Source organism: Malaya genurostris, chromosome 2, assembly GCF_030247185.1.
Source record: "Malaya genurostris strain Urasoe2022 chromosome 2, Malgen_1.1, whole genome shotgun sequence".
NCBI classification, from domain to species: domain Eukaryota; kingdom Metazoa; phylum Arthropoda; class Insecta; order Diptera; family Culicidae; genus Malaya; species Malaya genurostris.
In genome coordinates this window covers 290,199,137-290,318,129 of record NC_080571.1, presented here as the reverse complement: position 1 = coordinate 290,318,129, position 118,993 = coordinate 290,199,137, and the positions used below count along the sequence as shown (strand labels likewise).

Here is a 118,993-nt window from a genome sequence, read left to right as displayed (position 1 = left end):
ACAATAACAGTTCCAGTGGAAAAGTTTAAAGTGTCTGTTAAACACAACCGTAAAAGGCACACCGAGAATTAGGTACATCAGCAATCTTCGGTAGCATTATTTTACATCTTTGGGCCCCTCCCGAAATGAAATTCTGGATACGGGCCTGCATTTAATGTAAGTGAAAGTATGCAGAAGAACATGGTAAATAAATGCAAAACAAGTTTTGCATGTCATCTATTAGTTTAGTGGTAAATCTATAAGCAGCTACATAGGCGAAATTTCGCTGTTTAAATTGTGAACGATTAAGTAGCTAAATAGTTATTTCCAATCGCAATGTGGTGTTTTGAACCAAGATATCGTAGATTCAAACAAAATATGCTTGATTCAAACTAGAGCATGATTGTTCCAAACAAATGTTGATTGCTTCAAAAAACATTTGTTTTATCACACCAGAGTGATATTGTTACTATATCAACAAAAAAAAGCAAAAGTTGTTCTGATTCAACGAAACTTAAAATAAAATCAATCCAGTAAAAAGACGAGTGGATAATGTCACAGACATAATTAGGTGGCGTGAATACGAATAAAACTGACATGCTTCTCTCACACTTCCGAATATAGATAATCGTTCGAATTAGTTGATTGTGTGAATTTTACTGCTTCGTTTCCAGATTTGTAATGCTGCATCTATACTAAAGTACGACTTATTGACGACAAATATATTCTACCATACAATTAAATAAAACGAAACTAATGAGAGTGAAAAAATACATCAAACAATAAATTTGATCAGTATCTAACGGGGAAAACATATTGAAATATTTACATGTGAACGCAATTATGTAATGATAACCATTAAAACGTTATCGCAGAGATGGAGCTCGAACCCGTAGCTAACTCCTAACGGGGGAAATTCTTTCACCAATTAAACTACCCTGCATATGAAAACACATGAAGAGAGAGTTCAATTGATTAGACGAAACCAAGCATGCTTCGCTTTACTTGGTCACTACGGCATTTACTTTACAGTCATATATCAATGGAAACAATTTCAGCAGAAACATATATGTATTATTTCTGTGCATATTTATTTCTGTGCAGAAACATATACATATTTATTCTTGTGCTTGTGCCAGCATAAATCAAGTAAACCTTGCTCTCCCACTGTACGCAGACACTAACAGCGCTTCTAGTGATAAACGGGTGTACTTTTTTCCACAGATAACAGATATACAGGCTTGAACTAAATTTTTCAAAATCCACTTGTCACACGATTTCCCTAAGTTTTAAAGGCAACTTTTTCCATGTCGCATAAATAACACGAGAATTCGGTAGGAAGAAAACAAAAACAATTTTTCCATTCACCAACCAAAAAACTAGCGTGAAGTGAATGTTGGTGGCACCTCATGTCAATCGTGGTGACATCTGCAAGTATTTACATATCTTACATATTTTATCTTCAGAATTAAGTTCCTATTAGAAAATTTTCCTTTAACACTAGGTATACGGATTTTGGTTATATACCTTTTTCTACTTTAGTGAGCCAATTGGACTTACACAAGAAAGTTGAAGTTTTTTTCAAAGGAAAAGTTCCAAATCAATTTAAATTAAATGTTTACTATCAAATCATGGGAAATATTTTTTATATATAAACTCTTTTTTTTTTTTCAAATAAAATTTTTATTAGGCTCATTTGCTTTAGCTTAACGTGGCCGATTGTCTTGTTGTTAGGGGGAGAGAAAGGGATGCCGTATTACGGGGCGGCATACTCCCCAGTTAGTAAGGGGACATAGGGAGGGTGGGACCTACACAGTATTGAATTGAAATTTGAATACATCATTGGTTTGTGGCATACATCTTTTAGACACATTTTGCGTTCGATGAATCTTCATGTTTTGCAGCTTGTAGCAATGAAGAGATTATTCTGGATTGGGATGCTTCGTTGGTGTGTTCTGACGTTGATGTGACGTTTTTGGGTAGCTTCCAGCAACTCAGTCAGTTCAAGGCAGGTGCATGCTCCGAAGCATCGTTTACACAGGCCATACTTCCAGCAACGTAAAGAAGAGTGCGGTAGAGCTGTAGACGAGAAAGAGATAGGGAGAGCACTAAATTTGAGCATTGATAGTTTTCAAGAAGTTATAGATGAGAGTCATATAAGGAAGATTTCGAGTTGCCAAGACGTCGCGGACTGGTACGAAGGGTGGTATACCTCGGGCCCGAAGGGAACCTATGAGTTGGGACCTGGCATCACAATACTCGACACATGTCCAAACAACATGTTCGATGTCATGATAACCCTCACCGCAAACGCAGACACCACTCTCAGCGAGCCCCACACGACGGAGATGCGCGCTGAACATATAATGATTAGACATGAGCCTTGACATTACACGAATAAAGTCTCGGCTCACGTCTAACCCCCGGAACCAAGCTTTCGTCGATACCTGTGGGACTATTGAGTGTAACCATCGTCCCAGAGTTCCACTATTCCATGTATTCTGCCAGCTGGCTAGAGTTTTCTGACGACAGCAACTGAAAAATTCATTGAAGCAGATTGGTCTTTCATAGATATCACCTTCTAGTGCGCCCACCTTGGCTAACGAGTCCGCCCTCTCATTGCCCCGTATGGAACAATGTGAGGGGACCCAAACCAAGGTAATCTGGTATGATTTTGCAGATAAAGCACTCAATTGTTCCCGTATTTTCCCCAGGAAATACGGTGAGTGCTTTCCAGGCTTCACTGAACGGAGAGCCTCAATGGAACTGAGACTGTCCGATACAATGAAGTAGTGATCTGTGGGCAGAGTGTCAATGATCTCAAGGGTATACTGAATTGCAGCTAGTTCTGCGACGTAAACTGAAGCTGGATCACTGAGTTTATAGGAAGCGGTGAAATTTACATTGAATATACCGAAGCCAGTGGACCCGTCTAGATATGATCCGTCAGTGTAAAACATTTTATTACAGTCGACTTCTTTAAATTTATTATTAAAAATTTTTGGGATCTCTTGAGGGCGTACAGGATCCGGGATTCCACGAATTTCCTCTTTCATGGATGTGTCGAAAAACACAGTAGAATTAGAAGTATCCACAAAATGAACACGATTGGGAACAAACGAAGAAGGATTTATATTCTGAGCCATGTAGTCAAAATACAAGGACATAAAACGGGTTTGTGAATTAAGCTCGACGAGCTTTTCAAAGTTTTCTATCACCATCGGATTCAAAATGTCGCATCGGATTAGCAGTCGATATGAGAGATCCCAGAACCTGTTTTTCAACGGTAAGACGCCCGCCAGCACTTCAAGACTCATCGTATGGGTTGATTGCATGCAACCCAAGGCAATACGTAAACAACGATACTGAATTCTTTCCAGTTTAATGAAATGAATATTCGTAGCGGAGCGGAAACAGAAACATCCATATTCCATTACTGACAATATCGTCGTTTTGTACAACCTGATCAGGTCTCCTGGGTGAGAGCCCCACCAAGTTCCGGTTATTGTACGAAGGAAATTGATTCTCTGTAGGCATTTTCGTTTCAAATACCTAATGTGACATCCCCAGGTACCTTTGGAATCGAACCAGACCCCGAGATATTTAAATGTGAAAACCTGAGCTATGGTTTCACCCCCTAGTTGAAGCTGTAATTGCGCAGGTTCTCGCTTCCTTGAAAATACAACCAGCTCAGTTTTCTCCGTAGAGAACTCGATACCCATTTGAAAAGCCCATGTCGACAAGTTGTCGAGGGTATCTTGCAATGGTCCTTGGAGATCGGCAGCTTTGGGTCCTATAATAGACACAACACTGTCGTCGGCAAGTTGTCTTAGCGTGCAAGATGTGTTGATACATTCATCAATGTTATTTACGTAAAAGTTGTATAAAAGGGGGCTTAAGCATGAGCCCTGAGGAAGACCCATGTAACTGAATCGCTTTGTCGTCAAATCACCATGCTCAAAATGCATGTGTTTCTCGGACAATAGATTATATATAAACTCTTGTTTTGAAACAGATTTTTTGCGAACGAACATATAATGAACAAATGTTTTATGAGTCAAATTGGCTCGGTCCGTAAATGTGTTAAACATGTTCGTAGTTGCATGTGAATCCTATATGAACTATGATCATTAATGCTATATTATCAGAAAATGCAATAGCAAAAGCTGGTTTGTTAAGCAAGAAATGAAAAAAAAAATCAACCGTTCCACATACAAATTACCCGCATGTATCAGTCCCACGCAATACAATGAATGCAATCAGAATACTTTTCTTGATAATGGTCATACATTTCTTTTGTTGTGTTATGCGATGGGGGTCGGAGCGTGTGTTGAAGACGATAATGTAAAAACTATTTGGTAGTTCAGCGTGCATCAGCAAAATTCTCAATAGGCTGTTAACAATACTACCGTTTTTAAAATCTTACGTGACTAAATATGAGTTATTTTCATCAATAGTTATGGCAAAGATTTCGCCATGCGAAATTTACACACAGTTCATATGTGAGCCCGTATATCTGTTGTTACTGTGGTTGTATGAAATGCGCATGTAACTTTATACATACATTTTAGGAGCATTTATGCACCCATTTTTCACCAGACGACGTCAACGGGCTGTGCAATTTTTATTACTCTAACGTTGGGGAATCTAGACGTATTTTATTTATGATATTATGTGAATATTGTTCGTCATTTTTCATTTATTATTCGTCCCGCTAGCCAATTTAATCGTGTAGTCGCAATAATCGGTAGTTTCGGAAGTATCTTTTTGCTCGGGTTCCTTTTTCACCCGGCGGGCAAAAATGTTTTCCCCGCCCGTCAGTAGTAATTTGTTGACAGTTCTCGTTGTCAAACTGTTGCTGTCGTTCGCCGTGAGAGGATAGCATAAAATCGCGAAATTTGCGAAAATGAAAACATCGGAACCTGAAACAGCGATCAATTTGTTACCATCCGTCGCACTTTCAACATCGTTGTGAAACATTTGTGTACTCGTGCTTTAGAGCCGTGGCCATCGATTTTATTCTTTTCCTAATGGTGATACCGTGACAAAACAAAAGCCAGAATAAATTTCAAGTGGTAATGAGCAATAAATGTGTGATGGCAGAAAGGGGATGAAATTTCATTGGCCTAAGTTTAGATTCTATCTGAATGCAGAGATTGCTCCGAGACTCGGATGATTGTTACTACACTTGTGATGTGATGAATATGTGAATGGTACCGTGGAGAGCAATTGTGGGAGATTTCATCGTTTCGGTTTTGCCTAAATTTATCGTAATTATGCTCAGTTACGTAGGTTTCAGAAGTGTCTGGGATAACATTTGGAATACAAGGGCGTGTTACGTTTAGTCCGTTAATGGTAGTGGAAAAAAATGCGAAGCAAATGTTTCCTAGCTGATACCCATTTGGAAATTCCACCATCTGGCAGGTGTTGGTGTAAGCTAGAAAAGTAGAAATAAACCTCAAAAAACGCAAACCATCGCGCGGTGAAGTAAAAGTGCACTTGATTTTTCTTTGCGTGCTGTGCTGCTGGAGTGCATGGAGAAAGTGCTTGAACGAATACGGGAAACAATGTCACGCCGCATCAATCTAATCGGAGTGTGTGCCGTCAGTGGTCTCTGCATTTTGCTACTGTTTGCGAGCCACCGATTCACTTCGAACAGCTATGCGACCGAGTACTTCAAGCCTCGGGAACGGAACGCCAATCTGAGGCTACTGAATGCACATAAATACTATGGGTAAGTTGCCTGGCGATCGAGCTGGTTGATTACTCGTGGGTGGTCACTCAATTGACTGAAATCAATCTTGAAACCTTGTCTTATCTAGAGATAGAGAAGGATGACATACAGTAGGCAGGAAATTTATCGTCAAACTAGAAGCAAACGTTAGCGAAAGAGAACCAAGAAGAAAGCTACTTTCAGTAAAAACAATGTAAGCCGTAAACTGGGCCATTTACGAAAGTGTATGGCAATACATTGTCGCAGTAATCGTGTTTATACTTTGTATGGTTAATTAGACTTTGTTGCAAACAAGGTGATTTTAGGCGGATTTTTTTGTATTTAAAAATATTGAAATTGGAATCCTACATACTTTATTTTCAGAAATAAGTTCCTATTAGAAAATTTTACTGCAATCATGCTCGTAGTTGCATGTGAGTCCTATATGAACTATGATCATTAATGCTATGTTATCATAAAATGCAATAGCAAAAGCTGGTTTGTTAAACAATAAATGAAAAAAACCGTTCCACATACAAATTACCCGCATGTATCAGTCCCACGCAATACAATGCATACAATCAGGGTACTTTTCTTGATAATGGTCATACATTTCTTTTGTAGTGCTATGCGATGGTGCTCGGAGCGTGTGTTGAAGACGATAATGTAAAAGCGGTCTGGTTATACAGGGTGTGTCAGCAAAATTCTCAATAGGCTGTTAACAATACGATCGTCTTTAAAATCATACGTGACTAAATATGAGTTATTTTTCATCCCATCTAGTTATGGTGAAGATTCATATTAACGTTTATCTCCACAATATATTGGGAATAGCATTCCACATTTCAAAACATAATAATTTGAAAGCATAAATAGAAAACTACATGACATGAATTTTAGTATGAGAAATTTGCTTGAGGTAGATCAGCAATATTGACTAAATAAAATACAAAAGAAATGTTTCCATCGTCCTCAACTCCCTACGCCCCTGAAGAGTATGACTTTGTCATTTATTTGAAATCTGAAGGCAGTAGAGCAAGAACCCTACGATTCCCTTCTGCAACTACAAATAGAAGACTTCCCAATCGTTGGTGAGACGAAGAGTGCTCAGATGCGTTTCTAAAATCTGAACGAAGAATACCTCAGACTCATTGAAACACGGCCATACCAATGAGAAGTCGTTACGTTGGCAATGAGAGCAAGGAATACTCGAATCGAAGGTTATGCTGTAGCACTTCAGTTTTGCAACAATAATACTCATGGGTTGTACAGTATTAAATTCAACTTATTGAAGTTTAACCTCGCAAAAATATGTTTATTAAAATTGTTTAACAGTTTTCATGAGTAAAATATCTTTGACTCTTTATGATTGCAGGGTTGTTACGGTCGCGCGGATTTCGCGGTTTTCGCGGATTTCGCGATTTTCGCGGATTTGGCGCGGTTTCTGCTAAGATTTTGATGCTATGGCGCGGATTTAGCGCGAATTTCAGAAAACATCATTCCATAAAATTCTTTGCAAATTTTTGAAACTTGTGAGTTTTATGAAACCCTAAAAAATTAAAGATGGGCGAACGTTTCAGCAATTGGTCGAGATGGCCGAATTTTCCCTTGATAAAACTAAAATTTACTAGAAGGAGGTTCTAGCCAATGTTTTCTTCAGTGGACAAAATTTCGATTTTATGCTTTTCGATCTCGAGTGATACAAGTTGCTATTTCAACATTTTGCACCCAAGGATATTGATGTCAGATGGAAGATATCGTCTCAGTGATAATACATTCAATAATGCAAAGATTGCGATTTGCGATGCGATTCTTCAATAATATGGTAACAAATTTTGTGTATGATAAAAATCGAATTCTTAAAGCAAAATTTACACGACATGCTTACGAAGCGAAGTCTGACAATAAAAGAAACGAAGAAGTTCTGGGATTCTATTCGTGGTGATAAGAAAGTGTTCTAATAGTTAGTTGGTTCCACTATCCAACATTTTCAATTGTTCTTTCCGTTCTGGAATTTTTCCTGAAATATGGAAGAAATCATATGTGAACAAGGGTATAGTATCCAACTACTTTGGAATTGTTGCTTTGTGCGCTGTATCGAAGCTGTTTGAAATTATAGTTCTGGATTTTATAACACATAGTTGCTCTGACTACATGTCAGAGACTCAGCTTGGATCCATGCCAAAGCTTTCAACTTCCCCTGCTGCGTTCGACGAAATAAATCATCACATAACGATCTCCAAGTTAGGTAGACTGGGATTAAATGGATCATTTTTTAATTGGCTTCGATCATATCTAACTGGTAATGAAATGATAGTGAAAAAAGGAGCCTGTTCAACCTCACCAAGTGCTGTTACATCTGGAGTTTCTCAAGGAAGTCACCTTGGACCGTTCATAATTTTATTGTATCTCAACGATTTAAATTTTTCGATCAAGTGTATGAAACTATCGTTCGCTGATGACTTTCGTATTTCATATTTCAAAATGGTTTAAATGCCACTAAATGCTCCGTCGTCTCTTTTTGTAGCAAAAAGTCTGTATTCAAGTTCGACTATAATATGCCACAAACTGTTCTCGAAAGCGCATCGTCTGTTAAGGACCTGGGTGTTCTGGAAAGCAAGTTAAATTTTAAAGAGCACATAGAACTTTCAATTGTTACAATTTGACATTCGACGTCGTAGTTTTCCTATTTTTTTCTTCGGATTCCCTATGTTAGAACTAATTATGGATATAACGAGCTCATTGCTAGCATGTTCCGCATATTTAACAAATGTTTCAATTCTTTCGACTTTCATTTATCACGTAATGTTATCAAGAAATCGTTTCTTATGTTACTGTCTCATTAGATGTAGTTACTATAGAAGCACTAGATTTAAGCAAATGTATCATTTGGATGATTTTGATCTATTGATGCAAAAGATGAGGAGTTTTTATGCCTGCTGGAGAACAAATTTGACAGAAACTAATTCCAGTGGGCTTTTCCCTGATTCAAATAAAAGAAGAAAAGATGATTTCCTCCTCAGACATTCAGAGTGAAATCTGACAACAAAAGAAGGCGCTATTATAATTGCAACTGATACTAAAAAGAGTGAATCAGATCATCCTGATGTGGTCTACCTAAAAATTCTTCTTACCAAGAAGGAAATGTTTGCCGAGCAAAAAGATGTCGAAACAAAAAACAAATATCTTCGATGAAATGTGTAAGCATTTTTATTTTTACTGTAACATTTTCCGTACATCAGAGAGTATTAATTAAGGATCAAGAATAAACCAAGTTAGCTTGTGTATTACGTACAATTTATTCAGTACGTATGTTATAGATTAATATATGCAGTGCAACGAGTTTATTAAAGTGACTTGCAGGATTGAGTTTCAAACAATCTTTTTTAACAATAATTTATTCTCGAATGCATGTTAAGCCTGACATTTTGTATGATATATCAGTTTTAAACAATTTTTCACCAACGTTTGATGGAAAATTGCTTACATTTTATGAATATAGATTTTAATCCCTTAATAAAAAAAGTTGACAACACTGCTTCAAATCATTTGTATTAGATTGCGCTACACAAAATAAGCAAAACTAAATATTTTCTGTTACAAAAGTAGTAAAAATAAATAGTTTTACGACAACATGCCATTTCCATTGCCTTTCGCGTGTTAAATTAAAGGTTCCTATTTTACGGGTTTACTTATAAAAGCTACGGAAAAAAATTCTGCAAGAGGAAATCCATATAGGAATGTGTTTGTTGCTAATCAAATGTGTCAGTGGAAGTAAGCGTTAACTGAGACAATTTTTCTCGAGCAGTTTTAAGGAAAACCGAAGAGTCCTAGACTAAGACACTTTTCTTGAATTGCAATTTTAAGCAGAATGAACTGATTGGTTTATTTTTCAACCATATGGAAGATTTATTGATTAAAATCAGTAAAATAAGCGCCGGAATTTGTTTTTACGCACATATTGTTGACATTACTCATACGCTTGCAAAAAGTCTTGCTCCTTAACTAAGGGCATCGAAAAAGATGAAGAATAAAAATGAAATCGTTTTCATTGGGTTTCTCGAAGTAACGTGCTGTATGCGGACTTATTTATTGTGTTCATATGACAAACTTATGCAGATTTTTAAACTATATTTAAGTGAATTTTCAAGTACTGCGGAAAGTATCACCTGCATAAAAATAGTTGTCTAACGCTTCACTCGAATTTTAGTTTTCAACTTCGCGCGGATTTCGCGTGTTTTAGTGTTCGACTTCGCGCGGATTTCGCGCGTTTTGATTTTGAAATTTTTCGTAACAACCCTGTGATTGTCATCAGGCTAGTAGAAGTCAAATTTGACTGGTTCATGAAGTCTCTTTGTCATTACCGATCTTCTGTGTGTCAAGTTGGTGATTATAGAAAACTAGTGGTCCCGATTTGGCAGAAATTGTATAGTCTATGAGATTGTTCTAATTTTTATTATTTTTTTGCATTTAATGTTGAAAACCAACTTTTTATTATTGGTTCCATCTTATCGCATGGTCGAAGCTTAAAAAGAATCCTAAATCTCATACCTACCCAAAACTCCGGAAAGGATGAACATTTCTTTTTTTCCTTATCTTTTTGTCCTTTCTCTAAAGAAAGTTAATAGAATTGGTGGAGAAACCGACTTTTGATCCGAACTCCGAAGACCCATAGTGTTATATACTTTTCACGTTTTGCCTTTCTCATATAGAAAGGTTATGCAATCACTTGAAAAACCGACTAGTAAAAATTGGTCTGGAGGGCCAAGTGTCATATACCATTCGACTCAGTTCATCGAGCTGAATTTTATCCGGATCCGACTCCCGGTTACGGAGTTATACGGTAAAGTGTGTTCAATATTGTACACCGTCACTTAAACCGGCGAAACACATTTTCTGAACTGGACCCATAACCGTTATTCCCTCCCCTACTGCATATTTTCGGATACAACAAAAATTTAAATCGTCGTTTAGAATAAAAACTAGTAGAATTTGTACGCATTGTTAATTGGTGGTACGTACGAACCGACTTAGATTATACCGGTTCTCGGGTTCCGGTGCTGGAAGTACATATCATAGTGAATCCACTTCGTTTTCAAATGGATGGCCTAACCGATTAGAGAACTGTTTCATTCTCTATGTTATAGGTGGATTAAAACAGGATTTTTTTCTGTTCGCTTACTTTTCTCGACGATGGTTCTGTAGATATCATCGTATAAGTGACGCAACCGACAAATAGCACTATTTTCTATCTGCACATTTTTATCAGATTTCACAATGATAAAGTATAACTTTCAATACATTTGGTTTGAGGAATGTTGCCGAATATAGGATGTAAGCGCCTTTGTTATCTACCCGAATCAATCTGAATACAGCAACTGCAAATGAATCCAAGACTGCGATCAACAATGAAAACAAGGAAACGGAAACCACTCACAATTCCAACGATGTAGCAATGGGTGATATGAGCAACGGACAAAATGACGTCCAATCTTCGCTAGAAGGAAATGGAAGCTCCTCTCCCCCTAGAAGAAGGGTGACAACGAGATCCAACAATAAAAAAATAATTTTATGTAACAAAAACATGGGTAAATCGGCCACGTAAAGCTATACGCAAATCGGCCTGATAAAAAAATAGGAATAATAGATTAGAATCATTAAAAGTTGGAAATAGTCAATGGAAAAGATGATTCTAATATTTCAATTCAAATGCCAAACTTTTAGCATTCGGAATTCCTGACACGATTTGTCTCAAATTGACCCAATCCCGAACAAAACTCATCCATCAGTATAGAATCTGCTGCAGATGTAAGCCATCCTGAAAATGTCAGACCTCTCCCCAAGACGAGTATGCGAACTGATGATTCGGAGGAGTGTCAAGGTGGTAAATCGCGAATTGATCCAAAATTTTACAATTACACGTAGCATTGGAGGAGTATAAAAATGAAACCAAGCGAATGCTGGTGGACGAAAGGTAGGAGTGAAGCTGAAAAAGTTCACTAATGCTGCTACAACTAAGTTAAAAATAGTTAAAAAAGCTCAAAAACGAAGAAGAGGAGTTTTTCCACGTACCTACATTATAAAAAACGTTGCATACTAACTTTTGTTTAACTAATGAAAACGTTTTTTGATACATTTGATTTGGCCGATTTTTTTCTCCGCATTTGAATGTTAATAACTATTTTCCTAATAATCTTCATGACAGAGCAAAAAAATACCGAGGCCATAACCGTTCCAGTCGATTGTAGTGCTTTCGGGCGCTTTGGACGAGGTTCACCAGTTGCTGTCCACTCTGATGATGATCGTTTTGATTTCGGAGTGAAGTGATGAATCCATGTTTCATCCATTGTCACAAATCGACGCAAATACGTTGATATCTTTACGATGTCAGCTAAGTCACGCAATTTCACTTTCCGATCATTCGAAACGATTTCGTGGATTTTTTATATTTTCTGGTGTTTCTGCCTAATTCGGACGTCCACTGCGTTCTGCATCATCGGTGTCTCTACGACCCGATTTGAAGTCATCAAACCAACGTTTCATTGTTGTTTTTGATGGAGCGGAGTCTTTATAACACTTTTAAAGCTATTGTTCGCTTACACGGTATTTTTTCCCATCAAGAAGCAGTGTAAAAGTAAAATACGAAATTGATTTTTTTATGTTGTTGATTTCCGTCTTGAGTGCGTTGCTAGTTGCTGTAGATGCACCTTGTTGTACATTGGTTGCAGTTGCTGGTTGGTTGCAGGGTAAGTTGTTAACTGCAGCTGGTGTACTTTGTTCTATAGGGGATACGTTGGATGGTTTCGTTAAAGGTTTTTCATTGTTGTTGGTTATTGTGTTACAGGTGTGCTGGGGTTGCTTGGAGTTGGTGTGAAGGACTTTGGTGTAGTTGTCTCCTTGTCCAGTTTATCACATGGCTTACCGTAGTAAACAGCTTTTTGGCAATATTGACATGTGGCCATCTGATTGTCATAGGTAAAAAGTGATTCTGCACGGGATTTTTGTATCCTAACCGAAAGTCACATAAGAAGGTATAGGCCTCTTCAAGTGCATGCGTAACAAACGTACACCATTTAGAATACCGGGGAAAAAGTTCTTCCACTTTTCTTTTCCGCTTTTCGTATTGGGACATAGTTTTGCGAATATAAGAATCGATGACACTTGAGGGAAGATCATGCACACGCACTTCTACATCACTATCTTCCATATATACTGGAATGTTGTACTTAATGTTTTCGTGCTCCACATAGTGCACATTGTTATTGTCTTTTGCGAATTGAATTGCATCCAACTCTTTATAGAACTGGATGTAAACAACATTATTGGTCTTATTGCATTGAAGTAAATGCACACGTTTAATGTCAAGATGCATTTGCTCTTTAAGCAAACCTTCAAGTTCTCGTATCGAAGGTCGAATTTTGCACTACCTGAAGTCAACAATAATCGTATTCTTTTGTAGAGGCGGTAGCTTTTGTTCGTTTGGTTCACTCATTTTCGAGGTCGTTCTATTGTTCACTACACAATACTGTACTTGGTTTCCTCCGTCCCGAACATAAGCGGTTTTGTTTTATCGACTAACTTGGATGAGATGTGAAAGCGAACTTCGAAATTGATTTTGATCCATTGTTCTGAAAATAACAAAAGTAGCGTCACTCTTGGCACAATAACTCAATTTTAACAGCTGTATTTTAAAGGTAAGTATTAACTGAAAAAAGGTGACTGCAATAACACTAGCATCATCTCTGTGTTAGAACCGGAACTTTTCAGCTCTTGTGTTATACTGAAAAATCTAATGAAGATACAAAAATTCGTCCAAGATATAAAATGTGCGTCTTTTACATAGCCCTAATAAAAATGATTGCATAAAAACCAACTAATTGTTTATTTAAAAAAAAAGATAAAAGTTAAAATACAAATAAAATAATTGCAAACTTGGGCCGGAAGCGGCGGCTTCTTGCATACAAACCTGTAACCGCCTCGTTTGCCCGGTCTACTCAAAGCTAGGTTTCTTTGCTTTAGTTAGGTTAGGTTAGCGAGGTCGGACAGCACACGAATCAAATCGATGTGGCGAAGCCGCATTAGATATTTTTTTATTTAGTAAACGGAAAATACCACATAGTTTTGCTTGGTAGATACCTATGGAATTGCTTTGATGATAAGTGGATAATAGTCAACAAGTTTCTTTGGGAACTCCGTTCTGAGGTTCATGAACCAATCTTTATTCAAGAAGTACAATTGTAGGTCAACAAAACGGGCATTAACGTTATCATCTTTAATTTGTCTTTATTTTAAATCAATTCCCATTACGATTTTAAGACAATTGCAGGAATCGGCGAAACGACCCTTTCGGCGAAATGGCTTTCGGCGAAATGACACTCGGCGAAGTGGTCCATTCGGCGAAATGACCCTTTCGGCGAAACGGCTTTCGGCGACATGACCCTGATCCACTTATTCCTTAACATTTCGACTTACAAAGCCGGTATTATCAAATGGCTTTATCTTTGTTAGTACTGAACCGATTTGGATAATTCTGGTAGCAATGGATTTTTTGAAGTCTTTAGACTAATACTGACTTGGATTTGAGTATTGATCAATTTTGAAAATTGAATCAAATACTGTAAAACCTATGCGTTGTTGAGAAACTTAACATCTATCTCGATACCCTACGTTTTTCTAATACTAAATTTTTCACTTTGACACTAGCGATAAGCTATCAGATTTTTAGTCGAATTTTGACTTCAAAGGAGTCAAATATTTCCACAAAATGACATGTAATGCAGTCAATTTCTCCATTTGATTATATAATTTGTAATTTTTTTCGCAATGGCTCTCTACTACTGACTAACTACCTAGAACTGAGCTAGTTTCTTAGCGAAGTATTCAAAAAATAAAAAAAATGGAGCCATAAATTTAAAATTACCTTAACTGATTAGCATCTAATAAGCAATAAACTATTCACTGGGTTTCTTGTTGATAATTCTGAGCAGTGTTTGACCATGTTTAAACGTAACAAACCGGAATTTTTACGTCGATTTGTGACAATGGATGAAACATGAATGCATCACTTCACTCCGGAATCAAAACGATCGTTATCTGAGAGGACAGTAACTGGTGAACCTCGCCCAAAGCGCCCGAAAGCACTACAATCGGCTGAAAAGGTTATAGGCTAATATTTATCGACTATCTCGAAAAAGAAATACTTCTAACAGTGAATATTATATAGCGTTATTGAAGCATTTGAAGGCTGAAATTTAAAAGAAACGACCGCATATGGCGAAGAAAATAAATTTGTTTCTTCAAGACAACGCACCGTGTCACAAATCAAGCAAAACGATGGCAAAACTACATGAAATGAATTTTGAAGTGCTCTCACATCCAGCGTATACGCCAGATTTGGCTCCCAGCGACTACTGGCTGTTCGCAGACCTGAAAAAAATGCTCGCCCGTAAGAAATTTCGCAAGAATGAAGAGGTTATCGTTGAAACTGAGGCCTATTTTGAGGCAAAAGATAAATCTTTTTACAAAAGTGATATTGTTAGTGTTAGAGCGGTGCTGGAATGATTACGTTGCTTTTGATGGTGATTACGTTGATGAATGAAGTTAATTTTGAACCAAAAAAATCGTGTTCTCTTTTCAGCTTATATACTATGTTAGTATTTGATTGAACAATATTCTCAGATCAATTTATGATTAGTCGATGAATTGTTAGTTTATCTTCAAAAGGCATGTAAATGTTACCACTTTCTTTCTATATCCACTGAATAAATCAACATAAAAAGAGTTTCGCCCTTTTTCGATTTGTTTACTTTTATGCTTCCTGTGTGAATTATAAAGATACGCCCTTGCGCATTTTTCATGAAATTGGCTGGTTTTCGCGACTAAGACAAATCTGCGAGTAATTTTATTGTCACCTTTACCACAGACTAACAGACATGACAGTATGAGTAAATTCTTTTAAAAATAATTTTTCGTGATGCACTAGTTCCACCTATATTGTACTGCGCGAACTATTTACTATCTGTACATCCCTTGTGTTATGTAAAAGTTTTTTTACTAGTTGGTTTCCCCTCGTTTGTCAACACCGATCAGCTGCTTGCAGGGATGCCTGATTTCATCAACATATTTGAGAATGAATCGACACAATAAATTATTGGATTACGTTGATAATACATTTAACTTTTTCGCGAAGATAACCATTTATTTGACTCAACGTTGTTCATAAAGACAATTTTTTATTGTGTTGGTAGTTTTCACCCGAAATTAAGTGGCGGCACACCAGAAGTAAGTAAATATTGTAACAAAACGGGTTCGATTTTGTATTCCGTTGGAGGATGAGAAGTAGGCACAATTATGTATATAGTTTTGGCAATATGTATTAAATCTGTATCCTGCATGAAATTCGCATGGACGTAAACAAATCAATACAATACAGGTAATTCTGTATGTATGGCAACTCTGTTGGTAAATGAAAAAATAAACACAGTCTAGATGACAGACAGGATGTTTTTGATAGGGTAGCGTGGCGCCATCATGACACATGTGAGTACTGTCCCAAATAAAGGAATATTCGAAATGACCGTTAAAATGATTGAAGAATCTAATTTGAGTGTCCTGTCTGTTAGTCTGTGCCTTTACTATTTCTAGTAGTAAAAGGTTCGGAAACCATCTAAAATATAGAGACAAATATAGTTTCGCCCTTCCTTACTAGAAATTGAAGTATCGCCCTGTTTGTTGGCATGGAACACGGAGGGTGAAACTTACGTAAACAAATGGAATGACAGTTTCGCCATTTATAGTTCTTTGTATTACTAAGATCGAGATTTTTGTAGAATACGAATTTTTAGACAAAATTGTAGGATTTTGAAGCATTTATTGGTAGGAGAGAGAAACTCGATTTGTTTACTTTTGTAAGATTCGTCCTTCTTTGAAAAACAGCTGATATATTGTTTAATGACGTAAATGTACCTATAAGAAAAAAATAATCAATCGATAATTTGTGCAGATTTGGTGATTTTGTTACCGATCTGAATGTTTTACCAGTCTTTGGATTGCATTTTCGTGGATCGCCTGATAAGATACCAGATATTTTGAGAAGTCATTGTGTTCGTATTGTAATCATAATTCATTTTTATTTTACAGCACTAAAATCTTCAACCCGGGCTCATCGTACGATACAAATCCAGCCATACCGACGCCTCAAAACTCAACCGTCACTATCGAGGACATTCTAACTTATCAGCGTTCACGTATAGCCGATGAAATGCTTGAATTCCAGTATCCCAATGAGTTGTACAACAGTGGGCCCAGTAAACTGTCCGATTTAACTCCCGAAACGAGTGGGCAACCGATACGTAGTATTATCCTGACCACGTGGCGTTCCGGTTCCACCTTTCTGGGGGACATCCTGAACGCACTGCCGGGGAACTACTACCATTACGAACCGTTGCTGGACTTCGATATCGTCCAGATCCGGGGTCCACCAAACGACCGGATCGCTGTCCACAATCTGAAGCAACTGCTCAAGTGCGATTACAACGAGATGGAGAGTTATCTCGAGTTTGGCAAGACGCACAACTTTTTGTTCAGTCACAACACCCGCCTCTGGCGACACTGCCGATTGTTTCCACAGTTCTGCTACGAGACAAAGTTCCTTGGTCCGTTTTGCAAGCTGTTTCCACTGCAAAGTATGAAAGTGGTGCGCCTTAGGGCTTCGCTCGTTACGCCACTGCTGGAGGACGAAAGGTAAGTGGCACACGTAGTATGTAGGTATTTATTTATTTCTGCCTGTTTTTTTTTGGCTCCAGCTACCGGCACATGCCGAATCGATACACTTTGGTAATGGGTGTTTTTTTTTCGTGGGAAATGTTTTTATAGGTCACACAAGGTTTACTTATGCCTTGCTATAAATTGGATATGACATGAGAAATGTCCGGCGTGAGACTTTATGTAATCTTGCTAAAAAGGGGTCGCTAAAAAAAGCACTAAATGTTCATTATCTGATTAGACATTAAACGCCGGTGTAGGACGAGTACTGCAGTGTCAAGATGAATCTAGCGCTAGGGAACTGCAGTTACAATGGTGATCGAGTATATATCTAGTTTTGGTTTTTCATGTAACAGATATTGAACAAATGGTTCAAATTAATTCGACCAGACGTCAAACTGCCGTTTTTTATGGAACTTTTATGTACCCAGAAAGTGTACGGTTCTCAGTTGTAAAGTCGGTTCGTTTCACATTTCAGCTGATTCGATAAATAATAGTTCATAGCTCCGGGTTGAACCACCGTTCCTATGCACAATTGTCGCAAGTGCTATGCAGTGCTTTCTAGTGCATGCGGCGAAAAACTGCGATTTTCACATTCATAACTACAGAAATCACCGACCGATAACATAAAGCGGTGCATACGTTCCACTGCAGTTTTGTTTTTCTACTGGCTATTCGTTCGTTGCCTGCATGCCTGCCGTTCGTCTTCATTTGCGCAGATTTTTTATTTCTCTGTGCTGCGATAGGATCCGGAATTAATTGCGTCTGGTCTTTTTTTCCTGGTATTGCCGCATAAGGCAGTGGGTCAACAAGAAAAACGGAGCACAGTGTTTCAATTAATAATTCATAACTTTCTCTTCTAGTTGAAAGAACTAAAAGAAAGTACAGTCGGTAAGCAAAAACACGATTTCTTGTATTAACAATGTGTCCTTGCTAAGAGTAACTGCAATCGTGAGTTAAAACTTAATCCAACTTTCGATTGGCGTTGTTTTATGACGATTAAAAGTGATGGTAGATGAACGGTCAAACAAAGAGCGAGGATAAACATTTGCAATGATTCATTGCACCTGCATTGAAAGTCATGAGAAAAGTAAATTACACATTTCTCACTCTGTCGCCTTGTGTTTCTTCAATTTTAACATCGTTTGTGAACCATAAAATGGCGTCATTGCCGGATTGATGTGAATACGAATAAAACTGAAACGCATTCCACTCTCACTGTAAATTTGTTCATTTCTATGGAAAACCCTTAATCCTTTTTTACTAAAATTGGAACTCAACTTCCGCTACTTCCTGAACTGGATTCTGGACCCGGTATAACCGAATCAAGTTTGTACCGACCTCAACTAACAAGACCTATGATGAATTTCGCACAAAATCGTATTCGAATTTGGCAACTTACCCAAGTAACAATTTTTATTACGCTAGCTTATTTGTGACTAGTATGCAATCAGAAATTTGAGTGATTGTTACTAACATCTAACCACTTGCGTGACTCAAAAACCGCTGTTTCTATTAGTTACTAGGTCGGCTTAAAATAAAGTTGTCGTTACGTTGTAGTGCCATACTGAAGTGCAGCTACCAGCTGATAACTTTGGTGGTAAGATACTTTTGGCATTAAAAATGCCTTACTCGTCACTATACGGGGCCGAGGGTAAATTAAACGTTTCGAAACTAGCCGCGTAACCTTTTTTCGTCATAATTTTGAACGTTAATAACTCAGTCATTTGTTGATGGATTGATATAATTTAACAACCAATCGATTCGGAAACTTTTAACTTAAACATGTATGGCAACGTCGTTTCAGTATTTAAATACAATACTATTGAAAAAATGGTTAGAATTGACCTATGTTTTCATCCACCAATCCCAGTTGAACAAATTGACGTCATTTTCTTGTTCGGCATAGAAGGCTTTGCGTCATGCATAAAAACACCACATCATTCTGCGTAGTTCGAAGCAGAATCTATAAATATACCTATAATCTCTACACTGTACGAGGCTTGGGTATCAATTTAAAAAAATGCAAAAATAACACCGTAACATTTTTCTGCCATAATTTTGAACGCTTAGAACTCAGTCATTTGTTGATGAATTTATATAATTTAACTACCAATCGATTCGAAAACATTTAACTTAAACTTATGCGGTAACGTCATTTAAGTATTTCAATTGCATACCATTGAAAGATTGGATTGAATTGACCTACGTTTTCACGAACCAATGACAGTCTCAGTGAATGATGTCAAACTCTCGTCCGATTTGCGCAGTATGAACTATAGCACAAAAGGGAATCTATAAACATATGCCCGAATACATTTCTGCTTTAGTTTACCCATGGCTTATCTTGATAATTTGAAGCGCTTGTTTCTCTGAGATTTATCGATAAATTTTCCTCATTTAAAATTCATGGAAATGGAAATAAATTCAGTATAAAGTGTTACGATGATAATCATAGATATTTATTTTTCATTAAATGTGACTAAATACAAAGAACTATCTCTCAGCATAATCCCTCAGACCCTATTAATAAACCAAACAATAATCGTGTAACCTAATTGAATAGTTAGAAAATGATTTAGTCGTAGAAAGCATAATATTTTGGTCTAACCTTGCTTCCAAGGATCTTATAGAAGGGATCCAGACAGTGTAGCAAAAATAATGCAATACAAATCGATATGTAGTATCGATTTGAACAAGCTGTTGTCCCACCAAGAATAAAACGCTTCAAAAGATATATAGAATGATCAGATGCAATAAAATACAGTATTAGAGATAAACTCAAGACAGGCTGATCTGCGATTTTACATGTATCATTTAAATCCTTACTAAACTCGGGTTACCGCCAGTTTCAGTTAAATTATCATTTACATCAAAACAACAAGTGTCTTATCACTACATGCGTTGTAACAATGATAATGTTCGTTCATGTATTCATAAAATCAAGTTACAATATGAACAAAATTAAGGAATTAAATTGGTTCCTTAATATGCAAAAGTGAAAATCAATTAAAGTAACAAAATATGTTCTGCGGACTGTGTCACATATTTTCTTCTTTATTGCTGCCATTCTATTTTCAGACGCTTTCCAAAGATTCTCAACGCTTTTTAACGAAGGATCATTAAAATTACACTATTATTGAGTTTATTATTGAGTTTATTGGTAAAATTTTTCAAATGCACATTTTTCGATCAAAATATTTAAACTCTTCTCTAATCGCTGTTTATAAAATGATTGAGTTTGTACGTTCTCTGTCTTGAAAATTATTATGATATAAAATCGTTTCATTTGTCCAGATTTATATCTTGAGGTTGTTTGAATCCAAAATTGATCTTTCAAGTAACTTTGAAATCATCATAATTGACTTTCATTTAAAGGATATTTTCCAAAAATTTTCAAATGTAAAAATTTGTTGAGGGCATCAAAATAGAGTAGAATCAATTGTCCTGAAAGAATCAAATTGTCATATTTTTCATTCTTTAAAAATGTAAACACTAAAAGTAGAGCAAGTTAGTAATTTGTGATTTTTCGTGCATCTTTATTTTTGTATTTATTATGGGTACCTAAGAATTATATCATTTTAATGTAATCGTGATCGGTCGTGTCTTGCATACAACCCTCTTATTTTTTTCCATTACGGCATGGAACACTTACACTCTTGTTGTGATGCTGCCGGAACTGCTCCTGCTGATTCCACCGAATTTATATGCTCAGTGCAACCAGTTTATCAAAGACGCGTTCACAATTTAATTTATAACATTTTTTATCAATGATCAATATTTCGTCGATGTTTGATGGAAAATTGCATACATTTTTTGTTTTTGATTTGTTATTACATATTAGAAAGTTTAGCTACACTACTTCAGTGCATCTGTATTGGATTGCGATAAACAAAATAAACAAAAATGAACATGTTTTGAGAAAGAGCAGTTTTCCAAAAAATAAAGAGTATATATTGCCTTTGGCTTGTTCGAACAAAGGTTTCTATGTCCCTGGAATTTTGATGAAAGGTATGTAAATCTTCATTTTGAAGCAAAATCTGCAAGAGAAAATCCATATAGAAATGTATTAGTTGCTGATGGAATGTGTGGTAGTGCAAGGAAACTGAACCAAATTATTTTTCACCAGCAGTTTTCAGCAAAATGGAAAAGGTTTCGTTCGAAGTTTCTACTTTTTCTGAATTGCCAATCTAAACGAAAAACGACTGATTTGTTTCATTTTCAACTATATGATAATTTTATCTGATCAAATCCGAAAAAAAAGACGATGGAACTTGTTTTTTTTTACGCACACATTATCGACATTACCTATACACTTGCAAGGTGTCTTTCCCATTATGACAACCTGAAGAATTGAGAAGTTTACAATCTTAACACCGCAAATGTACTGAATGAAATCTTCGAATCATTGAAAAGTTTCTCTAAGATTTGAAAACAAAAGCTGTTTCTGAACTGGTTCATGCTCACTATTAGCACAGATAACAGACATCCAAGTAAAGACTGTCCCAGAAAGTATGGGCGCAACCAAAAACCGCTGCCATTTCGCAATGGTTCAGAATCTTTCAATATTTATGGCTGCGTCCTGTTGTTTACACTCTTCTCTAACCACTTGTGCAGTTGTTTATTCGTTTTCATTAGTTTGTTTCGCAATGCGTGGATTTTCAGCAGAACAACGTCGAAAAATTGTGTACAAATGGTGCACAGAACGCGGACTGTCACTGAGAAAGATAGCAAAAATGGAAGGAGCAAGTGAAAAATCCGTGCGAAATGCAATCAGGAAGTTCGGCGAGGATAACACCTTTGAGCATAAACCGAAAACGGGTCGAATAGAAGGTCCTGCTAACCCTCAGTTGGATAAACGTATACTGAAGGCGTTCGAGCAAAAGAAGGAGGTTTCAGTTCGGGATGTGGCCAAAAAAGTGCTAAAGAACGTTTGAATCTTTGAACCTATAAGAAGCAGAAACAACCAAAATGTAGTCCGAAACAAGAAACATCGATCAGGCCGAGGGTTCGAAAGCTGTACAATACGATTCTTGCTGGAAATTTGAACTGCATAATCATGGACAACGAACCCTCGATTACAAATCCTTGCCGGGACCACAATATTATACGGTGCGAGAAGGTCAAGTGTTAAACCAGTCCGAGACATCGATTGAAGTCGAAAAATTTGGTAAGAAAGCTATGGTCTGGCAAGCAATTTGTAGCTACGGTAAGATTTCGAAACCCTTAATCACCACTGCTTCAATGAACAGCGAAATATACAGGAATACAGGAATGTTTACAAAAACGAACTCTGCCCATGATTCGAAGCCACAAGCCACATCCTGTTGTCTTCTGGCTAGATCTTGCTTCTTGCCACTACTCGAAATCAACGGTAGAATGGAATACTACCGAAAATGTCACTTTCGTCCCAAAAGACATGAATCCACCAAATTGCCCACAACTTCGACCAATTGAGGAATTTTGGACATTAACGAAGGCACATCTTAGGAAACATGTCTCGGCAGCCGAAACCATACAACAGTTCGAAAAAGATTGGAAAAAAGTGTCAAAACTTGTCGCCAAGAAGTCTGTACGGAATTTAATGAGGAACGTTCGCAAGAAGGTGCGCCAGCTAGTCTACAATGGCTAAGTAGCAAATGTTGAGAATAATATTCTGTTGTTGTAGTCTAATATTATCAGTATATCGAATAAAATTTGAATATCTAACACTTGTGAATTATTTACAGCGAAATCAAAGTGCGTTCATACTTTCTGGGACAGTCTTTAGCTTCAGATAATTGGTTCCATTACGAGGCTTGCTGTGATCGATGCAACTTATGGAAATGTCTGAGAATACTGCACATGGTCGATTTAGTGAATTTCTACGGTTTCACGATTTTTTTAGCCTGACCACGTTAGATTTTCGATGTGGATTTTCAAATAAATCGTAACGAAATTCTCACATTTTATAATAAACTACTGTAAAATTCTTCTAGATCCGACAATTACAATTACAGTGAAATAAACAGATATTAAATGTCTCAGTCTTCAAGCTTCGATGTCAATAGCGTGAATAAGTTCATTAATGGGAAGGAAATTCGAAGAATTTCGATAGATGAATCAAGATGTTTTCCATGAGATTCGCATCGCAATCGTTAAAAAGCTTAGTTTCTTTTATTTCTATAATAGTAGTTTAATTCTTTTGGTCATTTGCCTATCATTGCGGAAAAACTTTCCGATTCTGCTTTTCTCTACAACTCTACAAATTACTTACCGTAAAGTGAAGATCTGATAATGAATATGAATTCAACGGTTGCATCTCGAATCTCAGATCTTTTACTCGTTCCAATCACCAACTTCTCGACCCCAATCGAAGAAACAGATTGTACTTTCGTTAAGAAGGTGAAACGTATTTTTTTCTTTTAATACTCTTACCTGAAAAACATGGATTACGATACAGTCAGCAATGGTAGCTGAAATTAAAATCTCATGTCGGAAACTGTCGATTTAGGACGATCAATCCTTAGTATCTGTTTTTAAATAATTAATAAGGGTCAACTTCTAGCATGGTAGAACTGTCTTTCATTGCAAACCTGAGCAAGTTGTGTTTATATTGTAGAAATTTTCAATGCTGATGAGGAAAAAAGTTTTCAATATTCTAATATGTTTCGGCATTTCAAATACTAATATGTTTCGGAATTTTAAATATCATATACTGTGACCAATTTTTGTTTGGAGATGATCAATCCATTTCTTTCTGGCCTATATTTCCGTAGGACACCTACGTTCGCGACCTAGAAACTACTTGCGACTGACAATCAAAGATTCATTTGACTGTACCTTGACATCCAATACAAAAGCCAAGTACCTACCATAGACCGTTGTCACCATCATGCGCCACACAGTGGATCGCATCGGAACCGGTTCTTCAACAGCTAACCAGTTCTTCGTGATGAGCATTAGCAAATCTCCGGCTCGTTTCAGTCTAATATGTACGATATCAACAATAGCAGGGTTCGACACCTTCACGGTTGAGCTCGAATGCTAATTATCATCAGACGAGATCGACGACAGGTTGGCAGATGTTGCCGAAACGTGTTGTTAAATGCAGTTGCCGGCCGCCCGGCATAAATTAGTTTTGTTTAATATTACTATTATTCGCACTGTAATGACAGCTGTTGGAAGCAAACGATTGTTTATGGGAAAAATCAAACTATAGTATATCACGATCGCTCAAACCGGGGCAATTTTCAAACTACACTTGCTTCAGTATCGTTGATCATTTGTATTTTTCTAACATCTTGTTTTAATCAAACCTAAATTCCAAACAGTTTTGAATTGTACACGTGTTGAGATACCGCATGTGGTCTAAGACTTCAACGTCCTCCAAAAGTTCTAAAAGCTATACTTACAAATCATTGTTAAATATCCAAGCAATTGGAAGCACATCGTTTCCGACAGTCTCTAGTAGGTAAATAATTATAGGGAATCATACGAGATGCGGAATTTGGACACGCGATCGTTTTGCTAGCTGTCGGATCTATATGATGTTCGCTATCAGCTCAGAATAATCCAAGTCATTTGAAAGAATGTGGAAAATTAACTGTAGATCAGTTTTTCGTTAGTTTATTTGTCACGTCAACCGGCTTCTTAACTAAAGTCGACGATTTATTGTTCACGGAAGTCGACCATTATAACATCAATAACAAGTATTTCAAATGTAACGGGAGCCATGTGAAGAACCAATGCAAGCTCATTCCCATCATATGCAACAATAGCAATGTGAAGGTTGAACCAAATGATTGTTTCAGCATGTAAATCAATTCATTCGAATCTGCTGGCTCGTCTCCAAAACAATCAGCACTCTGTTTGTTTCATTCAATTCTGCCATCTCATTAGCAACCAACAACGATGCATGACACTGATGAATATTTCAGCATGTTGTAGCCACACATTTCGTTATTTTACACTTGGTGGTCTTGTTAGCTATCTCGGTTATTTTTTTTCACTCAATACCTTGAATGTTTTGTGCTGAATAATAGTTGTATACATTCAAAATTGGTGTATAACATCGTTTGCAAAAAAAAAACATTTGAAATATCAATGATCAATGTTGTAACTTTTAATGCACGACTAATATATGTTTAAAAGATAAGTGAAAATAAAAAAATGCATGGTTTCACTTTTCATTGCGTGCTCCAAACATGAGCATGAAGGTTGATTTGGAATTATAAAATATTGTTCAGCTCGTACAGTCGAGTACGAAAACGCTTCGGACGCATCGGAACTGGCGCCAAGATAGGTAACAACTCCGGGTAGTTGAGTGGATTCACCTCTTCTGGTACAACATGGACTCCATTCGCTTTATACCATTCCAAAATATATTTGGCGTAGTAACGAGATGCTAAATCAAGCCAAAATGGCGAGGGAGCGTCATGGCTGCGTAGGAATACTAACAATCGCTTCTTTTGGCATTAGATCAATTCCAGAAATGCTTAGCAGATCATCAGACTCGACCTTCTCCGATTTGGATGAAACTTTGCACATGACTTTAGTATGGCAAATCATAAGTTTTGAACCGATGGAGAGGCCAATCAGACTCATGACTGAATTTTAAAAAGGGCGTATGTATTTTTGCATTTCACAAAATTTGCCTTTTTCAAATCGTTGTAAATCGGAAACCGTTAATTGTACAAAACTGGCGTTCAGGAAGAAGTTGTAGGTAATCGATTGGGCACTCTGAAAAATATACACTGAAAAAAAATTTTGATTTTTTTTCTCAATAATAACAAAATAATCCGAAAAAGTTTTTAGTTTTTTTTCATCATTTTTATTTTAAAGCTGTTATTCAAACCTACAGATTGATGGCTATCCCATTCGTGCCTTTTGAAAAATGAAGAAGTTACAGCTGAAACAATTTACAGATATATTGGCCCTTATTACCGTTCTCACTTCCACTTTCACATTCACTTCACTTACATGTCACTTCACTTGATTTTACCTATTACCGGTATCACGCATAGTGAAGTGATCACTGTGGTGGAAAAAACTATTTTTTTCAACAAAATGTTGGTGGCGTGATATTCATAATGACATCAAGTTCATTCAAGTAATTACTTTTGTCTTTGAAGCGACTTCTGTGCTAAGGACCTAAATTCACTTCACTCGACTTTCACCGTGAAGTGATACCGATAATAAGGGTCATAATCACTTCATTTGGTTTTCACCGTGTAGTGATACCGGTAATAAGGGCCATTGACTACCTACTGTCTACAACCAACCAACCAGCTTCAATCAACTCAGCATCTTTTGAAGCATCAGTCGCGGCGAAATTAATGAAAATTCGAATATATCTGTGAATTGTTTTAGCTGTAACTTCTTCATTTTTCAAAAGGCACGGATGGGATAACCATCAATCTGTAGATTCAGCTTTAAAACAAAAATTATAAAAAAATAAAACCCTGATTTTTTTTAATTTATTTTTTTTCGGATTATTTTGTAATTATTAGGAAAAAAAATCAAATTTTTTTCAGTGTATATTTATTTTAGAGTGCCCAATCGATTCCCTACAACTTCTTCCTGAACGCCATTTTTGTGCAATTAACGGTTTCCGAGTTAGAACGATTATACAGGCAACTTTTTGTGAAATGCAAAAATACATACGCCCTTTTTAAAAATCAGCCGTGAGCCGGATTGACCTCTCCATCGGTTCAAAACTTATGGTTTGCCATACTGAAGCCTTGTGCAAAGTTTCATCCAAATCGGAGAAGGTCGATTCTGATTTTGTCACTTTTTCGTCTACTCAATCTTGGAATTACCATTATCCACGGTATATTTCCTTGTTTACCGTTCCGGTAGTGATAAAACTTTGGCTTTCTCGACCACAGCTGCACATCGCCTACCAAACCAAATATTTTCTGGGAAACTTTACATTTTTATTCATCCTGAAATGTTCCTCTACGCCGTTTCGTTGCATGACAGTATGAAAAGACATAATTTTCAACGTTCATTATCACGCTGGAAAACTTCGACAAATACTCGTGATACAACTTGCAAGTCCAGGTTTTAGCCATCACCTTCTGTTTATCATTGCGGTTCGGTACAGTTTTCGCCTTGAACGACTTCATACCTTACCGGTGCTTGAAAGTATGCATGAAAGTTGAAGACATTTTTATTTTTTATAGCCACCGTACGTACCGAAAGTTCTTGTCTCTTCTGCAATATTTGCTTCACCTTCGCGTCCTTCTGGTGGTTTTTGAGATCCGCTCCCAGCCTTCCTGGCTGTTGGCAAACGTGTATCGGGAAATTTAAGAACTTTAAGTAGGAAAGCTTAACTTTTTGTAAATTTTCTTACTGACAGATCCGGGTTCTCATTGTGACCGCACACAATTACTTTTCGCATTTGCTCTTTTTTCGACGCCATCTTCGATCTAAAAGTCGGTAGTATCACCAAAAATTGATTTTACGCAAAGAACAGACATACGTTCATCAGTCTGTGCAATATTTCACGCGTTGATTTAGGGTTTCAATATGATAGGGAAAAATTCTATTTATTTCGAAAAAGACTTGTATTTAATTTGCTCGTGTAACGCATACGTGTAATACAATGTGTATTTGATTTGTTTGTGCATAAGTGATTGATAGAATGAAACCAACACGAGAATGACTATTTATTGAAAATGCTATAAATGATGTTTTATTTAAAATGCTATGAACGATGTTTTATTGAAAATGCTATAAACGATGTGTTCTTAGAATCACCTAAGATCCCATCAGACTGGGACTTGTAGAATCTGAGACCGCGTAACTTCGGAAATCCGCGTAGGAAAAAACCGCAAAATTGAAGAAAATTTTGTTTATGTCAAATGTCTTAAAAATGCACAAAACGTCCAGATCTGGTTTAATCTGATTTTTTAAAATCGACTTTGGAACTTGAATAATTTTTCAGATTTCCGAAATCGAAAATGTTTTTTAGTTGCCAAATGTCTGGGAAATGCATGAAACCGCGTAACTTCGGCAATGCGCGTAAAAATACGGGTTAACTTCGGAAATCCGAGTAGAAAAAGCAGCGTTAAAAACCGCATAAAAACCGCTTAAAAAAGACTTCAGATGCAAAATCAGTCCTTCTAATGGCTTCAAATGTTATCTAAAGAATTTGATTAGCTTTTATAATTTTCGCAGTGCAAAATTCGCACCAAACGAGTGCGAATAAAGCCAGCATTTGACAGCTTCGCGTTCGAGAAAAATGCTCCGAACAATGTTTAGAATCCTAGAGAATTCCGCAATTTGTCCCTTAAGAATACCCGAAATGAAATAATCCGCATCAAAACTCTTTATGTTGCTATTACTCTCATTTGTCTCGGAAGTCAATCTAAATTTATACTAAATGCTCCGTTATTTCTGGAAGCGAAGCAGTAAAAGTTGCGAAATTCAAACAAACAACTAAGACGATCGATTATCATTTTTATTCGTACTCACGTTCTCCAGTTATGTCCGTGACATTACTTACCCGCATTTCTTTGCACCAACTGACACGAGTCTTATTTTGAGCTATTGTCATATTATGTGGGATTCAACGTGAAATTTTTTTTTCATGACTAATTCATGCAAAATAACATATAAGCATTGACCAGCCATGCTTTATGCAGTACCAATTTGGTCAAGTTGTTGTACCACCAGGAAGAAAACGCTTCAAAGGGTTCAGAATAAAATTCTGAAAATGATTTTGAAGCGTCCTCCCTGGTTTAGTACAAATGAGTTACACAGACTCACAAATATAGAACCATTAGATGTAATGTCACATAATATTATAAGCAAATTCCGATAAAAACGATGCAATCTTCAATTGAATCGATTCGCTCTCTGTATTAGTTAGTAAGTTAGTATATAAGTTCCTTTTCCCCATTACACAATACAAGTAGGTTTAGAATTTTCCATACACAAAAATCTCAGAATTGCGGAAGCAAATGATGTCCTCATGGTAACAACCAAATCATGTATAGTCACCACTTGTGGCTGAACACCCAATTTAAATCTTAATAATTTAATTTTAATAAATAGTTATTTAAAAAAATTTATAAGCTTTTCACACTAATGCCCTAAGCTGCCTCCATTTCACGGTACGTCACATGGTGATCTTCCATTATCAGATTTTTCACAGCATCGATGTTTTCTGACAAAACAACTTTTGGGATTTTGGACGACCTTCTTTGAATTCATCGGCAAGCGAACTACGACCACGATTTTATTCGTTGTACCAGTTTTGCTTTCTCTATAGAAATGTATTAGATGCCGTGTGGAATCCGGCGGAAAAAAATGAACCAAGAATAGACCCACTGGGTTCCTGCTTTCATGTCGTAAAAGGAGTTGCATTTTCCTTTCAGTTTTCAGACATTTTCAATGTTTCACTTCTGAGCGGAAATAATACAGAATCAAGACGCGCGTGAAATCTGTTGACTTTTATTTGGTGATTTGAAATGATTTTATAACAACTGTTTAGAATATGTCAATGCAATGAATCAACTATTTTGTCTAAATCCTTTTCACTCGTTTATTTTGTATTTATAACAATTATGGAAGTTCTTATTCTTTACAAGATAGTATTGCAAATTTTTCTTCAGTTTCCTCGAATAAGAGCTGTGAATCAAGACTTCCCGGGACTTCAAGATAGAATATTGTTGAAACGTTCAATCGGGAAGTCAGTGAGTTTAGTGGTCCGAGCATCTTGAAACCGGAATATACTGAATCGCGCGCGAATAATACTAATACTGAAATTTTTACTAACAAATATCCTTCTCCCGTGACATTTGTGGAGTGCGCAGTAGTATATACGGCCTCTAGTAACAACAAGTGTTGAACTAACATCCCTTCCCATTCCTTAGACGATCTACGTTCGGGCCTGGCCGGCGCCGGTACTGATCAATGTATGCTGGAATTACCAGAAGATGTACATTGAAAGATGATTTATCAGTCCCAGGTCGGATCATCTAGAAATTCCCTGTACATTTTCAGCTAATCTCGATCAGTAACGGAGTAGCAACCAGGGGTGGTCGCTCAAGCTCAAGCTCTCTATAGAAATGTATAAGTATTGCAGGAAAACTGGCTTTCGAACGGAGCCTTGGAGACTTATAGTGTTATGTACCATTCGACTCAGTTCGACGAGATCGGAAAATGTATGTGTGTGTGTTTTTTTCGAAGATATTTTTACCGCTCAATTTTCTCAGAGATGGCTGAACCGATTTTGACAAACTTAAGCTGAAATCTACTGTCGGGCCATTGATCAAGTTCGAAGATCAAGTGGCTGTGACTTCTGGTTCCGGAGATATAATGAAATAAGTGACGTAACCGTCAAAATGTGTTGTTTTTTTGCCGCGCAAGTTTACCGGAGATGGCTTAACCGATTTTAACAAGTCTAGACCCGTTTGAAAGCTATTGTTAGGCCATTGATCAAGTTCGAAGATCAAATGGCTGTGACTTTTGGTTCCGGAGATATGATGATATGAGTGACGTAACCGACAAAACGCGTTATTTTTTACCGCGCAAGTTTCTCGGAGATGGCTGAATCGGTTTTAACAAGCTTAGGCTCGTTTGAAAGCTACTATTGGACCATTGACCAAGTTCGAAGATCAAATGACTGTGACTTCTGTTTCCTGAAATATGATGGTATAAGTGACGTAACCGACAAAACACGTTAATTTTTACCGCTCTTATATATAAGGGTGCCAATATTTTGGGATCACCTCTAATTTCGTAAAGCTCTAGTGCTCAAAAGTTTAAGCACCTCGAAAAAAGTCTTCATGCAAAATTTGAGCTAAATCGGACATGGTTTTTTTAGTTCAAAAATCTTAAAATTGCATGAAACGGCGAGACTTAGGGTTATCTAAAAAAATGTTTTTTGAAAAAATCGACTTCATGGGACTGAGTCCCAGAAAGTCGATCAAAAAAAATATTTCTTACGAGATGACACTAAATCTCGACGTTTCATGCGATTCTAAGACTTTTGGCATCAAATTGTTTTTTCGATTTCGGAAATTTCAAATTTTGTTTCTGAGATAAAATTTTCAACTCACTGTAAACAAAACAAATAGCGCACACATGACAGAATGTTCTGAAGATGGTAGTGGTTAATAATGTCAAACTTTATGATGGAAACCTCAACCAGCGTATAAGTAATTAAGTAACACTCAAAAACGATTTTTCAGACACAAACATCGTCATGTTTGAAACTGCACAACAAATGCTACGAACACAACAACGAAACCTTATATACTGGAAAAGATTATCTATGTCAGTAGCATCCATTTACATGTTTACTTTTGTATGTACGACTATTAATAGCTAACGTCCATCATTTTAGTGGAGCATTGCTGCCGAACCTTCATGTTAAAAAAAGCGACTAGGGACGCGGACGAATTGAATTCATCATCACCCTCGTTGAACGTAGTTATGCACTTAGTCGGCTTATAATTATATATTCGATATACATAAATTGATAAAAAAAATTAATGAAATATTATTTTTCCGTGTAGGATTGCAGGGCATTTGGTTCACTAATCGCCGTTTTCTCTCGTCTATACTATTACTGATGGTGTCAGTGTCTCTGTTAGTTGAAGATATGCTTGGTTGAACATTGGTCGATTGGAGTTTTTGTTTGGAAGTGCATTAGTATTATTAGTACCGACTTTTGTCTCGGAAGTACTGAGGTTTGCCAGGGTTGGATGTTTTTTTGGTCGTTTCGCTTATCACAAGGCTTACCGTAGGGAGTTAGATGTTGACAGTAGCAAAATTTCCACAAATGATCGGAGATTCGCATGCATACATTCCGGCTTGACTGAAGATTGCCGAAGTGATTAACCTTGATCGCTGAAGCACTAATGTCGGTGCTTTTTGTTCACTAGTTTTGCCAATCTCAAAATCCTCCTTAATGTTCATAAAACTTTTCTTTATTGCTGCCATCTCGACCGTATATGGTCTCTGACTGAACGAGGTTTGGGAACGAATTAAAAATTCATGACAAGTTGATGAAATCTGCCTAAATGCATAATGCATCAAATAACGATTAATTGCTGGTTTCGAAATTTTGATTTTAGCTATTGGTATATGTCGAAGCTTGACGATTCGCTTAACACTCTTCAAGGAGAAGTAAATTCATGTAAATTGTTTTCTTCTTCTGATGGAATTGTTAGTACAGAGATTTTACAACTGCAAAACATGTTTATCACAATCCTTACGTAGAATCACTGTCCAGAGGTTCCATAAAACGAGAAGTTACTCATATTTGCTCCCGGAAGGTATGAAAGTTTCGCATTGGAGTTGTGCAATAAGACACAGTATAGTTTCCAAAGTGTCTCTAGTGTGCTGACGATGGTGAAATTGCAATGCAAATTGTTTTTAATCTTTCATCCTTCTTTCTTCCACGTTAATGGAAACGACGAACTCATTATATCGCCCGAAATTAGACGAATGAACTTTTGTCACGATTGCAAATGTGTACTTGCACAGGTCTGTAGTATTCGCAAAAACATGGGTAGTTTACAACCCACCAAACAAAGTCTTCCGCGTTTTTGTCACGTAAATTGTCTCCAGTATGATAGTTCAAATATGATCTGTCTCGCGTTGTTTGTCATCATTAATTACTTTGTAGGTACCAGTTTTTTTTCGAAAACAATTGTACAATAAGTCTGTAGCATGTAATTTACGGTTAATTCTTCAAAAATTGCATGTTATGTCGTACCATGCCGTCTCAGGCAGTCATTAAGTAGCGTGCACCTTTATTAAAAGAATCACAATGGTTCCGAATTCCAACGTGCAAAATGCAATCCATTTGCTTCATAATCTCCTTCGTCGCCAATGTTTCGCGGAGATTGACGCGGTCACACAACCATCTACGAAAGCGTAACACAGTCATCGATTCCAAGATTCGTTGCAGTCGCGGGTTCGTGTGGTGAAATAATTTCAACCGGCAGAGCAATGAAAGTGAAAAAAATTTAAATGAGATACAGAGGAGATTATTTCTAAACATCACTCGCCAGACTCGTTGATGTTTAGAAATAAACATTCTTCCGAGTAAAGTTTTGAACTAAGAAAGTTTTTTGGTCGATTGCATTACATGAAACCCGAGTTGAGTTCGTTGCACAATCTCACACCTAAGACCGGAAAGTTTTTCTGATCCGATAGACCAGTGACTAATCGAATCAAAACGAAGCAGGGATAACGCACAAATCATGCTGGCGAAATAATCCTCATTAACTTTCATAACCGCAAAACTTTCTAATCACTGATTCATTTCCAAATCCGTAGGAAAATCACGCAACAAAAGCAGAAATGGTTCATTTGCAAGTAAGCAGCTTAGTGGGCTGATGTTTTCCGTCGGAGTGGATTAAAAAAGTGTGGATTTTTTGCTACCGTATAGAAAAAAATAAATTGTCCATAACAAGGAACACAAAACTTTGAAAACCACGGAAAACTCATCGGGACTTGAACGCTTGGGTTGACTACGAAGAGACTTCAAAACGTTAATAGGAAACTTTGAACACCAACAGCAACGGCCTTAGGTTACCGTCAGAATGAACGCTATTTCAGCAGTAACTCGATGAGATGCGATCAGGTCCGGTTAAGAAAGATGGACAACGCGCAGGCAGTCGCAGGGTCGTCGAGAGCAAATTCGGGCCCGGGAGGATTGTAATATTATAGACTATACATGATTAGTTTCTTAAAAATGTGTAGGCATGCGAGTATCACCGAATTAGAAGTTTTTTAAATACGTTAACTTAACAAAATACTTCACATGCCAAATGTGTTTCTATTTTTAATATTTTTTATTATGGGGAACCAAAAAAAATGAATATTCAAATTTTCGGCCTCCTAAAAATGTTTGGGTCCGGGAGGACTTCCCTCGTTTTTCCCTATTTCTCGGTTACCCTGGGCACTCGAAGCGGATCTGTACATGGAAGGGTGCCGTTCTTTGAACGTACACACTTTTGAACGGAGTTGCTTCACTGTTTTTGCCATCACGGTTAGAGCTGTCAAATTTTGTCTGCACGGTTAGTTTCGTCAGTGCGTGTGAAGGTAAGCCTATTAAAACCGGCAATTTTAGTCCATTTTCTTAAATGCAAAAGTTAGTCCAAGCCTCGTGACTATAGTGAACTACCGGTCTAATGAGTGTTCTGTAGATGGCCGATCACGAGAGAATGGGTACCCTTCTTGGTCGAAGAATTTTTGTGAATCCGAGGTACTCAAGATTTCCTGCCAAAATATGCCTCTATATTGATCTACTCTATAGTTCACTTGTCGGCGATCACCAGAGAGCCAACGTAGACGAACTCGTCAACCGTCAACCTCGACGTCGTCGCCGTTTATCAATATTTGTTGTTGGAGGCATAGTGGTTTTTCTTTTGAACTGTTTCTATTTCTCTCGTGTATTTTGTTTTCGACGCTTCTATAGCCAATCTGACCCAGTTAGCCTCGGTTTTCAGTCCGAGGTATGTTTCCATCATCTTCTCAAGATTATGTGTCACGATCAACGATACCAACGATATCAAGTATCGTGACGCCAGGTCTTTATTAAAGGACTCCCTAAAAGCCCGAGGTAGACCACCTGAAGTTCCGGTCCGAGATGTGTTGGCTAGTCGGGATATCTCTTATATGCTACACTAATATACAAGTGTAATCTGTTATAACTCGCTCAGAAAGTATAATCTCCGCCTACAGGTTCGACACTAACATCCGCACGATTCTCTCGATCCCCGTCCCTGTCCACCATCTTCATTGGAACCAAAAAGATCTTTTTTTTGGCACTAACATTTTCGTTCCCCCTTCCTCCGTCTCTTCACCATCTCGATGGTAACTGATTAGATCTCTATCGTTTTAGACATTTTGTTCCCACACCCCCTTTTTACCCCGTTTTTCACAATATTTACTTCTCCTTCATTCTCTTCCGTAATATGACCAGCATCCCGTCGATGACCAGCATGCGGGGACCCGCCGGGCCTTCGTAGCCTGGGGGTGTTTCCCGCGGACCCATACGGACCGAAGGATGCGGCCAACATAGATATTTAACAACGCCATCTGGAAGACTCATGCAATATTCAATTCACTGGCCACTGCCGGTCGCCAGCTGAAAGCTGAATTTTCGAGAATCCGTGACCCCTATACGACATTATCTAATGGTACTATTCTAGTTTTAAGTTAGTCGTTAATTAAGATTAGAAAATACCCTTGGCATTTTAAAGCTTAAGCAGTGTGCCTAAAAATATATTATACTATTGAAAAAAAAAAAAACCGTCGTCCGCAAAACCAAATGACCTTTGCGACTTTCTGAAGATTTTAACACTCCGGTGTGAGTCCTTACTCTTAGAACAACATCTTCCATAGCATTAATTAACATGACACATCATTGTCCATCATCTTGCCGTAGCACTTTCCGAAATTCGCCAGCATTAGAAATAACAGTCATGAATGACTACCAATTATGAATCAAATATTTATCGTTATTCTATTACTATTTTTTAAATTCCAAATTATAAGTGAATATGAAAAATACATATCCAAACAGCAAACGTATTTGTTACAAAAAAGGGTTGAATAATCAGCAAAATAAGAAACTGGCTCGACCAATGAAAATTCAACTCCAGATCCCAAAATTCCGACACAGAACTCAGAATTAGAGAATTCAGTTCATGTGTTCAATTCCATAATTCAGTTCTAGATTTCAGTTTAGAATTTAGTCCAGAATTCATTTTTTAAGAGCCCAGGTCCAGAATTCTAGTACTGAATTGAGGTCCAGAGTCAAGGTTCAGAATGCAAAATCAGTTCCATGTATGTAATCCTGGATCGGAATACAGGTTCAAAATTCAGGCGCAACAGTCCGTTCCAGGGTTTAGTATCAGAATTCGGTCTCAAAATCCAGATCCAAATTAAGGTTACAATTCAGTTCCAAATTCAGGTTCAGCGTTCAGTTCTAGAATCCTGGTACAGAACTCAGTTCCAGAATTTTGGTCCAAAATTCAGTTTCTGAATGTTTAGGTCCAGAATTCTGTTCCAGGTCTAGAATTCAGTTCCAGGTTCAGAACTCAGATTCTAGGTCTAGAATTCAGTTCCAAAGTCTAGGTCCAGAATTCAGGTGCTGAATCTTGGTCTAAAAGTCACGTTCAGAATTAGGATACTGATTTCTGTTATAAAATCCAAATACAAGATCAATCTCAGAACTCAGTTACAAAATTCAGGGCCAACGTTTGCTTCCAGAATTCAGTTCCAGAGTCCAGTTTCTGAATTCAGTTCTAGAATCCAGGTTCCAGAATCTATGTCTAACATACCATACCGGAATTAGGGTTCGAAATTCGGTTCCAGAATCCAGTTCAAAATTCAGGTTCAGCGCTCAATCCTACAATCCTGGTCCAGAAATCAGTTTCAGAAGCTTTAGTTTTTTAATTTAGGATTTTAGAATTCAGTTTCAGGTCCAGAATGCAGAATTCAGTTCCAGAGTCTAGATCCAGAATTCAGTTCCAGGTCTAGGATTCAGGAATGCGCTTCGAGAAGAAATCAATCAACAATGTGGTAAACATCGAAGTGATTTTAATGATTCGGTGGTTTTTAGTACCAGTAAACATATTCCAAAGATCTAACTGCGATATTTTCATTCGATGAGGTAAGCTGGGTTCAAATGTCTTCAAAAATTCATCAAACATCGAGATATTGTGTTATCCCGACAATTTTTTTTAAATCGAATTTAGAAATCGAATTTCGAGATTTCCGAGCATTAATTTGTTTAATGCCAAATGTCCTAGACATGCATGAAATGTTACGATCTGGTGTAATATCAAAAAATATTCTTTTGGAAAAAAATTTCTAAGTGTTAGAGAGTTGACTTGAAAAACACCAAATGTCGAAATCCTGGTTCAGAAGAAAATCCTGGTACAGTTTTAAGCAAGGATGGCTTTCATCGTATCAAAGAACGTTCACTGGCAACTCTTCAACGATTGAATCAGTGTCATCAAAGAGAAACGGAAATCATCGCAACAACAAAAACCTGGCATGGCTCATTTAACATAGAATCGACACCAGTGCGAGAGCGAATTTCTCTCGATGACATTTCTGAGAATCAAAGGTTAGCACGCTGCTGTGGAGATCCTCTCTTAAGCAACAAATGGTCGCTTATTCTCGTTTCGCGATCCGATTCTATACAGGCAGTTGATAATTGCGATAGAATCATTTTACTATTGCCGCTAATTCTAACTATGTGCATATAACCTTTGTATAAGTTGTGTCTATGAAAATGTCTGTGAATGCTCCACACAAGGGTTTTGAAATACTGCAACCTAGTATGAGAATCATCAAGTTGAATCATCGATTCGATTTTCTGCGATAATTGTCAACTTGTGATTCTCTCTTGGGAAATTGCACACCGCAACGATCATTATCAGACTGTAAATTTTTTTTAAGGGCGTGAAATACTAAAAGTATGAAGTGGAGCGATGAAATGTAGCAAAATTCTCTCACGGTTCATACATTGAGAGACTCGAGTTCTTGTAGCATTTTCTACCGGAATGTTGTATACAATATAGATAGCAATATAGCAGCTTCTGTCAAATTTTCGGCAATCACCAACACTGTTTCTAAGACAAAACAATAAAACCGCATAACTTCGAAAATTCGCATACAAAATCGTGTAGTTCCTGCTGTCCGCGTAAAAGAAAACCCGCATAAGTTCGGAAATCGGCGTGAAAAAACGGCTAAAACTGTAACTGTAATTTGCATTCGGCTAGCAAACGCGACTGTATGAATTTATTTGCACCATTCATCAGTCAAGTAGATGTGAGCTGTGACTGTGGCTCAGTCCATTAACAATCGTACTTTGTGATTAAATGATTCTCGGTTCAAATCACCGCCGCGGCTATAAATTTTTTTTATTTCATTGATTTCATGCCATGACATTTTTAAATCACATAATGTTACATGTTCTTGCTCGCAAAATTGCGTGAACTGTGACACTCCATTTATACGTATCTTAATACATGTAAAATAACAAAGTGTTTTTAACTGGGCACTTTAAAAACTGCATAGATAATTAATTTTAAAAAATCAATGTTTTATATGTTAATCAATAATCGGAAATTTTGTATGATATCGAATTTGTATGTTAGAATAAGTGTGTCGGGAATTCGTCGTACTTTAGTATCGGCACACCGTTACAATTCTAGAAGTAAAAAAAAGGTTTCTACCTTGAACAATTCACACAATACATCAACTTTTGAGGACGATTTTAGATTTTCAGAAGTGTGAAAAATTGTGTATTTCGTATTCACGTTATCCAGTTGTGTCTCTGACATTACCCACCCACTTTTTTACCGCTCATCTTCCTCGAAGATGGCTGAACCGAATTCAACAAGCTTAAGCTCGTCTTAAATCTACTATTGGGTCATTGATCAAGTTCAAAGATTAAATGACTGTAATGTTTGGCTCCGGAGATATGATGGTATAAGTGACGTAACCGACGCGTTTTTTTATCACTCAATTTTCTCAGGAATGGTTGAACCGACGACACGACCTGCCACTCGTCTATCAAAACTGTATCGTAAATTTAACTACCCCTCAGTAACTGGAAATGTCAAATCGGAAACGCTAGTGAATTTTTTTAAACTGGCAGCACAAGTTGATATATTTATTGATTTTGAATAACAGTCACCATAACCTTGGTTACTGCATATCGAAGGCAAGATGAATGCAAACAAAATAAATTTCAGATCGGTTATTATATTACGAAACATTTTTATGGATTTACCTGACTCGAGCGGAATGTAAAAATTGAGGAGTATGAGTTATGTCTTTTATAAAGCCAAGTTCAAAATTCAAGTCTTGACTTGAAACCGTTGTGTGAGAAGGAAGACATGGAAATGACCGACAACGAGCTTAGCGAGGCTAGTGCTCTGCGGTACCTGCATAACGTACGGTAAAATGATTTCTTTGTGGAATTCCACTAGTAATCCTCGAATAGTGGCCAACAAGGTGAAATACTGTTTCCACTGCTGCGCAATCAACCGACACAAAAGAATTTTGACAACGGCATATTACACCGAATCCTACTGCCCAGAAAAGCTAGCAGTTGAAGTGTACGGATGAATCGCTGAAGGAGATCATTGTCCTCGTTCGTTGGTTTCATCCATAGTTTCGATTAAATTCCGAAAATCGAGTTCATTTAAATGCATTTCTGCTTAATTTGGACAAAGTTTAACACTAATAGAACTATTCCACCGCTTTCAAACATGTTTATTTGTTTTGGGGTTCCTTGGTAACTAGTCCATAGCAACTTAAACAGTGTTGCTCGAGAAGATTATTTTTATCATTTACAAGGGGTCGCTAGATTTGTGGTAACTGGCGGTGAATCGTTAGCGAACAGTTTTAATGCTGATTTTTCTTCGGAGTGCCTGGTCGTGTCGTCGGTTGAACCGTTTTTTTTAAGTCTAGTCTCGTTTGAAATCTACTACTGAACCATTGATCAAGTTTGAATATCAAATGGTTGACACTTCTGGTTCCGGAGATATAAGTGACGTAAACGACTAACCGCATAACACGTGGGCTGAAAAGTCCCGGATTCAACACATAGATGGCGCTAGTTTTATTGAAGTCACCTTTAAAAGACAGCTGTTAAAATTTCATGATATTCTATGCATTTGTTTGTGAGTTATTGTGCTAAGAGTGACGCTACTTTTGTTATTTTCAAAACAATGGATCAAAAACAATGTTTTACTTTTACACTGCTTCTTGATGGGAAAAATACTGTTCAAGCGAAGCAATGGCTTGAAAAGTGTTATGGAGACTCCGCTCCATCAGAAACAACAATAAAATGTTGGTTTGCTGACTTTAAACGTGGTCGTAGAGACACCGATGATGCAGAACGTAGTGATCGTCCAAATGAGGGTGTAACGCCAGAAAAGTGAAGTTGCGTAAGTTAGCTGACATCATAAAGATATCAAAAGAAAGTGCTCTGTTCAAAGTGGGTGCCGCGTTTGCTCATTGTTGACCAAAAACAAGTACGTATTTATGATTCTGAGCAGTGTTTGGCCATGTCGAAACGTAACAAACCGGAATTTTTGCGTTGATATGTGACAATGGATGAAACATGGATTCACCACTTCACTCCGGAATCAAAACGATCGTCATCTCTGAGTGGACAGCAACTGGCGAACCTCGTCCAAAGCACCCGAAAGCACAACAATCGGCTTATGGCCTCGGTATTTTGGGATGTGTGTGGTGTAATATTTATCGACTATCTTGAGAAAGGAAAGACCATTAACAGTGAATATTATATAGCATTTTTGGAGCGTTTGAAAGATGAAATTGCAAAGAAATGACCACATATGCAAAGAAAAAAAAAGTGTTTCATCAAGACAACGCACCGTGTCTCAAGTCAATCAAAACAATGGCACAACTACATGAATTGAACTTCGAATTGCTCCTACATCCACCGTATTCACCAGATTTGGCTCCCAGCGACTACTGGCTGTTCGCAGACCTAAAAAATGCTCGCTGGTAAGAAATTTCGTACGAATGAAGAGATTATCGCAGAAACTGAGGCCTATTTTGAGCCAAAAGATAGATCGTTCTACAAAAGTGATATTCAAATGTTAGAGCAGCGCTGGAATGATTGCGTTGCTTTTGATGGAGATTACGTTGATGAAAAAAGTTAATTTTTATTTAAAAAACTCGTGTTCTCTTTTCTGTGCCTGGGATTTTTCAGCCCATGTGTTGTTTTTCATCGGCTAAATTTTCTCGTAGATTGTTCAACAAATTTCGATAAACTTAGGCTTAGGCTACAATGTGGTCATTGATCAAATTTGGAAAGGTTATGGCGGACATTTCCGGTTCAGAGATGCCTGAATCGATTTCGAAAGACTTAGACTCGTTTGTAAGCTACTATTAGGTTATTTGATAAGCTCACAATACTAATAGCCGAGAATAGATTCTTATAAATGTTTTAATGAGACTATTTTATTAATAGCTTTGATTTTTTCAGTGTATGAAAAAAACTACCGAACTATCAAAAACAACCATGCTCTCGAGCAGAAGCAAATATCTACTGAACAGCCTTATGTCGTTTTCGCTTGATGCCAAACCTAACCAAGTTCCTACTCTAGCTGCTGTCAAACCGTTTGTTTGAAGTCAGTTTCGAACCTACACACTAAGAATCAATTCTGTTGTTCGGTAATTTTTTTGACGAAAACTCTCGGTAATTAATAGAAATTACCGATATTTCGGTATATGAACGTCATTTTACAAAAATTATGCAAATTTTTACCGGACGTATCAGTTCTGTAAATAAATATACAATTCATACGGTAAATCTGAATAGTCGCCGAGTACGGTAAAACTTATACCGTCCGTATGGTAAAATAATCTTCCAATAACCGAATTTCTGTAAATACTGCTTGTCGTGAAAACTAACTGTCAAACAGTTGATCAAATTTTCAGTAAGTGTCTTTTTATTAATCAAACGAAAAAAAACTTGTAGAGTTCATCGAATGGATTGAGGTACAAGTGCTAAAGTTTTTAAAACATTAGAACCACTAAAAACTTTTTGTTTCCTTATAGGCAGAAAATAATTTTGTATCACTTGTCCACTTGCTGCCTACACAAATCGTTCAAGGGTAATTTCTGGTGGACTCGACGGATTGTGCAGTGTTTTGGAAGGTGCTCATAATTCCGGTCAGCCGGAACATTTGACCCTTTTTTTCGTGGAATAAAACCATAGTAGGTTGAATTTTCTTAATTCGTTTTTGGCAGAAAATTAAAAAAGTGTAGTTTTCTAAAATCCGAAAATAAAAGAATTTTAACCAAAGGAAAAAAAAACAAAAAATTACCGAACAATCAGTTAGATCCATTTGGTTTACAGTTTACGGTAGTTGTTTGACAGTTCAGCAATTACCGAACGTTCAGCTGTTGAAAATTCGTTAAAAAATTACCGAATTCTGCGAAATTTTCGAAGTGCTAAATTTTCGTTAAAACTAACGCTGTTGAACTGAAAATCGAGTCAGTTTCGTACCTGGTTTTTAAATCAGATTTACTGAAACGTTGCTAAGTGCGAAATCAACACAGTTTCGTGAAAAGTGTTTGTTTGATGAAACTACCTTGGGTCAGTTTCGGTTTTCTTAAGCGAAAACGATATTAGTATGTGGATTATTCAAATAAAAATTTGACACAATCATATCAATGTTGTCGAAAAACTAAGTCATATTGTTTTATCAATTCGTTTATCGTCATGATCCATTCTGTCTTTCTACTGGTAAAGTAACTGAAGAATATTTTCGTTACGCATCAAAAAAATAATTAACTGGTTGCATAGTAGAAATGCCAAGTGCCATTAGTGTCCGTAACTTTCTTTGAAACCTAATAGTATCTACCTTACTCGCAACGGCGGTTTCTGTTAAATGCATTTATTTTTCTTCCACAAACACGGCCAACTTGATTTGCAATTTTAATGATCGACGTAAAGCACACCAATCCGAGCCGTACTAAATGTGCTCGGCTTCAATACTGTTGAAAGTTGGGAATAGAGCCAGTGATGGCCCATTTCACTGAAACGTACCGTTTTCGAGCTGCGTTCGCTTATAACTAGACCGTTATCATTTTGTAGAGCATACAATTTTGTAGTTAAACCAAGGCAGACAAGTTCAAACAACAGCTGTGCTGTAATTGCCATGAATTACCTTTCTATATGCGGCATGCGTTGAAGTTAAAAAAAATAGCAGTTACTTCTTGGTGGCCGACCCTCATGTATCTTTGAACTGTGCCCGTCGTGACCGTTGCTATCCGCAAAGGGAAAAATCGCATGGTTTTGTATAAACAGTAGAATTATTGCAGCATACTTTCCCATAGTTCACAATACGACAACGGGTTGCTGCGCTGCTGTGAACTGACTCCTCTGCGATGCGTTGCTAATGGCGAAAGACCGCCTGTTTGGCCGACTGCGGCACGGCACTGGCTAATGAATGGACACCGAAAGTGAGTGCGATTGTTGTATGCTGTTGTATATCTCGGCATGTTCACTTTGCCTAGGTGAAAAATAATGACACTTTCGGGCGTTCGTTCGTTCACCCGCACGAATGTCACTGTAAATGTCCGCTGGAACCGGTGGGGCAGGTTTCCAGCTTGCTGTGGTCGATGTTGGCGATTACGGTAAGTTCAAATTATGGAATATCAGATACCGTACCGTGGCACGACTTTTACAGCGCTTATTGTCTGGTGTTGAGGTGTCCTTCAAAATATATTCAGGTTTGAAACAAAATAGTGAACGGCAGGGCTTAATAACATGTTTCATAGTCAAGCCATAACGTATCTTCTTGTCAAGAGTTGTTTAATCATATGGTTGCTATCACACTCCAAAACAGATATTTTTACTCAGTTCTTCAGTGCTAAGCAGTTCAAAGTGAACTGCTCAGACAGCGTTGCAGTTCAACGTAAACACTATTCGATTGCTTCTAACAGGGGTTGCCAACGGTGTGTTGATCGACTGACCGTCCAGGGGAACGCCCAATAATGTTACAATTCAAATCCAAGTTATTTAAAAAACCTCGATATGCATTGTGATTCGGATATCACAAATCACCATGATACGCGCTACATATCATTTTTCCGAGCCATGGCCATCGTCAGCGATGAGGATTTCCCGCGAGGTCTTCACTAATGGGATTGCATCGGATACCGGAGTGACATGTAATCGCATTATTTTCCCCACTCGGTGTGCGGCGGTGATACTGTGGCTGTGATTAAATGCGATGTGTGGGACAGGAAACATTATCCAAACGATTTATTTACCTATATGGACACATTCGTCACTTCACAGCGTGGAACAAAATGAAAAACACATTATAACGACCAATTAGATGATTATCTGTTTCCACATGTTGTCGACAGGAGGTCACTACACATTGTTATGACATCCAACCACATGTCAACATTAGGGCGGTCGTGAATATTCTCCAAAGTGTATACTACTGCGTGATTTCATTTATCAAGCTAACAGCGGTAGTTTAGATAGTGCTAATAACGCAAAAGAAAACTGTCACTAATGCTTGATTTCCATGCTTCTGCTCCTAATCTATTTCCACAGCCTCAACATACGAGTAATCTTGTTGATACGGGATCCCCGGGGGTCACTGCAGTCACGCAAGCACCGGGTGTGGTGCCCCGGGCAACCAGACTGTGACCATCCGCCAACGGTGTGCAACGATATGCAACTGGACTACGAAGCTGCCGTCGAGCTGACCAAACTATACCCGACGAGGTTTCGGTAAGTGAAATCGAGAGTGCTTGTTGTTTCCCATAATATGCCACGAATTTTATGTATGTCAACTTTTCCGTTTTACTCATAATTGCTCGTTGTAGAAAAGGAATCCTTGGGATGTTGATTAATCATTTGTATTACGGTTGAATTATTTCATTTAAAAATTTTAACTAAATGAGAGGAAATAAGCAAAAATAGACTGTGAAACCAACCACAAAAGTTCAGGTGTATTCGTTTCCTTTGCTAAAGTCGGGAATTTTAGTGGAAAAACAAAGAAAAATATTAGTAGTATAAATATGAGTAACAATTATGAGCATCATGATTGGCAAAGTATCAAGGTAACATCGGAAAATTTTTTGAAAAGATTATTCAAAATTCTTAGGAGCCTTCAAGTTTTTAGGTTAGCTAATGATGATCCTCTTGAGACAATACTTGTGTTATGCTCATATTTGTGTGAGATTTCAATAGGACTCACAAAATTAAAAAAGTTGTAAACTTTGATCTTATCAACCAGGGAGTGTTTGATTTTCTTCTTTGAGAGCTGAAACTGGTTTTCAGAGGACCAGTCTCGAATCTTAGAAAGATTTAGAATATGGATTGATTTGTTCAGTGAATCTATGTTTAATTTTCTTGCGAAGGTCCTCAACTATTCCATAGTAAGATCACAAGAACGTTGATAATAATGTAGATGGGGGAGAATTGCATTGAGAGACCTTTTGAAACTGATAGACTCCTAACTTCAATAATGTAATGATTAATATTATGTACGGCTGTATCGCTATATCTCAAAACAATTTCATTGTTTACATTGCTTACGATATGAGATTTGTCTCGTAGCCGATTAGTTCTAAGATGGTGGAATGTATAACTAATTGTATTAATTTGAAATCCTGAATGTTATTGCTAGATTATTTAAAAGATATTTTATTCAGTCTTATTCAGTTTATTTGCGTACAAGCTTTACGTGGCCGATTTAGCTGAGTTTTTAGATAATTTTTTTTTTGTATTTCATCTCGTTGTCACCCTTTTTCTAGGGGGAGAGGAGCTTCCATTTTCCTCCTGTGAGGATTGAGGGGCAGTTTGTTCGCGGTTCGTCTCGTCATTCATTGCCGCATCGGTGGTATTATTGTTGATTTCGTTGCTAGTTGCTGGAGATGAGCCTTGTTGTACATTGTTTGCAGTTGCTGGTTGGTTGGATGGTAAGTTGTTAACTGCAGCTGATGTACTTTGTTCTATAGGGGATACGTTGGATGGTTTCGTTGAAGGGGATGCTTCACTGTTGTTGGTGACTGTAACAGGTGTACTGGGGTTGCTTGGGGTTGGTGTGAAGGAAGCAACGTTGTTCTTTGGTGTAGTTGTCTCTTTGTCCAGTTTATCACATGGCTTACCGTAGTGAACAGCTTTTCGGAAATATTGACATGTGACCATCTGATTGTCATAGGTAACAAGTGATTTGCACGGGATTCTTGTACCCTGACCGAATGTCACATAAGAAGAGATAGGCCTCCTCAAGCGCATGCGTAACAAACGTACGCCATTTAAAATACCGGGGAAAAAATTCTTCCACTTTTCTTTTTCGATAGAGAGAATCTCTCCGTATTGGGACATAGTTTTACGAATATAAGGATCGATGACGCTTGAGGGAAGATCATGTACACGCACCTCTATAGCACTATCTTCCATATATTCTGAAATGTTGTACTTGATATTTTCATGCTCATGTGCACTATGTACATTATTATTGTCTTTAGCGAATTGAATTGCATCCAACTCTTTATAGAACTGGATGTAAACAACATTATTGGTTTTATTGCATTGAAGTAAATGTACACGTTTATTGTCAAGATGCATTTGCTCCTTAAGCAAACCTTCAAGTTCTCGTATCGAAGGTGGAATTTTGCACTGTCTGAAGTCAACAACAGTTGTATTCTTTCGTGTCGGCGGTAGAAAACAAATCCACTTGCCACCCTGTAAATTCGTTCCCTTTGGGTGTTATTCGGAGATTACTTGCAGTTGATGGTTTGAGAAGTTTCAGAAGAAAATTTCGGAGATGCATGATCTGTTATTGTATTTGTTTTTTTTTTGTAATATCGATGTTTAAACCTTTAGGTGAGTGGTCGGGTATAGCGTAATGGGTAAGTCGATGTCTTTCACGCAGCCCACCTGGGTTCGATTCCCAACCCCGAACATGGGATCAGAAAGTTTTTCTGGCCCGAAGAGGCGAATGACCTTAAAGGTAAAACCTCTATAATCGAAACAAAAATAAAAATTCTTAAGGTTATATTTACCTCTCGGGCCAGAAAAGGTTCGAAATCGAATCCAAGATGGCAGCGTAAAAGGCGATGGTTTTACCCATCATCATATACCCGCTTTTTTGGACGAGATTCTAATGAAATATTATTTTTCGTGAGAATTTCAACTAAATATTCGTATTAGAACGAACAAATTTAGCGCAAACACAGATGGAAAAGAATAATAATGAAACTGCTCACTTTTTTCTCCAATCATTCCACCATCATTCAGATGTCGTTTTTCATTGAATCCACTCGTGGAGTGTTTTTCTCGAGTTGTCGTATCACACATCAAATTTTTCTCGGTATTATTTCATTTTTTGACGTTCTACTGATATATCAGTGCAAATGAACAATTGTTGACAGTAGTATCTTGAGGTATCGCTGTTTTGAAACGTTATTTTTGCCAGAAAAATCACCTACCGAGAATTGAACAGATGAGATTCAAATTTTTACTGAACTAACCCCAAATTATTTTTGCGGTTTCTGAAAGAAAAAATGGCCAGAACCCATATGGAACTGATATGCGAGTATGAGCAGTGTTCTAATGTCGAACAGTGCTAATGAAAAATATGAAAGCATATATGCTTCCGTTCTACATTCTCCTTTATTTGAAACTGCTTGAGCTGTTTTCCGTGGAAGAGTCTTCACCATACAATTTAATTGCATCATGACCTGGCACGATATCACAAACTTATTAATATCGAATGATTAAAAGTTTCTCACGAAAGGAAAATCAAACATAAGATTTTGTCACGTGCAAAAAAAGCATAGCATGCTATGATGGGACCGGTATGCGAGTATCTTTTCGCTCATTACCAAAAATACTCGCATATGGGTCCCATCTTGTTCACAGTTCGAAAAAATCTTGTGATTTTTCATCTAATAGGATGCACATAAATGGAGCGTCATATTCCAAACAAACTTATATTCAAGAACATGTAAAATTGTGTTATTTGAAAATTACATGGCTTGTAATCGAATTACATGGCTTGTAATCGAATCGGCTCTTGGTAGCTGAGTGCAAATTACACTCGGAATCAGTAAAATTCTGTACAAATGAAATATTGCATCACTTGACAAGTTAAGTAGTTATGAATTGTATCGTTTGTAGAATTATGTTATCTGTAAAATTCATACTTGTTTTTCTGTGTTGCATAACAGACTTTATATAAACGAATGACAAAAAATGCAATATTTTATTCAACATGAAAAATTCATGATGTAATCTATGTATGTGACTCAATAGTATCACCGATCAATCATCACAGCAACGGAAAGAAGCGAATTATTGCCGAAATATGTATTCATCTTTTTCTCACCTTGTCGATTTTCAATATGGGACTGATATGCCAGTATGGGCAGTACACCAAGACATGAATAAACGTACGAAAATGATGACAACATAAACTGTAGCTTTTGACTAAAAACAAACGCTTCCAGTGAACAAAGCTATACCGAACTTTTGATGAGTTCTATACCAGTGGTTTTGGCGTAGAACAAGTGTAGCACTGATCTAGGGCAATTGGCAAAAACGAACGGTTGCGGTGCAATTTTCGCTAAACCACTGTATTAAAATTTAAAAACGGAAAAGTCATTTTTCTGCCATATTTTGGTTAGGCTCAAATATTTTTTCACTATTAGATCTCGTTGTCAACCTTTTCCTTGGGGAAAAGGAGCTCCCATTTCCATCTAGCGATGGCACTTTGTCCGTGGTTGATCTTATCATCCACTGCTGCTTCATAGTCGGTGTTGTGGGTGATTCCAGTTTTCTTTCGTTTTTCTTATAATTCGCAGTCTTGGCGTCATTGCTAGTTGCTGTAGATGCGCCTTGTTGTACATCGATTGCAGTTGTTTACTGGTTTGATGCTGAAAGCGTTTAGTTGCCGTAGCTGAACGGTTGTCCTTGTCTTTGGTTGAAGATATTCTTTTCGCAGTTTCAGTGCAGGGTTTTCCGTACTGACATGTAATCAGCTGATTCTCATAGGTAACCAGCGATTTACAAGGATAGCTTCCGCCCTAATCACAAATTACATAAGATGGAATCGACTCGTATAAGTAACACTCACACGCCATTCCGATAACCGGGATGAAAACTCCGCCATAGTTCCCTTTCGATGATAAGAATTTTTCCGTACTGCGATATATTTTCGCGAACGAAATTATCACTGGCCTACGGAGGATGGTCATGTACACGTACTTCTATGGTTTCGTCTACCAAGTACACAGGGATTTTGTATTTATCATTTTCATACTCGACACTGTGCACCTCACTGTTAGACGCCTTGTTAAATTGAATCTCACTTACATCATTAACGTCTAGATGTATTCGTTGTTTAAGTAAGATTTCAATTTCGTTTGCTGCTGGTCTAACTTTGCAGCGTTTGAAATCAATACAAATTGTATTTGGTGTTGTACGCCTTTTAGGCTTTTGTAAATCGTATTTACCCATTTTGTATACTCTATTGTTCACTACACTGTATTGTCATTGTTTCTGTCATCTCGACCGTAAGCAATTTTCGACTGTGTCGGATGAGATGCGAACACGAACTGGAAACGTCATTAATTTTAGTTCTATTTTACATTTTCCAGATAAAATTTTAAGTTTACTGAACATACTTTTATATTAGTAGCCAAGGCTTTTCTCACTGAGGAGGACCATAGTGTGATCGCGCCTTTCTTACAGCCTACTTCGGTCCAATTCCCAACATCGCTCAAAACGTCAGATAGTTTTCTAACCAGAAAGGCTTGAACATAATAGGTTAAAACCTCACTAACCGAATTAAACAAGCTTATCGGCTCATGTGTTTCTCACACGATGGAAGGTATGACTTCAGAAACGTGTGATTGAGAAAATATACCTACTGTCACACCACGGCATGTAACCGAAAAAATGCACTGGCATGCGAGTCTCATTTCACTTCAGTCGGCTTCCCAAAATGGCACTATAACTACATGCTAATACAGTCATTCCGACGTTAGTGACTGAACGTATTTTGCCAAATCAATTCAACGTTGATTCCGTTGACCGCATACTAACTCAACTCGCAGTCGCACTGCAGAGAGCCAGGCCGTTTGCTATTAATCAATTCTTGACACGCATGGGACTGCGATGTCCATGCGAAAGTGAAAGGTAGTATCTATCCGCTCAACAATCTCTCCAAATTGGCATTGCCGTTGTTTGCAACCTTATACGGCTTAAGCCAGCCAGCAACAAAAAAAGTTCGGAAACTATTTTATTTTGCTCACCGTTTCCGCTCTTCACCTTGTTTCACTGGTTTACTAAGTGCTGTTCCAGCGAGGTTGGCCCCGGCTTGGCAGCTTCGAAGGGGTGGAAAGAAGTCTTTCCTGGCTTTTTACGACTAGTTTTCACACGCACAGATACACATCGTATAGCTAGCTGCTCGTTGAGAAACCAGAGGTACCATTCCGGGTTACCATTTGAAGAAAGTACTAATTGTGATGCACCGATGGTCGTCATGTTTTACTAAATGCTTGACGTGAACATGTTTTATGTAATAATAATTCCAATTAGTATTGGCATAACATATATCGAACGTTTTTATTAACATCACACAGGGTTGGAGAATCGATAATTGTTAATGTATCAATTATTAATGGATATTTTTAACAGTATTTCACACGATCATTTTTCATTTCATTCTAGGCAGTTTGACTATTTTTTCAACTTTTCTTTACGTTTCGTCTTAGACTCGTCAGTGCAGAGCAGTTCAAATTGAACTGCTTAATGCAAACTTAAACAGTTCAACTTGAACCGCTAAGCAGACGTAAAGTTAATGCTATTTGCAAAACACTTATTAATTGGCACCGAAATGCCATGTCTTTGCTGACGTGCCGAACGAAAACGTTATTTTTTCAATAAAATTAAATATCAGTAGCACAAGCTCTCAATTTAGTTTTGTTTTACGTTTTCGAAACTAACCATGCTCAAATCAAGCACAATGACTTTTAGACATAGTGGGCCGTATAAATAAAACGTAGCATGCTTGAATTTCGGTAGTAAATGCTACGTGTGGATCACGTTCCTGTCAAAACATGCTACAAACTGTAGTCTTTACTACAAGTTTTCGGTAGGTAGCTCTAGAGGTTGCCACTCGTGTGTTTGCTGATAAAGTGAAGTACAGAAATTAAAAAAGTGTCATTTTTACAGATGTAAGTACGTTTCTTGCTTTGTGCATGCTTATGCCAGCTTTTCCGGCTCTGTGTCGATACGGTATGCAGTAAATGCTTAAATTCGGAAGTAGCATTAAATACATGTCCGAACTTGTTTTTTATTCATACCAAACCACGTTATACTCTGTGGACTATGTTTTTGAGAAGATACTATAAACAACAGACTTTACTACATTTTATTCATACGGCCCAGTGTCTTAAGGTGAGCTTTTCCTGTAAACGGGGTTTTTCATTCCTTCATTTCGAGCGGGGATTAAAAAAAACTATGGGTATCTTAAATGTTTATATATTATATAGGTACTATTCTTTATTAGAGACTGATACAGTGTAGATTTTATGTAAAAGTATTGAGAGTTAATTTGCTTTTGATGAAATTCGCGCTAACTCTAATGTTTGTAGCACACTCTCAGATTTTAATGAAACTTGCGATACATGAAGACCTCGTCACAAAAAAAAACACTTTTCATACTTTCCAAAAATGATCTTTTCAAAAGGGTCAAACTTTTTTTAACAAATTGTTTCAAATGGCTGTAGTCGAAAACTGACAAATCCTACAAAAAAGTGTTGTAGGAGTAATTTTTGCAAAATCAGTTAAGTTTGGACATTTCTAGGAAAAAAAGTTATTTAAAAAAATATATTATATCCACTTTCCAATTTAAGAAATATTTTCATCACAAGTTTTACAGTTCGTCATTTGCCTGAATATTTACTAATTGATTCATCTCAAAACATGATCCCTATTTCACATAATTACACCACTATTCAATGTTGGATGGCTTTATAATTAGCAATGCCCACTTTTCAGTTGTTTAATCAGCGATTGAAAACTTCTAAAATTACCCGCTAGACAATAAAAATCATCTAAAATATGAAACGAAAGTTTGCACTTAATTCTCGATGAACATTAGAAAAGGTCCCAAGTGCAAGTGACAGTTTCTCTTGGTTTACTTTCTCTTTCAATTATTACGGCAAATTCCAGTAATTTCCAACAAATTCTACAGTGCATATCGAAAGTTGATGGTTTTTGCTATAATCCTATGTGAAGTGTTAGATGGGAAGATTGCTGATTGGACCGTAATACTCGAAAGAGAAAGTAAACAAAGAGAAACTGTCATTTGCACTTAGGATCTTTTCTCGTGTTTGTCTTCAATTCACTTGATTGCGCTTTGTTTTCATCATCATTTCGTACCGCAAGGTTGCCAGGTTTTCTCATGATGCAATGCAATGGAGAATTCTTTTCTTCTTTAGATTACTATCAGCAAGTGTTTTTTGGTATACGTAACATTAGTTTAATTATATTTTTGATGTTTGATTTCATTCCGATATATGTCAACATAACGCTGTTAAGTGAGTTTGTGTTTCATCGGTTGTGCATCCGATATTTTTATATTTTGAAAAGGGCCGATCCAGGTTAACGTTGCAGTAAAATTTTGAATGTAAAACGAAAGGAAACGAAAACGACCCAATAATTTTTCAAGGTCGAATTGATTCCAAACTGGTTCTAAAAATATCGTGTTTTGTCTCATATTTGGCATTCTACCCTTTTAAGAAAAACTCCAATATTTTGGATCTGAGAGTGTAATAGTGCATTATTTTGTTTTGATCGCTATCGAAGCTGCTATTTAGTAGGATGAGTATAGAACCAAAGATGGGATGGTTAAAAATCCATTGAGATGAAATATGGAACAGAGGAATAAACTTTTCTGTAGTGTTTTCCGCTATTTTTTTAAATATAAGTTTATTTTTTTAAGAAATGTGAATCGATTTTCAATGTGGAGCAAGGCGAATAAGCAGAAATAAGAAAAAAAATCATAGTGATTTCAGTGGCTAAATCTGGTTTTTGACACCGACACTTTCCACGTTATGCTTGTTCGATTAGTTTATCTGAAGGATAAGTAACGTCATGATTGAATTTTCTTACATATGGCTTAAATTATAAGCATTTGAATAGGTACATAATACATCTAATAACTATCGATACCATCACGGGATATAATAATTCTATTGAAATCCGATTACTTTTTGATCGAGTATCTTCTACATTACTAGTCGGAACTAGCATGAAAAATTTCCACCGAGAAAAAACAAAACTACGGTCATTTTTAGACCCTTTTATTGAACCTTCAATTGTTAATAACTTTTTTTAATAACAATGAATATTTTTAGTGAACGAACCATGAAATCAAATTGCATTGCTTTAATGCACGAATTCCTTTAAAAAATATGTTTTCAGAACGACTAGAACTATTTGTTTTTTTTTTTTATAATTTCGAGCACATTTATAACCGGATTCCGAATTTAATTTCGAAAACACGAAGCCTAATTTCTTGGATTCGTTAAATCACAAATGTTTTCGACGTTTATTTTTTTTTACCTCAACATCTCAGTTCAGTGCCGACCCGATCAGTATTCCCCGTGCATTGGTTGTTCGTCAATGCATCTACCTAATGAATGGGAAAATTACGGTTTTATGGCAATTATCAGCGATGAATTAGCTATAATTTCGCGGAAGGTTAACTGAACAGGTTGATAATCACACCATGATGGAAATGGAAAAGGAAATATTCGAGAAGAAGATATTGTCGAATGGGGGCTGTTTCTTCGAATAATGAAACCTTTGATATTACTAGTTAAATCATTTTTAAATAGTAACACCTTGTTTAGATTACTCTAGAGCCATGTCTTGCCGTAATAAGGTATATTTTATACTTGTGTGTTCGATAAGATTATTCCAGTTAAGGTAGCGCTTCGCCGTGGTCACGGGAGTTCGCTGCCTATCCCGGGGTTTCACGCACTTTACCCAAAATTGTGAGAAAACGGGGAAGAAAACGGAAATTCCAAGAACATACGATTCTAGATAATTAATTTTTCTATCGATTCGTATATAAATTGTGCCTGATAAACATTTTTATCGAAAGATTTCGTGCGAGTTATAAAAATAAATGAGTTTTTCCTTATTCTTTCGCACGCACACAATGTCAACGCATGCATTGGGGTGTGCAAAATGCTACATGCGGTAGTAATGTAAGTAAGTAAGTGTTACTAGTTTGTAAAATAATTTCTATTCATGTTTCAGTAGAACCAGAAATCAGTAATGATTTTCATCGCTACTAGCTTTGACGCTTTGTTGAAAACGTAGCACATCCCTACATATGCGAGTTGTTTACAGCGAGAAAAAGGAAAAAAAGAAAACCAAATTTTAACAAAACTCGCACGAAATCTCGCGAAAGAAAAGCTTTCTAACTGATATTTTTCGCCAAATGCATAGTAAAATCATTTACCTACAATCGTATGTTTTTGATTTTTCGTGAATCGGGTTAGTATTTTAGAAATTTGCAATTTAGGGTGAAATTTCGGCGACAAAGCAAGAGGAAGCAGTGAGTTGTCTTGCTTCGACCTGACCACGGCGAAGCGCTACCTTAAGCTAAATTTACCATACCCTTTATCTATCTCAGCTTATAAATTGAATGTCATATAATGTGACCATTATCTAGACAGAGATATTCTATACCTGTTCAATTTATTAGCTCCAGGGATAAGATAAAAATTTGCGTCAACGTTTCCAATTTTCACGTCGCTGTAGAAACGTGTTGTACATTAATTTAACTGGGACATTCGATCGGAATCCGATGAATAGAGTCACCACATAAAGTTTACGAGAATTGACCAAACGTCAAACAATCTACGTGAATGTCCGGTGTGAAAAACTCGATTTTTAAAATGGCGAATTGTGTAAGTAGTGTAAATATCAGCGAGAAATGTTATTTAATTATATTTTTTTACAACATCAACCGCACCATTCCTGTATGAATGTTTCCATGTGTTCGACAGGACCGAGTGCCTGAGTGAGTCCGGAAGTGTGCCTGCCGAATGCTTCAAACAGGTCCACTGAAAAAAGAGTTCAAAATCGGTATGGAGCTAGAGACAGTGGACCTATGTAATGCGACCTCAACCTGCATCGGTAGTGTTGTGGGAGTTCTCGGATCTCGACTTCGGCTTCGGTTGGATGGCGGTGATAACAAAAACGATTTCTGAAGGCTTGTCGATTCGAGATCCCACGACATTATTAGTTGCTTTTTATTTTCAGTCATTGACATTTTTCTATGCTAATTTTCTGAAATAAATGTTTTATTTTTCATGGTATGTTATATAAATTAAAGATTTATATAAAAATCTGAAATATCTCCCTTTTGACTTCAACCAATATATAAAATAGTAATTCTCTTGTATCTAAATTTGATAGGTAAATGTGATATGAACAGTACATTACATTTTACCTATGAAACACGTAGCTTTTACTGGATTGTGCATTAAACAGCTATTAAATGCCAGTCCATTGAAACCTACGTGAAAAGTAGGGTGGAAAATATTCACATGACTTTTCACGTAACTATCATTATTATTTTGAGTGTATAAAAGTTAAAGAGTATTGCGTTTGGTGCTTCTACAATCGAGCTATACTTAGAAAGTCGTTTAAGGTACCAGAGAAAACACAAGAAACGTCATAAGTTACTACACGCTCGTTCAATGTTACTCTAAAATGAGTACAATTTCACTCACTTTCGTTAAAAGTGGAGCTACTCTACACAGAAAAAAAATGATTAAATTCACACGACATGTAAATTAATAGTATGATGAAATAGACATAAGTTGAATTGAAAATTTGATTTAAAACCATGATCGATGTATAATTCAATTGGATTGCACAGATTTTCCAATGAACAAGACTGTATGTTTAAAGAAAACCGTTTAGAACTGTACAGTAACTTTCCATTCAATTTCCTGCTCCAAACATGTGCATTAAAATTTATGTAAATTCACAAAATATTATTAATTATGGAATTCTTTGCTTTAAACAAAACTGCGTGTAAATTAAAAACAATGCAACTTCTCCGGATCCGTTTCACGTCTTGTCGATGTGCCGATACTGGAAGCGACAACACTTTTTACATCAGAAATGTCTTCGCTATCGTTTTCCAACTGATTTGAGTTTTTTTTATATGCAAAACAATTCCACATTCCGAACATTTGAACGGCAGTATTTCATTTTTGATCGTATTTAGTTTATGAATTTGTTGAAAATGAGCTTTTAACTCCTTCACGTATCCCGGAACAAAGGTTGCACGAATGTGGCAGCGAAAACCTTCAATTATGAAAACAGCTGCGCAAATTTTTCTTATTAGGAGGTATAACAATATTACCTTTTAATTTTCGATAGACGTCTTCTTTTACCGCGGCTCTAACCCGCTCCATTTTCCTTCAAATTTCCTTTCAATAGATATACAAAAATCAGTAAACGTAAGTTTTCACCCAACGTTTTCAAAGCACTGTGAGTAAAACTTGTTGTCAATTCAGGAACTGAGAAGAAGTTACTCACTCTTCTACATCAATATTACTCATTTTTCGACATTTGAACTAAATAAGCAAAAGTCAGTACAAATTACTCACTTGAGAGTAACATTGAATGAGCGTGTAGTTTTGATTGAAAATTTCCAACATAAATAGATGCGTGGGTACGTTATCTATGCAATGCTACGCTAATGATTATTGAACATGTATGTAAGGTGAATTGCATGATATAAAGGGACTAATATTGCAACAAAAGTAATTGTACCGCTTGTTGCATATGAATTCATAAACTCAGTAGTTATTCAAAATCATAAAACGAGTTTCAAAAAGTGATTAAATGCATTATCGTTTCTAACAATAATCGTTGTACACGCTGGTTTATATGTATAGCTACTGATAAGCGATAGTCCACACATTTCTAGTCTACATAACTGGTTTCAACATCTCTCATTCCTTGTTATGTGGAAGATAATTTCATTTGACCAACTGAGTGCCTTATTGTATGCCTACTACGATCATGAAGCAACTGTTGTTCATCAGAAGCATTCTAACACATTTATTACTTTCGGACTAAGGCACGGTTAGTCCAAAAACGTGTTCCGTTTCAATTCCGATTATTGTTTTAAAATTTTTCAGAAATAAACTTCTTTCACATAAAAGTAGATATATTAAACTATATCATTTTTTAATTTTTTTTTTCAATATGGCGGCTCAGGAAACAGCTGCTCAAACTCGTCCGAGTTGTTGGTTTGTGTCATCATTTCCCGGAAACGAATCATCTGAAAACAAAAAGCAAAACAGTTTCATAATCTGCTTCGAATGGACTTTGGTCGGTACTAGAATGAAACATTTCTAGCGAGAAAAAAAACAACATAGCAGACTTTTCAAATTCTAGACCCTTTGCACCCTTTTTGCCTTTCTCGGAGATGGCTGAACCGATTTTCACAAACTCTTCAGGTCCCATACTAAATTCCTGAATTTCATTTGGATTTGACTTCCAGTTCCGGAGTTATAGAGTAAAATGTGCAAAAATGGTGAAAATAAGTGCATCGATTTTTGTTGAAGATGTCTAAACCGATTATCACAAGCTCAGATTAAAAAAAAAGCTCTTTAAGTCCCATACTAAATTTCTGAATTTTATTTGGATCTGTCTTCCGGTTTCGGAGTTATGAGGTAAAATGTGCGGTCTGTGCACCGAGCTCTTGCCTCTTCGTAGTATGAAGAGATAATGATAAAGAATCAATAAAACAACAAAATTTAACGAATTTTCGGTGACTATATAGAAGGCAAAAATAAAGGTAAAGGCACATAACTTCCAGAGTTTTTTCCAACAGATTTTGATAAAACATTCTTGAAATGTTTCACTCTAAGAATAGGAAAAAAATTACCCGTTCCTTAAGGGTCATACACAGATAAAAATATTTTGTAAATTTACATCAATTTTCATGCACATATTTGGGGCAGGTAATTAAACATAAAGTTACTTTACAATTCTGTAGGTTTCAATATAATTTAATCGCAAACTAAGCGTTAATTGAAATATACGGTTATATTCATTGAAAATTCAATGCAATCCGATTTAGTTTTGTACCTATGAAAGTTTTCAATCAAAATTTCGATTCGACTCCTGTCTATTCCATGTTACTATTGATTTACATGTCGTGTAAATTTCATTGTTTCTTTCTGTGTATGTGTTTGAGTAAAATTCAGTATTATGTCGTTTTCGCATGAGAAACCGCAAACTGACCCAGTGTAGTTACTTCAAACAAACAAAATTCAACGAAACTGAATGGGGGTTTTTACTTACCATCGGGGTGGGAGCGAACCCAGTATAAGAACCAGGTTCTTGGTATAAAACGGTTGAATACCGAGATCCCGAGCACTAGTAAGCACTATAAATATAACTATATACATTTGGGCAGTTGATCTAATTTCGTTTGATGCAAGATAAATACAAACTAAGGCGAACAGAGTCTATAAGCTTGGTCCGTGTGTTGGACTTTTTTTTCGAATTTTGACACGAAAACTAAAAGCATTTTGTGCGACGATTAAGTACCGATGGAATGGGGCTTTCGTACTATTTTTCATTTTTTCAATTTATAATAGCAACAATTTGTAGTAATTCACAATTTTTTTGTCATTTCTTTGACTCAAATTGGAAACACGAAAATTTTTCAACACTTTTTTTTCTCACGTGTTTGCTGAAAAAAAACAAAATTTGCTCTTTTCTCATTGTTTATCCACCTCCTGAGCAGTTTATTTGTGCTCTCTACTCAAGTTTTTTTTATTCAATGTTGATATTATTTCCTGCATATCACTCCTGAATTACTTTACCATAATGGCAAGACGCCAAATCGGGCCTAAGCAACACAGAACTAGAATGCTTTTGAATAAATTATAGTAACCATTTTTTTCCAACTATTGAACTTATTGAACTTTATCTATGATTTTATTTTTCAAATCACAGCTACGAAAAACCTGCTTTCATATAACTTTGACAATTTTTTTACCTTGAAATGAACGTCAGCTTTGCCACGTGGTAACGCGGTATAAAACTCAATACCAGGAATATGCTTGATGCCTACTTTGATCTTTGTTTCACCATCCATAATCAAGCAGTCAATCGCCCTTATTCTGAATTACGTCGTATCGATTATACGATCATATTTCATTTGTATTCATAGCTGAATTACCCGGCGTTGCTCGGAAATGTTTCGTGAAGGGAAGGCCGAAAAAAAATCTCGAAGTTGTCCTGCTTAGTGAAATACTCTGATTGTAGTGAAACATAACTTAGACGGACACCCGATTGAACAATACTCCGTTCATGTTCAGATTGTGAATGATCAGCCTCCCATCTCAGATCTCACAATAATCATAATTTTCATGGTATTCTCGACAAATTGGATCAGTGTTTGGTTAGAAACATTTAAAACACCTTTCTCTCTATAAATACCTTCTTAGTAATCTCCGAGCTTGTAACGTACTTCCGTACTTCCTCTTCACATTCTGTCTACAATACCTTTGGCTTCCATGGCTATGAACACTTGCTACTCCCTTCTCTTTATAAAAATTTTTATGATATCATTATTTGCTCAAAACTTTCCATCTGACATTTATTATTTTATGACGAAAGGCTGTTTAACATCAAAACTACATTCGTACTATAGAATAACTTTTTTTATATCATTCATTTTGTCCCGGGTTTAACCATTTTAGTCGTTCACCGGGGAGGAAAACCTTTAGAATAATGATTCAGTTCATACAAATGTTGTTGTAAACTTATTTCCATCACCTTCGGTCGACAGTTTTCTTAATTTACATTAAAAATGCACATTGATTGTATGATTTCGTCAATTCAGATCAATGTTGAGAATACTTATTCCCCCTCCCTCTTGTGATTATCTTTTTGAACTTCGCTCAGTTGCTAGAAAGTACCAATTTTTCGTAAAACCCGATCGATTTTCCCTTACACTTTCCATGTTCGGGGCACTTGCTACACTCTCTCACCCTTAAAATTACCTTATAATCTATTTTGATTTAACTTACTTTTTGTCAGTGAACTTTTTACGGATCTCCTCCATGATAACCCTGAGCAGTGTAGGAAGTATCTGTGCTTTTCAAAAAATATCGATTCCCACCTTTGGTACATGTGCCAAACTTGGTGGCGATTCGTTTAGTTGTTTCGTAATTATGCTGAGACTTAAATACACACGCGTTCATATGCAGATAAAGATTATTTTCCCTTAGTTCTTTTAATTTCCCGGCAAAATGGAACCAGATCCTTTAAAATTATTTAAAAAAATTGCGTTGCATTCAAATTAACAACAGCAATACTATCTACTATGACTTACCACTCTCTCGTTTTACATAAAATGGGAGATGAAAATTTATTTTCAAAAATCCCTTCTTCTAGTCTAAATGTCGATTCTCTTCAAATTATATAAATTTCTTTACTGATCCCCTCCCCCTTTAACATACACTTGCTACACACTCTCCCCCCTGAGAATAATCATCTCTGAAGAGCAAGAAGTACATGTGCCAAGTTTGACAGCAATCCGTTCAGTAGTTCCGGAGCTATGCCATTACAAACATTACACCCCCCTTTTTAAAGGCACTTGCTACATCCACCCCCCGTATAGTCATCTAAGGTATGCAAAATGTTTCCACGGTCTTCAAAACGTATCGATTCTTGTCAAGTTATGTGATTTTTTTCATGACCCCCCCCCCCCCCCCTTGTTAATAACTCTTGCTACGCTCCCTCCCATATAAATATACTCCCTAAACCATCTCTGAAATGCAAGAAGTATCTGTGCCAAGTTTGGTGGCAATCCGTTCTGTAGTTCCGAAGTTATCGCGTTACAAACATACAAACTTACATCCATTTTTATATATATATATATAGAAGATAGATAACGTCAGCAAAATCAAAGGTAGCTAGGATTCGATCGAGCCATATTCGATCGAAAAATGAATACGTCGTTATTCAGAATAAGGGCGAATATTTTATGCATTTCCCAAAAACGTTCTGGAGACATTCACCCCGATTCTGTATTTCGTTCGAATCGGATTGTTTCGATCGAATTCAAAATTTGGCATTCGGTAGCTCGATCGACTCGAGTTTTCCATACAAAAGCATTACTCGATCGAATTAGAGAATGCAAATTTTTATATTCGGTCGAAATACAGAATAGGGGTGATTCTTTTACCTTTCTTTACAGAAAAGTAATAGAATTGCTAGAAAAATCGACAGGAGATGCGGAGATCTCTAGTGTTGTATACCATTCGACTCAGTTCGACGAGGTCGGAAAATGTCTGTGTGTGCGCACTTTTCTTACCGCTTCAATATCTCGGAGATGGCTCAATCGATTTCAACAAGCTTAAGTTCGTTTGAAAGCTACTATTGAGTCATTGATCAGGTTAGAAGATCAAATGGCTGTAACTTCTGGTTCAGGAGATATAATAGTATAAGTGACGTAACCGATAAAATCCATTTTTTTTTCTTACCACTTAATTTGCTCGGAGATGGCCAAACTGGAAAAAAAATCCATGGCATTACATTCCTTTTGTGGAATTTGGTATTTCTGTTTCAGCAGACTTCGCAGCTGAAACCGGGTATAAATAAACGATAATAATAACTTCCCAGCCGATTATTAGCGTATAGAATCATTGTATGGCTAGCACTACGGTCCTACCGATACCAAGAACCGTTTCAGGTCGAGGCTCGAACATACGACAATTGGCTTGTAAGACCAGCGCCCCTCGATTTGGAGTAGGGGCAGCTTGACAAATCGTGTCAAAACATGACTTTGCCCTTATGTTTGGGGATGAACGGCAATACACAGGGGCGTATCGATTTTCTTTTCGTTAACCAGCATAGCTTTGAAAATTTCACTTGTTGATAATTGCTTGGATAGAGCACATACTAATTCAAATTCCTACCTTTATTACAGGGCTATCCGCTATGAAGACCTATCGTTGAACCCCTATCAGATGACCAAAGAAATTCTAAAATTCTACGGACTACCGTTCGATCCGGCCGTCGAAGCATTTCTGGACACCCACACCAAGCTGGATATTGGCGGCGTTAGTTCCACATTTCGGGACTCCAAATCGGCACCATTCCACTGGACCAAGGATCTCACATATGAAGAGGTTGGTGTTGTCTGTTTGCATGGTGCGCGCTGCTCTTTACATCTGTTTTTTTTTTATCTTTACCTCTCCCGTCTTAGGTGAAAATCATACAGGACAGTTGTGTATCCGCCATGAAATCTTGGGGTTACAAGAATGCCACCAGTGAGAAGGATCTGCTCAATTTCGATCCACTGGTGTCCTACAGTGTGTCGTGAAGTTTGGAGGAAAAGGAGTACGGTAGCAGTTGAATCGGCTGACGGGAATTTTGACACAGTCACACTTGAGCTGGTTCGGTGGCAAAACACGACACGCACGATGCACCTTCTCCCCAATTCCTCGCTGCCCATGGGCGACTGACTTACTGAAATGTCTTAATAGGGTTAAGTATCACGTTCGTTTTGAATGGGCGCAAAGTGCTGTAAACTGTAAATTCGAGCAAAATTTAGTTTATAGGAAAAACAATGATAAGCATCTGTGATGAACTAGGTAACATAAATATCGATAAATTCAATGTTAATTAATTGCATATAACAATTGTATACTACAAACCTTTGCATCGGACGTAGACACAAGTTTCACTAGGGGATTCATTGTGGCACGGGGATACAGGGCCTACACTTCATTTGAAAAATGATGAGACAGTTCCAGTTTTGAATAAATAATAGAAACAAGTGTTTCGTTAGTTTAAGAGAAGGTTGAAAGTCCAACTTTTCACAACAGCATCTATACGAAAATGAACTGAAATCAATGAATGGGAAAATGGTGTTGTATAATAATACGTAAAACAGTATAGTTTCCTGAAATAAAAAAAAACAGATTGAAACACTATTTCAATATTTATTCCATCTATAAACGACTATAACCAAACAGATGTAGCTTCAGTTGATAGTTTTTGGTATGTAAAAGCAGAGAAAAATGCTTCCTATGAAGAAAGCCCACATTTAAATCTGATGTGATCAAATGGAGGTTCCAGGTTTCGTTTCGAAGTACCCGAGTATTTGCGTTCGCAGGAAAATTTGACTGGAGCATTATTTACATCAGTTTCACAAAGTACGTTTGATTTTATTTTTTGAGCACTTCGGTTCAGTTAATTAATCATCAATTGTGTTCGATGATCATCTATAAGAAAAACAAATATTATGACCGCCCCCAATGGTTGATAAATCACGTCCCTATTTTCCTATAGTCAATTCGAAAAATTGTCAAGCTATTCCATTGAACTGAATTATGCTACAATTTCAATTAGGCCACTTAGGATTACATATCTGTTCTTTCCGTGCACGCACAAGACTACTGTAACGGGACTATTGAAGCCCACAGAAATTACCGTGTTTATAGCAAAGTAGATTACTGACATATCCCTAAATCGAATTGTAGAAATAAAAGTGAATGTCCCTAGAACACATTTTAATTGAACACTCATGGTCACGCACACCAACCATAAATTACAACAGTGGAAACCCAGTGCAACCCAAGTAAAATAGTTTTGCATTTGCGCAATCATTCAGTCAAGATGAAAACAATAATTACTAGGTTATAATCACTCATCAGTAAGTATTAGAAAACGATAGATAGTTAGGGCAACTTGTTCAATCGAATACAACACACTGACTTTGGAGAACACTTGATGAAATAAGTAATTAGAGTGCCTTTTTGATCTGCAACCGAATATAATTCAAGCCAACGTATAGGAGATGATACTAAAAGTAATGCTGAATATCACGCAATACAGCCTAGAAACGAATGATTATAACACAGAACAATCGTAGTAGTATGCCAGTAAAACAAAAAATCTCATTTTCTCTCAACAATAATATTCGTAATATCTTCTCGAAATAAACACAAAGAACGCAAAAACTATGCTATTTACAAACCACAATATTTAATAACAGTTAACGACACCGATCCTAGGAAACTCATAATTTGTATGGAGAACCCCAAGATGCGGAGTAATGTGTGAAGAATATAAGACCGTTTTCGGAAATTCGTTTCGGAATAAACAATAAAATATGTCTAACTAGCGTCCTAATGGGAACGATTTTCCGAAATCGACCTTCCTCGAAAATATATGCTGCAAACACTCGTAACTCTAACTGATCAATGGTTCACGTTATGCAATGCTGGCACACTTAGAAGAGTAATGAAGTTAAACTATAGCTAGTAGAACAAATAATCAACAATAATTTATTGAAACTGCTGAATTGAATGATGCGAACCAGGTGTCCACGCTCAATAATTGGAATAAAAAACATATGTGAAATTGTCATTCGAACATATGTGAAATTGTCATTGCCTAACATAGAACCTAAAAGAAAAACTCCGATGCAGAACCTAAAATTTCATGGTTGGTACTGGTTGGTTTAATTCTTTTTTTTTTATTGCGTAAAAAGTCTTCATCATTTTAGCTTCATGCTCAATCAAAACCTATAACAAGAAGACAAAAGATTGAACGAGTCTAAATGAAATTTGCGAAAAAGTTCCCCTCAGAGGAAGGACTCGAATCTTACCCAATCTGTCCAATACAACAGCGAACTGAAGAAACAGTGCACCGCATATGTGCAAAGTTAATAATTTTGTTTCAGGTTCTATTCATATACTACCTATAGTGGGTTTTCACATCACAAGCAACATTTATTGACCCATCTTTCACTTTCTCCGAAAAATTTGATCTAATGATCTGCAGATTCATTAAATAAGCCGCAGATATAGTTTTATTACAGACTTCCGAAAATCGAGATTTTCGCCGACATTTGTCAATATTTTCAGACTAAAAATATTGATTTTTTTTTGTTTTGCTCGCTAAACCAATTTTGTGTCCCATTCCTAATAAAGAATTTAGTCCGACTTTATCACTATATTTGAATTTTTCACCTGGCATCTTTTCTTATGAACGCATTTTTAGTTTTTCTGTGAACATAAAAAAATATTATAAATGGCAACGAGAATTAAAAACATGGGTACGTGGTTTACAAACTGAGTTGTATTTATCGGATCAATGTTCTATTTCTTAATATGCTGTAAATGTAAGGTAAAAAAAACGATAGGATGTCCATAAAAAAAAGATGTTTTTTAAGAGCTTGCTGATTTGAAATTTAAAAAAAAAATTGAAATGGCCATGTTTTATTATTATTTGGTAGATAAATTCTTGGCATTTAACATTTAAATATAATTTCGGGCATATGACCGCCAAGACTATTTTTCACAAAGGTCATTCTGGAGGTCCAAGTTTTGACCACTTCTTCAAGTATACGAGGGCGTTTTTCAGCAATGACAATTTTAATGTTGGGTTCCAAAGTATCAATCGTTGCTAGTTTATCCACATAAACATAAAATAAAATTCCTAAAATTTTCTATACACAATTTTAGTTAAACACTGATTTTGAAAATAAATTTCCACGATTTGGATGCGTTGTTCTGGAGTTAACCTATTCATGAAAGGCAAGATGGGCCGTTACTGGCCCTGTCACGTTAGTGACCTTCGTCTGTCACGTTAGTGACACAGCAAAGAAAAACAAACCTATTCGTGATAATTTGACGAATAATACTGAGTAGACTGAGTGTCACTTTACACTGTCAGAACAACTTTCAGACAATCGAGTAATCCTTATTGAAAAAAAACCTACTGCAAAACCACCCGTTATTAAGATATGGGAATGATATTTGCATCGATGGTGGTCAAAGTTCTAGAGCAGTGTTCTCAACACAAGATTTTCGGGCAATAACGCCATTTTGTTCATGTAGTTTAAACGCCATTTGTTATACAACAATTGTGATATATTCTTGTAATCTAAGCTTTATTATGTGTTACTAGTACTCAGTTTCCACCCTAACTTATGTCAAACCATTTTTTTGAAGACAGTTTCGGATACAGTTTCAACGTTATTCGAGTTAGTTTTCAACCTGATTTTTATATCGGGTTTGTTCACACCTTCGTTGCTAAGTGCGAACCCAATACAGTTTCGTGAAAAATGTCAGTTTTTTGCTCGAACAAAAAAGACATTATTTTGTCGTGATTATGACTAACTTTACTATGGGGCGACTTTTCAAAAATTACCCTGTATATGAATGGGGTAAACGTCAATCACTCTTGTATACAGCCGTATCGACCATACGATGAATAAATACTTTCTAACAAATACGAATAAACCATTCTTGTTTTCACTCGAACGAATTCGAGCGCGACTCGTTAGCCACAAAATATTGAAATATCAGTAAATTTCTTCAAATAAATGCTAAAGCATGATGAAATAACTCCAAACCTCGAAAGCTGTACAATACGATTCTTGCTGGAAATTTGAACTGCATAATCATGGACGACGAAACCTACGTGAAACTCGATTACAAATCCTTGCCGGGACCACAATATTATACGGTGCGAGAAGGGCAAGTGTTAAACCAGTCCGAGACAGAGCTGCTAAATGTCACTATCAACGAGCAACTTGACGAAGATTGGAAAGTTTATGTCACTGGACTGCTGCCAACCAAGCTCTACCAATCGTCATATATTGAGTGTCTGAGAGCCGCGAAACGCTAGATTGTTTGCCAATTTAGTTTTGAACGATACGTGTATTCGGGCATCATTTGGTCGAATGAAAATTCCCATTCTCTTTAACAGACGAATAGACGAAATGCCGTGGTTTGGATTCGTCAGTTTAATGCTGCGAATCAACCGTTCGAATACATTGAAAACAGTTTAATCCATTTGCAACTATTTTCTTTTCAATTCTAAAGGTGATTTGCAATGAAATATTTTTCATTTTTGAGTAAAACATTTAGAAAGCATAGTAAAATTGTTGTTTTCTTTCTGGCGAGATTTCGAATATATTTCCAAGTTTTTATGCATTAAATTTTACCATATTGCTAAGCTACTTCATGGAAAATACACGATGGGTAAGCATGCTTTATTTTATATTAAATACATGATTTCTCCAATGTAATCAATATCTAGATTATCGAAGACATGATAAAATTTCAAGCAAAATGCAACATATTTTTTGCAGATACTATTGATCGGACAACTATTTTTAATGCATTAATTTTTCTTCGCACGAAGTTTAATTTCCAAATTGTATTCACCGACTTTAATAAAATTAATATTGGGTACGATATTTATTTATTATGTAACATTCGTTACTTCTTTGATATCTTTCTGAAAAACTACCTGCGATGCCGAATCATTAACAATCATTGGAAATAACTCAAATAACAAATGATATCGAACATTTTTCATTACAACTTAAGGCTGTATCAGAGCTGATGATTTGATGTTTGATTGGCGTTTTTATTATGCATGTACGATGTTTGAAAGTGTGATTTATTCAAACGTAAACGGTGATACGAATTTGACATACTTTCGAACGTTTCGCAAACGGCCATAAATAAGAATGTCGATGTAATACGGATATCCCGATAGTAAAAACATACAGCCTGAAAAATTTGGATATTGGTAAAAACTGAAAACTTCAACGAAGTACTCGTATTCCTCCTGTAATTACTGTAAAATAGAATGCATGTACCGAAAATCGGTTATTCCATATCTCTATTGTAAATTTTCGGTAAATCCTGATCTTCATTGTGAATTACCGAATACCGAAATCAAAACTTAGTTTTCAAGCTGACAAGATCTGTTTGTTTGCTGTTATAGAAATAAATCGCGAAATATAACCTCTAATGTTATGTGCCCCTTGATCCAACATCAAATAATGGTTTTGTGGGCCTCAGCATTGGCTTTATTCGTTGATGTACATCACAGAATCAAAATCCATTCTAATTCCATAAAATTATGTCGAATGTTCGACGGAATGGAATTAATTCAAACATTGCTGTACATTTCGTAGCAATCTCTCATGGGAAGCAATGGAGGCAATGAAAATGAAAAAACTTTAAACCCTTTTTCGTATTCGTTCTTATAGATTTCGAATGACGATTTGCCTCGGTGTAATTTAGATCGCTTTAGTCAACTGGTTTGACATAACAGATGTCAAAAATGTTATCGCTGGCAAATCCGATTGACACGCAGTCAGAAAACGTCGAAACGCGAGTCTTTCGTGTTTTCACGTTAAATAAACTTTTATTTCAATCTTTTTGCCGCCGTATTAAGTTTTTCAACAAATTGTACATAACTAAGCACTTGTAGGCAATTGAAGACGTGTCCTGTTTCATTTTGTAAAGAAGATCTCTGAATTTTTCTTCGATTCGACGAACAGAGATGTCCGAGGTTGTAGAGGAACTAGTTCAGCAAGTGCAGGAAAATCTGACTGAAAGCGCCAACTCGGCAGCAACTAATGGCACTGCAAAAGTTCCTTCCACGCCGGAAGGTATGGCCCTGGCGTACGGAACGTTAGTGGCAATGGCCATGTTGCCGATTTTCTTCGGTTCGATACGCTCTGTTAAGCACCATAAGGAACAGACGGTATGTTATTTGCATTAATTGTGGAATGAAAATTAGCAGTAGTCCTTATTTAAACTTTGTTTACAGAGTACTTTCCAGAAGACAGGTGAAAAACCCGACACGATGACCTCCAAGGACGCAATGATGTTTCCAATAATGGCTTCCTGTGCACTGTTTGGATTGTACATGTTTTTCAAGATTTTTTCTAAAGATAACATCAACTTCCTGCTGACTGGCTACTTCTTTTTCCTTGGTGTGATGGCGCTATCGCATCTGTTAAGTCCAGTCATCAGCTCCCTGATTCCGGCGGCCATTCCGAAAATTCCGTATCACCTGTCGTTTATACAAGGTCCAACGGAGGGTGTAAAGGGCGACAAAAAGACCTATTTGATCGACTACAAGTTCACTACGCACGACGTTGTCTGCTTCATCATTTCGTTGATCATAGGAATTTGGTACCTGATGCAAAAGCACTGGATTGCCAACAATTTACTAGGGCTGGCCTTTGCTGTAAATGGCGTGGAACTGCTGCATTTGAACAACATTGTAACCGGTTGTATTCTGCTAAGCGGACTGTTTTTCTACGACATATTTTGGGTGTTTGGAACAAACGTGATGGTCACCGTGGCTAAATCTTTCGAAGCTCCGATCAAACTGGTATTTCCCCAGGATCTTATTACCAATGGATTATCGGCGTCAAATTTTGCTGTTCTCGGTTTGGGAGATATTGTGATTCCGGGAATATTCATCGCTCTTCTGCTGCGCTTTGACAATAGTCTGAAGCGGAAAAGTAATCTATATTTTTATGCTACATTCACGGCGTACTTTTTCGGTTTGTTGGCAACCATCTTCGTGATGCATGTGTTCAAGCATGCCCAACCTGCGCTGCTCTATCTGGTGCCCGCTTGCCTTGGAACACCACTGCTGCTGGCACTTCTGAAGGGTGACATCAAGAAGTTGTTTGCGTGAGTGTCTGTTTCTAATAATCGAATGAATTACCTTACTAATGTACATTATTTTGCTCCTTATTCCAGCTATGAGGATCACCCAGAAGAGAAAACCAAGGACACAAAGAAATCTGACAAGTCGTCCGGCGATGAAAGCACCAAAACGAAAAAGGAAAACAAGAAAAAAGAATCTAAGAAAGTAAAATAAGTTGCTTCTGATGTACTGCCACATAATGCAAAAGATAACACGTTGCGTGTTTGAGTATTTATCAACTGTTTATAACAGTACATTAATGTCTGCTCACAGCCAAGCAGAGCTGCTTCCATAAATGTCATGAAGAATGTTTCCTCGACACGACAGAAGCCACAACTTCCAACACACATACACACGCACATTCATGAAAATAGTTCCGCTTCCTGTTCTGACTTATTACTGCGCTATTTAGAGAATTTCTAGACCAATCAATATTTCCCTTTCCTATCCAGTATTCGCTAGGAGCAAACAATTTGAATTGAAATAGTGTTCTGTCTACACAGGGCCATGAAGGGCCGCAATCTGCTCAAACAAACTCTGATAGAAAGTGACATTAAAATAAAATCAAATTTAAATCAAACTAAACAGAAGTATGTCGACCAGATGTACAAATAAATAAAGAATGTGAACGCAGCTGTTTGGTGGTCCAAAACAATCTCTCGAATGAGGAGAAAACGCGTACTATTTTAACCTGTTCAAGGAAAATAATAAGAAAAAGAGCTTTTATTGTGATCCTTTTTTTGAGAGAGAGATAAATAATTATAGTTCTAATCTGCACAATATACATTAAGCTGTACTTATGGTATGGCCGTGTCCTTTAGTATAATTCTTTGCTTATGTTTTTGCTAAGTTTGCGACTGACAAATTTATTTTTATCATACATACACATGCTAGTGATATTTGCTTCGTTAGGGTGAGAAACATTTGAAGAGCTAACCACACAACAACAACAAAAAACTAACATGGAACTTTCAGTTTTATGTTTCAAGGCTCACTTTCGTTGGAAGTAATTTTCTTGAGGAATACAGGAAACAATTTGAAATATTTTTTTTTAAAATAATGCAATTTTAAAGCGAAAAATAAAACATTGCTAAAAAGGGAAATAAGTTAAAATAAATAGAATGCTGCATTGAAAGCAGATTATGATTATAAACTAGTGATGGTTTTACTATTGAAAGAAAATCCACTTCTATCCCAAATTAGATTAACCACATGATAGAATTGTATTCGCACATTTTACTTTGCCTTGATGAAACAAATCCCGTTTCTGGAAGATAACCGAACGAATTGTAAATTTTCTGAATACTTGATTTTGGGCCGTTGTTCTCCAGTTGCTCTGTACTCCCGCTGCACGCGCATCTTCCTCGATTGTACACACTCAGCGATTGTGAGGTTTTCCTCGCAGTTGACGCTCTCTTCAGTTGACCTTTCGAGTCTTCGCAAACGAGTGATGACACGAGAAAGATTTTGAAGGGTAGGTTAGATCCAAGAACACATAAAATAAGTCATTTTAAAAATGGTAAAGATGGCTCGATTATTGTTGAGTGTGCAGCAGGAGAGGATATTCAATCAGTGAAAGGAAACATTGAAAGCAATTTAGGTACTGAATACAATGCTATTATATCCAAGCCCGGGAAAGCAAAACTGAAAATAGTTGGGATGAGTGATCGATATTCCTCTGATGTATTTATTGACCTTTTGAAAAGTCAAAATCAGGAAATTTCGATTAAAGATGTAAAAGTTGTGGCTGACTTTGAGAATCCACGCTCCAGAATCAATTAAATTCAGCATTCAATCAAACGAAGCAGTTGGAAATAATTGGTTCTTGGGTATATCAGTTGAAAGAGGCATGCAGATGGGAATTTATGGAGTTGTTTATCACAGTCCAAGTTCAAGCGACCGCCAATTTCTGGAAATTCTAGAAAACTGGTGGGAGAATTTCGTCGGTTTCGGTAAACTAAATATTATTACTGGAGATTTTAATATTGATTGGCTCAGTGATCAAGGTTCGAATCAATTGAAACAGAATTCTTCAATTTGCAGCAAACTGTGAATTAATTTACAAGAATTTCGAGATACAGTAAGACATTGATAGATCACGTGTATTCCAATTTCGATGGTGTTTATTCAAATGTGGAATCCGATTGCAAGATTTCAGATCACGAAACAATTGCAATTTCCGTAACGAGTAGCTCTAGAAATGAGAAAAATACGGTGAAAATCAAGTGTTGGAAAAACTATTCAAAGCAAACCCTATCTCGACTTGTATCAAGAAGCTTGGGTTGTACACAGTTGACTGGAAATTTGGATCACAGAGCATCTCTTCTTACTGACATATTGAAAAAGTGTACCAATGAATTGGTAACTGAAAAGTATGTTAGTTTGAACAGCTCGAATAGGTGGTACTCAATAGACCTCTTACGGTTAAAAAGGGAGAGGGATAAACAGTACAAGAGATTCTGTAGAACTAACAATGGTAGTCACTGGAGTAGATATACACAAGCACGAAATATTTATTCAGGGGCCCTGAAGAAAACTAGATAAGAATACATACAGAGGAAGATCGATCAAAATCTACAAAACAGCAGAGAGTTATGGAAAATTCTCAAACAGTTGATCAAGCCTACACATAGTGCATCAAAAAACCATAACTTTTAACGGTATAGAAGAACACACAGAACAAATTCTATCTGAAAAGTTCAACAGTTATTTCATGAATAGTGTTCAACAGATCAATCAAAGTATTGAATTGGTAGGTGGACCTGTTGAAATAATACAGCCGATGAATAACTATTGTAGACTTGATGAATTTCAACCAAACACTTTTGAACAATTGAAAAATATTTGTTTCAATTTGGGAAAATCAACTGGTATTGACAATGTAAACTCAAAAGTGATACAGGATTGCTTTCATGTTATCGGACACGATCTACTGGATTTGGTAAAGGAATCGTACACGGGTCACGTGCCAAAAGTTTGGAAAGAATCTCTGGTGGTTCCTATCCCCAAGGTTACTGGAACGGATAAAACCGAGGAGTACCGCCCCATTAACATGTTGCACACGCTGGAAAAAAATCTGGAAGATCAGCTGAATAACTCTTTGAACTCTAACAGTTTGCTAATACCGGAACAATCGGGATATCGTCAGGGTCACTCTTGTGAAACCGCTTTGAACCTAGTATTGGCAAAATGGAAGGAGAAAATCGAAGCCAAAGAGAGTATTTTCGCTGTGTTCTTGGATCTGAAGAGAGCTTTTGAAACAGTTGCAGACATTACGGCGTTTTGGCATCGGGGGAATGGCGCATGAATGGTTTGAAAACTATTTATGCGGTAGATCTCAAAAGACTGTTTTTAACGATGTAGTGTCTAGTTCCCTCGGTAATTCACTTGGTGTGCCTCAGGGAAGTGTGTTAGGTCCTATTCTATTTATCATGCATATTAATGATATGAAGCGAGTCTTACGTTTCTGTGATATAAATTTGTTTGCTGATGATACTGTTCTGTTAATTACGGCTAAAGATTTCAATGCAGCTGTTGCACATATAAACAAGGATCTAAGTTCGCTGGTTCGATGGTTAAAATTTAAGCAACTGAAACTAAACGTCGCGAAAACTAAATATATGGTTATTTCTTCTGTTAGCACCGGTCATGACGCCAATGTAAGAATTGATGGTAAAACTATTGATCGCGTTAGAGAACAAAAAGTTAACATTCATTCGCGTATGATATGGGTTAACCCAAAACTTGCATAAATAAAACATTAAATTGTTTATGATTTGCATCTTGCTGAAATCACCCAGCTTGCGTTTCGCTATTTAATTGTTCGTCGTAGTTCTGCTTCCAACTGTCGATCACCTCACATTCGTTCGTGAAAAGGTTTCCACTGGTATCTCTGCACGTTTCGGCCTGTGGTGTGTGGCCTCTACGTTTTCTGTTCCATCGCTATTGTGGAAATTGCCGATGACACTGCAGGGAATCACTCCGTTCGTCAGGTCAACCGAAACTACGTCTTACCTTGTCAACGGCTTATGATTGGAGGAGGTCGATGTCAGCCGTTGCTTGTTTTGCTTGTAGTCAAGGATTGCTGCGATGAATGTTGGTGGATGTTCGTAATGTCATTGACTTAACTGTCAAGCATGAAACTCTTCACATTTTAAGAGCAAATTCAGCAGCTGAAAGATTCATATGGGTGGTCTATAATGTAAATGAAACTGAAACAAACGCATCCCCAGCAATCCGTTTTAGTTTCATTTATTCGACGAGTTCTACTGTCAAATTTAATACTGGTATACATTGCCGTTCTATTTTTTCTATATTTGAAACACAGATAAAACGCTGCTGGGGCTGCCAGTGTATTTTGTTATAATTTCTAGTTTTAAATTTTAAAACTGACATAAATTATGCATCTAGAACTAGAACACTCCTGAATATGCCCTAAGAAGGCGCATTGATGATTCGTGTAATATTGTCGTGTTCGTATCCCACAGCTAGGTGATCTTGGTTTTCCTGGTGTCGCTTTATTCTCCGGAAAACTGAGTTCTGTCCGTTCTGCGCCTGTCTGTATCGTTCCTCGTTCACTCTCGTGCGGTATTGTAGCATCCTCGCCATTGTTCATTTTTCGCAAGGGGGTATATGTTAATGGTCAATGAATCGTTTCATTTTCGGTTTGATGTGGATGACAATGGAAACAACAATCGATTAGTTGTACCAAATTTTCACCAGTCAAATTCTGAAAAAAAGCAACTAATCTTTTTCTTTTTTTGCGATCACAAGCTTTTCCGTGTTTGTATCAGAAAAATCGTGGAGGTGTGTTACTTCATTACTATTACATGAAAATAAGTACCGCGGAAAGTCATCGTATTTTAGTAGAAGTATAAAGTGAACATGATCTTGCTGTGTTGCTCCTTAAAGACCACTTTTGGAGTTGCCCACATAACTTTCCGATGGTTCGGAAAACGTCTCGTGTGATGATACAACTAAGTATACTGTTTAAATGTTTAAATATTAGTTCTATTTCTTATAAATAAGAGCAATTTTTTGACGCGAGAATAATTCAGAACATTTTTTTTCATCCGCGAATTTTCAACGATTCAAGCATATTGCATAACATAAATAAATATTTAAAATATATGACTGTTGCAGAGATATTGACCGGACTGATGAAGCACTAAATCATTGGATAGTAATTAAAATACCAGAGCTTGATTGTGGTATGTGCATAATTCGATCGCCGATATTTTGGAAATTGGCTATATCAATCAAAAGCTTGTCTTTTAAGCGGCCCTTACACGAGACAATAGTATTGTCAATACAAGGAGTATTGACAATACTTTTGATCGTGTAGTGGAAACTTCATTGGATTGACGAAAATATTGTCAAAAAATCAAAACTGCTCATCAATCCTACAATACTTTCTCCGCAGAGAGGAAAAAGTTAAATATGTACAATGACCTCTTCTCTCAATGTTTCAATATTCAGATGCAATATTTAAAGCTCCAAACGCTTGATTTTTTTTCGAAAATCGCGGACTCAAGTTACCAAGCCAATTGGATTGACGGTACGCATTGAAACTGCCGGCACCAAATCGAGGAAGGATTTGCTATAGAAAAATAAATCACCTGAGACGAACACCTGATAAGAAAAAATCATTTGCTGTAGTAGAACTGACTTACCCAGCATTATTATTCTACGCAAATCCACACTTTTTACATACGGAAATAATGTACTACGAGAATAAATATTGATTCAGTAAATTTATTGACTACCACTATGCGGTTGATGTAATGCATTTCAGTGGAACCTTAAAGCTAAATAAACACAACTCAGATACGAGAAAATAAAAACATAACACAAAAAAAACAGAAACCGTGCGGTTTACTATTTTCTAACACGACCGCGCTAATTAAACGAGTTACGACATACAACGGACGAAAGGGCTTGTCTTGAGGCGATCAGACAATCAAAGCAGCACAGAAAACGACGGATTTCACACACGATAATCGATGATTGGGCATGGAAGATTATTGCCTATGCCACTGCCAAAAACCACTGCGCTAATCATGATGGATGGCTAGATAACAGCAGGGTCGTCATAACAAAAAACTCTATATTTTTCGATTCTTCAATGGTACGTTTGTTCGATGACGAGCATTACGACTTATAACGATTAAAATAAATTAAAAACGTCACGCTTTCCTTAGGCTGAATGAATATTACACGTGATTCCTTCTAAAATGGCTCTTTAAATGCTTAACGATAAATAGCTGCAGGCGCAACATTTAATTCTTTTTCTTGTCAGAGATAGCTTTGGTGGCACCTTTGATAGGATTATCGTTACACTCTTTGTATAAGTTGTTCAGATCGAAAGCAGCCTTAACGTTATCGGTCGAGAAAAAGAATTTTACTAGCTTTCCTTTAGCATCGGAGTACGGACGACGAGCAACTTCTTTGCCATTGCGGAACAGTATCACCGTGGGAAGTTGTCTGCTGAAGGAGCTGTCCGAAACATGATACTTTTTACCGATGTTCGGGAACCGGCCGATGTCAACTTTTCCGAATTTGAGATTGGGAAGATTGTACTCAGCAGACAACTCAGTGATTATCGGAGCAAAATTTGCACAAGCTGGATTCCAAACCGTATAGAATGTGACCAGCCAATTAACACGTTTGTCTCTTTCCAGCTCTTCATCAAGACCATTTTCCGTGCGAAGGTATACTACATTATCCGGCCCGGAATATGTTGGTTCCGGAAGTGTTAACGCCACCAAGATAAACAGGACTCCATAGATCAAACCCAATCGAATATCGCTGTAGAACCACAATCCAAGATTTGCGATTTTAGTATACGTGAAGCTCGAGGTTAGATAATTGATCATTGTGACACTTCCCGTTTTTCTTGTTCGAATCATGACAACGATGAGCAGGAAAAAGAGAATCTCCGTTTCTCGTCCATCCAATTCACACTGGTCTGTCTGGTTGAACAGATAAGTCCATAAAAAGTTACATATCATAGGTGCACGTTTTGCAACAATATACGATAAACTCATCAATATATTGACCCAATAGTAAGGCTTAATAAGTAGTATTACATCTTTCTTGAATGACATTGTTACCGAGTAAGTTTGAAATCACCAACACCTGACAAATAAACCTAACCAGATGGGAATTTATGGAGTTGTTTATCACAGTCCAAGTTCAAGCGACCGCCAATTTCTGGAAATTCTAGAAAACTGGTGGGAGAATTTCGTCGGTTTCGGTAAACTAAATATTATTACTGGAGATTTTAATATTGATTGGCTCAGTGATCAAGGTTCGAATCAATTGAAACAGAATTCTTCAATTTGCAGCAAACTGTGAATTAATTTACAAGAATTTCGAGATACAGTAAGACATTGATAGATCACGTGTATTCCAATTTCGATGGTGTTTATTCAAATGTGGAATCCGATTGCAAGATTTCAGATCACGAAACAATTGCAATTTCCGTAACGAGTAGCTCTAGAAATGAGAAAAATACGGTGAAAATCAAGTGTTGGAAAAACTATTCAAAGCAAACCCTATCTCGACTTGTATCAAGAAGCTTGGGTTGTAGAACAGCTCGAATAGGTGGTACTCAATAGACCTCTTACGGTTAAAAAGGGAGAGGGATAAACAGTACAAGAGATTCTGTAGAACTAACAATGGTAGTCACTGGAGTAGATATACACAAGCACGAAATATTTATTCAGGGGCCCTGAAGAAGACTAGATAAGAATACATACAGAGGAAGATCGATCAAAATCAACAAAACAGCAGAGAGTTATGGAAAATTCTCAAACAGTTGATCAAGCCTACACATAGTGCATCAAAAACCATAACTTTTAACGATATAGAAGAACACACAGAACAAATTCTATCTGAAAAGTTCAACAGTTATTTCATGAATAGTGTTCAACAGATCAATCAAAGTATTGAATTGGTAGGTGAACCTGTTGAAATAATACAGCCGATGAATAACTATTGTAGACTTGATGAATTTCAACCAAACACTTTTGAACAATTGAAAAATATTTGTTTCAATTTGGGAAAATCGACTAGTATTGACAATGTAAACTCAAAAGTGATACAGGATTGCTTTCATGTTATCGGACACGATCTACTGGATTTGGTAAATGAATCGTACACGGGTCACGTGCCAAAAGATTGCAAAGAATCTATGGTGGTTCCTATCCCCAAGGTTACTGGAACGGATAAAGCCGAGGAGTACCGCCCCATTAACATGTTGCACACGCTGGAAAAAAATCTGGAAATTTTTGTTAAAGATCAGCTGAATAACTCTTTGAACTCTAACAGTTTGCTAATACCGGAACAATCGGGATATCGTCAAGGTCACTCTTGTGAAACCGCTTTGAACCTAGTATTGGCAAAATGGAAGGAGAAAATCGAAGCCAAAGAGAGTATTTTCGCTGTGTTCTTGGATCTGAAGAGAGCCTTTGAAACAGTTGCAGACATTACGGCGTTTTGGCATCGGGGGAATGGCGCATGAATGGTTTGAAAACTATTTATGCGGTAGATCTCAAAAGACTGTTTTTAACGATGTAGTGTCTAGTTCCCTCGGTAATTCACTTGGTGTGCCTCAGGGAAGTGTGTTAGGTCCTATTCTATTTATCATGCATATTAATGATATGAAGCGAGTCTTACGTTTCTGTGATATAAATTTGTTTGCTGATGATACTGTTCTGTTAATTACGGCTAAAGATTTCAATGCAGCTGTTGCACATATAAACAAGGATCTAAGTTCGCTGGTTCGATGGTTAAAATTTAAGCAACTGAAACTAAACGTCGCGAAAACTAAATATATGGTTATTTCTTCTGTTAGCACCGGTCATGACGCCAATGTAAGAATTGATGGTAAAACTATTGATCGCGTTAGAGAACAAAAAGTTAACATTCATTCGCGTATGATATGGGTTAACCCAAAACTTGCATAAATAAAACATTAAATTGTTTATGATTTGCATCTTGCTGAAATCACCCAGCTTGCGTTTCGCTATTTAATTGTTCGTCGTAGTTCTGCTTCCAACTGTCGATCACCTCACATTCGTTCGTGAAAAGGTTTCCACTGGTATCTCTGCACGTTTCGGCCTGTGGTGTGTGGCCTCTACGTTTTCTGTTCCATCGCTATTGTGGAAATTGCCGATGACACTGCAGGGAATCACTCCGTTCGTCAGGTCAACCGAAACTACGTCTTACCTTGTCAACGGCTTATGATTGGAGGAGGTCTATGTCAGCCGTTGCTTGTTTTGCTTGTAGTCAAGGATTGCTGCGATGAATGTTTCAACGATTCAAGCATATTGCATAACATAAATAAATATTTAAAATATATGACTGTTGCAGAGATATTGACCGGACTGATGAAGCACTGAATCATTGGATAGTAATTAAAATACCAGAGCTTGATTGTGGTATGTGCATAATTCGATCGCCGATATTTTGGAAATTGGCTATATCAATCAAAAGCTTGTCTTTTAAGCGGCCCTTACACGAGACAATAGTATTGTCAATACAAGGAGTATTGACAATACTTTTGATCGTGTAGTGGAAACTTCATTGGATTGACGAAAATATTGTCAAAAAATCAAAACTGCTCATCAATCCTACAATACTTTCTCCGCAGAGAGGAAAAAGTTAAATATGTACAATGACCTCTTCTCTCAATGTTTCAATATTCAGATGCAATATTTAAAGCTCCAAACGCTTGATTTTTTTTCGAAAATCGCGGACTCAAGTTACCAAGCCAATTGGATTGACGGTACGCATTGAAACTGCCGGCACCAAATCGAGGAAGGATTTGCTATAGAAAAATAAATCACCTGAGACGAACACCTGATAAGAAAAAATCATTTGCTGTAGTAGAACTGACTTACCCAGCATTATTATTCTACGCAAATCCACACTTTTTACATACGGAAATAATGTACTACGAGAATAAATATTGATTCAGTAAATTTATTGACTACCACTATGCGGTTGATGTAATGCATTTCAGTGGAACCTTAAAGCTAAATAAACACAACTCAGATACGAGAAAATAAAAACATAACACAAAAAAAACAGAAACCGTGCGGTTTACTATTTTCTAACACGACCGCGCTAATTAAACGAGTTACGACATACAACGGACGAAAGGGCTTGTCTTGAGGCGATCAGACAATCAAAGCAGCACAGAAAACGACGGATTTCACACACGATAATCGATGATTGGGCATGGAAGATTATTGCCTATGCCACTGCCAAAAACCACTGCGCTAATCATGATGGATGGCTAGATAACAGCAGGGTCGTCATAACAAAAAACTCTATATTTTTCGATTCTTCAATGGTACGTTTGTTCGATGACGAGCATTACGACTTATAACGATTAAAATAAATTAAAAACGTCACGCTTTCCTTAGGCTGAATGAATATTACACGTGATTCCTTCTAAAATGGCTCTTTAAATGCTTAACGATAAATAGCTGCAGGCGCAACATTTAATTCTTTTTCTTGTAAGAGATAGCTTTGGTGGCACCTTTGATAGGATTATCCTTACACTCTTTGTATAAGTTGTTCAGATCGAAAGCAGCCTTAACGTTATCGGTCGAGAAAAAGAATTTTACTAGCTTTCCTTTAGCATCGGAGTACGGACGACGAGCAACTTCTTTGCCATTGCGGAACAGTATCACCGTGGGAAGTTGTCTGCTGAAGGAGCTGTCCGAAACATGATACTTTTTACCGATGTTCGGGAACCGGCCGATGTCAACTTTTCCGAATTTGAGATTGGGAAGATTGTACTCAGCAGACAACTCAGCGATTATCGGAGCAAAATTTGCACAAGCTGGATTCCAAACCGTATAGAATGTGACCAGCCAATTAACACGTTTGTCTCTTTCCAGCTCTTCATCAAGACCATTTTCCGTGCGAAGGTATACTACATTATCCGGCCCGGAATATGTTGGTTCCGGAAGTGTTAACGCCACCAAGATAAACAGGACTCCATAGATCAAACCCAATCGAATATCGCTGTAGAACCACAATCCAAGATTTGCGATTTTAGTATACGTGAAGCTCGAGGTTAGATAATTGATCATTGTGACACTTCCCGTTTTTCTTGTTCGAATCATGACAACGATGAGCAGGAAAAAGAGAATCTCCGTTTCTCGTCCATCCAATTCACACTGGTCTGTCTGGTTGAACAGATAAGTCCATAAAAAGTTACATATCATAGGTGCACGTTTTGCAACAATATACGATAAACTCATCAATATATTGACCCAATAGTAAGGCTTAATAAGTAGTATTACATCTTTCTTGAATGACATTGTTACCGAGTAAGTTTGAAATCACCAACACCTGACAAATAAACCTAATCCATTAACAATGTCTTTTATAATTATACCAGTACCAACCGTAATTATTTGTTTCCTGTTTGTTCGAGAATGGTCGTCTAGACTGCTTGTCAACGTACTAAAACCTTTTCAAGCAGATCAAATTCAATCAAAACCTTAATCAAAGAATATTCATAACAGCGAAAATCTGTGCGTGGGTGTGAAGATTACTGAGCTGTCAAATGGTAGTTAATCCGAATACAGGGATGCCAGGTGAAATTTTCAAATATTTGTCACAATGGAAACATGCACCAATGAAGGTGATAATTTTGGTGGGTTCTGTGAGCATTTTTTTGATTTTGGAAAACTTGTGGATGTCAACGAAAATTTTAAAAACTTCGAATATCTGGCATATATTTGAAAACCTACAAATATCTGTAAACTACATGTGAAAAATGTTGCGATATATTGACAAATATACTGGCATCTTGCAGCGTTCCAAACTGATCTAATTACACACTAAATTGTGTTTGCTAAAACGGCACTGATAAGTATTCCGGGAAATTTTGAAATATTATTTGTATAATCTGTTCGTTAAACAGGATGGACTCTAAAAATTTAAAAATTGGATTTTTTAGATGTGGAAGAATAGTAAGGTTAACAAAAATAACCACAAGCGATACCTCAGTTACCTGGTTATGTTTCTTCGGCATCAAGGAATTTAATTTAGTGAAGAAGCTAACATCGTATGAAAATTTTTACAACGGAAGTTAAAAACCTTCAAAGAATAGTAGGGTAAAGATACTGGATTGTGGATAGAAGATTTACAACTGTTCAATAGAAGAATGCAATTAGCATGGTAACCACGAGATAGCGTTATTGTGATTTATTTGGCATATCTCATGTTTTTAGAAAAATGTTGGATGATTTTTTTCAAATTACTTGAGTTTGAAGAAGAGACAGGTCACTCTAAACTCTGGGCTTATTGAGACAACTAAAACTTCTCTAATCCGAAATAATCTCAATGACCTAATCCCGCACGGTACCTCCTAAACTGTTTTTTTTTAATTTAAACGAACGTAATGCTCTATCAAACTGAAGTTAGAAAATATCCCTATATAGTTATTTTTTTTTAAATGAAATTTGAAATTATCAGTTCACATACAGGTTTAATTAAGGAAATAAAACATGAGCAAATAAACGAATAAAATAACTTTTGATCATATTTAAATCCAACCATAAAAATGAAGAATTTTCCAAATATAAAAACAGCACCCAGATTCATTTCTTCGAATTTGATTTGCGTATCGAGTTATGCAATGCTTCTGCCGCTGGAGAGCAAAATATGAATACTAGATTTGCAATAAAAACGTTTGGCGCCAAAACGAGCTGATTTGCATTAAAATTTTACTGAGCCTACTTGAATCACGTGTTCATTTATAGAACTACTAACAGGAAAGTAAGGAATTAACGTGGGACGTGACCTATTTTTTATAAGTAGTGGTTTTCCTAAAATTTCAGAAATGTAAATCTCATTCTTCACGATTGATGCTATTATTGCAGTTACAATACGTTGAAATTTCATTTAGAGACAACAAGACTTAAGGTATACTGCCAGTTAACTCAAACACCAAAACTGTTTGGCTCTCTACTTTATGGAACAATTCCTTTTGTTTGGATGTTTTCTTGGTTTCTTCGGTTTAAATTTTTAATAAGCATTTCCCACGCTATACCTTCAAAAGATTCTTTGGCCGAGATTTTGTGCAAATTTTTCTCGAAACGAACTGCAAATTTTGTCAATTGCTACCAATTGCAAGTTCGGATATTTATTTGAGACCAAACGTCTTCAGTTGGCCCACACACGATCCAAATTATGCTGTTGTGTGGTTATGAACAGTTTCGTCCGATAAACTCGAACCATCCCGTTTGCCTTCTGTTAATAATGTACATCGAAATTTTAAGTGAGCTCCTTTTGAAAGGATTTTACCATTATTCTCGATATTTCTGGATTTGAAAAAAGAGGTATAATGGAATTTAGTTCTAACATAAACTACAAATTGAAATGGTTTTGAGCCCAATTTAAAACAATTTTGAAGCTTTGTAATTTCAATTACTTTGTAACCTGTAATTCCGGAACCGGAAGTTTGATCGGGCCACTCGTGTTTCAACAAAAAGTATTAAAAGAATTTATTTGAGTTTCTGTGACTTCCATGCAATTTGGCTTCAAATAAAATTTTCTTTTCCATCCATGTAAAACTCATTTTCCTTGAAGTTTAGAAATATTTTTTTATAATTTATAGCACTTGATAGTTGATGATCACATACACTCTATTTAGTTATTCTGGTTTGAGATTTCTAGTTCCGACAGTATCAGAAGTAGTAAACAAAGCTAAAATTGGTAACTGGTAATTCTTCATTTCCTTCCGAATCCGACTTTTGGTACCGAAGTTATAGGGTGATTTATATTAAAAACTTTAAACCATCGTATGAAGTGACGATGGAAAACACGAAACTACGAAACAGTGCCAAAGACTGTTCCAACTAGTTGATGGCCAATCGAAACGAGCTTGGCTGAATCAGCTACCAGTTTGCGTTTTTGGAAGAACTGAAAATAGTGGTCAAACATTTCAAAATGGAGCTCATCTCATTTCAAATCGTCATTTAGAACGATTATGCGCAAAACTGCTTCGAGTTATAGGTTATGCTAGTTGATACCCAATCAATCTTTCTTGTTTCTACTCAAAATTCAATGGAATGTATTATTGGGAAATATGAGAAATATAAGCAAGGTATCTTTACATCACTAGGTGGCTCTGTTGAGAAAAGCATGTTGACAGGATTGGAAAAACACTTTTCCCGGATAGAAGAAGCAACGGGAAATTAATGCTTAAAAACAATTAATTGGGCTTTGATGACAAAACAAGAAATATCTCATGTTGGACGCAAAATAGAATCCATTGTTGACGTACTACCGGATCTTTTGGAAACCGGAAAAATTCAAGTTTGGATAGAAATGCTTAGTGCGACCACAGTGTGCAACACAACAGTTCATTATTATCGTAAAACTAAACACACTTTCGAGTTTACACTAATTTAACAAATCTTACACTTTAATTCACTAAAAAGAAAAACGGCTTGATGCTGATTGTAGTTACACAAATTGGACCTGCCACTATAAAAATGTATTACAAACGAGATTGAAAACACGTGAAACATTCTCTGAAAATTTTCATTTTCATTGGTGAGCTAAAATTATACATTTTAATAAACTTGTTTTCTGATTTTCTTTATACTTGGCATCATTGCTCGCGTACCTTGCAAAAGTCGTTTCTGTTCACAATATGCGGGTAGCAACATCAAAATCAGCCAATCAGAAACTGGTTCATTCTTGATCAAAAGCAGCCCCTACACACTTAAATTTTTTAGCTGAGTCTCGGCAAAAAAATGCCGAGATTCGCACAGCCGAGTAATCAGCAATCATCTCGGCAAAAATAAAATAACTGAGCGTCTCGGCACCCTCAAATTTGACAAACGTCAAATATTGCCGAAATCGCCAGCATAAGATTTACTGTTTGCTCAGTGAAACGTTCGTTGAATATTCGGCAATCCAGTAAAACGAAAAAATGAAAAAAAAAAAAACAAATTACTGAATCATCAGTAATTAAAAATCTAGTCAATTAATTTTGTTTGTAATTTCTAAACATTATAAACACACCATTCAGGATCAAAAATTCATTTTATTAACACTTAAAGGAGGCTTACAAATTTGTTGCCAGTAGTGCTTAAAGCCTCTACCTTAAAACATGTAGCATAATAAAAAGCGGCGTTTCCGGATGCGGGCACCTTGAGTCGAACTGGAAATATGAAAATAAAAATAAATATACAAAAATTTTCAATATTTAATGATGCATATACGGTATTGTTCGAAAAAATAAACTTACTTTGAACTATTGAATTTGTCCATGCATTGGGTTATTTTTTCGCATATCCCCCAAAGTTTTGTCTCGAGGACTCTTTGAGCTCCGTGTTGGGTGTTTTCCCTTATAATGTGATCTGATAAAGTCGCTTTTTATAAAGCGAAACATGTCACTATATTTATTCAATATTTTTACTTGCAAGTGGTTCCACGTTTCTTCGAGGATTATCCATTTTTTCACTCAAGAATTTCATCAGAAAATAATCGCGCAATGCGTAGCGAAAATGTAACGTGGCAATAAATGACAGCTGTCGTGCTGAATCTCGGCAACAGCTAGCGCATATTACGAAATCTCGGCAAACGTCTCTGCTGATGTCGGCATATCTGTTGTTTACTGATAAATTCAGCAAGCAATTATGCCAAATTTCGGCAAAGTGAAGCATTTTACCGAAATATCAGTGAATGCATTTAACGAAGTTCAGAAACATGCGTATTGATTACTGAGCAATCAGCAAATTTAGCTGTTGCTGATCAGTTTCGGCATTTTATTATGCCGAGCTCAAGAAATGGTTTTAAGTGTGTGATCAGTTTCGGCATTTTATTATGCCGAGCTCAAGAAATGGTTTTAAGTGTGTAGTAGGTGTAAATCTAAATTTGTAGGTGTAAATCTAAATAATCTCACTAACTTTAACTTTCCTAAACCTTCTAATGCTGCGTAACAATTCCTAAACATTCTTAAGCCCGTTAAACTCACACAATTCCTTCTTAACTTTTCTTAACCTTCTAAATCTTGTTTGAGCTCATGAGCTCAGCTAAAGTTTGTGATTTTTTACTCGAATAACCCCCAACCGATTTTTTCATTGCAGTTTTGTAGGTATTTTTTCATATTTTTTATTTTTTTTAAATTGGTATAACATATTTCGAGTGTACGTACGTACATAAAATCCCGGGAATGAACCCCCCGACGTGATAACATTTCAATTGTTTACGATTCAACAAAAAACCGGTAAACAAAATCAAATCCGGTTGTTAGTGTTGTTACACCATTAAACGTTTTGTGCTGGCAAAATGGACCGTGAGCGGTCTTAGCCGTCCTTATAGTGACACTACAAAGAAAAAAAAAACGTTTTGTGCTAGTTACTGAAATCTAAACTGAAATAAGACACTAAAGGGACATCAGAATATAGATATGCCTAAGCAGAGCAATCGTAAAATTAGAATTATCCGACAACAACCGGATCTTGCACCAAAATCTTCTGCCACAGCGTCTACGGTTCGTCGGATAGGTATCAAAATAGGTTGTCCAAACCCATTGTTCGAGCGGTGGCTACAGGAAATGTTACTGAAAGCAGAGGAAAAGGAATCGATGAGCCGAATCCCATTGCAAAAGGCACTGGCTTCATTGCGACGGTATCCGCTTCCGATTGCTTCCGGTCGAGATTGTTTCATGCTAGCCGATTTCGGCAAAACTATTTGCGAAGCGTTGGATAAACGATGTAAGACCTATGTACAAAATAGTGGAGAGGTCGTGACGATTTCGACGCATGACCGACAAATCGAACGAATGTTGAATGATCAGGAACTGGAATTTTATCGGAATCTGGCTGGAGAGATGCCCGATGAAGGTGACTGGAGAGTTTTGGTTTGGTCAGATAGATTAGAACTTACTTATTTTTCAGGTGAAGAAGAAAAACAACCAAAAGCAGAACAGTTTGAAATACTAGATGATTCTATATTCGAAAATTTGCAAGTTATTGATCAACAGTACGTGACGATATCGAACCCGAAGGTAATTCTGCTGGTGGACACCCAGGAAACGATAGGCAAGTCAAGAAGTAATCTCGATCGAACGTTAAAGGAACTCGATCAGTATCAGGTGGAGTACGCGGTTCGACGTCTCGGTGTTGGCGATTTTTTGTGGATTGTAAAGGACGACAGTGGTAGAGAATTTATTCTTCCTTATGTAGTGGAGCGGAAACGAATGGACGATTTCGCCAGTAGCATCAAAGATGGTCGGTTTCACGAGCAAAAGTTCCGATTGAAACAATGCGGGCTTGCCAATGTAATCTATTTGATTGAACATTTGGGCAATAATCGCCAAGTGGGAGTACCGGCCAGTACACTTTCGCAGGCTGCTTTGAATACGCTCGTGCAAGATTTCATCGTAAAATACACAGAAAATCATCAACACACGGTGCTGTATCTGTCTGTTATGACAAAGCTTTTGAACAAGAATATGAAGGTGAGTTGGATTGGTATTCGAACTGTCGAAAAAATTAGATGATTTTCGGTTCGGAATTGCAGGATAAATCGTTTTGGAACATCACTATGTTACCTCAAGAAACGATAAAAGCTATGGCAACTAATTTTAGTTTAAAGCAACGTACAATTCCATTGATTTTGTTCGAAATTTTCAACAAACAATCGTCTAAAAATCGCGATTGTACTGTTAGAGAAATATTCATGAAACAGTTACTTCAAATCAAATTACTGACAATCGAAAAAGTCAATGCGATCGTAGAGCGATATCCTACTGCGAAGAAACTCTATCTTGCCTATGAGAAGTGTACTAGCGAGGAGGAGAAGGAGCGCTTGTTAAATTTGCCTTATGGACCAGCAAAACGGACTATCGGATTGAAGTTGAGTAAAGTCATATATCAGCTATTTGCGAGTGATGTCTATCAACGTTGAGGTAAGTCTATTTCTGTCATATCGATGCCAGTATTACTGTTAAAAAATAATATTCTCGATCCATGGAATGTACTGGTAAACCTTGGTGTAGACTCCAGGTGAACCAGCCAGTCCACAGAACTTGCCAAAAGACGTCACTCCAATGATTGTGTATGTGCAGTAAACTTTGTCATCGTTGTAGATTTGTAGTGGCCCACCAGAGTCGCCCTGAAATGTAGGGTTTTTTCAATCATTGGAGATTTTCTTTCTTAATTCAATGGCTCATACCTGACACGTATCTTTAGAGGAGTTTCGCGAGCCAGCACACAGCTGACTTTCCTGACGAAGTCCGTCCTTCAGTCGTCGATTAACCTCAAAATGTCCGACACACTCCTCGTAGGGAAACATATCCAGTACCACCTTGAGCAGCATCGCACTGGTGGATTCACCGTATCCGATCGTGCCCCATCCGGTGGCGATGGATCGCGCATTGCTGATGTCCCCATCGGTCGGAAGACAAATCGGTCGTATGTAGGGTGAGAAAGTTACTTTACGGTCCAGTTTGATTAGTGCGATGTCGTGATACTGCGAGGATTGCTTATACTCCGGATGAGGTATCAAATCGGCTACGCTGAAATCCTCCGGGAAGGCTTCATCGTTAGAGGAGTCCAGAGCCAGCTCCCCGAGACGAATCGCAGATGCCGGACCACTACGAAACGAAGGGAATCGGAAAGATTATGTTGAATTTTTAAATTCATAGTATTATTACTAACTCAAATTTGAAGGTTAAAATATTGAAGTTTTGGTTAACAATAATTGTCGGTTTGTTGTTCTTCAAAAAATAAGTCGATCTTATACATCAATCAACGACAAATCCGACACAAATGATTACTTTCAAATGTATTAACATCACATTCCAAATAAAAACCATTGCTGTTATATTATTTTTACGTTTCGTCTTTGACTCATCAGTGCAGAGCAGTTCAAATTGAACTGCTTAGTGCTAAACTCGGCAGTTCTATTTGAACCGCTAAGCAGACGTAAAGTTTCTGCTACTTACAGAACACTTTCTGTTTTGCAACGGAGTGCAATGTCTTTTCTGACGTGCCGAACGAAAACGTGTTTTCGACTATTTCTGGCCGATGCAGGTTTAAAAACCCTTCTTAATCCACCTAGTGGTGTGATAATGCCTTTCTCTACTTTCATAACAGTCTCATGAAAATATGTTTTATACTTTTATTAAATAAATTTGGATACTAATTTTGACACCAATTGATTCAGATTGATTCGAGTAGTTCACAAAAGCATGCTTAAGTGTTTATGTCACACAGTCAGCATCATTTTTCCAAACTAGTGCTTGACATTTGCGTTGCCTATTTGTATGAGAACAGTGATGCTAATCTAAAAAAAGCCTTCTTAGTCCACTTAGTGAAATTTTCATATATCTTGAAAAATCACCATAGGGGGGAGTACATGAAATTTTCGAAATCGAAAAAAAATTTTTGATGCCAAAAGGCTTAGAATTGCATGAAACGTCGAGATTTAGTGTCATCTCGAAAAAAAATTTTTTTGAAAAAATCGACTTTTTGGGACTTAGAAAAAATATGAAAATTTTTCTAAGTCCCAGAAAGTTGATTTTCTCAAAAAAATTTTTTTTTGAGATGACACTAAATTTCGATGTTTTATGCAGTTTTAAGAGTTTTGGCATCAAAAAAAATTTTCGATTTTGGAAATTTCATGTACTCCCCCCTATGGTGCTTTTTCAAGATCGATAATTGTCAAACCTTTACCACCGGGCAGCACCCCTTAAGCATGTCCGATTTAGGTCAAATTTTGCATGAAGGCTTTTTTCGAGGTGCTTAAACTTTTGAGCACTAGAACTTTACGAAAATAGAGTTGATCCCAAAATTTTGGCACCCTTATATATACAAGAGCGGTAAAAATCAACGTGTTTTGTCGGTTACGTCACTTATACCATCATATATCTGGAACCAAAAGTCACAACCATTTGATCTTCGAACTTGATCAACGGCCCGACAGTAGCTTTCAAACGAGCCCAAGTTTGTTAAAATCGGATCAGCCATCTCTGAGAAAATTGAGCGCGTTCAAATACAACGCTTTTTGTCGGTTACGTCACTTATACAATCATATCTCCGGAACCAAAAGTCACAGCCATTTGATCTTCGAACTTGATCAATGGCCCGCCAGTAGCTTTCAAACGAGTCCAAGTTTGTTCAAATCGGTTCAGCCATCTCTGAGAAAATTGAGCGCGTTCAAATACAACGCTTTTTGTCGGTTACGTCACTTATACAATCATATCTCCGGAACCAAAAGTCACAGCCATTTTATCTTCGAACTTGATCAATGCCCCGATAGTAGCTTTCAAACGAGCCCAAGTTTGTTAAAATCGGTTGAGCCATCTCTGAGAAAATTGAGCGCGTTCAAATATCTTCGAAAAGTGCACACACATACACACACACATACACACACACACATACACACACACACACACACACACACAGACATTTTCCGATCTCGTCGAGCTGAGTCGAATGGTATATAACACTATGGGTCTCCGAGGCTCCGTTCGAAAGTCGGTTTTTCCAGCAATTCTAATACCTTTCTATAGAGAAAGGCAAAAAGCCTTCTTAGTCCACTTAGTGAAATTTTCATATATCTTGAAAAATCACCATAGGGGGGAGTACATGAAATTTTCGAAATCGAAAAAAAATTTTTGATGCCAAAAGGCTTAGAATTGCATGAAACGTCGAGATTTAGTGTCATCTCGAAAAAAAATTTTTTTGAAAAAATCGACTTTTTGGGACTTAGAAAAAATATGAAAATTTTTCTAAGTCCCAGAAAGTTGATTTTCTCAAAAAAATTTTTTTTTGAGATGACACTAAATTTCGATGTTTTATGCAGTTTTAAGAGTTTTGGCATCAAAAAAAATTTTCGATTTTGGAAATTTCATGTACTCCCCCCTATGGTGCTTTTTCAAGATCGATAATTGTCAAACCTTTACCACCGGGCAGCACCCCTTAAGCATGTCCGATTTAGGTCAAATTTTGCATGAAGGCTTTTTTCGAGGTGCTTAAACTTTTGAGCACTAGAACTTTACGAAAATAGAGTTGATCCCAAAATTTTGGCACCCTTATATATACAAGAGCGGTAAAAATCAACGTGTTTTGTCGGTTACGTCACTTATACCATCATATATCTGGAACCAAAAGTCACAACCATTTGATCTTCGAACTTGATCAACGGCCCGACAGTAGCTTTCAAACGAGCCCAAGTTTGTTAAAATCGGATCAGCCATCTCTGAGAAAATTGAGCGCGTTCAAATACAACGCTTTTTGTCGGTTACGTCACTTATACAATCATATCTCCGGAACCAAAAGTCACAGCCATTTGATCTTCGAACTTGATCAATGGCCCGCCAGTAGCTTTCAAACGAGTCCAAGTTTGTTCAAATCGGTTCAGCCATCTCTGAGAAAATTGAGCGCGTTCAAATACAACGCTTTTTGTCGGTTACGTCACTTATACAATCATATCTCCGGAACCAAAAGTCACAGCCATTTTATCTTCGAACTTGATCAATGCCCCGATAGTAGCTTTCAAACGAGCCCAAGTTTGTTAAAATCGGTTGAGCCATCTCTGAGAAAATTGAGCGCGTTCAAATATCTTCGAAAAGTGCACACACATACACACACACATACACACACACACACATACACACACACACACACACACACACACACACAGACATTTTCCGATCTCGTCGAGCTGAGTCGAATGGTATATAACACTATGGGTCTCCGAGGCTCCGTTCGAAAGTCGGTTTTTCCAGCAATTCTAATACCTTTCTATAGAGAAAGGCAAAAAGCCTTCTTAGTCCACTTAGTGAAATTTTCATATATCTTGAAAAATCACCATAGGGGGGAGTACATGAAATTTTCGAAATCGAAAAAAAATTTTTGATGCCAAAAGGCTTAGAATTGCATGAAACGTCGAGATTTAGTGTCATCTCGAAAAAAAATTTTTTTGAAAAAATCGACTTTTTGGGACTTAGAAAAAATATGAAAATTTTTCTAAGTCCCAGAAAGTTGATTTTCTCAAAAAAATTTTTTTTTGAGATGACACTAAATTTCGATGTTTTATGCAGTTTTAAGAGTTTTGGCATCAAAAAAAATTTTCGATTTTGGAAATTTCATGTACTCCCCCCTATGGTGCTTTTTCAAGATCGATAATTGTCAAACCTTTACCACCGGGCAGCACCCCTTAAGCATGTCCGATTTAGGTCAAATTTTGCATGAAGGCTTTTTTCGAGGTGCTTAAACTTTTGAGCACTAGAACTTTACGAAAATAGAGTTGATCCCAAAATTTTGGCACCCTTATATATACAAGAGCGGTAAAAATCAACGTGTTTTGTCGGTTACGTCACTTATACCATCATATATCTGGAACCAAAAGTCACAACCATTTGATCTTCGAACTTGATCAACGGCCCGACAGTAGCTTTCAAACGAGCCCAAGTTTGTTAAAATCGGATCAGCCATCTCTGAGAAAATTGAGCGCGTTCAAATTCAACGCTTTTTGTCGGTTACGTCACTTATACAATCATATCTCCGGAACCAAAAGTCACAGCCATTTGATCTTCGAACTTGATCAATGGCCCGCCAGTAGCTTTCAAACGAGTCCAAGTTTGTTCAAATCGGTTCAGCCATCTCTGAGAAAATTGAGCGCGTTCAAATACAACGCTTTTTGTCGGTTACGTCACTTATACAATCATATCTCCGGAACCAAAAGTCACAGCCATTTTATCTTCGAACTTGATCAATGCCCCGATAGTAGCTTTCAAACGAGCCCAAGTTTGTTAAAATCGGTTGAGCCATCTCTGAGAAAATTGAGCGCGTTCAAATATCTTCGAAAAGTGCACACACATACACACACACATACACACACACACACATACACACACACACACACACACACAGACATTTTCCGATCTCGTCGAGCTGAGTCGAATGGTATATAACACTATGGGTCTCCGAGGCTCCGTTCGAAAGTCGGTTTTTCCAGCAATTCTAATACCTTTCTATAGAGAAAGGCAAAACGGTTATGTGCCCTAGCACAAAATTTGGCTAACCCCTAAATGATCAAACCTGCATCGGCCAGAAATATTCGAAAACACGTTTTCGTTCGGCACGTCAGAAAAGACATTGCACTCCGTTGCAAAACAGAAAGTGTTCTGTAAGTAGCAGAAACTTTACGTCTGCTTAGCGGTTCAAATAGAACTGCCGAGTTTAGCACTAAGCAGTTCAATTTGAACTGCTCTGCACTGATGAGTCAAAGACGAAACGTAAAAATAATAAAAACGGTTATGTGCCCTAGCACAAAATTTGGCTAACCCCCAAATGACATTGCTGTTATGTCAATTGCTGTGAAGTGAAGATGACAAAGCTCTTACCAAGTTAAGAGCAGATGCGGGAAATGGATACATTACTTTATTTTGAAAAAAGGTGGGTTGTAATGTCAGAGACTCGCCATTTGCTGTTACCTCAAAAAAGTCACCTTTGACCATTCAAAATTTTGTTGTATCTCAATGTTCGATCAAGTGTATGAAACTATCGTTCGCCGATGACTAGAATATTTTATATAATCATATCTGCAGAGTTCCTACAAGAACAGCTGGATAATTTAACTAATTGGTGTAACATCAACAAAATGGTATTAAATGCCTCTAAACGCTCCGTCATCTCTTTTAGTCGCAAAAAAAGTCTGTATTCAAGTTCAACTATAATATTTCCCAAACCTGGGACCTGGGTATTTTACTGGATCCCAAGTTAAATTTTAAAGAGCACATAGAGTTTACTTACTCCATAGCTTCTAAGCTATCAAATGATTGGTCTCGATTTATTATTTGTCCGTCGTGATGTTCTTAAGGCTAGTTTTGTGGCAGATATACTTCAGTCGCGAATCGATTGCTCCGAGCTACTGCAATTGTTACAATTAGACATTCGACAGACATTACGTAATATTATCCAGAAATCGTTTCTCATGTTATTGTCTCATTAGATTTAGTTACTATAGAAGTACTAGATTTAAAGAGATGTGCCATTTGGATTGATGCAAATTTTTGATGTTGATGCAAAAGATAAGGAGGTTTTATGCCTGCTGGAGAGCAAGTTTGACAGAAACTAACTCCAGTGGGCTTTTCCCTGCTCCAAATAAAAGAATAAAAAAATGAAAGAAGTTTAGGAAAAGAAAGACATTCAGAGTAAAATTCGACAACAGAAGAAGGCGCTGTCCCAGAAAACAAAACGCGTTTTCCTCGAAAGCAATTTTTGAAAGTCCGTGTCCATCGTCATTCAAAAACTTCTGCACCATTTTTTCAAATTTTGCACACACTTTCTACATATAAAAAACCAGACCCCAACGTTTTCCTTTCCCTTATTTGTTACTTTGGGGAGGTTTAACAGCTACAAAATGACCTATTTTTTCGTGAAAAACAGAACAATCTTTTCATTGATTTATTTAAAGATTTTCTGATTTGTAAAACTCGCGCTCACAATGACCAATATTATTTATCTAACTCCATTATACACAATCCATCAACTGTTATTGAGTCATTTGGCAAGCAATAAATTTGATATCCAATTGAGCACGTGGCTCGAAATGATAAACAACATGAATCAAGTACAGGGTCCGCCATCTAACATTTTTTTTGAACTAGCGGTTATTTCGACATTGGTAACCTTAATGTCACTTCTGATTTGACAGAAACTTAGTTTTTTACTTCCGCTGAACGAAAATGGTTGTGTATACGCGTGAGGAACGCGTGAAAATAGTGCAGTTTTACTTTGAAAATTAGCTTGAAGAAGACGCCGATTTTTGCCAAAAAATCATCTTCTAGGATGAGGCACATTTTCATCTCGGCGGGTATGTTAATAAGCGAAATGGTCGCATCTGAGGTACGGAAAACCTGCACGTTATCATGGAGAAGCCGATGCATCCTCAGAGAGTGACAGTTTGGTGTGATTTGACGCAGTTAGACTATTATCTTTGGGGGGCTGTCAAAGATAAGTATTATGCGGACAAGCCAGAGACAATTCAAGCCTTGAAGGACAACATTCCTGCAACCATAGCTGAAATAAAGATGCATACAATCGAAAATGTACTAAAAAACTGGACCGACCATATGGCGTACTGCAAGGCCAGCAGAGGCAGCCATTTGAATGAAATTATATTCCACAATTAACCGGAAGGATTGTACTTTAATATGAAAAAATAAATTTCGAAATCGGATGAACCGTTTGTGTTTTATTGCATGTTTAAAAAAAAGTTACATGGCGGATCCTGTATGCATGTGAGATCTCCATTCTTTTCTTCGACGACCAAACACTTATGCAACTCGTTGCGCGCCAAACATCAATCGTAGATCTAGCAATCATTGACGACTTTTTCAACGGAAAATTCCATTGTCCATACAAAACAACTTTATGGATTTTTTCCACTTTTCCGGCAAGTTTTCCTAATTTTTTTGATGTACGAACCCGGTGGTGCTGGAAACTAATCAATCAAAAAAAGAATCATGTAAATCCGTCCATCCGTTCTTACGTGATGCGATTAAAATTATGAGTAGGGTTCATTTCATCTGAGCTCCTATTTCCATCTCATCCCTTCACCCCATTACTTTGAGCATGAATAATATCTTACAACGTACCTGAACCAAACTGTGAAATGTTTAATGTTTCTGTGAATATTTGAGCTATTGTCACACTTTTCTATTGGAAGAAATGGTTTTAAATTATTAGGTGATCGTTTTTACCTTTTTCTATATATATAAAAAATAGATATAGAATTCGCTCAAACTTTCGAAAAATTTTCCGAGGCCCGGAGGGCCGAATGTCATATACCAATCGATTCAGCTCAACGAACTGAGCAAATGTCCGTGTGTGTATGTGTGTGTGTCTGTATGTGTGTTGTCAACTAAGAGGTCGAGATCTCAGAGATGGCTGGACCGATTTTGATCAAACTAGTCGCTAATGAAAGGTCTCCCCTTCACCCAGAACGCTATTAAATGGTTTTGAGATCGGATGTTTACTTTTTTAGTTATGCGAAGTTTTATGTCAAAATTTTCAGTTTTTTGACAGTATCTGTCACACTTGACCTTGAAAACAGAATATGTTTCTATACTTAGATTCCACACGGTAATACCTATCCAACAAGCCATAGATTGTTAAAATCCGTCCATTTTCAACGGAGATATCGAAATTTTTGTGTAAACGACTTTTTCCCCTATTCCAGCAGTAGGAGTTTTGAGCGCTGTATGACAAAGTAATGCTTGGGAGCAATGTAAAACACAATTTTTATACTGTTATATACAATTGTTTCTAAATACCAAAAAGACTGTGTACAGCATCCTTTTTCATGACAATTTGCCTCGGACCAATTTTAGCACGGTTCGTTTTTGGCAACATAATCTTTCGAATACGGCATATGTAAACCAGATGATATCAGCATTTTCGAGTTGAAAGTAATTCCATAGTTATATTGATTTAAACTACTTACAGTAAATAATTCTGGAACAACACAACTCCCATATACCATTCGACTCAGTTCGTCGAGATCAGCAAATGCGTGTGTGACAAATAATTTCACTAAATTTTCTCGGAAATGGCTAAACCGTTTCCTACAAACTCAGATTCATATGAAAAGTAATATACTCCCAAATAAGGTTCCTGAATTACGTTTTGATCCGACTTCTGATTACGGAATTACAGGATGATATGTGAAACGAAATTAAAATAATGCAACTCATTTTTCTCGTAGAACCGATCTAAGATTCAAACGAAATCTAAGAATCATCTATGATTCAAATGAGAGATCTTAAAACCCTATAAAACATCTTACTTTTTAGTCAGATCCGATTTCTGGTTTGGGAGATACAGGGTGATTAGTATAAACATCTTCATTTCACATAAATTAATCAGGTTTATCGGGTTTGCAGATTTGGATAGTCGAATACCAAATAAATTTTATTCAGTTTGAGCGGTATTCGTTTTTGGATTCGGAATGTACCCTCAAATTTTAATTCGCACTAGAATTTCTAAAAGATGTCTACACACTCCTCAGGTGAATTTAACTGATTTCGGCTACACCGATTTTAGAATTCCGGTTCCAGTATCGAATCGTTTCTCGAAGCTCAATAATTTTCTCAAAAAAGCCCAAATTGAACTGAAAATTACAGGACTTAAGGTTCCATACAAAATTGGTGAATTTTATCCGATTCTGGAATAACAGATGATGAGTTTTTAAAATTCATACTGATATAGAAGATGTAAATTGTTTGGCGTAATAATTTATGGCCATTCGAATCATTTTGGGTTATGCTAGTTCCTGAATACAGTACCATAAATAATGACGAAAAACTCTAAAGTGGAACTTACTTCGACATCCCATGGAATGTTCAATAGATCGTCACACGTTAAGATTGAAATTCGATACGATTTGCAGTTTCGACATTACAGGGTAATGAGTGATTAAAATCTCAATTTGCCATTTAAAACAACGATAATTAAATTAATATCATGAGAACTATAACACCGAAGAATATCCATCCAAAAAACACATGCGGATTGATGAAACAGGTATCATCTCACTGCTAGGTGGATTAATCACGTTTTTTTCATTTAAAACAAACTCCATTTTCGATTTAGGACACATTTTCGTCTCAATATTTATAGTTCGTCATGTTTCTGAATATCTTCTAAACGATTCGTCTCAAAACATGATCACTTCATAATTAGTAATGTTCACATGCCACTTGTTTAATTATTGATTAAAAACTTCAAACACTACCCGACAAGCAGTAAAAGTCTTCAAAAATATGAGCTGAAAGTTTTTCACTTAGTTCACTTGATTGCGCTTTATTTCATCTCATTTGGTTTCGCAAAGTTGCCAGGTTTTCTCATAATGTTACAAAACAAAATTGTTTTTCTTCTTCAAATTATCATCAACAAGTATTTTTTTTTGGTGTCCGTGACATTAGTTTAATTATATGATTGATATTTATATTTCAAAAAAACTATATCGGCTTCGAATACTACCAGAAAGAGCGTATTAAATACTAATGAAATAACCATTGTGGCAAATCTAGTAGCACTGGCTGTTAAGTGTGTGCGAAGATTTCCTTTTTAACATGCGATTTGTCCGTTGATTAATGAACTTTTAAAGAATTACTGCAATCAAATAGTAATAGATACTCACAGAGAAAAGTCTATATAAAATCTGTACTCTGATTTAAATCAATAAAATCTATGTAAAATCTGTACTCTGATTTAAACCAACGAAAAATTTATACAATACAGATACATCTGTATAAATGGCATCTCTGGCTCTGCATTTTGTTTTTAGAAGGGCTAATGCTTAAACACAATTTCTTTTTTGTTTTGTTGTTAAATTTACCAAATTAACTGCACAGTAAAATTTTAAATTTAAAACGAAAGGTAAAGAAAACGACCCAAAAATTTTTAAACGTCGAAATGATTCAAAACTGGTTCTGAAAATATAGTGTGTTGTCTTATAGTTGACAGCGAACCATTTTTAAGAAAAATTCGGACATTTTGAGCCTGAGAGGTAATAGTGCAATGTTTTGTTTTGATTGCTGTCGCCATTACTAATTAATAGGATGAATAAAGGACTAAAGATAGGATGAATAATAATCCTTTGAGATGGAATTAGGAGCAGAATAATGAACATATCAGAAGTGTTTTTAGCTGATTTTTTTAACATTATTTTAATTTCCAAGAAATGTGAATCAATTCTCCATGTGGAGCAAGGCGAATTAAGTAGAAATATGGAAAAATCATAGTGATTTCAGTGGCTAAATTAGGTTTTTAAGGTAACGTTCTTACAAATGAGATGAAATAGGGAGCCCTTACCCTATTATAATATTATCACAATCGATGTTCAAATCCAATATTGTTTTCTTCGTGTTTGTGATAATTCATAGAACAAACATGACTATTCTGGCTTTCATTATTTTGACTAAAAGTACTTTTGAAAAAAGTAATATTCTGGGTTTATTTATGTTACATACACTTCTTGCGACTCCATAGTGTGTTCATTATATTGAAGCCAACAATAGAGTTTGGTTGCATTTTCGTTATCATCAACCAAACGATAGCTATCTGAATCAATGCAGTAATTGTATGTTATAATTTTGCAATATCTATTTTATTGCTACATCAATTCACAGTAACGATTTACATAACATATACGTTTACGTGTTTATAAAAGTTTCGCAACGGAAAATAAACCTTTTTACCTTTTTTTATAAATAAAAAAATAGGTATAGAATTCGCTCAAAATTTAGAAAAATATTCCGAGGCCGAGTGTTATATACCAATCGATTCAGCTCGACGAAGCAAATGTCCGTGTGTGTGTGTTCGAGATCTCAGAGATGGCTGGACCGATTTTGATCAAACTTGTCGCAAATGAAAGGTCTCCCTGTCACCCAGAACGCTATTGAATGGTTTTGAGGTCGGATGTTTACTTTTTGAGTTATACGAAGTTTTATGTCAAAATTTTCAGTTTTCTGATAGTATCTGTCATATTTGACCTTGAAAATAGAATAAGTTTCCAGACATAGATTCCGCACGGTAATAGCTATCCAAAAAGCCATAGATTTTTAAAATCCGTTAATTTTTAACGGAGACATCGACATTTTTGTGTAAACGACTTTTTCCCCTATTCCAGCAGTAGAAGTTTGGTGCATTGTATGACAAAGCAATGCTTGGGAGCAACGTGAAACACGATTTTTTATACTGTTACATACAATTGTTTCTAAGTACCAAAAAGAATGTGTACAGCATCCTTTTTCATGACATTTTTCCTCGGACCGATTTTAGCACGGTTCGTTTTTGGCAACATAATCGTTCGAATATGACATATGTAAACCAGATGATGGCAGAATTTTCGAGTTGAAAGCAATTTTATCATTATATTGTTTTTAACTACTTACAGCAATAAATTCTGGAATAACATAACACCCATATACCATTCGAATCAGTTCGTCGAGATCAGCAAACACGTGTGTGACAAATAATTTCTACAAACTCAGATTAATATGAAAAGTCGTATGTTCCCAAACAAGATTCCTAAATCATGTTTGGTTCCGACCTCTGGTTCCGGAACTACAGGATGATATGTGAAACAAAATTAAAATTGAGTAACTCAATTTACTCGTAGATGGCTGAACCGATCTAAGATTCAAATGAAAAGTTTTGAGATCCTATTAAAACAGGTTGCTTTTTAGTAAGATCCAGCTTCCGGTTTAGGGGATATAGGGTGATTAGTATAAAAATGTCTATTTCACATAAATTAATAGTCGATAAGCAAATAAACTTATTTCAGTTTTAGTTATATTCAGTTTTCGATTCGGATTTAGTTCTCACTACGATTCCTCAAAGATGTCTACACTGATTGTCAAACATTTTGAAACAAATGTAAACTATACAGCTCCTCAGGTGAATTTATCTGACTTCGGCTACACCGATTTTCGAATTCCGGTTCCAGTATCGAACCGTTTCTCAAGCTCAATAGTATTCTCAAAAAAGGCCAATTCGAATTAAAGAAAAATTCAAATTAAAGGATTTATGGTCCCATACAAATGAATGACTTTTATCCGATTCTGCACGGTAAAGCCAGCGATCGCAAAACAACTAAAATATTAGTTGTTTTTCTGATTTTGATTGGTTAAAATTTGGTACAACTAATCGACTGTTGTTTTAACTAATCTGTCATTTTTGATTTATCGTGCTGGCAGCTTAGCAACGACACAAACAAGTAATGAAACGTTTCAGTTGATCAATGCCAAACACCCTGAGCGAACAATGAAACGTTTCAATGAGATGTCACTCGTGCAATTGAGCAAAGACACAATCCCAGCAAAGTTACTTGTATGCATTAAAGCAAAAAAAAATGTCTCAGTTGTTTCAACTGAAATAATTGAGTTATTTGAACTTAAGACGCCAATTGCAATAAATATTTTTTACTGTTAGGCTCTTCGGCTAATCGTTCACTGCATGAACAACGAAATTTTACCTAATTAACTGCTTATATCTTTATCACTAAACTCACAAAGGATATAGAAATGAACCAAAAGCTTACAATTCTCAAAAGGGAACTCACCAGAAAAATGGTCACAGGGAATTAGGAAATTTTTCCTTCACTTGCAGAATGGCTCGCTGGTAAACCTAATGCTACAGATACACTTTCAAGAAAATACAAATAGTACCACTTAACTTTAGCAGCAAATTTTTAAGCGTCAAGCGGTTTGAATAACATTGTCATGAACTGTCCTAGAATACATTACTCTCAGATGATTTAAACATTTATACTGTAAAAATATCTATTGAACACATGGAAGACTTGTTATACAATTAACTGTTATATCCTTCTGCATACTTTCACTTACGTAAAACTACCACTACGTAACTAACATAAATGACGTTCATTTACCATTGAAAATTTTCAATATGGAACGCTTCTGGTGAAATGAAGAGGTTTTTTGTTCTGCGTTTTGCTGTCTTCGTTCTCCGCCAAGTGACAGCATTTGAATACAACAATTTCGGTTACCTGAATGGTTATGACAAAATCAACAGATATGTTAGTTAATTCAACAACATTTTAGTTGAAACAACCAGGGCGTGAAACAACAATTGCAATATTGTAATTTTGTGATCTGCGGGTTCTCCGTGTAGTCATCGGGTATAGGTTCGGGTCCGGTTTCAGGTAAAAATATCCAAAACCCGACCATCTCTATTACTAATACGATTATTCGGGAGAGTGAAAGAAGCATGCCAGTTTTATTTGTATTCACGTTCTCTAGTTATGTCTGTGACATTACCCACCCGCCTTTTTTGCACAATTTACTCCGTCACTCCGGAACCGGAAGCTTCAGAAAGAAATAGTTTCAGTAAGAAATAGCAATATAATTTTTCCAACTGTCGATTGAACTGTGTTTTATACTCCAATTGATCTACTACGACAATGACTAAGCGAATTTCTACAAGTTTTATTGTTTAATTTATTACTCTGTGCTCAAAACTGCTTGACCGGCTACATAGGTATAGTGGCAAAGTAATTGCACAACTGCAGCTGCCGGCATCGGTATAGTTGTACGTCACGTTGATTTATTAGGGAACGTGAAACTATTGCTAGACTTCGGCCAGCTCAGGCGTATAGGAAAACTTTGCTAATAGTAATTCAATTATATTTCTGAGATACTATTGATGTTTTAAACTTTTGTACTAGCCACGTATTTAAATTGTAATGTAGACATCAGAATGTTCATATCTTTCATTCTGTTTTCCATCGCACGAGTCCACACGAAACCACTGGAGGTTGTTCATTGTGCGGCATAGAACACAATCGTCAAAGCAGCTTACAGTGCAAATACATAGGCATAGTGCAACTGAACTCCCCGGATAATACAGATCAAAGCTTTCGAACGCGGCAATCAACACGGCCATTTGTTTCCATCGCCATCATCGGAGAGTAGGTACTTACTGTTCGGGTGAGATGACACAGTGGCCGGCGGTTAGCACGTACCGATCCGACACTAGCGAGCCACCGCACAGATACTGCACCGCAGGTACACCGCCGTAGCCGACCAGTGCCATGTGTGGGAATTCCCTCGATTTTGCCGCTTCGCCATCGACAATCAGCTCGACCGCTTTGTGGCCACATCTATCGACTCGCTGCAGCTTTGGTTCACCGATGCCCAGCGAATTGGTGTATTCCTTGGAAAACGCTGCCTCACCGTATTCGACGCATTCTGTGACACGAAAGAGGAAGGAGAATTTGAATTTACACAAGCTGACGTTTGCCGAAGCAGCATCAGGATCCTGATGCTGACGTGCTACTACACTGCCGGTTGAAAGTTTATTCTGTTTATACACAATGAACAGTACTGGAATGGCACGTAGGCAGGCGTTCAGTTCCGCTTCTAATTATTAATGCAATTTGGATTGTGTTTTGAATGTACGTTTCCATCTACTATTTCTACTGATATTATTGTGCGTGCTTGGTTTTGTATACTTGCGGTTATGTGCTCACGATATGTTAGAAAACTTTCAACGGGCAGTCTACGGAAATTAACGTACTCTCGGCTGCTCGTGATTGGATGCTTGGAGCCGGCGAGGTGACAGGAGCAGCACTCGTTGATGTTGTCTTCGGTTGGACACCATCTGGGCAGCAAACCACTTGCACTTTGTTCGCATATCCACACTTGGTGGGACCTCCTCTTCTGTTTCGGATGTCATCAATCACGGATGCACATTCGGAAACCAGCCGACAAACGCCAGGGGCGCTGGTCCTTTGAACTGTGCACTCTTCGCCGATCTCTGGTTTGAAAGGGAAAATAAATGATTCATCTAATGTTCTTTCCTTCCTTCAGGTGGAGAAGCGGGATTCCCCCAGTTTTTGCACTCACCTAAGTCAGCTTGCTGGGCATTCACACCTAGTCGACATAACAATGGCACTGATAGAAACGTGAGAATTGTCGTGGATCGCATGCGAAAACGCATCTTTACAGGGCTAGCTTCGTTGCTCGAATGAGGGTTCTGGTGAGACTGTTTCTTCAACAATAATCATTCACGGCAGCACGAGATACGACTAACTAAATTATCGATTAGAGCAAAGTCAATTTAGGCGTTAGGCTAGAACAACGGTTGGAAAATTTAGAATGACTACTGCATCATGTTTGTGTTTGCTTTGGGATATTGAAATTTTTAATTGGTTTTGATGAGAGAAGATTTCAACCAAGGCGGAACTGCCGTGCTGAGAACGCATATACGAAGAGGAATAAAAACATATCATTTAAACCGGTTGTGAACCGAAGTCGAATGTTTCGCAAAACTAATAAAAAGATGCTGAGGCGAACGATTGTTTGCATGTAACTTTATTGAAACTGAAAACTACTGCAAAGATCGGACAGTGAATTCTAGAAACCAAACTTGTTTTTACTGGCGAAATAATATTTTACTCTAGCATTCGACAAACTCTCGCTCAGAACCTAGTAGGCTGGTTTCAGAAAAAAAACTGTTGTTTTAAATGTCGACTTTCATGGCAGAACCTCGTTTTCGTGGGTTGCTTTGATTTTGCACATTCAGATATAGAAGTGATAACGAAGCTTGAAGCAAAACCCAACCCAGTTTCGGTTTCGAGCAAAATTGGCATAAGGTTGCATTTCTATTTAAAAGTGCAAAACCAAAACAAACCACGACCTCAGGATCTTTTCAATTCCAATACACATAAAAGTGCAGTTGAGATAAGTAAAAATCGGTTCAGTCATCCCTGAGAAAAGTTAGTGCACTTATTTTCACAATTTTTTGCACATTTTACCCCATAATTCCGGAACCGGAAGTCGGATCCAAATAATATTCAGGAATTTTGTATTTCATTTGAATCTAAGTTTGTGAAAATCGGTTCAGCCATCTCCGAGAAAAGTTAGTGCAAAAACACGTTACATACACACATACGCACACACACATATACACACAGACATTTTGCGTACTCGACGAACTGAGTCGAATGGTATATGACACTCGGCCCTCCGGGCCTCGGTTCAAAAGTCGGTTTTCACAGTGATTGCATAACCTTTCTATATGAGAAAGGCAAAAATAGGTACAGAATTCGCTCAAACTTTCGAAAAATTTTCGGAGGGCCGAATGTCATACACCAATCGATTCAGCTCGACGAACTGAGCAAATGTCCGTGTGTGTATGTGTCTGTATGTGTGTTGTCAACAAAGAGGTCGAGATCTCAGAGATGGCTGGACCGATTTGGATGAAACTAGTAGCAAATGAAAGGTCTTCCCGGCGACACGACCTGCCACTCACTATTCAAAACTGTATCACAAATTTAACTACCCCTCAGTAACTCGTAATGTCAAAATGAAATCGCTTGAAAAATGTTGGAAACTACAAGGAAATTTTTTTTAAATATTACCATTTAATTCTGTTATAAGTATGTCACGTCACTATACAAATTCACTATGTATCTCACGACACTATAAATCTTGTATAATAAACGTCACATCACATATGCACATTTCGAATACAATTTATATTCATCTTCAGTGTGATAGTTTTGTTTAGTTATTGAAAGAATGCTGCAATGTTGTTCCTTTTATATGAAACGGAAGTAGGTAGATTCCTACAACAGGTATAAACACCTCGAAAAAATTATCTAATTTGTTTAGGGTAGGGAGAGATTAAGTGTTTTCTATGTTTGTCTGTCCCCTGTGTGTAGGTAGTAACTTAAAGAGCCAGGAAGACCTATTTCCTTGGTCTCTGTTTAGTAAAGAAGTGGAATTATGTTTGAAAATTTCCAGACTTTCTGCCGAATCCAATTTCCATGGGTTGGAAATTTGTCTTAAAATTTTTATGTCATTTGTAGTGAAATCATGGTTTTCGGAAAAGGCATGCTCAGCTACTTTCGACTTGAAATGGTGTGATAAACCCCGTTCCAGATCCTTGGATGCTTTCCCTATTTCCGCTATGTGTTCCTTGAAACGGATATCTAATGATCTCTTTGTTTGTCCAATGTATAATTTATCACAATGAGAACATGAAATTTTGTATACCCCCGATTTTTTCAATTTGTCAGTAGGATCTTTAGTAGATCCTAGTAAAGTTTTCAACTGGTTGCTAGTACTACTGAACACTAAATCCAAGCCAAAGGGTTTTAATTTTGATTTAAGTGGATATGCCATGTTAGAGTTGAAGTCTACCGCTATTCTTTTCAAGGTTTTTGATAGGGGGGTCAAAGTTGTAAGTGATAATTTTTTCAATGATCTTAATTTCTTATCGAGGATTGTTTGGATTGAGCGCTCCGGATATCCATTGAGCTTTCCAATTTCGAAGATAAAATTTTTCTCTTTCACTACCGCATCATCTCTGAGGTGAATTTTATGTTCCTATGTAAATTGTTGATTGTATCCAAAATATTTTCCAAATCGTTACGTTTGATGATGCAAAATATATCATCAACGTATCTCCACCAGCGATTAGGTAGTAATCCTTGTTTATTTAAAAGTTCTTCGAGGTTTGCCATAAATAATTCGCATAAAAATGGGGAGAGCGGATTACTCATTGGGGCCCCTTGTAATTGTTTATAAAATTCCCCTCTGAATTTGAAATAATTTAAATCCATGCAAAGCCGGGTTAGAGTAAGGTAAGACCTTACTTTGCATTTCCATAAACTACTACTCTTTTGTTTAACTAACCAATCTTCCAACAGATTGATTGAGTCCTTCACCGGGACACTTGGGAATAAGGAGGCTACATCGAAAGAAACCATTATTTCGTCATCTTCGATTTCACCTGAGTTCAGAAGTTGAGTAGCGAATTCTTGTGTATTGGGAATGGATCTACTAAAAAACTTTTTCGGCATATTTTTGAATTCTTCCACTAGCCATTTGGAGATCCTTTGATTTTTGGTAATGAAGGGTTAGGAACTTTGAGGCGGCTGAGATTGATATCGAAGTTAGGGTTACATTCTATGAGAGTTTTATCTATTTTTTTGATAATTTCTGGAAGGGGGTCGGATCTTTGTTTCCTATATGGTCCGTCATTAATTTTTTGGATGATTATATTGTCATAATCATCCCTCTCTATAATAACAACTTTGTTTCCTTTGTCAGCTTTAACATAAAAAACTGGCTTTTCCCGCAATTGTTTAACTAGCTCTCTTTCATTTTTAGTTTGTTTATTTCTTAATGGAGTATTTTTAATGACTTCAGCTACAATAGTCCTGGCGTCATTTATTTTCGAAAAAGGAAGGTTACAGCTATCTAGACCTGTTTCAACGTCTATAATAACCTGGCGTTGGAATTGGAGAAATTTTACGAGACGAAAATATTAATCGACTTCTTATTATTGCGCCCTGGCTTAATTACAGATACTGAATTGTGTTCGCATCTTTGGGGTATCTTCAAGTGAAAACATCGAACTACGAATCAGTAGTTTTCTAATCAAACAAAACTATCAAGTTACGAAAAAATTCCTGGGGTCTATTTTTTTAATTATGTTCATTATAGTTATTTGGTCTTGATCTTTCTCGATATGGATACAAAACTTTGTAAACTGGGCTTTTTTCTACTACCATTTCTAAATCTATATATCTTTAGATGACCAATATCGCCACCTTAAGTGATTATAAAGTCCGTCTAATTTGCAATCAAAGCTATTGCTCGAACCGCATTCGCATAGGCAGCCAATTCTTGATCACATTCTCAATCAATTGCAGTCCTCAAAGAGCCATATCTCCTTCCGACATGTTTTACCGGGTACAAGATTTTCGATTGTTTAATTCTTGCGATTTTCGAGTGTTTGGTTCACGAGATCTCGAAGATACAATGAACTTAAAACATCAGAAATTTGCATTATGTCCTGATACTTATTATCCGGACGCGTGGCTCAATTGTCATATTTGGTGTCCTGTAATGATCCGTCATAATAATCAGGTCAAGATAATTTAACGAATAAAATCATTCACTAATATATTTGTACTCGTACTTACAGAAGTTTGAAATCACTAGGGAAAATCGTTTTGGTTTTATTCGACATGCTGGTTTGTTTATTTAGTATGGAGCTCCTTGGTAACTAGTTCATAGCAACTTAAACAGTGTTGCACAAGAAGATTATTTTTATCATTTTCAAGGGGTCGCTATATTTGTGGTAACTGGCGGTAAATCGCTCACGAACACTTTTTATTCCAATTTTTCTTCGGAGTGCCTGGTCGTGTCGTCGGTCTTCCCGTCACCCAGAACGATATTAAATGGTATTGAGATCGGATGTTTACTTTTTGAGTTATACAAAGTTTTATGTCAAAATTTTCAGTTCTTTGACAGTATCTGTCACATTTGACCTTGAAAACAGAATATGTTTCCAGACTTAGATTCCGCACGGTAATAGCTATCCAACAACCCAAAGATTGTTAAAATCCGTCCATTTTTAACGAAGATATCGAAATTTTTGTGTAAGCGACTTTTTCCCCTATTCCAGCAGTAGAAGTTTCGAGCGCTGTATGGCAAAGAAATGCTTGGGAGCAACGTAAAACACGATTTTTATACTGTTACCAGGCCCGTGCGCAGGGGGGGTTTTTGGGGGTTTTAACCCCCCCCCCCCCATGAAGAATTTTTTTAAAATTAAGTTTCATGAACAATGGAGTACTTATTATATTAAAGTGCAAATAACTTGACAATTCATACTACGTTTTCAAATTTTTTTTTACAGTTTCAATATTGTGGATGACACAACTTTCTTTTTCGAATTTTGGCGCCTTTCCCACTTTCTGTCAAGTGTTACTGGAAATGCAGTCATCGATGTTACGCATTTGTATAGTGCGTGCCCGAAGTACCGACTACCACCTCTCTCAATAACGCGCATCTTTTCTCTAGAGTAAAGCCCAATACTGCGCACGGGCCTGACTGTTACATACAATTGTTTCTGAGTACTAAAAAGACTGTGTACAGCATCCTTTTTCGTGACATTTTACCTCGGACCGATTTTAGCACGGTTCGTTTTTGCCAACATAATCGTTCGAATATGACATATATAAACCAGATGATGGTATCATTTTCGAGTTGAAAGCAATTCCATAATTATATTTTTTTAAACTACTTAGAGCAATAAATGCTGGAAGAACATAACACCCATATACCATTCGAATCAGTTCGTCGAGATCAGCTAATGCGTGTGTGATAATAATTTCAAAATAAATAATTTCACTCGATTTTTTTCGGAGATGACTCAAACGTTTTCTACAAACTCAGATCCATATGAAAAGTCGTATGTTCCCAAACAAGGTTCCTGAATGATGTTTGGTTCCAACCTCTGGTTCCGGAACTACAGGATGATATGTGAAACGAAATTAAAATTGTGTAACTCATTTTTCTCGTAGATGGCTGAACTGATCTAAGATTCAAATGAAATCTAAGAATCATCTAAGATTTAAATGAAAAGTTTTAATATTCTATGAAACATCTCGCTTTCCAGTCAGATCCAACTTCCGGTTTCGGGAATACAGGGTGATTAGTATAAGAATGTCTATTTCACATAAATTAATCAGGTTTATCGGGTTAGCAGATTCGGATAGTCGATAACCAAATACACTTTTTTCAGTTTTAGTGATATTCAGTTTTCGATTCGGAAGGCACTCAAAAATTTGATTCGTACTACGATTTCTCAAAGATGTCTACACTGATTTTCAAACATTTTGAAACAAATGTAAACTATACAGCTACTCATGTGAATTTATCTGACTTTGGCTACACCGATTTTCGAATTCCGGTTTCAGTATCGTTTCTCAAAGTTCAATCGTTTTCTCAAAAAAGCCAAGTCGAATTTCAGAAACAAAAATTAAATATTAAATAAACTTATAGTCCCATACAAAATTAATAAATTTTATCCAATTCTGACTTCCGATTCTGGAATTACAGGTTGATGAATTTTTGAAATTCAAACCGATATGGAAGATGACAATCCCGAAAAGCTTCAAAGTTGGACTCAAAACTATTGCAATTTATTCGTCAAGTCAATTCACGGCCATACGAATCGGTTTGAGTTATGCTGGTTCCTGAATACCGGCTCTGGAAGTACCTTAAATTACCGTAAACTTTGAAATGGAACCTACTTCGACATATCATGGAATGTTTAATCGATTGTCCCACTTTTAAATTTAAATTCGATCCGATTTGCAGTTTCGACATGACAGTGTAATGAGTGATTAAAATTTCAAATTGCCACTTAAAACGACGGACATTAGAATAATGTCATGAAAACTGAAAAACCGAAGAATATTCATGCAAAACAACACATGCGAATTGATAAAAAAAGGTATCATCTCAATGCTAGGTGGATTAATCACGTTTTTGAGATGCATTGGTAGCTCTTGCAATGCTTCTTGCTGGTTTTCACTCCAGATGCAGTAATTTTACTTGTTGACGTATCCATTCACCCAGAAATGAGCTTCTTCGCTGAACACCATTTATCGATAAAAAAGTGGATAATTTTGTCAGCGCCCATTCATTATTAAATTATAGACCAAACGCCGATTCATAATTGAATTATAGATCAAACTGATCAAGTTTGATAATGACACAAGACACGATTCACGCATGATGTTTCAACAACAGGTAGGTGTGTGTCAGAGACATAATCGGATGGACGTAAATAAGAATAACATTGACTCGCTGTAACTGAAACTGTGCCCTTATAAAGTATGGTATCAACTCTGGCGAACGACGAATACAGCTTAAAATTGCAGCTAAATAAAAGACATAATAATAATAATAAGTCCAACATCAAAAATTATGTTAATACGTTAGATACAACAAGAGATATTCACGATCAAAAACTCATCACTGTAAAACGTGAAAATGAAAATGCAGTAATTCTACGGCAGATTAAGGGGCGGGTAGGGTCTAACACTTTTGAAAAATCATTTATTATTTTCTTTATATTTTCTTATAGCAAAACGTCTGAAGAATTTTCTGTGAAATTTTCAAGTCTATTGGAACGAAACTCTGAAAGTTATGGACCTTTATCTATGGCTATCTCATTCTACGAAGAAGCAAGAGCTCGGCGCACAGGCCCAAGGTTTCTATTTCGATTGACTTCAAAACTTGACAAAACATTCTTGAAATGTTTCGTTATAATAAATTATAAAAGAAAATATATGTTTTTTGAAAATGTTCTACCCTACGGGCTCCCTGGAGTCATAAATCAAATAAACATAGATTTCCCAGTGTAATACTAATGTAGTTGAGCAACCCGTGACAGCAAAAGCACCGTCTGGTGGAGAATGGGTGCGTAAATGCTCCTAAAATGCATGCATAAAGTTGCCTGCGCATTTAACAAAACCACAGTAGCTAATGGAAAAAAGTACACCCGTTTCTCACTAGAGGTGCTGTTAGTGTCACCGTACAGTCAGAAATCTATGTCTAGAAAAACTCTACTCTAACTATGCTGCGTTCATTTGCTCACTTCTGATTAGTCTGCGCTGAGATACAGTGGACACCGCAAATCATGATTTTTAAGAAGCGTTCTCGAAAATACCTCTTCACCGACTTATTTCTCAATATTTTTCCACGGAAAAATTACAAAACATTGTTCGAATGATACTTTTTATCATGCAAAACTTTTGAATTTATTTTGTTGAACGATAATTCTGGAAAAAAATCGCAAAAATGATGATTTTATTCATCGTTTAGACCCTATCCCCCCTTAAGGAACGGTTTGTTGTTTTGACTGGCACTCTTCATACGCGATTTCAATTTAGTAAGAACAAAACCACACACTTCATTATAGCAGACCCTGTCAGCTTGGAGCGATATCAATCTTCAGTTCAACAACGCCATCGCACGGCGTCACATTCAACATATCATGTCAATTGTATGGGTGCGCTGTGCTGCTATTTTGGCGCGCACGAATTTGACATTTCTTTTCCTTACTTATATGTATATGAGATTCGATGCGGACTCGCCTGAGGGCGCCATGCTTGCAAAAAGGATGTTGCCAATGATTTGTTCGGGAAATGAGAGAGCTGGATATCTTTTTAATATGATGTCTTTGATAATAGAAATGTTCACACTTCTTTTTGGACATCTTGCTATTTGACAGTTCAATTTACGGTGTCCGTTGAATGCAATTTAGCAAACATTTTCGAATTAGTATTCTTTTTTAACACAATAGAGGATTACTGTTATGTCTTTTTGGAATTGTATGAGATTCGTCAAATTGATGCTTATTGGCATATATTGAGAAAATATTCTCATAGTATTCAAACGAAGAGAATGATGTTTATTTCATCTATTTTGACGGATTGTCAATTTTAAGGTAATTTTGAAAAATCCTAAATAATCTAAAATGTCAAAATAGCCAATTCATCAAATCTTTTCCTAAAGTAGCAGTGCTAGTGTAATAGATTAGTCAACCTACCTTTTGGTGTAAAATGACTACCCATACATTTTTTGTGTACCCGCGAAATGTATTTAAAGCATATTCCTTTCAAAAGTTAAACTATCGTGCAAATAGTTATTGTATTGTATAGGTACTCTATTTTATTCTTTGCTGTTTCAGATCCCATAAGACGAGACGAGAAGGATGTCGGCTGCATATTTAGATTCACGGCGAGGAACGATTCTACTACGGGTGGTAAGTTTTTGTTTTGATAAATTGTCATCACGACCTGTATCCGGCCGATGACGACAGAAAAAAACGCTTGACTGTAAAGCCACGGAGGAAAGGACCACTTTCCTGCCAGCCGGCTACAGTGTGATTTGCATTAGTTTTCAATCTGAGGCCGTAGGGTCGGTTTTTTTTTATCGCAACATGATGATTCTGGATTGTTAGAGTCACCACCGGGGCTGGTTCATGGTACAATCGTTTTTTCCTGTATCCTTTCTACATCACACGGCACAGCCTGTGTATGTTAGAAAGGGATATTTTAAACGGTGGTACAATGAATTGAACGCTCGAACGTTTGATTCACAATCCGCTGATTGCTTTTAGTGTAGTTGCTTTTGTAAGATGACAGTACTTTAATTTGGAAACTGAATCAATTTGTTTCTTTCGCGGTTTAGGTCACGTGCACAGGAGGGATTGTCAAGGACATCAAGGAAAACATCACTTTTCACTTATGCCATTTTCTGTGATCTACGCTAGCATGTATATGTATGTATTTGCGTGTACCTCTCGAGTGATTTGCATCTCACAGGGAACGAAACGGATGTGATATATAGGTATTTGTATAGGTACATACACTTTTGAAACTTAGCAAGTAGAGCAAAAATAAAAGCATTCTCCGCTGGTTGGGACTAATTTCGGTTTCTTGTTGAGCGTTGATGACAGCCGTACGAGCTTCGTTCACTTCTGGTTACAATCCAGGATTTTTTGGGCTTCGCTCTGGGTGACGAATGAGGAAAACAAAAAACAAAAAAAAAAAAACAAAACGGAAACGATGTTAGTGTCTATTGCCGGAAGCGCTTCTCCGTATGGCGATAGTCTCACCTGTATCATCCGATAGATAACCATCAGTGAATCAACGGGTGTTTTGCAACCATCCTGGCCTCCGAACGCATTCGGCATATTCAACGCCATTTGAGCTGATGATCGCTTTCCCCAGGATGGCGTGAATGTGAGCTGTGGAAGAATAGAAACGATTTAAGGATTAGAGTGTGGAGAAAAGTCGAGTACTTCGCGAAAAAGAACGAATTTTTATCCGTACTTTGACGGCTCGACGTTGTCACGCAGCGAGGTTTTCACTTGTAGTCCAGTGAAAAGAAAGTCCATTGGACTATATACAAAAATTAACTGGCCATATAGCCTAAGTTGCTGTGCCATCACATCGGCGTTATATCAAGTGAGGTGACGCTAACCAGAATAAAGAAGAAAAAGAAGACATTCAACACAACATGATTTGTTGCTTACATTGACTAATGTTTCGTGGGATGAGACAATAATAAACTAAGTAAATTCTAGGTAATAATTTTAGGTAATTTTCTCTTTCTTATTTCAAGAATCACTTCTTCTTTTTCACTTCTGGGGTGGAATCACGTAAGGTGATTATCACTTTTGAAAATTTGGAATCATGTAAGGTGATAATCACCAAGTTCTGTCACCGCTGCTGAAAGGCTAACATCACTATCAAATGTTGGCATTACGTAAAGTAATAGTCACCACGATTTAATCACCTTCATGTCAAAATTGAGGTGATACCAATTTAGTTATCACTTTTAGTAGTGATTTGATTTTTTGAGAAGCGGCTTTATAAATTATTGTCCGTTAGGTGAATTTTAAACCACTGACATAAACATAACCTACCAAAATTGGTCGGAGAGGATAATTTTTTAAGAAAATTCGTACTGATATTGTGTCAAAATTAAATACCAAAATGAAAAGTAACTTAGTTTGTATAGTTTAAAGAATTCATAGAATGAACGGTAGTATTTATCAATTAAATCAATTCATTTATGTTGTAATTATTATTTGAAGGAATATAATTGGGGTATTCGTAGAGTCAAAGATAAATTGCTTTCTGTAAAAGTGATAAATTTATGAATGTAGACATCTCCTGTTTGCACATAACGTACCAACATAAAAAATTTTTGCTAACATTTTCAGTAGAATTAGACGGTCGTGACTTGGTGAGCGACGTATCAGTCTCGTTCAACTGAACGAGTAAAAAAGATTAAACTGCGTTCCTAATTTTCTTCTTCTAAGTTGAACTAAATAAGGCAATATTTTTTGACAATTAGTTGCTAATCATAGTGGATATTCGTAGTTCCGGTGGGTAAAATTTCCAAAATGGAACTAGCATTCGAAAGCTCTGTGAAATGCCATAATCGTAAAGTGAATGAAAACTATACACACAATTATTTAACGAATCTTTCTCATTCAAGAGGAATGCCATCCGTTGTGCGACATCAATAAGATCTAGCAATTCGAGTCATTTCAAAGCTAGCAAATTTATCCCAAAAAACTGACTGTGACATTGATTTCCAATAAAAATCGGCACTAAATTAAACCAGCAAGTGATTTTTTTTATTTGTTTGTGCTCAGTTTGCCATACTCGCGAGGCAATTTTTTTCAACGTTACCCTTCGATCCATACAAATCATCATTGATAAACATGACTCGAATTAATGAAAAGAATTGAAAACTATAGGAATAAAAATTTAGATTTTAAAATATTTTATGGATATACGCCACATTCATATTTTACTCCTGAAAAATTGACGTTTCTTGACAGGTGATAAATGGAGTGAAGTTGGCTCAATCACCGGTGATGGTGATAGTAAAAGTGATCACCTTCGGTGATTTCAAACATTCTGGTGATCAACTCTTTATCACCAGGAGGTGATTGTGACTTATCACCATACATGATTCCACCCCTGGGTGGCGTCACCTCACTTGAGATGACACACTCAAAAAATATTTCACTTATTTTTCAGATGCAAAACCATATAAATATTTTCCATAATGTTTTACATGTAAACGATACTGATCTCACACATAGCATTCATATGATCCATACTATAAAAATTATTGTTGAAAACATATGCATTATATATGTGCTCCACTTATTTATCATGGGAATTTCACATACATATCATCCTCATCCTCTATTTGAATAATATGTATGTTTCATGTAAACTTCATTTACCTATCATAGGAAAATCACATGGAGTTTACCTGAAATTGGTATAGCTTTTATTTAATTTTCAAGCAACTTTTATGTGTTGTTATAATAATTATCAAATCTATTGTCCCACGACAAAAGGGCCTAAATGCAAGTGACAGTTTCTCTTCGTTTATTTTCTCTTTCACGAATTATCGGATTGATTTTATATTTGATGCAGACTTCTTCACATAATTTTCAGGTCTATTTAACAAGCAATACTGTCATCAGAAACTTGATCGTTATCTGCACACGGTTGATCTGCGTTTTCGATTTCTGGTGCATTCAGTACTCTTAATATTTTATGTTTCTGAACAATCAAAACAAATCGTCATACTTCCATGCAGTTTCCGTCGGTTCTAAATAAGTTTGTAGATGTTCGACTGTGATTGTAAGCAACTTAAATACTCCAATTCCACACTCTGAAAAATTTAAAGCTAAATGATAGTACTATTATTTATGATCAGTAGGATGTATTTACGTTCAAACACTTCCAGTAAACTTTTCGGGAATCCTAAATCCGCGAGCAACGTATCTACCAACGTCTCGTTACTTGACGCCATTTTGAAATTCTTATTTTTCACAGTTTACTATCACATAATATTCATGTGTTTCTTCACATAAGGTGTATGTGCTATACACTTAAGAACTATCGGGTTTCCGATTGAAATTTATATATAAACACATAAATGTCATATGATGCATATAAATATAATGTGAAAGGTAGTTTTTAATAAGTATATGCTTTTTCACATAGAATTAAAGTGTCGTTTGGGCTCAGTGCACCGATTGATGGTACAGCAACTTAGGCTAAATATTGCCACTTAATTTTCGTTTATAATCCAATGTTTGGCAAGAAGGCTCTGTATTTGGTGGGATCAGAAAGGTGTGGTTTACCTTATGATCAAAAAAGAACCGGAATTTTCATTTTAAAATTCCCGCGCTTGTCCAATCGGTACACTTTTATTCTCCCAACGTTGGCAACACTTTTATACACATTCTGTCAAATTTTGACGCATATCGTACGATTAGTTTTTGTTTGGCGTCTATACAAAGAAGTTGAAAAATTTTCGTGTGGCAATTTTTATAATGGATGAAAATTTAGAGCAACGTGCGTGCATCAAACTTTGTGTTGCAAATGGATTTAAATGTTTCGAAACGTTGAAAATGTTAGAAAAGGCCTTTGGTGAATCGTGTCTAGGAAAAACACAGGCATACGAGTGGTATAAACGCTTCAAAGGTGGTCGTACAAGCTTGGATCATGATGAGATCCCTGGCCGCCCAACAACATCTGTTACTGAAGAAAACATAGAATCGGCGAAGCAAATCGTGTTGCAAAATCGTTCTGTACCGATTAGAGAGATTGCTGTGTTGTTGGGCATCTCTTATGGATCAGACGAACACATTTTAACTGATGTTTTGGGTTTGAAACGCGTCGCTTCTCGGCTGGTGCCAAAAAAGCTGAATTTCATTCAAAAATAGCGTCGTGTTGATTTTTACGCATCAATTTTACATCTATTAAGTACTTTATAGAAAATACGCCATGGGTAAACATGCTTTGTTTTATATTAAATGCATGATTTTACCAATGTAATAAATATGTAGGCTAACGAAAACATGACAAAATTGGAAGAAAAATGCAACATATTTTTTGCAGATACTACTGATCGGACTGCTATTTTAAATGTTTTTTTTTTACTTTGCATGAAGTTTAATTTGAAAATTTCATTTACCGACTTAAATAAAGTTGGTCCTAAGTACGATATTTATTTATTATGTAGCATTCGTCACTTCCTTGATGCTTGGAATCTTCCTTAAAAAACTACCTGCGCTACCGATCCTTCTTTTGTACAGGAATCGCGTACGTACACGTTCGAGTGAAAATAAGAATGGCTTTTTCGCATTCGTTCGAAAGCATGTGTTCGCCGAATAGTCAATACGGACGTAAGCAAGCATGATGATACAAAATCAGCGAAAAAAAACAAGTCAAATAACAAATGATATCAACAGGGCCGTACCCAGAATTTCATTTCGGGAGGGGCCCAAAGATGAAAAAATAATGTTAATGAGGATTGCTTATGTATCTAATTCTCTGTGTGCTTTTTACTACTGTTTTTTTACATAAACTTCAAACTTTCCCACTGGAATTGATATTGTATTACATTTCATTAGGTGTACTGTTTTGTAATTTCTGTAACACATGTCTGAGACATTGGAAATAATTATATGTTTTTGATTTCGGGAGGGGCCAGGGCCCCTCGGGCCCCCCCTCTGGGTACGTGACTGGATATCAAAGATTTTTATTTACAACTCAAATCTGTACCAGAACTGATAGTTTAAAGTTGGATGGGCGTTGTTTTTATGCATGTACGATGTTTAAAAGTGTAATTAATTCGAACGTAAACGGGAATACGAATTTGATATACTTTTGAACGTATCGCATACGGCCGTAAACAAGAATGAGGGTGTAACTGAATGCTGTGGCGGCCAAGTTCTAGTCAATTGGACTGTCGCTTCATGTGTTTTCATATGCAGGATAGTTTAATTAGCAAAACAATTTCCCCGGTTAGGAGCTAGTTACGTATTCGGTTGTGGTAACATTTTCGCGGTTTTCATTACATAGTTGCATTCGCATGTCATTTTTTCAATCTGTTTTCCCCGTTAGATACTGATCGAATTTTTAACTGCGTAGTGCCAAGCGAAAACGTACAACGTAAATCACAGTTGTCTAGCCGAATTTCGGGAAAAGCCAACACATATTTCGAGACTACGGTAACTGCATTTGGTGATTTCGGGATAATTGTTACTCACGGATATGTTCAGCACAAGATTTTGCCAAATCTCGGCAAAAAGATCGCTTTTTGTCGAAAAATCAGTAAATCTACTTAACCGATTCTCGAAATTCATAATATTGATTTCTCAGCAATAAGCAGAATTGTGTGTTGGCGATCGGTCTCTGCATTTTACTTTACCGAGCTCGAGAATTGGCTTATTAATAAAATATTCCATAATTAGATACTAGTTTTTTAATTAAATTCATATATGATGGTTCAGAATGCATGCATATAAAACAATATGGAAGCTTTTAATTTAAAACTATTATAATGTCACATTTCCTCTCGCATTTTAAATATATCTAGATTAACGAGAAAAAGTTTAATTATATCAGAACGATTGAATCGTACTACTTTATCCTCAATTAATTATAATGATCGGTATTTTTTATTCACACTAAAAAGAATTCTCCTTGCACAACCAGATTCGCGAAAGCGAAGTTTCCATTATCTCAAGCAGTCTGATCGCATGAAATTTCTCACTTCTGGTACACACTAGTAGTACGGATGTGTTAACGAATCAGGATGGTAGACAAAAGGTGTGAGAATTTGTGTTTGTAGTGGCACGGTTGTTAATGTTTCGGCCAAATTCAAAAACTAGTTGAAAATTGGGTCTTCACAACATTCTCAAATCTCATCACATTTTTTTTCTCGCAAAAGCTAGAATGTTACGACGTCACATGATTTCGACAGGAAGAAACTGTTAACACTCTCACCCTTAGTGCATCATCCTGCTAACGAACGGATGGTAGCTCCATCGTGACAAAGTCCATGCAGGAAATTGCTACACTGGTTTTCCGGTTTTAATTAATCTTAATCGCTAATTATTTCCGCCGATGGGGGAGAGATCTCGCTTACCTGCGCTTCACAGACGAAGATCAAAGAGGCACAGATAAGCAGCACACTGAACAGTTTTACTAGATCCATTTCCGTGGGTGCGAGTCCTATTTAGGTAGTGATACGAAACTGTACTTCGGATTACACTTTATTGTTGGCTGACACTTGATCGAGATTGGATGCGGAAAATTCGATTCGGTCTGCTTTTATACAAATTGGTTCAATTCCGTTTCCGCAAATCAGTAGGGCTTCGATTGGCGCAACCAAGCAATTCCATTCCACGATCTTCCAAGGCTACACGAGTCGAATCTAACACAGAGTACATGCAATTTTCTATCGTGAGAAACAATCTCTTACATTATCGGATGCACATACTGATTAAAGGAATCCGTATAACGATGCCCGTGGGTGAACAATAATCGGATTAATTTTCTGCTCCAAAGGACACACAGCTGTCGACAGATCTAAATTTGTCACTTCACCACATCCGATAAGATTAAACAAGTAGTTCAGTGGAGTAGTGGCCGGCGTTACTTTTGTTAAGCGAAACCTAAATCTAAACTCAGTAATAGCTATAATAATGTTATTT

At 36.8% G+C, this 118,993-nt stretch overlaps 7 protein-coding genes and 1 long non-coding RNA gene across 9 annotated transcripts; 3 read left to right on the top strand and 5 right to left on the bottom strand.

The window, feature by feature from the left end:
• The first annotated feature begins 4,853 nt into the window (after nucleotides 1-4,853).
• Nucleotides 4,854-64,445, top strand: LOC131430535 (carbohydrate sulfotransferase 5). The gene is made up of 5 exons (XM_058595588.1): nucleotides 4,854-5,713; nucleotides 16,832-17,434; nucleotides 44,541-44,720; nucleotides 61,999-62,200; nucleotides 62,278-64,445. Exons 1-5 carry the CDS (start codon nucleotides 5,514-5,516, stop codon nucleotides 62,392-62,394), a joined length of 1,302 nt encoding a protein of 433 aa, XP_058451571.1. The 5' UTR covers nucleotides 4,854-5,513; the 3' UTR covers nucleotides 62,395-64,445.
• On the bottom strand, nucleotides 16,474-16,917 carry LOC131430536 (uncharacterized). The gene is made up of 2 exons (XR_009229539.1): nucleotides 16,713-16,917; nucleotides 16,474-16,657 (listed from the first exon to the last, which is right to left on the bottom strand). It is a non-coding gene; the product is annotated as an uncharacterized LOC131430536 (long non-coding RNA).
• A 3,730-nt stretch (nucleotides 64,446-68,175) lies between the features above and the next one.
• On the top strand, nucleotides 68,176-70,704 carry LOC131430533 (minor histocompatibility antigen H13). Its single transcript, XM_058595586.1, has 3 exons — nucleotides 68,176-68,591; nucleotides 68,658-69,535; nucleotides 69,605-70,704. Exons 1-3 carry the CDS (start codon nucleotides 68,388-68,390, stop codon nucleotides 69,723-69,725), a joined length of 1,203 nt encoding a protein of 400 aa, XP_058451569.1. The 5' UTR covers nucleotides 68,176-68,387; the 3' UTR covers nucleotides 69,726-70,704.
• A 4,581-nt stretch (nucleotides 70,705-75,285) lies between these two features.
• LOC131430534 (thioredoxin-related transmembrane protein 2 homolog) lies at nucleotides 75,286-76,695 on the bottom strand. Its single transcript, XM_058595587.1, has one exon. The coding sequence runs from the start codon at nucleotides 76,655-76,657 to the stop codon at nucleotides 75,830-75,832; it is 828 nt and encodes a 275-aa protein (XP_058451570.1). The 5' UTR covers nucleotides 76,658-76,695; the 3' UTR covers nucleotides 75,286-75,829.
• Nucleotides 76,696-79,518: 2,823 nt separating this feature from the next.
• LOC131430531 (thioredoxin-related transmembrane protein 2 homolog) lies at nucleotides 79,519-81,128 on the bottom strand. Its single transcript, XM_058595583.1, has 2 exons — nucleotides 80,978-81,128; nucleotides 79,519-80,921 (listed from the first exon to the last, which is right to left on the bottom strand). Exon 2 carries the CDS (start codon nucleotides 80,888-80,890, stop codon nucleotides 80,063-80,065), a length of 828 nt encoding a protein of 275 aa, XP_058451566.1. The 5' UTR covers nucleotides 80,891-80,921; nucleotides 80,978-81,128; the 3' UTR covers nucleotides 79,519-80,062.
• Nucleotides 81,129-85,829: 4,701 nt separating this feature from the next.
• Nucleotides 85,830-112,274, top strand: LOC131430527 (crossover junction endonuclease MUS81). Of its 2 annotated transcripts, XR_009229538.1 has the most exons (5): nucleotides 85,830-86,437; nucleotides 86,492-87,054; nucleotides 87,117-87,504; nucleotides 111,635-111,709; nucleotides 112,138-112,274. XR_009229538.1 is itself a non-coding variant. In XM_058595580.1 (4 exons), the coding sequence occupies exons 1-3, from the start codon at nucleotides 86,002-86,004 to the stop codon at nucleotides 87,501-87,503; spliced, it is 1,386 nt and encodes a 461-aa protein (XP_058451563.1). In that variant the 5' UTR covers nucleotides 85,830-86,001; the 3' UTR covers nucleotide 87,504; nucleotides 102,946-103,081. The 2 variants fall into 2 exon arrangements, 1 of the variants encoding a protein (XP_058451563.1); XM_058595580.1 differs by lacking the exons at nucleotides 111,635-111,709; nucleotides 112,138-112,274 and adding an exon at nucleotides 102,946-103,081.
• On the bottom strand, nucleotides 87,477-103,113 carry LOC131430529 (serine protease snake-like). Its single transcript, XM_058595581.1, has 5 exons — nucleotides 102,982-103,113; nucleotides 102,653-102,892; nucleotides 102,057-102,324; nucleotides 87,771-88,191; nucleotides 87,477-87,710 (listed from the first exon to the last, which is right to left on the bottom strand). The coding sequence occupies exons 1-5, from the start codon at nucleotides 103,073-103,075 to the stop codon at nucleotides 87,543-87,545; spliced, it is 1,191 nt and encodes a 396-aa protein (XP_058451564.1). The 5' UTR covers nucleotides 103,076-103,113; the 3' UTR covers nucleotides 87,477-87,542.
• On the bottom strand, nucleotides 112,185-118,570 carry LOC131430530 (hypertrehalosaemic prohormone). Its single transcript, XM_058595582.1, has 3 exons — nucleotides 118,426-118,570; nucleotides 112,565-112,696; nucleotides 112,185-112,459 (listed from the first exon to the last, which is right to left on the bottom strand). The coding sequence occupies exons 1-3, from the start codon at nucleotides 118,492-118,494 to the stop codon at nucleotides 112,421-112,423; spliced, it is 240 nt and encodes a 79-aa protein (XP_058451565.1). The 5' UTR covers nucleotides 118,495-118,570; the 3' UTR covers nucleotides 112,185-112,420.
• Between the last annotated feature and the right edge of the window lie 423 nt (nucleotides 118,571-118,993).

Coding starts and splice junctions, on each gene's coding strand:
- LOC131430535 (XM_058595588.1), top strand. CDS start 5,514: ATGGAGAAAGTGCTTGAACGAATACGGGAAACAATGTCACGCCGCATC. Junction 5,714..16,831: donor AATGCACATAAATACTATGG/GTAAGTTGCCTG, acceptor TTTATTTTACAG/CACTAAAATCTTCAACCCGG. Junction 17,435..44,540: donor CCACTGCTGGAGGACGAAAG/GTAAGTGGCACA, acceptor CTATTTCCACAG/CCTCAACATACGAGTAATCT.
- LOC131430533 (XM_058595586.1), top strand. CDS start 68,388: ATGTCCGAGGTTGTAGAGGAACTAGTTCAGCAAGTGCAGGAAAATCTG. Junction 68,592..68,657: donor AGCACCATAAGGAACAGACG/GTATGTTATTTG, acceptor CTTTGTTTACAG/AGTACTTTCCAGAAGACAGG. Junction 69,536..69,604: donor GACATCAAGAAGTTGTTTGC/GTGAGTGTCTGT, acceptor TCCTTATTCCAG/CTATGAGGATCACCCAGAAG.
- LOC131430534 (XM_058595587.1), bottom strand. CDS start 76,657: ATGTCATTCAAGAAAGATGTAATACTACTTATTAAGCCTTACTATTGG.
- LOC131430531 (XM_058595583.1), bottom strand. CDS start 80,890: ATGTCATTCAAGAAAGATGTAATACTACTTATTAAGCCTTACTATTGG.
- LOC131430527 (XM_058595580.1), top strand. CDS start 86,002: ATGCCTAAGCAGAGCAATCGTAAAATTAGAATTATCCGACAACAACCG. Junction 86,438..86,491: donor TGGAGAGATGCCCGATGAAG/GTGACTGGAGAG, acceptor CTTATTTTTCAG/GTGAAGAAGAAAAACAACCA. Junction 87,055..87,116: donor TTTTGAACAAGAATATGAAG/GTGAGTTGGATT, acceptor TCGGAATTGCAG/GATAAATCGTTTTGGAACAT.
- LOC131430529 (XM_058595581.1), bottom strand. CDS start 103,075: ATGCGTTTTCGCATGCGATCCACGACAATTCTCACGTTTCTATCAGTG. Junction 88,192..102,056: donor TGTGTCATCTCACCCGAACA/GTAAGTACCTAC, acceptor TTCGTTTCGTAG/TGGTCCGGCATCTGCGATTC. Junction 87,711..87,770: donor CCTCTAAAGATACGTGTCAG/GTATGAGCCATT, acceptor CCTACATTTCAG/GGCGACTCTGGTGGGCCACT.
- LOC131430530 (XM_058595582.1), bottom strand. CDS start 118,494: ATGGATCTAGTAAAACTGTTCAGTGTGCTGCTTATCTGTGCCTCTTTG. Junction 112,697..118,425: donor TCTTCGTCTGTGAAGCGCAG/GTAAGCGAGATC, acceptor ATTCTTCCACAG/CTCACATTCACGCCATCCTG. Junction 112,460..112,564: donor TTATCTATCGGATGATACAG/GTGAGACTATCG, acceptor TTCGTCACCCAG/AGCGAAGCCCAAAAAATCCT.